General features: G+C 36.5%; 2 protein-coding genes across 12 annotated transcripts in view; both read left to right on the top strand.

The window, feature by feature from the left end:
• Positions 1-31,487, top strand: part of NEK1 (NIMA related kinase 1) — a 46,074-nt gene extending 14,587 nt beyond the window's left edge. For 4 of the 10 annotated variants that reach the window (XM_017816501.1, XM_017816500.1, XM_017816498.1 and 1 more), the window contains exons 12-34: positions 2,326-2,385; positions 2,526-2,573; positions 2,666-2,737; positions 5,632-5,810; positions 5,893-6,024; positions 9,319-9,421; positions 12,386-12,469; positions 13,011-13,094; positions 15,241-15,318; positions 16,351-16,446; positions 16,958-17,131; positions 18,522-18,587; positions 18,674-18,908; positions 19,616-19,768; positions 20,394-20,579; positions 21,130-21,250; positions 21,461-21,543; positions 22,034-22,251; positions 24,294-24,448; positions 25,305-25,516; positions 27,617-27,750; positions 28,014-28,146; positions 30,068-31,487. In XM_017816501.1, coding sequence (XP_017671990.1) covers positions 2,326-2,385; positions 2,526-2,573; positions 2,666-2,737; positions 5,632-5,810; positions 5,893-6,024; positions 9,319-9,421; positions 12,386-12,469; positions 13,011-13,094; positions 15,241-15,318; positions 16,351-16,446; positions 16,958-17,131; positions 18,522-18,587; positions 18,674-18,908; positions 19,616-19,768; positions 20,394-20,579; positions 21,130-21,250; positions 21,461-21,543; positions 22,034-22,251; positions 24,294-24,448; positions 25,305-25,516; positions 27,617-27,750; positions 28,014-28,146; positions 30,068-30,081 — 2,820 coding nt within the window. In that variant the 3' untranslated portion in view covers positions 30,082-31,487. The remainder of the gene's footprint in view (positions 1-2,325; positions 2,386-2,525; positions 2,574-2,665; positions 2,738-5,631; positions 5,811-5,892; positions 6,025-9,318; positions 9,422-12,385; positions 12,470-13,010; positions 13,095-15,240; positions 15,319-16,350; positions 16,447-16,957; positions 17,132-18,521; positions 18,588-18,673; positions 18,909-19,615; positions 19,769-20,393; positions 20,580-21,129; positions 21,251-21,460; positions 21,544-22,033; positions 22,252-24,293; positions 24,449-25,304; positions 25,517-27,616; positions 27,751-28,013; positions 28,147-30,067) is intronic. The other 6 variants (XM_017816502.1, XM_017816505.1, XM_017816503.1 and 3 more) reach the window with 6 other exon arrangements.
• A 15,731-nt stretch (positions 31,488-47,218) lies between these two features.
• SH3RF1 (SH3 domain containing ring finger 1) lies at positions 47,219-133,114 on the top strand. 2 transcript variants are annotated; one of them, XM_017816568.1, is made up of 12 exons: positions 47,219-47,312; positions 48,626-49,114; positions 99,923-100,198; positions 100,946-101,041; positions 105,277-105,579; positions 106,427-106,537; positions 114,926-115,080; positions 117,592-117,762; positions 117,926-118,185; positions 121,657-122,015; positions 123,677-124,011; positions 130,462-133,114. In XM_017816568.1, the coding sequence occupies exons 2-12, from the start codon at positions 48,728-48,730 to the stop codon at positions 130,628-130,630; spliced, it is 2,622 nt and encodes an 873-aa protein (XP_017672057.1). In that variant the 5' UTR covers positions 47,219-47,312; positions 48,626-48,727; the 3' UTR covers positions 130,631-133,114. The 2 variants fall into 2 exon arrangements, with proteins under 2 accessions (XP_017672057.1, XP_017672058.1); XM_017816569.1 differs by lacking the exon at positions 47,219-47,312 and adding an exon at positions 47,546-47,643.
• The last annotated feature ends 11,065 nt before the right edge of the window (positions 133,115-144,179 follow it).

The following is a 144,179-nucleotide window of genomic DNA, read 5'->3' as shown; positions in this document are numbered from 1 at the left end:
TAAGAAACTAAGTTAGTTAAATTGAACTATTTTGTTCATACCTTATTTAAATGCTAAAAAAATTCTATGCCTCCCTTTTCAAAATGTCTTGGTATGTGGACACATGCACCTGCAGAGAAAGTAGCACTAATAGCTTAAATGCTTGGCTTGCTTCATTGTTGATCTTTTTGTTGTTGTTGTTTAGTTGATTTTAATATGATGATTTCTGTAGACTGCTACCTTAGGTTTGGGTTTTAAATTCACTGCTGAATTACATTTGCATGTTTTCATTTGCTTTGTTGGTGTTAACCACTCTTAGAAATATTGTAAGTCTGTCAGACATACTAAAATTATTGACTCTGCATAAGAATCTGTGCATCTTTCTTCCTTATTCAAAAATAATCTCAAGTTTTCAAAACATTAAAACTTTTTTTAGCTGTTTTACAAAGTTTTGTCAGCCAGAGAAACTGTGTAATTGGAAGAGGTGTTTCCTGGATTTAATTCCATGAGCTGATGAGAAATAGTCTTCTGTATACCTTCATACAGTACTTTCGATCAACTTTTCGACAACTTCAGTTGTCTTCTCTGTATTCCTTATAATATAAAACTTTTATTCTCTCTCTCTTTATTCCTTTAATTACTACATTGCCAGGAGATGTTTATGTTACAGCTAATATTGAGCTATATGCACGTGCCAAACAACTAGCAAACAAGAAGTTCCTATTTCAACAAGGGAAAACTAATTCAAATTTTCTTCTGAATAAGTAATATTGTTGTGGGGTTTGTTTGGGGTTTTTTTCCTTCTCCCCATGGCACTTCAGGGAACATAATACTAAGATCTCTATCCATCTGTTAAATTTGGTAGTTGGATAGAAAATTATCCTTGAGATACAAATTATCTGTGAGGTTCAGAAGTTATGAGAAGTTGAGAGAAAAGCTCATTGATCACACAAGCCTTGTTGGCTTGTGATGCACATTTGCAAGCAAGAGGAAAGGAAGGCACAGACTTCTTGTGCGTCCTTATGAGATCACGAGGTTTATATGTTTGAAGATGTGGTTGCACAACCATCTGCTGCTCTTTATAATCTGTTTCACCAGCCAACACCAATCCATCTTGCCTAGAGACCTACAATGGCAGGGAAGAGACTGAGGAAGTATCTACTCTTCCTGCATGTAGAGTCAGTAACACTGCAATTTTAAGACATAGTCTTTGTGCGAGTTGTACCTGGTGATGAGGGATAAGATGTAGCATAGAAACAATGACTACAGTGTAATATAAATTTTATTCTCTTTGTTGTTCCAGGGTATTCTGAGCTTGCAGCTGTCAACTGGCTTTTTAAAGGAGCCTGTAACAATCATCTCTTTTGTTTAGTAATATTACATTAACATTACAATATTACAAGTCCCTGAAGGTTTCTGACTTCCACCATTCTTGATTTTAAAGTACTCATTTGACAGGATTGTAGGTTGTCAAGAGAAAATACTGTGAAGCTTTCTGCGTTCTACTGTGGTCAGAAGAAACAAAAGCTTTAAAAGTAACCATCGCATTTTTGAGAAGATTAGAGTAAGCTGCATGCTATAAGTATAGCTTCTGCTTCAGCAAGTATTCAGTGGTGGCTGTGTTCTCATGTTCCACACGTAACAGGAACTTTGGTTAGTCAGAACCAAGTGAAGAACCAAGCAAAAGAGCCCTAGGATAACCTAACACATCTTTTCTCCAAATAAGAGAATGTTAATATCCAGGCACCCTCAAAGACTTACTAAGAAAAGGTTGTAATGCGGAGTGATACCACCAGAGAAGAAAAATTAAGACAAAACAGATTTAAAAATTATTGCCTTCTGCTTTTGAGACAGAACTTTTAGTACAGGATGAACAAGTACAATAGCATTTACCCCTAGTTCCTAGCAGTGCTTTTAACTTAAAACCTCCTGAATAATCAAGTATTTTAAGCCCCATTTTGTATACACTCAGTTGTGGGTTTAAGATTTTTTTTCTGATTAGAATTTTTCTCTCATTCTTGCATCATGCCATCTAATTTGAAGTTTCACCTTTTATGCAGACCTTTCCAACTCCTAGAAGAAAGGAGTAAAATGTTTGAGGTATCATAAAATCATCTGTGAATTTTCAAACTAAGCAAAATCTAAGTCCAAAGCAAGAATGACAAAATACAACCTTCAAACCTTTCCTCCTTATCTTTTTTCCCAAACATTATATAGCAGTGATATTTATTTTCTTTTTAATCTTCATGGATATAGACCTGCTATTGGAGCAATAACCCATCTTGACAGAGACTTGACAGAGTAATGGCTCAGTAATAAATACCAAATTATATGCTTATTTTTCAGGAACCTTCAAAAAAGAAAAGGTTAGAATTGCCTGAAAAAGAAAGACGCCAGAGAGAGCAGGTAGATGAGATTCTTGAGACTTTTCGTTATTCCCCCATAGTAATTTTAATGAAATACCTTGTGGTGTGGTGTATTGTGTAAGAATATGTAGTAGTTTGATTTCCCAGTTACTAAACACGTTTAATCCTTACGTATTTCAGATCAGTTTACTGAAGGCAGATGAAACGAGAAGATTGGAAAAAGAAAGGGTAAAATATGTTTAAAATGTGTTAATAGTGAAGTTCAATTTTTACTTAGTGGTTCCTTGAATTTTGTTTTCCTGTATTGTTTTCTCCTTCAGATGGAACGAATAAACAGAGCCAGGGAACAAGGATGGAGGAATGTGCTTGGTTCAGGTGGAAGTGGTGTTAAGGTTGGCAGCAGATGCAGAAATGTGGTGTAGTCTGTTCCCCCCACCTTTGATTATCTGGCGTGGTCTTGTCTTTTCAGAAAGATCTGCTCTTGGAGGATAACTCTTGGGGCTGCCCCTTATTAATCTATAGATAATTTAAGAGAAACTTTAACAGTTCCTCCCCTGGCCTTTTGGAGATTATGTGCAATTTTCATTTTTAATGCTTACTAAATTTCTGAATCTCTTCTCTTTCTGCCAGTAATGGTTTTCATGCACCACTTTTTTATTGCCACACCTGCTTTTGCTCCTTTTCCTGTGCTGAATCTATGCATGAACAGCTTCTTTCACATTCGAGTTTGTTCTTGAATTTTTTTGTTTCCAAGTTCTCATTATATAATAATGGACCTCTTTCACGTTATTAAATACCTGCTCCTAAGCATTCCTTGTTATTTGGCAACATAAATGTTTACATATATTGGTAAGATGTTTGGGGGGGGATAAAAAAATCCTGAATAGATCTAATTTTTTTCTGAATGCAGTGCACTGTTTAGCCATTCACGTCCTGCATAATTTAATTTGATCCCTATGACAGCTGCTTTTTGCGTATTTGTGTGTGTCATAGTTTCATGGAAACATAACTGTCTTGGGAAGTAGTCTCATGAAGTTAGGTAAATACAAAGGTCTGGGTACTTTCATCAGACAGAGCCAATGCAGGAATTTGAGTAGTGCTGTAGTCTAAAGCTATCTGACAGTAAAAAGTGGACTGAAACACTGCTATTCGTTTTGGTGGTGTAGTGAGTCTTACAAAAATACTTGCTATAAACATGTTTAGTAGGGTTTTTGTAAGCAAGCTCTGACTGAGCAGTATAGTCAAAATGAAGAGAGGTTTTATTACTGTTCCTTGTACAAAAATGAGGAATATACAAACACTGACCAAGTTTTAGTAGCTGCTTATTAAATATTTCACTTCCAAATAGACATCATCTTTGGATGTGTGCCACACATCATATAAAGCTTAAACAAAAAAGCAAATTTAGGCATACCAGACTTTCAAAACTACTGGGTGCTGATTTAATGAAAAAAAATCAAAAAATATGGTTTGGTCCCTATGCAGTTCTTCTCTCTCTCACAAGATCAAACTGGCAGGCACCGATACAAGCTTCCATAGAACAAAATATGCATTCATCATCATGTTTGGATGAGAGATGCATATATTCCTGAACGCAATATTTCTGATAAACTTTGAGAGTTTTACTGCAAACATACAAAGTGTTCTATTATAGCTACAGCTGCATGTTATCAGTATTCTCAATTACCAAGGGAAACATAGGTCCAGTGCCTGTGCCTGTTTTCACTAAGTGCCTCTGGTGAAAAACATGGCAGACAGGCAGAAAAAATAATTGAAATGTGTTCTCCAAATTGGAGAAGTTTGTTTAGTACAAATCTTACTGTTTACCATCACTCCAGGTTTCCATATTCTGTTATTCTTGAGTTAATTATCCTTTTCCTTTCTGCAGCATGAGGGCATTGTATCCAGCAACTCCCAGATAATACTGTTGAATAGCATGGCTCAAGCTTTCCAGTGACACCACCAAATAGCATCTTACGAAGGCACAGCAGGGTCATGCACTGCATGATTCTGTCCTGTTATCTTTTTGGTTTGGTTGCTGGCACCTGTTTCTGAGGGCAAGTAGGGAAAGAGGTGACAAGGATTTGGCTTTGGGTTTGTGGTTTTAGTGGGGGCTGGAACTGTTCTGCAGACTGTTGATGAGCACCTGCTTCATAGCATTTGCCCAGATATTGACCATAGTATTTCTTTAGATTTTGAAAACTAACTCTAATAATGATAGGTGAAATCTTGAATAGTATCTAAAGCAAGACTTTTCCTTCTATTTGCAGAAACTGTAATCTTGTCTAGTTATTTTTATTCAGATGAACAGTATACCTACATATTTGAATGCCTGGATAAATCCTTGATTTAGTACTTTGTCATCTGGATTATGGGAAGCTGTTGATGGGCATTGAGCAAGTGAAACTCAGAATGTGAGATTAATTCCATTGTCAGATATAGTCTCTTCAAGAACTTCTGAATAGGCAATATTAAACCTGTCATGCCTGCACTCACCTGTTTGAATTTATTTAAAATAATTCAGAGCACTCTGGAAGGAAGATTGACTCTATTGTTAAAACAAATTCCGTAGATTCACTACCATGGGCTATTTGATTGCTTCTGCCAGGTGTAAAGGGAACATTTTTATGCATGTGCTGACAACCTTAACCTTGTTTTGCCTTTCACATTTTCTGCATCCATCCTTGGCTACTACTCTACACAGCTGCTCAAAATGTTATTTTTTTCATTATTTTCACACAAAGATTCTGCAGGAATTCTAATTCTTTGAGAATGACAGGGATAATTCACATAAAGCAATAGCTTGTGGTAGATATTCTCATGATCTGAGCTTTAGTAGGGAAGCATGATTCATTTAATTTTGTTGATGAATTCACATTATAGGTTGGTAGCAAGGGGACTCTTAAATAAATCTACTTCAGTTGCTATTGTATTGCTTTTTGTGCCGAAAGTTTGATTTTTGCCATGTAAAATTATCTCTGTTTACATTTCAATGGATTTGTTATCAGTGACTTCCAAAATGTGTGACAGATGTCTCATGTTTAACTAGACTGTTATTAGAGAAAAGTTAAATGGTGTTTTATTCTGGACTGCTAACAGAAAAATAAGCTTTTAATTCATCTATCTTGTAGTTTGTTAAAATAGGGGCATGGCTGGGTTAAAACTAGGACCAATTCAGAATTGCTGCAGAATATGTTAATGCTGTTATTCTGCTCAAGAAGTGAAAATTGGAAGGGCTTCTTCAAAACAATATTTGAGATTTCCCCCTACCCTTTTTGGTTTCCAGGCACCATATTATGTTGGCGGAGGTGGTGTTGGTCCTTTGCCTGTGTCTTCCAGAGGACGCTATGAACACTATCATGCTATTTTTGACCAGATGCAACAGCAAAAGGAAAACGTTAGAGTAGCTGAAGAGAGGGAAGCCAAATTGAGGGCAAAACTACAAGATCGAGAAGTTCTTGAAAGGTATGGCTGCCTTCCATTAGAAGTTACATGTGGTCTGCTTTAGATGAAAGTAATGAAAGTCACTGTACATATTTATCTACAGAGGAATTCCACCTGGAACACGTCCAGGAGTTCCTAGGGGACCTGCAGGTCATCACCATTTACCTGATCTTGGTGCAGTTAGGAAAAAAGTGAAAAGATTGAAGGAGGTGTCTAAACAAGCCAGTTCAAACAGGTTGGACTATGCTAATCCATAAATCTGTCCTTACATGTTAGATTCTTGTTCTGTCTGGTTTCATTTAGTAGTTGGACATGTCTCAAAATCACTTTTATCCATTGATAATGTGCTGTCTGTTTGTGTGTTAGTCCCTCACAGACCACAACTCTCTTAGAACCGATGGAGACCTTGGCTTCTACAATAGTGGAAAAAGTGGTTTACTAAGAAAACGTAGCTAAACTAGATTTCAGACAAAATTCTTGGCTTAATGTGGTTGCAGATAACAACACAAGCCTCCTCCTTTGCTTTTTTCATAGTTCCGCTTTTTGCATTACCTGACAAGATGCTTCCTTCTGCTGTCATCTCACTCTTCCTGCCTTCTCTTCACCTGAGAGTTTGACCCTGTAGCATAGGAAAGTGTCTAGAATGATCGCAGAATTGTTACCTCTTGTTTACCCATCAGTGGAAAACTTCTAGGAGCTTTCTTCATTGCGATGTGAATGCCAGATGTTACAATGGTTATAATTCGATATTCTGATATCAAATTAGAATATCTAATTCTAATTACTCTAAACTGAGTATTTTTATCTATGAAAGGATTGTAAACAAGTATTGATTTTTTTTTTGATGATTTCACTCTTTCAAATACCTTTTCAAAACTTCTTTGCTCTCCTTTATATCTGTTAATATTGCCCAAAGAACTGTGTTTGCAGTTGTGACCAGTGAATGGGAGAATATTGTTTTTCTGGAAGTTTAGTACATGAGCATTACTAACTAAACTTCCTAGAAGGACAAATTTTCTCCTGCATTATTTGAACCTCCGCAGAGCCATGCCACGGAGGAAGAAATACATGGAGTTAATGTGAGGAAAAGGAAAGGACCAAAGAAAACGTTTGTTCTTCTAACTAATTTTATTCAGTTTTATGTTCTAATATAATATATATTTGCTTATACAGATTCTTTACTAATTTTAAAATTTGCAGCAAAAACATAACATGTTTAACACTGATGGTACAATTTTGAAAGCTACGAGGTATATTTTATTTTCTCTGTAGTAATTTAAGCTAATTAAAATTCTTCCTGGCACAACCTAATGCTGGAAGGTGTATTTTGCCAGCTGTATTTTAATGTAATGTAATTTAATTTAATGTAAATTAAATATATGTATTTCCATACTCCTCTATTTATTCTCAATGCTTTGCACAAATGCACAATCCCCAAATCTTGTCTAGATTAGGAAACAGTTTGCCTCGTACATTTGACAATATTAAATTATACTTGTTTACACCTGGGTAAACTTTTTAAAATGTATTAAAATCGAGAGAAACTATAGCAGAGGGCTGCAAATTATGAATAACATGTCGATCAGGAAAAGAAACCAATTCAGTATTTCTTAAATACATGAATTTGGAAGCACTCAATGAAAATACTGTGTAGAAATTTCAGAACAGAGAGAGATTGGGGTTTTTTCTGTGTATAAACTGGATTAGCTTTAGCCTTAAATTGAGATGCTGTTTCTTAGCATTTTAAATGTGTTAAGAATTTGTATTTTATTATCTAGAAGCAATTCTATTATGATAGCTAGTCTAGCAGTATTTCTGTCCTTCACTTTATTCTTTCAGCTGGATGCAAAATAAATATTCATGATGTTTAGCTCAAATGAAGAATTTAAATAATAACTATGTTAAAGAGAGGTAATTTAGAGCATATACTAAAGAAGTTGAGAAATCTTCAAGTTGCAGTCTTTCTGATTACACTACCACTAATGTAAAGCTAAGTATATTCAGCATCAACAATCTTTAAAAATTGTCTTTTTGACAGAAGTGCAGCTTCTAGGTTAAATGTTTAGTGAAACAAGTCACACAGCTTTAGAGTGGGAAAAACCATCATAAAATGTAGTTGAAATAAGTTTTTCCTGTGAATTTGGTTTGAGAGAAATAGGTTTGGCTTTGTTTGGTTTTGCTTGGGAAGCACCTCTCCTCCAACACTTTAAGCTTCATGCTGTGTGCCAAACTTCCGCTACATGACAGGATTTTGGACAGATTTCACTATCCACCAACTGAGTTCATACATAATTAAAAGCTCGAGTGAATATCTTGTAGTGAGTCAGGTATGTGTATACAAAGATTGTCAATTGTTTGATTCTTTATCAGTAACACATGTGTGGATTGTCTTGCCTTTTCAGAGCAGCTGCAGTATTTGTTTTATTGTATTAAAGTAATTTTATCTCTGTCTTCTTTTTAGTGAATTGTAGCACATGGACAAATTTTCATTTCCTTGTTACTTGGGGGTAGGGGGAAGAAAAATTAAAATGCAAGGATTTTAATTAATGTGTAATTAATTTATGAATCAGTAGCAGTAGCTTCCTGTATTGCAAAACTATTCTTTCTTTAACTGACTCAGCCTGATGTATTGTTGCTATCGGTTTATTCCAAGTTGTTCCTGCCTGTTTCTGAACACCCAATACTCCTCACTTAAAGGAGCCCAGGGGAACCTCAGAAAGGCCACATCATTTTACCATTTGTTAGAATATTTTACACCATTTCTCAGTGTTGGGGTTTTTTTTTAATACAAAACTTCCTGAGTCCACTTCTAACCAATTTGTCAGAAACTGGTTTCTTTACAAAACGATATTATGCATGTACTCATAGACTTGCTGGATGCTCAGTTATGGTAACTTAAACACAGCCACCTTGTCTACCCAAGCAGGTCCCTGACCTGGGGTGGAACTTGTCAAAAACCAACCTTCTTGTTATGGCTGATTCTAAGGTAGGAAAATTCCTACCTTAGAATTCCCCAAAGGGAGTTGCCAGAACACTGAGAATAATAGCACCATACTAATTATCTAAGTGGTAAAAGCTCTTACTCCAAACATAGGACAATCTTGAAAGGCTGTTGCAGTATTGACCTTCCTGATTGGCTTGTGTGTGAGTTCTTGCTCATGTCTGAAGGGAAACCTTGAAGGAATCTTCTTTTTCATGAATTATAACAATAATGAAATAAGCTGAGGCACTTTCAGAATTAAACACACCAAGATTACGTTTTGATGTTCATTTTTGTTTTGATGACAAGTATTTAGAAGGAAAACAGTGGCTTGGTTTTATTTTTTTATAGTTGTTCTTCTAACTTACCAACACTCCATTGTGTGGCGGTCTGACTTGTATTTTGGCCGATGAAAGGCATTTTTTGAAGATGCCTTTCTCGTAGAAAGTTGCTTTTTTTTCTGTGTGTGTTCTAGATAGAATAAATTGGGGGGGTGTTCAGAGTGTCATATTTCAGACACTTTCATCTTGCTGTGTTGAAATTACTCAGGCAAAAAGGATGGATAGCTACAGATAGAGCAAAGCAAGTCGAAGAATTCTGGCAACGAAAGAGAGAAGCCATGGAGAACAAAGCCCGAGCTCAGGGACACATGGTATGAAATCTGGTCTTCCTATGTATATTAGTGTTTCAGCATGCTTTATGAGTCTTTGAAGTAGCATCATAACCATAAAATGCTGACTAAATAATTTCCTTAAGTATTAAAAAGAGGAGAATGGGAGGTAAGTTTTCTGCATTTTGTTGCTAATTTTAGTAAAATGTTTCGTGCAATTGTAAATTTGTGCAAATAGTAAAATAATTGTGCAATACACTTCTCATTACTGTAAACTTATAAGCAGAGGAAAATACCTTTGTTTGCATGTGTCTAACTTCATTTACATTTTTTCTGTTCATAGCTTTAGACTCTTGGTTAAAATTAAACTTCATGTGTTACACAGTAGCTTGAATGTAAAATGAAGTTTAATTAAACTGATACAGCTACTGATCAGACAAAGTAGTGTATTTTAGGAAAATACATTCTACTCATTGAAAAGGTGTTATAAAGTCATCTATATTTGTCAGCGTTGACCTTTATAAAACCTTTCTTCTAGAGGGATTAAGTAGTAGATAGTGTCACAAGATGTTCTTTATGCTTATGGTTCTAAATTCAGTATTCCTTTCGGAAGTTTAAAACATATATTGGAAATGATTCATCTGCACTAGGACTTTGTGTGGTTGAACTCTGTGTTTTCATAACATGGAGAGTTTTTTGTTTTGAATGCTTTTCCACACTATTCATATACAATCTAGTGACAATATCTCTGTCAGCTGCTGAAATTAAGCTGAGTGTTCTGAAGTTGCAGTGAGATGAGACAACTGCAGATTTATATATATATATAAGCATCTCCTGAGTTATACCTGATAATCAGGTTATGATTTACAGCCAGGTCTGAATGTCAGAGATTATTTCACTTACAGTAAGCAATTCTTAGAGACTTTGATTCACTGCTTTGATGGTGAAGTATCCTTAGATTAGTATATATGTTTTAAATTAGGAATCTTCCTCTCTAAAACTATGGTTCTATTTTTAAAACCTTAAAGACCAATAAATAATTTTGAAAAAATGAATAATTCTTGTTAAGACTGTTTCTTCTTGGACAAGTCCTTAGTAATACCTGCTTCCATTTTCTGCTTGACTTCACTGGCATTGATATAAATGTGATCAGTTAGTGCAGGATACTCAAGTAATCAGGTTAACTTTTCTCAGTTTTCTCTAGTGAGTTTAACTGAGCCCAAACGTTTTATTCTTAGATGGCTCCTGTAGTAAAACTGAGAGGTTACTGAACAGTTAAAAAAGTAACTCCCAGATGTTTAAGACTGACGACTTCAAGCTAAGGTGCCAAATCCATGCACTGGACTCACCATTGAAGGCAGAAGTTCTCAGCAGCTTCCTTCTATTTGTGCAGGAAAATAATTTGATTAGCTGGCAGTTTTTCTCATATAGGGATGGGACTGTTGTTTGGACGATGTTGATCTGAGAGGAGAAATCATCAGCTGATAGGCAGCCTTTTGTCATATAAAGACTTGTAAGGCAAATGAGTGGCACTGATTTACCCAGCTTCTGTTTAAATATAACTGCTGTCAATTTTAATTTTCAACTGAGTCTAAAGCTTGATTCAGTAGTTGAGTTGATGATGCTTTCAGACATCTCTTTTGTAAGACAGCTGCTGACCTAATTTGCTACTTCACTGTAGCTGTGTGGCATTGCAAAACATGAGTCCTGGTCTTTGAAAATATTAATGTAGGCAGATGAGTAAAAATTAACAATCTACAGAAAGAAAATCAGTTCTCAAAAATCTTGCTTCCAGTCTCTTTCTTGTCCAAGAGTGGTGATATAAATCTCCATTAGTAATGAAAATAGAACAAAGAACAATGAAATTCCTTGAATAGTGCCAGTAAGCTTTTGCAAAGCTCAAGAACATGCATTAAAAAGTTAAAAATAAAAATAAATATTTTCTGAAAAGGTGAATATGAAAAATATTCCTTTCTGTTTTGTATGACTTAATGCTTAAACTGAAAACAGCATGCATGGAGCCCTCATGAATGTATAGGAACTTATCCACAAGATGGTTCCTTTGATTTATCTGATCCCCCAGTCACTTAACCAAAGTAGTACATGTGCTGTTTCCTTGAGCTGTTGATTCATTTGGATTCAGTTCTCCCTATCAATAACTTGAGTATTTACTTCCCTATGGTTCTCTACATTTAAGCTAGAGAAAGCTAAAGCCCTGGCATTTTATAGGCAGAAGATCTATCACGTGTATTCTTACTGTCTTTATTGTATGTTGAGCTAGCAACTCAAGGATTTTTTTAACCCCTTCAGCAAAGGTTTATGGCATATAATGAACAAAATAACTCAGGTATTTTTGATGTTAATCCAAGCAGGAAACCTGGAGTTAAATGATTCTTGTACTGTTTTGTATAGAACTTCCTTAAAGGTTGAAATCTTTGGGTGACAGTTAGGTCGCAGAGTACATCACATGAACCAAGACTATACACTGCGTGTGTACGAGGCATTCAACACAGCTCGTTAGATGTAATGGGTGTATTTAAGTGCTTTATTAGATTTTTGAGTTTGCAACTTGTAATATGTTTTAAAAAAAAAGCATCATTGTGAAAAAAGCTTCATCTAAGAACATATAAAGATTCCACTCTTTATTTTAGGCTTGTGTCAACAATGGCAGAAATCCCAACCCTGTGCCACCATTTGTATGTATGTAATCCAGACAGAGAAAAACTCATGCACATCACAATTTAGGTTTTCTAACGTAGCATGAGAAGATCAGAATTGCAGGGGAAGGTTACTATATTCTTAGAGCTCCTATCTCTCTGGCTACTCAGGATTTTTAGTTAATGCTGTCATATGTGTCATGTAAATGAAAAGGCATTATCAGTTAACTCCAGAACATCTGCAGATCGTTCATGGATTTGGTTTCTTATAAGTGAACAGTTATTGGATAAAGCAGATAATTTCACTGCCCCAGCCACCTTAAATTTGATACCATTAAATGGCAAACAGGGTACACTGCAAAACGTGGCAGATACCTATGGAGGCAGACCTGTTTCTGCAAGAGGAAGGAAATCCAGAAACAAGGAGGAAGAGGTATGCTTGCCGCATGTTTGCCACTTTGCTCATCACACAAATAGCACTATTTTGACCCTCACTGTGCCCAGTTTCCCTGCATGGTTCCATCTGTGAAACAAAATTTAAGGACTTTCTAAACTCCTAGAAAGTAATTTACTGTATAAAGTTCTGAAGTTTGGGTGTGTTTGATTGTTTTGGTTTCTTAAACAATCAAAATAATAGTTGTTTGCATTAGTCTGTCTCAGAAAGGTTCTTGAATATGCGCTCATATAGATGTGACTGTTTTATCTTAATCATGTTGTGACAAATACAACCTTTCCTAACCTTCAATGATATAAAATGTAGCGATACGTTAATACAGGGAAGCGTACATTCTGATTTTCTTTATTTTCCTTACATGAGAGTTTTTTCTGGAGATTAGTAAATGCTAATATGGTGATAGCAGTAGTGGGGGTTGGTTCACTCATCTTATTTTTTTGTGGAATCTGATGTGTTTTAAGTTAACCATACTGGAGATAGTTTCTGTATAGCTGAAACTTACTTCATTTCTTTGCCTTAGGAATACTTGGCAAGATTGAGACAGATCCGGCTACAAAACTTTAATGAACGTCAACAGATTAGAGCAAAACTTCGTGGAGAGAAGGTTGGTTGGAAAATAATCTGAAATACTTATGAAAGTTGGCAATGGGATGTATTATTTTATGCCTTCAGGAAGACTTCTGTTCTAAGCAGTTTTATATATAGACATATATTTTAGACGTTTAATTCTGTTCCACAGTTAGTTCTTTTCATCTCATCCAGAATATGCAAAATCTGTTTATTATTTCAGTGCTAAGAGTGCAGCTTCAGTGCCTGTTAACTATCAATGTCTTAAAAACAAGGCAGCATAAGTTTGCATCTGAATTTCTGAATTTTGTATATAAATTTCTCAAGCACTAGTACATTTATTTGCTTTTGTTTATAGGATCTTCTCCAGAATTCACTTTTTAACAGTGCTCACATAGAATAAGTATGAAGTGATGCTTTTCATACATTCTGTAGTTGTTTATTAAAGTTAGAAATTTCTGACATGAGCTCGGTTTAATTAATATGATTTTTTTCAAACATCAGTTTTCAAAAATATATTCGTTATACAAGAAAACCAAAATAATATGTTCATAAAGTAGATTCAGAACAAAAACTTATTAAGATGTCAAATGAATAATCCAAGGCACTAGGTTCATCACTAGCTCTGAGTCACATTAAAACACTGAGCACCAGAAGCTCATGCTATGTTAATTGCATTTGGTGCTAATTTCACTCTGTGGCTGCTCTGCTGTTTTGGACAAGCTTCGAAACTGCTGCACTGGGATTAGTAGTCTCCATGCACAGCCCTACAAAATCTTACATTGTCATGATCATGAGTACTCTTAGAATACCAAGGACAGTGCTAAAATGTTACCAGTATGGAGCCATTACTGTACTGTTATTTCAGTTTTTTCACCAAGCAGCTGCAACACTTCCTCTCAAAATCAAGAGCACCCACACTCCACTTTCAGTGTGGTTAACTGTAGCAGTAAAGGTACTCTCCAGAAAGCTCTTTGTCTGGAGGTCAAATCAGCTTGTGCTAGTAAAATCAAACAAAAGTACTGTTACTGTGACCATGACATTCCTTATGTTCCTGTATGGCTTATTAAGCCTATCAGGAATCTAACTTCATTTCCCGGTGGCTGTACCTTACCTGGGGAAGGTGTATGACCCAGGAGGTATGCCAGCTACGATGGAACAGAGAACAGCTTAATATCTTTCCAGGAAAGAGGCATAAACTCATTTTCAGCATTCAGAGACCAAGTTTAGGAGGCTGTTTTTTTCTTGATGACCTGTGAATGCAAACTTCAATGGGGAGGCTCACTTCTAGAGTAACATCATCTCAGACCAAATCTTGTCGCAGATATGTTTATTTCCTATTGTTGATTGACAATTTTATATCAATTGCTGCTACTGTATAAAATCTTATTTTATATACAATACATGAATATTCATTCCTTTGCCTATGAAGAGTGCCAAATTATTTTCATGAAGTTTTCTGTCTCCAGTGTTATTTCCAGTCATCTTTCTTTTCTGTTATCTGTCTGAAACCGATGTGGGCATGATCTTAGTTTTTCAATTTTCACTTAAAAAATTACCTAAAATTCTTGTTTTGTTTTGTCACATTGGGCTTTCTAAGTAAGTTTATTTTAAATAAAAAGTCTGCACAAGTTGGTCATGAACAATAAAAAGCTCCTATCAGAACCTTGTTGCATGGTACTGTCAGACTAACAGTCTCTAAATAGGAATATGCGGAGGCCATTGGAAGAAGTAAGAGAGATTGGAAACAGATTTCAGAGGTAGACCTTACATATTCTGACTTGTTACCATATCCCCCCCTCACCCATTCCATGGGTTTTTTAAGCACATACAGTGAACAAAACCGAAATGCTAGAGCATCAGACCTTTCTTGGATACCTCACCTGCAGAACATGCAAGAGTGACGAGGGGTGGCAGGTGAGAGCCCAGCACTGTTAGATCACTTTCCTTGCAAGAAGCAGCACATTACCAATTCTCCCCCAAAACCAAACAAATAGATAAAACCCCACCAATCTGAAAGACAAAGTTCTATCCAAATAGACATTGCATTTAAGTGAGGAGATCCCTAGTGAAATTATGACCCACGTTAGTCATACAGTCAATTTAAATGATCTAAGCAGTCACATCACTCAGCTCTTAAATACATGAACTATGATAATTTTCTGAGGAATCTTACTTTGCAGAATGAAGCTACCAGTTCTGATGGACAAGAATCAAGTGAGGAAGCAGAACTGAAACGCAAAAAGATAGAAACGCAGAAGGTAATTGTGGAACGTGAGGAGGTGGAAGTTACTGTTTTCAAATATGTTTTGGATCTCGTGAATTTTCTTAACATTTCATTTTGCTGTCAATAGTTTGTTATATATCCACTACAAGACAGGCTTTTCTAAACTATATTGAGAAAACAACTCTGTTCAACTATTTTATCTCAGTAATTTTAAAATATGCTGAGACATAGCATAGTCTATCCTTGTAGGTCAAGGATTTTCCCTATCCCTGCCTTTGAGATTTATCTCTAGGATATCTTTAGTCCTAAAGGCAATTTGGTAGAACTAAAATAGCATTTGGAGACTGAAAGGGAAAGAAAGATGTACCCTAAGAAACAACAACTTTATTTTACTTAAAGAATAATGGAAGGCAAGACTCTTTATATGGCCTACATGTGGATTGGAAGGTGAGCTATATAACCCTGTGATGAAGTACATTTAAAACCATTTCACAGAAATCCAGTGTTTGTAACTATTCCATGTGGTGTTCTTATATCAATAACTATTTCTACCATTCTGTACATAGCAAGTATTACTCTTATCTATGTTATGATTTTTTCCCCCATCATCTGCAAAGAGCAATGTAAAAACAAGCTAATCTTATGCCTAACCCAAAAACTGGAGGTGAAACAGCAACTGAAGCTTTTTGTGTTTGAGTGAGTTGGTAAAATTTAAACTGCATGTTTAATAATTTGTGATTAATGCATTTGGCTTCAAAGCTAATTTTGAATAGAGACTCTAATTTTACATTACTCTGTTTAAGATAGCTATGTACACTAAAAATACAACCATGCAAATCAAGAACTGTAATTAAATTTGGAGGAGTTGCCATTATTTCAGTATAAAAGATCAGTTGTTGTACTTGTGAGGCGATTTTGTCAGACAGGAGTCCTCCTTTCACAGTCTATATAGTAGTAAGTGAGAGAAAGGAAGATAAGTAATGCAAGAATGTTTCTTTTTAAAATATTCCATGAAATAGGTTGCTAATGATTTTAAGTTGGTAATTTTTTTACTTGTTTACTGTAGGCCCAAGCAAATGCTCGAGCAGCAGTTCTGAAGGAACAGTTAGAGCGAAAGAGAAAGGAAGCTTATGAAAGAGAGAAAAGAGCCTGGGAAGAACATGTAAGGAAGTTAATCCTGTTACATGCAGTCATAGTATTTAGGGCCATGTCTTCTTATAACTAAGATCCTATGCTGTGATTTTACAAGATGAGATAATCAGTCTTCTGAAACTGAAAAGAGTATCTTGTGTCAGGCACAATTCAGAAGCTGAATCTTAGGGCATGCTTGCATGAAGAATTTAAGAACATCAAACCTAAGAATTTTTAGGATCACCTCAAGTACTTTATTAATGGTCTGTTACTTACCAAAGTGTATTTTATCTTGGTTTACTTCTGCATGCTGCAGAGTGACAAGTCTAACTAGTAATATTATGACTGGAAAAAACAGCATGTGAAGCTGATAAACTGATAGTAGTTCACATGTGCAGTTGGCAGTTGTCTTCTGTATGAAAATGTGTGGCATTATTGTACTTCCGTAAGGATTACATGAGCCTAATTGGTAATACTGTGTTTAATGTGCAAAGTCTTGAAGTTATTTTTTGATTTAAATTTTTTTAATTGAATCTATACAGCTGATTGCAAAAGGGGTCAAGAATCCTAATGTGCCTTTTCATGTGGAAGCTACAGAAGATAGTCCTGTGAATGGGCTACAAGAGCCTGGAGCAGCTCTTCCTAAGCCACAACTTCCAGTGAAGCCTGGTGCACCTGTCATCTCCATGACTTATGCTTTGAAGGAAGTGGGTGTGGTAGGTACTTTTGTTAAGAGGGTGAAATGAAAGGAGAGAAAGCAAATACAGATTGAAAAAAGAATTTTTGGTTAGGTAGAAAAAATTGTTAAGGACTTTTTTCGCTTCTAATTACGGAAAAGAAAAAAAAAGGAAAAATATTAAAAGAAACTAGAGCTTGGAAGCTTTTGAAATACATCTTCACACTGGAACTGAAATTCATGTTTTGAATAAAATAGCTTATGATGAACCCTAGGCTGCAATTTCCATTTTGATCAAGGCAGTCATTAGTGGAAGAAGACATCAACTTCCAGCATATTTATCAGCCTCTCGAAGAGAGGAGTTAAGGAATTTGTGATTTGGCAGAAGTGAGCAAATAAATTTTGGATGATAGGACTATGTCATATTAATGATTGTTTTCAATAACAGAAAGATAGAGCTTAAGATACTTGAATCTGTCCGTGTTGCCTCTTTGTGTCTAAAAGAGTATCCTAATTTTTATTTTCCGTACTCTTTGTCCTGATACTGTAAATACTTATATGTTTACCTCAACTACCCTGAGTTACAATTATGAAACTGAGTGTAACCTTGTACAATTTGGAATTTTAATACAATCTCTGTTAATTTGCATGCTAGCTTTTGTGGTTTTACCTAAGCTTTTTCTAGATTTCAGTGTAGTGTGGTATACAACCCTGAAGACTATGACTATGGAAATACAGTGAAACTTAGTGCTAAAGAATGTATATAAAATGCAATATGCTGAAAGATGTCAGTTGATAGCTGGAAAAATAAATTATGTTTTGACAAATACTTAAATCATTAGCACATTTTTTCCATGTGGACAGTTTGTCTTACAGTAATGCATGACAGTGACTATAACAGACTAAAAATTAGCGCACAGAGCAATCAGAAATGGAGAATACAAGCCTTGTACACAAAGATTATAAATTCTGCATTTTTCTCTTCAATTTGTAGTTTGTTTATTTTACATATCACTTAAGTTGTTTCTTTTCCCTTCTGTTTTTTTTCACAGGTGCTCCTTGACTCCATGCTTTTTTGGTTCTTGTATAGAATTACTTATTTCTAGCATAGGAATTTGACGGTGATTTGCTGTAGAGGTCTTACCTAGCTCTATCTCTGTTTTTCATACTCTGAACTCTCACTTGCTGTTTAAACTGAGTGATTCATTTGCTCATCACTTTCAGATAGTGAACAGTTCAAAGATGGAAAATACCCTTATGGAAAGCTGCCTAAGAACAGAGTAATCATACGTTCTCTTTCAGTCTATCTGCATTTGTCAATGGAAAGGTTTTCAAGATGATTTTTCATTATTATGTCTATTAATATTCTCAAGATAATTTTTTTCTGACATATTCTTCTACTTTGTGTTTCATGCTTCTTGGACTTAAAGGATGAACATGTAACTGCTGTCCAGGAATCTGAGGAGGAAATAAAAAAGCCAGATTTTGCAATGCAAGTATGTCAAATTGTATTCAGTTTCATTTATTTTTCCTTTTAGAGAGTGGCATTATTTTATGTGACCTATGTTGGCCCTTATTTCAGAATAAACGAGAAATACTGAGGAGATTAAATCAAAATCTTAAAGCCCAAGAAGATGAGAAAGGACAAAAGGAGTGCAAAAATGTATCTGAATCAGCTGAGTCTGAAGATGGTAAGGAACAACAAGAAGGTGACCAGCCACTTCTAGGAGATCGCAAAAAATGGGAATCTGGGGCACCTGAGTTGGTAGTTCCTCTAGCTCAGTTATCAATGGAAGATTCTCTCTCTGGAACAGAGTGTAAGTACTTTTTTTTTTTGTCACTGTGGTACTAGTAAATCAGTTTGCCATGTGTAGTGTTTGTTTTTATAAAGCCAGTAGTCTTTATTAGTATCATCTTGTTATTAGTTACATGTCATCTGCTTCTAAAAAGTAGGTGGTTATGTATTCCCTTGGATAAGGAATAAGGCACAGGCTGGGTACTTAAATGGCTTGCAGGAGATAAATAATTTCATAATTTCAACAAATAGTTATCTAATTAAATGCATGGTTACTTTGAGCTTTCTTTTCAAGTGTCTTTTAAAAAGGTACTAATTTAACAGAAAGAATAAAAAGCATTTAAGATACATGAAAGTTTCTTATTTAACTTGAAAATCCTTTTATGTTATCAGTAGAATAAAAAAAAAAATTCTAAATTTATAAATGTTACTTCTATAGTGCCTTTCTTAGCTTTTTCCTTTTTTAAATCAAGACTGCCTTTTCAAATTTTCTGTCTGCTTTCTCTGGTCTTTCAGGTGGAAGACCTGTTTCCTGGTTTCTGTATGTCTTACTAAGAGTCTGTTTCACATGGTAGAAATAAATAATCATTAAGTATGTGACAGACTTACTTCATTGCATAGTAGTTTTACAGAACTAGAATGTGAGAAGATCAAGAAACTTCTTTTGCTTTTTTTCTTTGTTGCTCTATATCCTAATTTATAAAAATTTCTGTGTTTGTGTCCCAACAGGTCAAACTCTGGGGGAAGTAATTAAGTTAGATATTGGTGAACCCCACAGGAAAGTCTGGGGCAAGAGCCCTACTGATTCAGTCCTGAGGATCCTAGGAGAAGCAGAGTTGCAGCTGCAAACTGACATACTTGAGGAACAAGATGTAATAAATGGTAAGCACAGCTGTGTGCCAGATTGCCAGTTTATCTACTGAGAACAATTTTGAAGTTATAGAAGCATATTCTTATCTTCACACTTGCATTCTACTTCTGGGTGTTGCCTCAGTTCTAAATGTCAGCACAGGCTGATATTGGATGACCCTAAAATATTTCAAACTCAGTGAAGTGGTAAGAAATAATAAAGGATGTGCTGAAAGGGAAGGATCTTAATTTTGCTGAGAAGTCTTGGACTTTGCTTTTTGATAGCAACAAGTCTGTCTTTTAAAAGGTTGTCATCAACTGAGTATTGTATTAGATAGGTCCTATAACCTTCTTGTCAGCAGGTGGCTTACTATACCAGGTGATTTTTTTTCTTGTCAACTCCTTCTTTTTGTTGTTTCTAAGAACAAAAGGACTTAATGTTTATTCCAGATACAAACTTGTACTAATGATAACGTAGGAAGTAAAATTCAAATTTTAGTATTTCTAGCTTTCTTCTTTATAATAGCTATAATAAAGGCACACAAACTTTTCTGTTTTCCTTTAAAGGAACAAAAATTCTCACCTTATTAGCCACATTGTAGTTTATTATCTAACTGCATCAAAGCACTGTTTAAATAATAGAATCATTTTCCATTAGGTACTGCAGAACTTATTGAAGGAGATCATCAGTCTTCATCAGAGGAGAAGGAAGACAAGGCTTTCTCTGCTGTTGGAGCTCAGTCTTCAGTACCCATGAGTGTCGCAGAGTCTGTTGTGACTGTACCAGAAGAATCTAGAAGAGCTGCACCTACCCAGGTGCAGAGCAAACCTATTACGTTAGATGGTAAGTAATTTCATGAGTAATTCTAATTACAATCTGTTTACAGAATTCAAGTGGTGACCCTGTATACTTTCATATCTTCCCATAAGCAATGTGCAGTTTTTTATTAACTTTCATGTAGGACAAGGTGCTTTCTATACCTGTGTTGTAATTTGATTCACTAATGTATTTTGTAAATTTCCAAAAACATTTTTTGTATGCTTATAGAAAACTCTAGAGTACAAATGGAATTCTGAAGTGCTTTAAATGTTTTGCTGCTGATTTGACCTTTTTTTGGTTTGTTTCTCTGTATCAGTTGTGCTGGAATCTTTCCTGGTATGATACCAGCATCCTTTTGATGTCTGGGGGAATGTTACTGATGTTTTTAGAAGTCATGGTTCATTGGAGCTTTCAGATACTCTTCTGGTATCAGAAACAAATTTACAAGCTAACAAAACTTCAGCTGTTTCTGCAAAATGCAGGATTTAACTGTAATCTTAAGATGTATACTCTCCCATCTTTTTGCTTGGTTGGGATTCATTTTTAATGAGGTAAATGACTTTATTAATTTTAGAACCTGATGATTTGGAAGCAGAGATGTTGGAAGAAATGGAAGATAAAAAGCACCAGAGTAAGGAGAGTAAAGAATTTCCCATCACTGTTAATGAAGTGTGGGTAAAAGAGAAAGAGGATACGTAAGTACTCTATTCTGACCCCCCCTCTACCCAGTTCAAACAACTGAGCTTTAACTGAGTTTTATTTAGATACCTCAATTAAAGTATTAAGCTTAGCTAAAGCTTCATCACCTGCTGCTGTGTTAGTTTTACTGCACTTAGTGACTTTTTCAGTAGACTAATGACTATGTTTTACAAGTTGTTTCACCTTGATGTGGTGTTCTATAATAGGGCACAATGTGACAGAACAAATGAGGCAGCTTTGGAGAAAGGAGCACTTGACAAGGTGCAAACACAAAAGGAAGCTCCAGGAGGTTAGTTGAAACCTCTTGTTCCATTTACTGTGACTGGCAGTATGGGCTACTTGAGCCATCCCTTCTCACTTCTTCAAACCCAAAAGAGCAATGTTTTGTTTTCATTTTCATCTTCAGGTCTTGGTTCTAAAAAGCAAATTTCTGATGGATTAGGAAGACAAAATGTGGATATTATGTTTGCCACTTCAGGGAAAGAAAACGTAACAATAAAGCTAAACTATGTATAGATGAACAGGTTAATGGCCCATACTTATACTTAAGTTTCTGAATGTTACAACCTTTTAAAATAATAAAAAATAATTAAAAAAATTTTAATACTGTTAAAGTGCTATCTAGTTTTCCCCCTAATTATACAGAGAATTTAGTTAGTTTTATTCATTTTAATGAATAAATTAATCATTAATGAATTATTAATTTTAAACCTTTTCCTTAAGAGCCTTGGGTTTTTAATATCTTTAGATTTGTAACAAACTTTCTTTTACCACGTCAGAATCTTGTTCCAGTGACTCTCAGCAAGCTGAACCCTTATTCCAGAGGGTAATACAGCCCACAGCTGTACCAACAGCCTCACCAGTTCTGTCAGCCCAGTCTTCACAGGAAGAGCCTTTTGTACCTCGTTCACGTTCCATATCACCAGCAAAAAATAAAGGCAAAAGTTCATTGTTGATTGGACTTTCTACAGGACTTTTTGATGCAAACGACCCAAAGGCAAGTTTAAAAATCTAAAAAGAAATGCTTTTTTTTCTCTAGTATTATTCTTACTTCCTTATTGAAGCTGGGTGAGGTCAGAACAGATGTCATAACTGTTTCAGCAGGTGTTTGTATTTGTGTAGCCGTGTCTGCCCTGTAGTTGTACTGCACTGTGCTCATGGTATCAGCAGGTCTAATGCAGCAGTGAAGGTCTCTGGTTTCACCACTCAGCATTCTGTGTTCAGGGTGTTTGTGGAGGAATGCCACCACTTCTGTGAGCCATAACTGAGGGAGTTCATGAAGAAATTCCTAACTTGCCCTATCTGCTTTCTCCCTTTTGTGCAGGTTTTTTGGCTTATCAGTACCTTGCCATCATAAACATAATCACTGAACAAGTCAGCAAAGGTATCTGGCAGCCAAGTGATTGGGTTTTTCTTATAGGATTTAACCTACTAGCACGGGTTCTGGCTGTGCAGCAGGACCAGCTACGTAGGGTTGAGTGGCAGCTCACAATCTGTGAAATGAGCATAGGATGGTGGAATCTATTCATAAATAGATTTATGACTTTCATTTTCATTTCTCAAGAGTTAGTGTATTGTTAACTTCCTTAGTTTATGAAGCTGTTTAACTGGCAGCCAGACGATTACAGAAAACCTAACTTATGAGTAGGGGGGAAAATGAACATTCTTTGTACCCTTATCAGATTGGCAAAGTAGTGGATATGCTTTATAATGGAGTTCTCCAGTGTATCAATATGAAGTGCTTCAGTATGTCACTTGTCACTAGATATTTTGCATGTGTTTTGGCCAGAAGTATTTGTCACAGAATTGTTACTGCAATGCTGAGTGGGCTCCACACAATAGCATAGAGCTTGGAGAAGAGCAACAGATGTGTTGTTACTACTGCAGCAGACTTAATGACAGAGGGCAATACATTCCCTTTCCTCATTGGGTTGGAGCAAGAGGATACTCAGTGCCTTTGGGCAGTACCTGCAAGTGTAACTTTCTGGAATTTACCAAATATACTTCTGAGCAGATAGAGTTCTTGACCTGTCTGTAGACAGGTCTGTAGGTTAACAGAAGTAAGCTAATAGGAAGAGAAGCATTTTTTCAAAATACCTGTCAAATATGGGGTAATGTCAGTTTTTTGATTGTTCCTTCAGTTTCATAGTAGAGGTTAAACCAGGCAATTATTCCTTTGATGACAGTAGTATTCTGGCCGTGCACTGACATGTGATATTTGAGCATGTATATGAATACACTGTGCTGGTATAAATTGCAGCCAAGAAACTATTTTGTTCATTAAAATTGAGGGGGTTTCATTAGGAGCAAACAATGACCATGAGTGTATTCAGAGCTTATTGGTAAAACTTCTTAGTGCAGATGAGTTCTTGTTTCTTGGTTTTTTTAATACTGTGGTGAATATTTAGTATTTTTGGGGGGTTCTTAGACTTCTTAAAAGAGAGATCTTATAGATCACTGAGCAAACATTTGCTTTGTTTCCATGTTCTTTATTTTCATTACAACAAATGACCATTGTAATTTGAACAACTTCCTAATGCTATGAAACTGCTGAAATATACCATAAATAAAAGTTACTGTTTTCAGTGACTAACCCAGAGAAATAATAAAGTGTCATTTTAAAAATATTCCTTTGTCAGGAAGGATGGGTCTAAGATGGGTCTAACTGGAAGTGATTGACATACATACATTGTAAAAAAATTGCACATATATTATTTACCTACTGTAAGGTTCCTTTTCCTTAGTAAGCTGTCAAGGTAGTGAACAAATAACACAAAACCAGGAGCTGTATGTCACTTGGTGTTCCTAAAGCTTTTCAGTCACTGTAACCCATAAAGGCAGAAGGATTGCTTTCCTTTTAGCTGAGAGGTAAAATTCAATAAGTCAAATTTTCAACAGTTAGATTTTCTCTGCTGTACACATTGTTATTTTGAAATTGATCTTCAAATAAAAAAGAAAAAAAAATTCATTTTAAAGTATTTTGTAACCTCAGACTCTCTTTAGTATTGTTATCTAGCAGGATTTCTATTACTTTTGTAGATGTTGAGAACATGTTCACTCCCAGATCTTTACAAACTGTACAGAACTTTAGTTGATGTTCCCAGTGTAGCAGATGTGCAGCATCAACATAATCTTGAAATAGATGATACGGAAGATGAGCAAGCCAAAGAAGGACCCTCTGATTCTGAGGATATGTGAGTGTATCAAGTTTATCAAGTATTCTGACAGGCATCTTAGATAAAATTGGTTATACACTATACACAGTATACCAGCATGGGGGTTTTTACTCAGATTTTAAAAATTTTGTTTTCAATCCTGTTTTACTTTGTCTTGCTCCAGAAAATTGAGAAGCTAATAGGGTGGACTGCGTACAATAGCTTTCTGAATTTCCTTCCCAAATTCCATCCAAGATGCTATTCTGTCTGGCTTCTGCAACTTGTATTTCAGTGAAGCAGCTCAAAATTGATGGCTACTGCTCTTCTAGAAATAAAGATTTCTTGAATATTTGCTTTCTTTGTATTTTCTGAGAATCTTGCTCATTTATCTTCTCTACTGTTGTATTAGAATGTCCTTTCTAGTCCCCCAAATTATTTCAGAGGCTTCAAAATCTGAGCCTGGTCTTGACTGTTCCCTGCATCTTGGCTAGTCTGCAGGGATAAAATAATCTGGTATATCTATCCTGATGAGATCTAGAGCTCCTTTTCTTGCTCCAGACATATTTTTATCTGGATTGGAAGTTATACTTGCCAAGGTTCTATAATAGTGCATGAATACAAAGATTTTGGAATTCTTACTAATAAAGTTGAATTGAGGACTTAGCATCTTTTCATGAGACCATTTAGCTGATGTTTATTTCCTGTATCTTGCATGATACAAGTCACATTGGAACTGAGGTCACAAACAGCTGTCTTTTTGTTTTGTTTTGTTTTGTTTTTCCCCTCCAGCTAGATTGGCTTTTCAGTTTGCTGCTTAACAATAGAAATGAGCTTTTTCTACAGGGTTTGTCTTGTAAAGTATTAATTATATAAACTTTATATCACTTTCTTTTAGTATGTTTGGAGAGACAGATACAGATTTGCAGGAGCTCCGGGATTCAATGGAACAATTGCTTAGGGAGCAGCCTAGTGAGGAATTCAGTGAAGAAGAAGAGTCTACTTTAAAGGCTAATGTCATTGAATGCATAACAAATGGTACTGAGCTGGATGAAGGAGATGAAAATAATCCCAGCAGTGAAAGTGCACTTAATGAAGAATGGCAGTCAGGTATAATTTCTCCTATACCTGTTTTATAAGTTATTTATTCATGTTAACAATTCAAACACAGAATAATGTTTTTGCTTTGTAAACTTAGAATGAAGTAAAGCTCTAATTAATAGTTTTTATACAGAAGCTTAAAAAAATCCAGATAATATTCAGACTTTCTGAATGTTAAAGTCAACATTTAACCAACACTGAATATTGCAAATTAAATGTTGGCTATTTGTTGGGCTGTGACAGTAAGTGCCTTTTTCTCTAGTTGCCTAAAACTTGTCTTCAAGGAAGATCAAAGGCAAAGTGCATCGTATGTTTTGCATAATTCATGACTGTAAGTGTGAAAAAGTAACAATTGACATGACTGGAGTATCTGGGATCCAGCTTAGATTACAATTATGTAATTTAACAGCCAGTCAAAAGGAACATGAAATTATTCACCTTGTCCTTTGCCAAAATTAGGTATTAATGCAGTCAAACTAAAAATGAGACAGATATATTTATTACTGCTTTTAGCATTTTGCATTAGATATGCACAACAGTGTCCTGAAGTCTTAATTCTGTTTTTTGAATTCTGGTAGAAGTACAAGTATTTTACTCCTGCTGTAAAATTAAGTGCATTTAGAAATACAAGTATAAAAGGATGTAGAGAATCAGTAACTAATCTAAAACATAGCTTTTATGTAATTTTGTTTTATTGAAGATAATATTAAACAAATTGAATGTTTGTGAATATACCTTTAAGATATTATCTATATCATACATTCCACAAATTACTTTAAGGTAAAATAAACTTAGGTAATATCTTTAATTTTTTGACAGTGCCAATGTTATACACTGATAACGTATAATACTATCTGCTTCTGTGATTCTGCTGTTGTTGCAAGTGTTAGTGTTTAATGTCCTACCTTCTAGATTCATGATACTCTGTAAAAATTGCAAGTTTCTTTGTTGGGGGAGACAGGGAGGAAGGCAGGCCATCCTTCAAAAGGGTAGTGGACAGAACTGGACACCAAATCTGCTCAGGATCAAGAAGTTAGATAGAGGATAAGAAGTAACTTAATGGGTTTTTAACCCATTTACAACTTTTAGTTTAATAATTTCTTATTGACTTGACTGTTGATACTTGAATCAAGGATATGATTTGGTCAGGATTATACTAGTCATATGTAGGAATTGAAAGTAGTAGAGTTCTAATAGTTACTCATGAAGTCTGTGACCTACCAGGCAATACTATTTAAAGGTTTGATAGTATATGCTCTGAAATCTAAGGATTTTTGTGTTTTTCCTTGGTAGATAAGTTCTTTCCTAATTTGAATGCTTATTTAAGAAAGTATTTTTTCTTTGGCAAAGCCAGTTTGAATTTTATAATGGGATTTTACATAGGGATTCTATCTTGTATTTTTTAAAAGATCTTTTTTTGTTAAAGTTACCTAATGTTTGACTGTTATGAACCTATTTGTAAAGATTCTGTAGCCTATAAGCAAAATTATCTTGATTTCTCTCTTGTATCTTATTTCACTAATTGGTGTACTGAATTTGCTACACAAAGGAGATGCACTCATAAAAGAATGAGGAACTCTGTAAATTAGTACTGGGTTTCTTTAGACTTGCTCCATGGAACAAGATGCATCTCAGGGTAGAAGGTAATGAATTTGAAATATATATATCCTTATTTTTTGCTAGAAACAGCTGCTTCATTAAGGAGCTCCTTTCCCTGGCGTGGGACAGCCACTGAAGGCTGCAGGAGTTCTACCACAGACGTATACAGAGTGGTTGGATGGAACTTGACCCACTTTGCTAAATAAAATTCTGCTATAAGACCATGCCTTGTTTTCCTTCAGTCTGAATGCCCTTATGGTAACTATCAAAGTGGGGATTTAGAGGAGGTAGCTGGATGCTTCCCATTTCAGATTCAGAATTTCTTTCCTGTCAAGTAAGAGACTGTTCCCGCTTTCTTGCACGTTGTCAGAACATCTGCCAACATCATCCAGTGCTCCTGAGCTTACCTGTTTGATCACATTAAAAGGATATCGAGTTTAAGGGCTTAGAAACAACATTAACAATGCAGGAAAACTGAGGGGTTTTTACTGTTGTTTTCTTTCTTTATAGATAATAGTGATGGAGAGATTGCCAGTGAATGTGAAGAATGTGATAGTATCTTCAGCCATTTGGAAGAGCTGAGATATAACCTGGAGCAGGAAATAGGCTTTGATAAATTAATTGAAGTTTATGAGAAAATAAAGGTTTGTGGAATAACATCAAATGGAAAATATTTTAGGAAACAAGTAGCTAGAGCTGTTTGCTGTGACAGTTATTGCAGACTCAAAGTTTTTTTCTATAGTTTTTTAATCTGTTTTGACACACTAAAGTATTAACAGAGAAAATGCCCAGCCAGTGGATTAAAGAGGACACTTTGGGTTTAACCAGGAATTGCATTTAATAAATTTGAACTATTTGATTCTAAACCCATTTTAATTTTGGCAACATGGTTTATCCTTTCCCCTAGGCTATACTTGAAGATGAAGATGAAAATATTGATATTTGTTCAACCATAGTTCAGACTGTTCTTGGAAATGAACACAAACATCTCTATGCCAAAATACTTCACCTAGTAATGGCAGATGGAGCCTACCAAGAAGGTAAATCTCACTGTATCCTGGCAATTATGGCTTGTCTTATGTTCTTTCTTGGTCATATACTACATACTTTTAAAACATCATAGAATCACAAATTATAGAACATATCTGTACTTTGTTGTATTGATTGGCTAAATTAATTAAAATTTTCCACAAAGGGTATTTTTATTCCTGCAATAAAACATGGCAAACTTTGCTAACCACTTTGATTTAACAGAATATACATGTACAATCAACTGTAACAATAATTGCCTTACAAAAGATGCAGCGTAATTATTTAACTTCTGTAAAACAGTTACACAGATGGGGAAAGTGGAAATCTAGAATAAAACTTTCAGAATAAAAAACAATTTTATCTTAAGAATTAATGAACTTTTAGCTAAAATAGTAAAACACTTCTTTTAACAGGTTGCAGTATCACTGCTTTTCTGAAAACTTCATTGGGCTCTTTATCTTAAAATTATCACTTTTCAGAAGACCTTGATGTGTACATACCATCCATCTTAGTTGGTGGCTCAATAATACATAAAGAGGATTTATCTTGCTTTGGAGCTCTGGGTAGCTTACAACAGGTTATGAGGCAGATGGAAAGAGCACACAGACCACTATCTGTGAGAGCGTGGGTTTGGGTTTTTTTCATTCTCTCATGTAAAAAATTGCAGTTATGTATTTTTAGATTTCTAATGATGAAAGCCTTTACTGGAGAGGGGATAAAAAAGGCAATCTAAAATCCTAATTAGATTTATAGAAATCAGAAGCATCATATATTGGCTTTAGAAATGTGTGCAATGATCACTATTTAATGTATTTCAATTTTGAAAAAAATATTCAAATGCATGTTAACCAACACGTACTTTCTGCATCTTTTAAATCCTCAAACAAATGTGTTGCAATAGCAGTTAACAAATGGTCAAGTAAGTGTACGGCTTTCTATGGCTTTTGTATGTAAATACATGAGGGGGGAAAGTCTTAAAACTAGTTTTAAAAACATAATAATTTTTTAAAAATTCTAATACAAATTACATTTTCCCAATTTTTCTTTTCTACTGATATAGGACTGCTCGGTAAGAACAACCAATTCCATATTGTTTTCATGCTGTGTTATAGAAGTATGACAGAGAAATATCTGAAAATATTTTTTTCAGCCACAATTTATGGATTTAATGACAGAATTTGAAAAATATATTGTAGTAGTTAATTTTTCAGGTGTCCAAAGGACTGGCAATATAGAACAAGAAGAAAATGGTTACTATAGTGTCACCATTTTCTTTTGCTTGCCACTCTGCCTTAAGGGTATTTTAAAACTAGTACTAAAAGGCTTAAATGCAAATTTGCTGAAATGTTGGCATATAAATTATAAGCTGTTGTCTGAGTGAATCCTATTAAAATAAGCTAACTTTCATCTTGCAAAATGCTGATTAACAAGTGGCTATTTTTAATAGATTCCGTTTTAATTCTATTTTTTACAAATCTGTGGTAGCATACAAAAAATTGAAAGAGAAAATAGTTCTTTACATTTCAGACATTTAAATTAAAAAAATCTTATGCTAATGGGGTGAATAGAGGACAAGTGACAGACAGAAGCATCTTCATGAGCTTCTGTGTCAAAAGCTTTATACTCTTCAAATAAGAAAAGTTAGAAAAAAAATCTCTATTGCTCTTTCCTAAGAGGATTTTTCTAACTGAAGCAGGCCACTTGAGGTGAAACTATCTTAAATTCTCTAATCCAAGATGACATGATGCTCAGTGTTTGTATATATAGTGCTTCAAGGCAGTTTTGGTAATGATCACCTCATTGGTGACAGACTTCGTGGATTCTTGTATTATTGCTTACTAAATTGTGGTTTCTAGTTTGTTTTGTAACCCCTTTTGACTTTGTGTCTGTGTGTGTCTCTTCACACTGTCTCTCTCCCTCTTTTTACAGGTAATGATGAATAAACCTGACTCAGGAAATTCCTTAATGCTGTACTACATACCAGTGTCTGAAGTCTGCACAGCTGAATAACAAATTGTAGTGGAGAATGTAACATGGGGCAGGAGAGGCAAGACTTCAAAAAAGAATGTTGATTGTATGAAAAAGAGAAAAAACATGCCTTTTAAAACTGAGATATCTATGGAGTTCTCTTGTGTGTATTTGCATATGTGTCCCTTAAATACTAGGTGCCCAAAATTTAAAAAAAACCAAAAACAACCAACAACCAAGAAAATCAACAAAACCCAAAAACCTCAACAAAACAAACAAAACCACCCCCCAAACCTGTAACCTCTCAAATTCCAAAAGAAATATAGAAAGAAATACCTGTATATATTCTGCTACAAAACTGAGACCTATAATTAAAACAAAATGTCTGCCATATCAACAGTTGGCTGGTACAGTTAAGCAATCGGAAGCATTAATGTGTTGTGGAAGTACCCACATCTAGCTAGTCACTTACACACTTCAAATAGCTTTTCTTTACACCTACATAAAGAAATTACTTCATTTTATTGACCCTCGTGGTTGTATTGTAATAGCATCTTAATCTAGTGGTCTAGTTCAAGTATTTCACTTTTATTGTATTTTGAAGCTGAAGGCTTCTGTCATATCTGAAATATCTTAATGGTGTTTCTGAATCAAGGCAGACTGGTACGTAAGTCTTCAGAGAAATGCCTGGGGGGTTTTTTGAGATTGTAAAATCCATTTGGAGCTAGAAAACCCTTTTTTCCAATATTTTTCTTCCTCTTCCCCTTCCTGTCCCCTTCCCAAAAATCCAAGTTATTTAGCTGTCTTGAATTTTGTAATCTAGTTGATGATAATGTTGAATTGAAAGGAGTGGAGGTTTTCCAGTTTGTTTCTAAAGTCTTACTTTTAGACTCATGGCTCCAGCAGCTATTGGGGAAAATGAAATATTGCAGGCCCAAGTGCTGTGTAATACTTCAAATCTTTTGGCTGCTGTATTGTAGCTTGGTTTCCACCACAAAAGCAAAACCAGCTTTTTTCTGACCCACATTTCCTTGTTCCTCATGTCAAAGCAGTACTATGCAGGCAGACATTAGGTATTCTGTTGTTTTCCAGTCATTGCCTCTAAAACAACTTTACTGGTTTACCATTACAGTAAGTCTCTTGTTACAAATCCAATGAACTGTCAAACTTCCGAGTGCCCTATTGGAGAAAAATAGGGGTTTGGGTGTTTTTCAGCTACAGCCAGTCACAATCTAAAACTATCAAAAGTTGCTTTTCCACAAAGTAAAATCAAGTATATATATATATATATATATATTTATTATTTAAACTGTCAAAATACGTACATGATTTTTGTATAGTTGTTTTACTGTGTCATTATTAAAGTTTTGCCGACTGAAAAGCGTTAATTTTTTTAACCAGATACAATTCCTAAAGGTAGACCAAGTTCTCTAGTTCAGTGGTATCCTGGGAATCTGCGGTCAGAATAAAATTCATAATAATTAATTGCCTTTTAATACATTTTTTAATATCCTTATTTACTTGATAAACAGCTCTTGATTCATCTGATGAGAAAGTGTTATCATTGTTGGAAATGGTGCTGGTTCTGTCCTATGCTGCTTCTCTTCTCATTCCCTTTCCTTCTTTGTTTCTTTTTTCTTAACTTCCCCCAGTAACTTTTCACCAGGCTTCTCTTCCATTCCACTTTTCACTGCTGCAAAATCTATTCAGAGAAATGATCCTAATGAGCTACATCATCCGTGACATTCAGCAAATACACCATAAAGATTTTAATAAAGAATGAGTCTGCATTATTTCCTTTTTCAGGTTTGATTTTCAAATCATACCTTTCCCCCCTTTTGGAGGAAGGGAGGACCAAAAACCTTTTAAATGTAAAAGAATATAGAATAACTGTGTGGAAAGAAGAAAATAGACCAACTAGTATATTCTATGGGTTTGAATTCTTTCAAGGTGATACAGTTTTACTGAAGTTAAGGGTTGGGGGAATGTTTACATCTTTTTAATTGAAATATTATTATTGACATTCTTCATTTCTTATGCAGTGTGCTGGCTTGCTCCTGGTAAGAAAAGTGAACATAATCTGTAGACTTCAAGCTTTACAGACATAGAGCTTTTTACCAATTAATGATTTGAAAAATACATGTAGATTGTGCTTTTTAAGAATAGTTTTCAAACTTGACAACCAGTACTGAATATCCTTGGAATCCCTCAAAAGCTAATTTAAAATTGACACAGTAAATAAGTTTGCTAAAGAAATACTTTCATCTTAAATTCTAAATCCATATTTAATGTATGCTATAGTGACATAAAGAACAACATGGCTTCAAGATGATTTATTGGTCGGTATGTAATTTATTGAAATTAATTGAACATTTCAGTTGTAGGCATATTACATGTGAAAAATTTTTTGTTGTAATTCTAGTAGCAAATTGAGAAATAGAATGGTATTTCTGGCACAAAACATATTCTGTGAACTATGTCACATTTATGTCTCTGTCCTCAGACTTTCTTTTTGACCTTTGAAGCCAACTGTAAATTCAGTTGAGAAATCTTTAAAACAAACAAACAAAAAACCTTCAGCAGAAAGGAGTAAGGCCCCCAGCAGTGAGCTGGTTTGAGCTGAACAGGTACAGAACTCTACCCTGAGCACTGGTGCCTAAATCTTTTTTGAAGAACAGAGCCTGAAGAGGCTTTTGCTCTTCAGTTTGCTGAACTCCAAGTGCATATTTGAAGTTACTGCTAGAGGGTACTTCAGAAAAATGTATTACCTGGTTGAGCAACGTGAACCAAAGCAGAGCTCAGACGTTTCTGTGGTCTGGTAAGTGAGTGGCTGATGGAAACCAAGTTCCAGCATACCATATTTCTTATGAGGCTCTCTGTGATTTATCAATAGTTCTTATTTCAGCTTTTAGTGCTTCTGTGCATGAATGCTGTATGTTTATTCAAACACACATTCTGTACTCACTTCTTTGTTCTAAAGCTTCACAACTTTGCCCAGATCTGTTGGCAGCCACGGCTGCAGGTTGTCCTGGCCCCTGTGCAGCCGCCAGGTGGCAGCGGGCGGGCGCCGCGGGTGAGACCCCCGTGCAGCTTCCACGGCGGCCAGAAGGGTGTGGGGCCGCCCGGGGCTGTGCAGGGGGTCCTGAAGGGAGCAATGGGCGAGGCTGGATCAGAATGGAAATTCTTAAGTCCCTGTGATTTATGGGTATTTCCTTGTACAAGACCATGATCTGAAAACACTCATAAATGCAAATTTTTGTCTATTTATAAAATTCCCTCGGGTCCTGTCACTGGTCACCACAAAGAGATCAGTGTCTGGCCCTTCATGAGGATACTGAAGACTGCACTGAGGTCTCCCCTCAGTCTCCTCCAGGCTGAACAGACCAAGTGACCTCAGCCGCTCCTCATAAGCCTTCCCCTCAAGGCCCTTCACCGTCTTTGTTGCCCTCCTTTGGATGCTCCCTAAGAGCTTTATGGCATGGTATGCCCAGTTTCCCCAAATGACTTCATGCAAATTTAAATAAAACAATGCAACACTTTCAGCACAGTTGAGATGCTGTGTAAGGTTGGGCTCTGTATAATCTTCCCCTCAGCCAGAGGCTGGGGTAGAAGCATGGCCCTGACTAAATTACTGATTTGTCTCTCTACTAAAAGCGCCTCATCAAGGTTCAAATAAAGCTAGGCTCTACTTAATTTTATTAGTTGCGATAAACCAAAGACAAATACTGAAATACAGACTGATTTTTCAGTCCTTTTAAATGTTTTCCTTTGCAACTGTGCTTTCTCAAATCTTATTTTACCATTTGTTTATTCATGAGCCATGTAGACTCTAATATAGCATAAAATAGAAATCAATGGTTACCATCCCTAGAACATTTTTTTTGCCATTTTTATCATAGCAGTTTAACTGGAGCAATTTGTAGACTTTAAGTACTAGTTTTAAAATCCATAAAGAGCTTCTTCCTTTAAATTAAATTTGTGTGTTAATGCAATTCACGCTTCAGATGCATGTCCAAGTTGATATGTTTTCCAGCTGAGCTGATGAGTTCATCAATTCAAACTGTAGCACTTAGAACGGTTGGCTTGTGGAAGAGTTTTAAAAACACTTCTTCAGCAACTAAAGCCTTAATTGAGCTGCTTCCACAAAGACATATTAATTTGCAGTTATTTGTGAGACATACATATATAGGAGTTCAGCTGCTCCTCCTAAATTGCTTGCCTTGAGCACCTCTGATCTGGTGCACTTTTCCAGATTTTATTTCCAAGACATTTTTAATCCAAGATGGGCTTTAGCCAATTCCATTAACACTCTTTTTAACAATGCAGCTTAGAAACTCGCAGAGCCAAAGACTCGGAGAGTTTTTTCACATTAGCTGCAGAACACAAGCTAAAGCCACAGGCAGGTTGCACAGTGGGAAAACTCAAGTGAGGTAGTGTTTGCTTAGTTTCAGGATGGCTCTGACAGTTCTTTCACAAGTTGTCCCTGAGGTTGACTGTATCAAGTGTGAGGTTGGGGCGTTGCATGAGTCACTTCTGCTTGGCTGATGGATGTTCCCTTAGGGACTGTAGTCAGCCAGGAAAAAGTACAGTTCAGTTTTAAATAGCACTGTGGCTCAAACTGATGGAGACATGCTCTGAGGATAAGGGAACCATAATCAGGTCCTTGACATACCCTAATTTTTGCTGTATCCTGCACACAGTCCTGACAGTAATCTCTTCTCTAGAGGGAAGGGATGAAGTATGCATTTTGGTTGTATCCTCAATATAGATTAAAACTTCCTCAAATTCAAATTTTAGGCTAAAAACCTGTGTTCCTATCTCAATAAAATTTTGAATCTCAAGAAATACTTCAGGAATGCCATATTTTTCTTCTATTGTCTTCTCCATCAGCAGCCAAATGTTCTCATTGCTACTAGGTTTTATTGCTACTAGAACCATTTTGAATGCTATTAGAGAAGTTTTGCAAAAGTAAGCTATATAGCCTTTTTCAAGTGATTGATATGATTGACATACAGAAAAGACAGAAAACCTGAGGTGTCATTAGTGATGAACTCTGTCCATTGTGGAGCTCTGCCAACAAGAGCCCTGATTAAAACTGCTTTTTATAAACTACTGTAGCTGTTTTACTGCTCTAGGCTCTGTTTCTTTCTCTGAATGGAGGTATTCAAAGAAAGACTGGATGTGGCACTTACTGCCATGGTCTAGTTGACATGGTGGTGTTCAGTGAAAGGTTGGAGCCTGTGATCTCTTTTCCAACCTCATTGATTCTGTGATTCTGTAGCAATTCTTGATAAAGATGTCTGAAAAAAATAAAATACACCTAATTTGCCATTATTATAGCAGAAGTAATTGATCCTTTCCCACTGATGTTAGTTTCGAAAACATACAAATTGGAGTATTTTAATCCTGTTTTTCAAACATTGTAGGAGGAACTCTAAAGATGGAAGTTTATGGCAGTTGAGCTTCTCAATAGCATAAATTTGGACATAATACTGGACATACTTCTATGGCTTTTAATTCTAAGAAATATGATTATATTTTATTTTTTCATGCTCGATAGTTTTAGAACCTTATTTAGTAGATCTGTGTTTATTGTTAGTAAACATATATGAAAATTATTTTGACAGCAGTAAAACATCCCTGATTTTTAGCTATTAGTAATATAGCAGTTTTACCAGCTGTGGAAAAGCCTGATTGCACTGAACTGCATATCCTCTTCCACTGTGGACTTTAGTATATCAGTTAATGATCACAGTTAATAGAGTGAGTTAATAACTCACTTTATTCACCGCTTTGTCACCTTTCCACAGATGATCACTATTGCTTTCTCTACATTGGGTAATCTTGTTTGTCCGGGACAAAACTCCAGGAAATTCTGACTCCAACAGTCTGTGGGGTCAAGCACTGCCAGCTGGGAAAGGCAGCACAGTTCAATCCTGCCCCACAACCTTTGTTAACCATGCAGTGATACTATAGTTTGCTCAGATCATAATGGGCAGATTTTCTACCACAGGTACCATTACCTAGCCATACATATACTAGTGGAGCATGGATGAGCACAGTTATAAGGCAGCCTCCTCCCTCCTAGTTAAACTAAAGGAAGCTTGAGTCAGATCCCATTGTGATCTGTGGAGCTGCTCCTGTTTTCCACTGTCCTTCCCCTCTGCTGACAATTATCAGGACCAGCAGAAGGAAATGTGCATCCACCTTCATGCTTGGGCATGAAGCAGAGCATCATTGATTAAACTGCTGAGAAGATGGGTGTGAGCCAAGGCACCAGACTCTGAGCTGCTGTCGGTGAGGATATGAACACGTCTTCCATTCTGCTTATTCTGCCACAGTGAACACAATCTCCATCGGAAGGATGGGATATAACAGATGGAGCTATAACTTAAACCACTTTGTAACAGTTCCTAAAGCTCATCTGTCAAGGATGGTGCCAGACTGCTTATGCAGTGTTAGTAAGAGAAATTTATGTATGAACATACAAAGAGAAATAGGCCTGCCGAGGAGCAAAAGCTGTGTAGCCTGTAATGTTTATCTTGCATTAATCAAGTTGTAATGTATTTATTTAGCGCTATTTTTGTTTTCACTTACTGGCAAAACTCCCCACAGATGTTTTATTCTGCCTTACAGCAGTTAAAACTGTGAGAAATGTATAATTGGTTTTAAAAATTTAGTAATTGTGCAATTGCCTGGTTTATCACACAATAAACTGTGGGGGCTTGTTACAGGGATCACACTAATCAGTAGTATAACATAGGTCAGATCCCTTCTTACTTCACTAACTTTAACAAAGCTGTCTTTGATATCTCAACTCTAGTATTTTCAGCTTAAATTCAGAAGCCTGACATCAAGGCCTGTAAACCGTGGGGTATCTCTCCTATCCCTCCATTCTGCATTTCTGTCTCAGTGGTGTCTGAAGAATATGCTGCTCACAGCTACAGTGATGTTCATGGAAATTGCAGGTACCTCATTTCTGGAAATTCAACGCTAATGCTTTTGCAGCCTTAGGGAACTGTATTTTCTTGCCATAGGATAGCAGAAAGGTCAGTAGGCTTTGTGATCCTTGGACAGAAAACTGTGTAGAATAATAGAATGAACTGGGGAAAAAAATGTGCTGAAAGCATCTGGGAGTTTTTGTGCATACTAGACAATATATTCTATACTCATTTTCTGTGACTAAGTTTACTGTTACCAAGGCCTAGAATTAGCCAAATAAAACAGCAGGGAAACCTTCTCTGTGTTTCTTGCCTCCACTTCTCACTAACATTTTTGCATTCACTCACTTCTAATGGAGGCTGGGGGGGAAATTGCCGAGTACAGCACTAATGACATGAAGGAAAACACTGAAGGAAGCAGCGGGGAGGCCATGGTTTCAACCACTCTCCCTCCCTTGCCCAGGAAAATTTCAGTGACCTCTTGACACCTCCCATGGGAAACTTTAAATTGACAAGAGTATTTGCCAAGTAAATACAAAAAAATGGCATTGAAATAGTATTGTTTCTGACTTAATCCTCCTAAAGTCAATGCAAGTGAGTTAAGGTTCCCGCAGCAGCTATAACGCACTAACCTCATTCTTGATGACCTTGTATGTGAATGTGTAACAGAATCAATTAAAAAACACTCCCATGCACTCACTAGTAGTCACTTGGGAAACTGAAAATAAAAATGCCAAAAATTAAGTTACAGCTTGTTCCTGGATTATGCCAGTATATTGCTTAAAACTACTATGTTTCATGTTATGCAAATCTACTAGAGTCAAAACATTGTTAATTTGTCCTAGGAAAATAAATGGGAAGGCATTTCATGTTCATTATACCCTGATTGGTTATTCTGCCATGTTTTTGCTGGGGTAAATTACTCAAGAAGGATTGTTGTGACTCTTGGAAAATAATCTGGCTTTATTATATGCCAGTTGCCGATTTTTCTTCTGAAATCTGATCATCAAGAATGGAGAGATACTAAAGTACATTGCATCTCAAGTGTCTCCATACCATTTCTCCCCACACCTAGAGAATGCATTTGCTACCCAGCAACACTTGCTGGTCATCACTAACTCTGATCCTGCTTGTTAATGGTATTAGAGACAGGTTGCTAAACTGGAAATCTGGGGTTTAGTACTGGGAATTGTTCCTCTTCTTCCTCCCCAGCATATTATTTAATCTATCCCGCAGAGATAACTGCATCTGTGCCAGTCATTGTCTAACCTTCTCTTATCTTTCCAGGTTTTTTTACTACAAGTTGCAAAGTCTTCAATGTATGAGGTAATGCTACCTTCATATTTCCCATCTCTGTCATATAGAAAAGGATCAGCACAATAAATCTCATGAATAAGAATGCTTCCAGAAGACAATACTAGATAAAAATGCTCACTGATGTGAACTAACACCCAGGAAAACACCTAGTGCAGGCCATTTGCCAACAATTCTTTTAGAGCACAGCTGCCTTAGCCATATTTAAGGACTAGGACATGGATTAAAAATACATTGATTTTTAGCATAGGTGTGACCTTAGAGAAGAATTGCATTAGAACTGCATTAGCAGTTTGCAGGGTTTTGGCACACTTACCCATTGTCAGTGCCCCAGTCCATCCACGCACAGAGATGCTGTTCACTTTTTCTGGGACATGTGGGAAAACATTACTTGAAAATGAGTTTGACTATAGCTCATATAAAGTGTCTGTTTAAGAGGTATTTAAGGGCTGATTCTTAGCTAAAGGGATGGAATCCAGCTGCCTGTTTTCTTTGGCCCCCAGAGTCAGTTTGATGTGATTTACATTTTCAAAGCTGACTTCACAATGAAGGAAGCTAGAGGCATGGTTTTGAGGCATGGGGTGTTTGGGGGGGGCGTGGGGGGCTGTGTTGGTGTGTGTGGGTGTTAGTGAGTAAATATTTTACAGCCCGCATTCCTAGTTCCACAAAATCAGTGACTCCAGGCCGTGGGACAATATAAGTAAGCACAAAGGCTGGAATTTATTGCTAGTAGTGATCTATGAGATAAGATTTTTCAGCTAAGCCAGTGCAGAGTTCTCTTGCCAGATGTGTGGGAGTGAAAGTGACACAAGTCTTTCAAAAAAAAAAAAAAAAGAAAGAAATCTTTGGCAATCCCAGATTGATTATATAGCCTTGTAGCGCTAGCAGCCTCAGAGAATTCATTTTGTGTCTCAATGTCCTTATCGACTTAGAAGCCAAGTCACAAGCTTTATAAAAGAAATCCAAAGTAGAGCCATGAACACTTCATACATTTATCTCACTTCCTTAATCTTATTTTGAACAAGGAAAGTTTTGGGGTCTTCTTTTCTACATTCCTCTGTTTGTAAAGAACTGTGGTAGCAGAATGATAGTGATTCTGTAAAAAATCACTGGGCAACTTGTCCCTTTATTCTCTTACTTTCATCCCAATGTAATTAAAAAACTTTCCTTTATAATCAAGCTACATCATAAATCCTTGCTTTTTGCTTCTAAGGTATCACATACAAAAGCACAGTACATGGATGGTACACTGATCACATCCAAACCTCTGCTGACATCCTTCTGTAAGTGTACTAGAAACTGCAGAGAACCAAAGCTATAGAGGAGCTTCTGTACCTTTCAGACAGCCAAGAGGTCTAATTTGTGCTAATGGGGATGCAACTTTCCTTGGAGCTGAGGATACATTCCAAAAAGGGATGCTACAGTCATAGAAAATGCTTTAACTTGGTGTAAGGACGTTGATTTGACTAGTTTGGAACTAAAATGCTAGTGCACTTTAAATGCTGTAACACATTTTAATTTTTTATGTCCTAGTATACAAACTCTTACAAAATCTACCTCATCACTCATGTATGACACCACAGCAGAACTGTTCAAGTGTGGCAGAGATGTCTGAAAAGTAAACATGCTGATAATTCTACTTGCCTGTCAGATAACTCTGCCCAGAAGGCACTTTTAGGAGGAAAATGCTATTTTAAGGAAATAAATCTCTCTGGGGAAAAAAAAAGATGAGCGTGCTTTTAAGAACTAACATGATCTTTTTTTTTTTTTCTGGCAAACAAGCTATTGCAGCACTTGAAATTCTAAAATAGCTTAGTTTTGGATTTAAACAAGTTAGCAAATCCTTCTTGTAGATTTTGCTCTAAAAACACATGAATTTCATATGGAAAGATGTCACATATTTATCCTGGAGCAGTCCCTGCTCCTAAGTCTGAGAGTGTAGCATAGCTACATTCAGACTTTGTTCTGGGACAAAATCCAAACCAACTCTCACTGCAGAGATGATGTAGGTGAAGGGAGTATGGAACTTTTCAACAGATTTCCTGATCTGGATAGTAGGAGGAACTGCAGGACTCACCATAAAACACACACAAACCACACTGTAGACATATTATTGCTGTTACCATATATTTGTAACGCGTTAGCTTTAATGACCACAAAAGCATAAGTGGTTTTTAAGAGTTGCTCCTCTGTAAATGTGCTTCCAGTAAATGCTCTTAGAATAAGACACCTTGAATAAAGTTTTGTTAAAACTTGCAGAAATTTCTGAGTTTTCATTATGTTGTCATGCAGTTACCCAAAGAAGAAATAATATCCTTTAAATCACCTGTTGCAGAGCCTATGCTCTGAGTGGACGTGAAAATCTCTCATTTAGAAAGACTGAAGTGGATGCTTAATATGTTCTAAAGATTTATTTGGTATGAAAATATGAATACGTCTGAGGTTCCACCCTGTTACTTTCTGGAGGACCCCAAGGCTTTGGCTAAGGATATTTGCTCTAGGCAGGTTGACTGAAGGGCCCCTCTAGATAAAATAGTACAGCGCTGTGAATTCTTCCCTGTTCAAGAAATTTGCTGACTAGCTTTGTCTTCTCACAGTATTTCAGAGAGTGAAGCTGTAGTGCTTTTCTAGAAGTACAAAATATAACAAAAAGACAGAATCTAGGAATTGTAGGTCTGACATGATGGATACGGCTTCTCCCAACACCCACAACACTCTGCACAGTCCCCGTGGAAAAGTGTCTCTGACTCTCCTCAGCAATTCCACCTCCTCCTATCTAAAATTGTAACATTTTTTGTTCAAATAATGTATGTGCCAAGTAACCAGTCTCCAGACGTTCAGCTTCTTTCAGATACTTTGGTAATGAGGTGTGATAATGAAGATTGAACTTTGATGAATGTTGAATACTCTTTATAATGTTTTTGCTTATTTAAAAATTAAAAAAAATTGTTTGGGCCCTGCAATTCATCTCATCTGTTTGGGTGTTCAAAGCTCCAAACACTTGTCACAATGTTCCTCAAAGATAAAACTGGACTTTGGTCATTCCAGCTCACTATCATTAGAAGTGGTTAATTACAGTCCTGCCTGATCTCAGTCCAGAGTCAGTGACACGATAATTTTACTTAAATATTTGTATGATTATTGGCTTACTGTTCATATGAAAGAGCTTTACCCATAATTTGAATGTAACCTTTGCAAGTGGGGAAAATATTAATAACTTTTTAATATCTTACAATTTGCTAACAATATAACTAACTATTAAAACAGCACGTAAGCATTCCAAAAAGTCTTGGGCAGTCAATAATTCTAAAACTACATCCCGAATCACTTCTGAATCTTTGGGAAATCAGATTTAAATGGGATTGGGAGATACCTAGAAAAGGATTGAACAGATAATCTGCCATGCTCTGTCCCCCAAGGAATCTGCCCTGTGGAGACAGCACTAATTCTAGAGAGGCAAAGGAGCACTGGGACTGCAGCCTCATAGATTAGGTTTGTGGCTTATCAGCTGCAGGCAAGAAAGGAAAAAAGATCGCTTGATTTCAGAATAAGCTTATTAAGAATGAATTTTTATATTTCTGTTCCTCTTCTAAAATATGTGGCATGTAGTTTGATTTCTTTAAACAAGCATTCTTCTTTGCTTTTTCTTTAACCTTGTTTTTAGTAAGGGCAATTTCAAGCATGCTGGTTAATGAGATGCAGGCACTATGTTCCCATCAGAGTAATGATCATTTAAATCAAGTTCTTGACCACCTACATACCCCAACACCTTACTGCATTTCTACAGGGTACAGCACTGAATGCTGCAGGTAGGCTATGGGGATCATAAGCACCCATAAGCCCAGTGTTTTCCTGTAACTAGCCTGGTGGGAATGTCTTGTAACAAAGAGCTCACCCAAACTCTAAGAAGTTGTAACATGTTTATTCTTGAATGACACTTTTTCTATTGCATATTCCCTCCCTGTGACACAAATGAAGTTATTGCAAAAGCATCAATATGTATGAAGTTACAATCCCAGTTTCATGTTATCAGAGAGAGGCAGTTCACAACATTAATACACAAACGATACTCACCTCAAGAAAGCTCCATGTCTAGAATACAGAACAAAAATCTAAAACTTGAAGCCAAAATGTACTGAAGGCACAACCCATTTCTCCTGTCTCCTCACAAATATCAGAACAGCAGAGACCCTTCTGTTAGGATGCAGAAGTCTTAAAAGTACATTTGTCATTGATCTGGTCAAACAAGTTCACAACCCAGAAAGTGCAGTAGGGACAGCTCAAAACTCAGTTTTGCCAGCAAACTGACTGGATCAATATCAACCATGCTGAGCTCCATGCTGCTAGAATATCACCAACAGTAACTGAGCTAGGTAATTTAAAACTGGCACTAACTGAAGAAAAAACCAACCAAAACAAAGCACCAAAGCAAAACCAAACCACAATCCCTTCAACCCCCTCAAAAAAACCCAAAACCTATATAACAACAAAAAAACCCCATCAATTCTTTAACAAAAAAGGAACAAAGTCACTGAAGAACATCTGCTCGTTTCCACCAGAGACTGAAGAAAGTTGGCCATGCTTCACAATGTGCTGTACTTGCCAATGTAAAGCCAGCAAGATCAGCATGGCCATCAGTGGTAAAGTCTTACTAAACTATGTCAGTGGGAATTTTGCACGGCCTTTGAAAGGGGATCACCACCACATCTCCAGGGGTCATTTTACAAGGAAATAAGATTAATCTTTTTGGTCTGTGCTTGAGATCTATACTGCATGGGAAACACAGGCTAATGTGGACATTACAAATGGGGAAACATGATCCTTTCTAACAAAAACAAAAGCTATAAAATAGTTTAGTACAAAGAATGTAGCTCAGAAAAAGAACATGCTTATGAATCTACAAATAAAAACAATTCAGGCTATGACTGCCACAAGACACTATCTTCTGTTGTATTTTCTTTCTGATAAGACATAACACCTTGTTCCTGGAGTCTTTTGTAGTCATCTCAAGACTTTCAGGATGAAATTCACAAATAAATTAAATATGTCTTCATATGTTTATTCTCACAGGCCAGCATTTCTCTACCTGGCATTCACTCAGTTTTGTTTTATTACTCTAAATATACATACTGCTAACATGACTTTTTCAGGCACATTATCCCTGCAGGATATCTCTGCCATTAGTGCCACAATCTTCAGGGACATTTCTTAGGATTAGAATGGAGATTGGACCTAGTGTTGGTTTTTAGTGCATTAGTTTACAAATGTCTTTATGTTTATAAAGATTTGCATACTGAAAAGTGGAACCCTATTCTGAAATGTCTCATAAACTACTTCTCAGTTAAATTTCCAAGGAAGTAGATGTAGATGATTATAGAGTGCATCTCTTAGCCCCTCTTTCCAATAATTCATTGGCAAAACTTGACAGAATATTTGTAAAGATATTAAGATTATAGAAGTTGTATGGAAAACTGTGGTCATATCCAGAAATGATCTAATATTGAATGTCCCCCCTTCAGAAAAAGGTGCGGCAAATGTCAAATTACCTCTTCTCGTGAACCTGACAACTTATCAATTAGCTGGTGTTGCTCAAAGCCAGGCCCAGTACACACTGCCTCACATTTTAAAGACAGAGAAAAAGCTAAGGGTACTTGGAAACATGCTAGAAACAGGAATTGTTGCTGTAGGGTTTAGGTAGGAATAGAAAGTGTGACTGTTTCGACACAGCGGGCTGAAGACATGGTGGAGGCTTGTAGGTTGGTTGGCCCACAGAAGAAAAGGAAGAGAAGGCAAAAGAGAAGGAGCACAGAGAACACAGTGGGTTTACTGCACCAAGGATGCTGATACAGAACACAGAAAAAAGAAAGAAACCAATGTTATCCATTCTTTCTGCTACTGACATTTTGTCTTTTGCTGTTCTGCCTATTGTCCTTTGCATCTTCCTTTACTCCAGATTAAGAGATGGTTCCAGATGAAGAGAAACAACATACATTGGAGAAAAAAATATAGTTTTTGCCTGAAAACCAACTTCAGAAGTACAATTTATTACATAAAAAATGTGTAAAATACAAATATTAATAGACATTATAATCATAGAAATCCAGGTGTTTGAATAACTGGAGTGCCTCATCTTTCAAGTCTGTGTTTTTAATGGATTTCTGCCCCGTACAATCTCTCCTTTTGCATTATGCACTTTAGTAAAAGTTGTACAAGGAACTAATGAACTGTGTATAAGAACCGAATGGCTTCAAGAAGGGAGGTCTCCTCACGTAAAAATGTGCAAAGTGTACCATTCCCTGCTTGTGGCTGGAAGCGAGAATGAATAAATGCTTCAATGTAACAGCAATTCTGTTCCTTTCAGTCCTGGCGCCAGATTATTCCAGCCTCTCTGAGTCAAACACTTCATCCATAAGAGGGCACTGTCATACATCTGCACACACACCCACGTTTTTTTACATGGATTATATTTGTTTGAAAATTAACTACTGCTGCTCCTCAGGAAGTAACATATTTATCTGATACTCTTCAGAGTGTTTATTGCTTTGACTTATATTCCACCATATATTTAGTATTTTACAGACTTTACACAAAACACTATCAAAGACCAGCCCTGATAAAAGGGTAATCTTTTTATCCTGCTTCCCTGAACTTTCATCTTGCTTCCCTGGTGTACTACCTGTATTGTAAATTCCTCTACCGTTTTAATAGATATTTTACATTCCTTAGGCAGCAAACTAAGTTTAGGCAACAAGAACTGCGTTGCTTACAAAACTATGCTGGAAAGGCTGGCAAATTATTACAAAGCAACCTTGATCAGATCTTTTGAAAAAGCACCGTCTAAAAGGGAAATACAATTTTGAGATGAAATTTTGTTTAGATTCAACAAGTCTCTATTTTTAATGTACTGATTATCCTTCTTTCTGTAGTGACAGCACTGACATGATACAGAGGAATACTATGGCAAGACAGAGGAATATTATGGGAGTTGGGGATATTCTTACGAATCAGATGTTTATACCCTTCTATTTATGTTACGATACTCCCTGGAAAGCACAAACACAGACCAGAAACCCATCTGTATCAGTTTTCCTCAACTCCAGAATTCATGGGGGAGGAAACCTTATTTCTTAATGAACTGTACATATTTAGCAGTTTCAATATTTCCACTACTACTACTAAAAAATAAAATATTAGAGATGCATTCAGTGCAAGCACTTATTTGGAAATCCTAATAATCAGAGAATATCATCAGCATTGGAAACCAAATTAAGACATCCAGAAAGCAAGACAGAAAAGCCTGTCACTCTACCAACTTACACAAACCTATACAATCCTTGGTGGGGCAGGGGCAGGAGAAAGAACTTTTTACATGTACACAGAATTCAGTAAGGATGACAAAAACTTAAAATCACAGAATATCCTGAATTGGAAGGTACCCACAAAGATCATTAAGTCCAGCTCCTGGTCTGCACAAGACAGTCCCAAGAATCACATCATGTGCCTGAGAACACTGTCCAAACACTCCTTGAACTTTGGCAGGCTTCCCTGGGGAGCCTGTTCCAGTGCTTAAACACCTTCCGGGTGAAGAACCTTTTCCTAATATCCAAACTAAACCTCCCCTGACACAACTTCAGGCCTTTTCCTCAAGTCAACTTGAATAGCTAAAACTACACAGAAGAAGGAAGCTTTCAGATTGCTTCGTTTTCAAGTTGCAGTTGACAAGATGATTAACTGAAACTTAAACATTTCTCTAGACTTTTTCACCATCCACAGATGAGGTGCCTCATCTGATTTAAAAAGACCATTTTTTTCAATTTCTTTTTGCCGTTTTCTTTTATGATAATTCGCATGTACCTTAGGGTTTAGTTCCTCCTTCATTCCCACAGTCTTGTAGAGAAGTATTTCACATAAAACACCTCCAAAGCAAGCACATCATCTCCTAAGGCAATTGGTGAGAGGCACTCACCAATTTGCAGCAGTTTCTGGCATGGTTTATTTAAATCGCAGAATTGCTTAGGCTGGAACAGACCTCTAAGATCATCGAGTCCGACAGTTAATCTGCCAAGCCCACCAGCAGCCATGCCCCTGGACATGCTGCACTCAGCCCTACCAGCAAAATGCGGTCAGGCTGCAAGGGCCCAAGTGGGCACTTCCGCACCCGAGGCAGGGATGGATGTGATAAGGCACCCACCTGCCTCCCTTTCCTGCCTGTGCCCACTCTCGCGGCGTCTGACCACCGCCCAGAGTGGGAAACGCCGCGGCCTCCCCGCGACCCACCAAGCCGCCGGGAGCTGTGGGCGGGCAGCCAGGGGAGGGCCGGGGAGGGTCCCTCGCCCCGCACAACCCCTCTCAGCCCAAGGAGATGTGTCTCCCTGAGCGGGCCGCTGTGGACTCCGAGCTCCTCGGCTCCTCCGGCCGCAGGGCCTTGCAGCCGCTCCGGGCGTGACTTACCACAGACAGCGAGCAGGGGCAGCCCTCCGACCGACCGACCACCCTCTCTCCCTCCCTTCCTTCCTCCCTCCCTCCATCACGCCCGCTTCCTCCGCCGCCACCTCCACGCTGTGGGCGGCAGCCCCAGGTGCGTGGCCACGCTGCCCCCAGCGCACAGCCGGGTGGGGAGCGCCTCACGCCCTGTCCCGGGAAGCCTCCCGTGCTCTCCGCCGCCCCAGCCACCGCCCACAGCACCTGGCGAGGTGGGGAGAACGGGCCAGCCCCTCGCCCGTTCCCGCCCGCGGGGGGCGGTGCCGCCGCCTGGGACCCGCCGGACCCGCCCTCCGTCCCTGCCCGCGGCCCCTCGGCGGGGCGGTGCTGGGCCGCCCTTCGCGTCAGCGGCCCCTGCGCGGCGGGGCGGGGAGGGCACGGGAGTCTCGGCGCTGCTGCGGCGGGAGAGGCACCGGCGGGGCCGGCGGCGGCTCCTCACGGGAACAAAGCGGGGGCGGCGCGGCCACACGGTGAGAGCCGGGTGAGGGACGGGGAGGGGGTGTCTCTGGGGCTTCCCGGGGATCCCCCGCACCCTCGAGGGGCGGCTCGGCGCGGCGGAGGGACCGCGGGCCCGACCCCTCCCTCCGCTCCGCGCCTCGGGGCGGGGTGACAGCGCCGTGTCCCCCGCCCGCCGCCCCCCCCCGCCGCCCGGGGTGCCGTCCCCGCTCGCCCCGTGTCTCCGGGGGGATCCCTTCGCGCCGCCCGCCGCGGGGTCCGCCCGCCCGCGGTTCGCTGTGACCGAGGGGAGCGGGGTAAAGCCATAAATCGGGGAGGCGGCCCGGGCGCGGAGCCTGAGAGCAGGTAGGTGCGGGACGAGCGCCGGGGGAGCCGCTCCCGCAGGCGGCTGCGGGGGCTGGGGGAGGCGCTCAACTTCGCTCGGTGCTGGACACTGCCGAGCTCAACAAGCCTTTTTCTGCCTGTAGAGCAACCTAGTGTGAATGATTTTTTTTTGGGGGGGGGAAGGGGTTTTTTTTAGTGGTGGTGTTTGGGGGTTTTCCCCCTCCCTTTTCCCAACCCCTCGCTGCACACTGGAGCTGGCTTGGAGGCTCATCCCTGCCTCTGGCTGCATACGCAGCACTCGTGTTGTCCTAACGATATGGCAGTAGCACTTCCTGCTGTAAATCACTTCGCGATAGTTTTTGAAGCGCTTCTTAAAGGCGGCACTGTAATGAACCCTCTTGTCAGTGCGTATGGTAAGCTTAGGATCCTGTGAGCTGGAGGCTGTTTTCAAGGCTCATCTGTGAATGTGCTGCAGTACTTTTCACAGAAATGGTAGAAATGCAGTTCACAATGGGCTTCGTCTTGGCATAAATGTAATTCCCTTTTCTATGCCCTGTTGGTGTACACTCTCTGATTTTGAACTCTGTTGTAGTTACCTTTGCCATCTTCTTGTTGTGAAAAAAAGCTAATTTCAAGTAAATGTTCAGAGAAACTTATATATTAAGCAAGAATTATGAAAAGTAAGCTTTATTATACTACTGTACTGGGGATAGCTCTTTGTTCTGGAATAATTTGAGAAAAAAAATTCACTCAAGACTGAAATTTGTGGGCACTTGAGTTTAAAAACCTTAGCTGTTAGCATTTCTTAAAATACTTTAAATAGATATATTAATGTAGATTTCTATTATTGTTATTTTAGTGTTTCTTTAATTTATTGAAATATCTACTGAGTTAGTCTAGAGATCTCTTATTTTGCTGTTTGTATGAACATCTTCATATAAAATGGTATTGCTGACTCTTTTCTCAGCTTATTAATGCCTTTTTCCCCTCAAAAAAATTTTAGAGCATGGTCAGAAGAGGAATGGATGTAACATGATATCCTTGCAGTGCTCAAAACACACAAATTCTACAAAGATTTGTTTTTTCATTAAGTAATACAAAGAAAATGGATGAATCAGCTTTGCTGGATCTGTTGGAGTGTCCTGTTTGCTTAGAACGCCTTGATGCTTCTGCAAAGGTCTTGCCTTGCCAACACACATTTTGTAAACGGTGTCTGCTGGGCATTGTGAGCTCTCGAAATGAGCTTCGATGTCCAGAGTGCAGGACTTTGGTGGACTGCAGTGTTGACGAACTCCCCAGTAATATTTTGCTTGTTAGACTACTGGATGGCATCAAACAGAGGCCTCGAAAACCTGGAGCTGGAGGTGGGACTACCAGCACAAATGCTTTAAGGGTCCCCATCAACACTGTAGCTAACTGTGGATCAAAGGACCTGCAGAGCTCTCAAGCTGGACAGCAGCAAAGGGTGCAAGCACGGAGCCCTCCTGTAAGGGTAAGTACTATGTGGTGACAGTATTTTGTTGCATTCCTATCTTTTCCTCACCATTTCAAAATGGTTGATGGCCTCTGCTTCAGGATAAGGGCAGTCAGGTGGTTAATACAGCAAAATAACATATTTTTGAGAATTGTCATAGATTTCAAGCAAAACACATCAGTGCTCCTATCACTATTGGTTTACTGTTGTGTAAATACAGTAATAATACTTCCTTATTAAAACTTAGTTTTTGAGGTAAGGAGAAGAAAAACATTTCAGACTCTTATCTGTCCTATTAAAGACCATCAAATAGAGCAAGATAACTTATGTGGAAAGCTTAAGTAATTGGTAAGGATAAACACCTTCTGAAGAACATGTGAAATTGTTCTTAGTTTGTTAACTGCAAGATTAGAGTTTTCATTTTGGCTCATGCACTTTCTGTAATGATTCTTACTATCAGTAAATTTCCTTTGAGTTAGGCATAACAAATGTTAAACATAAAGTTATGTTGTTGAGATCAATAAAGGTTTTACCATTGGCTTCTAAGAAGCTACATTTTTACTTCTTTTCCTTCAAAAAGATGTGTTTGAATTCCTGTGATCTGGTAAGTTATTTACATTTATTAAGTTATTTACGTCCTTACCTCTTCTTTAATTAGTTTTTTCTCAAGGTATTTTTTCTAAGTGATTCGGAAAATCTATGTACCATGATGGGAAGACATTGCCTTCTTTCTATACTCCAGTATGAAAGTTATGCAATCTGTAGACTCTGTCATACCTTATAATCAAGACTCAGTAGCCTCATTTATGATAATTCGTTCTAGAGCCTGTGTCAGGAAATGCAATTTAATGAGATGACAGACCTTGCTCTGTTTTATCTAATGACAAAGCAGGACAGCTTCTCTGAAAGGTTTTGCTGCCCAATTTGTGATGCATGCATATTCAGAGTTCCTGTGTTTGAAGCGGAGTTTTTGAATGGTTTAGGTGGTTTCCATCTTGTGGAGTTTATTTGGTTTTTATGAAATATCTTGAGGAGTTCCAAGGAGAGGGCTGGAACGTGTATTTGGCAGGACTAGTCTTTATTTTAAAGTGTAGCTGAATTATTTAGTATACTTACCCGGGGAAGGAAGCCTTACATTGATTTTCCTGCGTTGTACTTACACGATCAGAATATCTCTGAAAGATCTTAGCTACATCTCTTAAGTTTGCATGAGGATTTAAAATACTGGGTTTTTTCCATTAGATGATATTGTTTTCTCTGCTCGCTAGAGATCTCATTAGGTTCTTTACTTTAGAATATAGAAATTATAATTATCAACCCACTTCCTGTTAATGAGTTTTGTTCTGTGTATATTAATTGGTGAGGAGAGAAGGTGATCTGTGAGGTTTTTCTGTTGATGGTTTGTTTTTATGTTTTTGGTGGTTTTTCTACCAGGAGGTAGAAACCTTAAAAAGTACTGCAAAGAAGCATCAGCAGTATCAAAACCAGTCCAGTCTTCTCCAGAACTTTAAGGTGTTTATCATGATACCTTGCTTTTGCAAAAGCTCTTCAACTTAAAACAAAGCAAAACACCTATAGGACTTGTCTATATATATTTTTTTGTGTTGACCTTTGTACGTAACTGTGTATTTTCAGAGACTACTTCTCCATAAAGGCTTCCAGTTCATCAATGTACGTGAAGGACTGCACTTCAGGGTTTCTCAAAGCCTTATTAGAAAAAATTACTTGAATATGGAATATTCCCTCTTTTTTAATGTTCTATAATATCCTGTTGTGCAACATTTGCATTTCCAGATGTTGTGGAGAGTAGAAAGTGATAACATATGGAAGGTTGCTTCAGTTTATTAGTTATGCTGTACCGTGTGCCCTTAAAATTGTGACCATGTGCATTCCTTATGTGATTAACTGATAGTGTATATTAGTTTTCAGAGTTTTACAGTAAGGCTTCTTTGTTTACATCTTTGTTTGTGGGGTTTCACAGGCATTCTTGTGCCGCCTTTCTTTTGGGAGACAGGGAAAGATGATGATCTCATCTTTTGTCCACTTCATCCAGAGCCTTTTTTACTAGGAGGGCAGTACTTTTAAGAACACAAAGAGATTTTGACAGATAAGAAGGTGGAGATATGAACTAATTTTCCTTTTTCTGTATGAAAGGCGTTTAAAAAAAAAAAAAGTCCAGAAAGCAAAATACCAATTTAATGGACAGTGTTGAAGTGAATGCCCTATTTGCTTTGCTAACTCTTACACAAAGATGCTTGCAAATACAGTTCCTCTCTGGGAATTGAAGAGGAAAATCTGTTTCTAGATAACTGGCAGAGTCAGATTTCCTAAACTAATTTTGCTGAAGGGGAACTAGTAAATGAAAGTTTCTGTTGTGTTAAATGAAGTGAACGTGGATGAAGGCTGTCAAGTCATAAACATTCTGCTTATACCCTGAAGTTATACTAAGCTCATAAATGCCCTTTCAGAGAATGCCATAATTTTCAGAAGAAGTTAATATAGCATGTACTGCAGCATGATTTCCTGAACTGTATCAATGACTGTGGAGCGGCCAGCCCTGTTACTGCACAGTATATTGCATTCTCTGTATGTACGTGGTGACACATGGCAATAAACAAACTAATGGTTCTTTGAGTCTTAAAACTAATGACTCCGGGTGGGTGGTGGGGTTTGTATCTCCCCCACTATAGTAACTGTGTTTCTCTCTGTAACCCTTACAAGCTTTCACTGCTGTAACAATTTATCCCTGCAAGTTCTTTACCTGTTTCATTTCCCTGCTGTTTTGATATGTAAAACCTTCTGTGCCTTTCCTTGGTACTGGTTGGACAAAGGCAGCATCCTGCTGTACCTGATGGAGAACTTGTGTTTGCTGACTGCCCAGCACTTCTGTTCTGAGCAGTCAGTTTGCCTGGGAGAAAAAATAAAATGGTTATGCTCATACTGCAGCTTCCTCTCTGGTATGGATGCTAATTTAATGATTTCTACTTTTTTTGAAGCGAAAACCTTCAGCTAAGTTGTCAACTTGGAAGAGCTGTAAGAAGCATGGCCTGCTGTCAAATATGCTTGGGACTGGTCATAAGGAGCAAGTTATTGAGGGCTGTTGAGAGGCTGCATTACCACATGAGCCTTGTTTCCTTCAAAAGAGTATATGAAAATGTTAGGGTCCTTACTTACAAGTTTATGCTCATGTTATTCTTTTTGTCATTTTCACAAAGTATGTCAAACAAGAATTATCTTAAGTTACTTATGGCAGTTTTACAAGGGTATGCTTATTGTAGGAGTCTTAAACGTAGCTGTGTGTATAAGTTGCTAGATGTTGGAGAGCTGTTCTAATTTCTTTACTAGGTGTATTTAAGATAATATATGTTTAGCTTTTTCCTTGAATTTGTATTTGCCTAAGACATACGATTCTCCTTCTAGTTTGTTTATAGTCCAAATTTCTGAAATTAGGGCTGTCTTTTCAGCAGAACCTAGAGCAGAGTTTGTCTAGATAGTCTGAAATCTCATCCCTGTTGAAAATATTTTGTAATAAGGTTTTAGCTGTTTTCTGGGCCAAACGTAGGCAGGAAGAGCTAGGAGAAGGATTCAAATGATCTCTGCTAACAAAAGCATGAAGAGCCCAAAAGTTGGGCATTCCTAATAGAGTTGATGCCTGTGCTGAATAAGTATTAATGGTGTAATTTGAGTATAGTATACTGTATGTCAGTGGAAAATCTTATCAAGAAACGTTACAATGCAATGTCAAAGTCCTAAAGCTTTTCCTTTTTTTGTTGTTTTTATTCTGGAAAACTGATAGAAAGCTCTGGTGATACCACTTTTGATGAAGTCTTCTTGAAATGAGAGGGTAAAGGAACGTTACCTTCAGAAAGAAAAACCCACAAACAGGAGGTTGTTCTCTGTTTGCTAATGCTTAGCAGTGGTGCAGTGTCGTGTAAACCCATTCTCATACTTGCATGCAGGAAAGCAGCAGTACAATTTTAAATTTGCACATCCATATTGCTGCAGCAGTGGTCATTTGTGATCCAGTAGGCTTGTCTGGGAACTGCTGAAGCAGTTTTAATGCCAGAAAAGAAAATAAATAGAGCCAGGTTTTCCTCCCCAAGCCATTGTGTTTGACCTCAGCACACACCTTGGGGTAATAGGGACAATGGGCCACCTTCTAGTCTGTGAGGACTTATGCAGGGCAGGCTTCTCTGTCAGACTCAATAGATGATACCAACACTAACCACTCTGGAGAAGAGAGCTCAGGGTAGCAACTTGCACAGTTTGACTATTTTGCAGGTTGCAGAAAACTGATAGAAGCCAAAACAACTCCTGCTGTTGTAGGGCTACTGAGATCCTGGCAGAACTTAAATATCAAAGAAAGCTTCTTAGACTAGAAAATAACAATGGGACTGAAAATGTGCATTCATAGATCAATAATTTTATTAAGTAATTGTAAATAAATACTGGAGTTGCCAAGCATAGCAGCAGGTGTAGATTGGAACAGATGTTTAAATCATCTCTGAAGAAGAGTTAGTAGAGTAAAACAGCACAAAAAAATGTATCAGTCAATATCTGCTGGTCAGGTACTTTTAGAGGAGTACATCATCATAGTAGATCAGATTGTAAAGTATACCATTTTAAGGGAAAAAGTAGTTGTAGAAATATGCAAGAAACAGTGGCTAATGCAGTTAGTTTCATGATTGTTATTTGTGATGGTAGGCTGGAGAATCATCACTTGATGATACCTGATTTTGAGCTGACCTCAGCTGCCCAGAGGGATATTCCATACCATATGGCATCACACTCAGTGGGGGGAAGAAGAAGGAAGTGGGGGAAGTTCCCAAGTAATATTTGAGAATCTGGAGATAGACCCCTATTCATATTCTGGAGTCATCATTAGAAAATCTTTTGTGAAGTCATTGTAAATTGTGTATGCATACTTTTGTTTCATCTCATTCTTGCAGAAATACCTATTTTATAGGTATTTTTTTATATTTACATTTTATATTTAAATATTTACAATTGCTTGTACAATTTAATTACTTCTGTGTAACGCTGCTCTATCCTATGTTAAACTAGAAAAAATCTAACGGGGATTATAAATATAAAAGGAAAAGTAGACTGACTCTCGTGGTGTTAATGTTTCCTTTCAGAGATAAGTAATTAGGTAGAGAGGGAGGATAAGTAAAAGGAAGAATTGTCTCTGTATCCAGACTTTGGGCTACGATTGAGAGCTTCCGGGCTCAGTTCCTGGCTTTACCACAGACATCCTTTATGACCTTGTACAGAATCACTCAAAGCTCTTTGTGCCTCTGTTTCCCATCTGCAGATATGACTGATAGTACTTTCTTTGTTTGACTCACTATTTAAACTGTATACTCTCCAGGGCAGAGATTGACTTTTTAAATTTTGGATGTATCCATAGGGTGTTTTACAATGGCTCTACAGTCTCTGCTGAGGACAGTAGATCCTGCTGTTGACTCCAAATGGTTGACTTCCGCTTTACTGGGGAACCATTCATATCCATTTCCTGTCCCAAAGATGGTGCAATGCCCAGTGTCATGTTGTTAAGAGGATTTAATTTTGTTTGGATGTTTAATAGGAAATCACATTAATACCTCAGTGAGGAAAAGCTGGACACTTAAAACATCCATGTACTATCCCACTCTTCAGCTAGGGAAATCTACATCTGACTGGCACACTGGTTTGAGTGTGTTTTGAAAAGACTAAGAAGTAAGAATATCTAATGCAAATTGTGTTGGCAGTGCAGAAATATTTTATTCCTTACTTTGAACCTCAATAGCTGTCTTGAACCTGTGAACTAACATTAATCTGCTTGATAAAATAGCTGCCAAACAGGTGCAGGTGTTTAGAAAACTATTTATTTAGAAAACAATTAGGTTTTGAAGTAAACCGATTTATAAACCAAAAACCAAGTCCATATTATTTAATCGTAATACTGAAATCCCCTTTAATTTAGATTATGATACTGTTTTTGTGTGTGTGTGTGTTAGTGGAAGACACTATTTTATTGCTTTGTTTTCAGGTCAAAGAGGGGGCTGTCTTTATTTCCCTTCATTTTCTAGTTTAAGGTTCCTCTATTTCTGTAGATTCATTTAAAACCACCTGTGTGAAATAAAATGGTGTCTTTTTTCACCCACTTTAATGTGCCCAGTGAATTACAGGTTATTGCTCCACTCAAAAAGCTTTGATCATTCAGAAAATTTAAACTTCTGCATAAAAAGGAAGTCTCAAGCCCTCACTTTTAATGGGCTTGTGAAGGGGAGCAGGTTTTTTTTAGAGAGAATAAAAATCCTTGAATTTTTCTCTCATTACCACAGAAATCATATACCAATAAAATTGCTTTACATAGGTGATCCAGGGTCTGGTCAGAAAAGCCAGTTGGCAGTGCTGGTGTTGTGTTTCTGTGTGCACAGTGTCTGGCTTTCTGCAGTGGGTACCTCTTGTTTGGTGGCTTAATAGGCATCATGTATAATATGAAGAGCTGAAGAGGCTGATTGGGATGGGGTCAGCTAGAAATGCTTCATCTCCTCTCTCCTTTACCTGAGTGACATGGTTTTTACATGGTACTTCAGTGTTTAGTGCATGCATAGAAACTGCAGAAAACAGAAAGCCTGAAACTGCAGCTGTGATAATAAAACTGGAAACTTGTTATGTTCAGTTGTTTGTCTTTCTTTTGGTGGACTTCCCCTTGCAGTGCATTTGGCCTTCTCCTTATGACATGCTTAACACCTTCCTTGGTCTTTTCTTTGGCTCCATCATTGTCCTTTGTTTAAATGTTCTCTTGCCTCTGATCTTAATGTACTGCTTCCAACAAAAAGAAAACATATATTTTTCTTCCCTCTTGTGTCCAATTTGTCCTTGACTGTGTCAAACATAAGGAACGTAAAATAAACAATAAGAAAGAAAATTTTCTATTGAAGTATCTGGACTACAGACAATCTTGAAGTAATTGTAACTAAAATCTGCCAAATGAATGAAAATCATAAAATATAGGTTAATATTACTGTGTTGCTTAGTCTCCTGGGGTTTGAAAGTTACTTTTTTCTTTCTTCTCCTTTAAACCAATGCCTATATACGCATCTTAGTGTAAGCAAGAATGTGTCTCAGTAATTAAAACTGAAATATCATCTGGTCAGCCCTGTTCACGCATATACCTCATTACTGCTTTCACGAACAAAAAGTGTGCATCTGTTAAACCTCATTTCCTGTTTTAGTAGACAGAAAAACTCATCTTGGAAAATTAGCAGTGAATTCTTGGGTCAATTGAACTAGATCAAATTCTTTGCTATTCTTTTCATATCACCAAATCAGAGTCTTTTTAGAGAGCAGGTTTTTTTGGACTGAGATTAATTTTAGGAAGCAAGTGGATCTGAAGTGGGAGAGTTGCACATCCAAGTGCTCTTTTCTGCACTTCTTATCTTTCTTTGGTTTAGAGGGGGAGATGGCAGTACTGTCCTCTGACTACCAGACTGAACAGTGGGGCTCATCCTAGTCAGAGCCTTGCTGCACTGAGTGTGTCTGAATAACATCTTATTCATTTCCCATGGATATTGTTGGGGCTGCTGTGCAGTTTGGGTACGAAACCCCAAGCTGGGCAGCACAGAGGCAATTGCTTAAGTCTGTTTCTCACCTGCATCCTCTAAAAGGTCAGGAAATCACTGGAACTCAGAAAGATGCTCTGGAGATAAGGACAATCCAAAGAGAGAAACTGAGTCCAGTATTTTGAATTCTTTTGACGTGTGATGCTTATATGCATATCTTTAAAATGTTTCCTGGAAACCTACAGGTTTGGATTCTCCAGTTAAAGGGAAACTGAAACACAGAAGTCAATGTTTCATTTACAGACACTGTTGCCAAAGTGTCTCAGAATATGAGCCTGCTGGGTAGGTGAAAGTCAACTGTCGCGCATATGAGCAATCCACCATGGAAATCATTTATCCCTCTACCCTTAGAAGCTTTGGACTATGACACTCATTTTACACTTGTGACACTCAAGCATGTGATTTACTGTCCAAAGTTAAGGTTTTGTAGCATAAGAGTATAAACACTTCAGAATTTTAAATAATTTCTTGTCTAGATATTTGTTCCTAACTTATTCGGCTCTTGATTAATCCCCTCTGCCCTCCCCTCCCCCAAGCACTTTAAATTCTTAAGTATTAAAAAACTAGGACCTGCAAGAATGTGTCTGATCTCCTAAAAACAAGGAAAAGATTTTCTTGTGCACTCTCTCTCTCACACAGTAATTGCTTGAAATATTGCTGATATGCTTGGGCTTCCACATCTAATGTTTTAAATATGGTGAAAAATTATGGGGTTTTTTGTTTGTTTCTTTGTTTTTAATTGAACTAAAAGCTCTGGTCTGGTGTACTTTCTGTCTTCCTTGATTTTTTCAGAGTGAAATACAGATTGCCAGGTTTTATTTTCTGAAAATGTGCAAAGTATAATTTTATAGTTTCTAGCTTGGAAGTATGCTATTAATCATAAATCTATTTTGATCAAAGATAAACATTTCAGTGTTGCTTAAATATTAATACAGATATCGTTCTCCTCCTCTCTGAAGTGAAGGACTGCTGCCAATGCTGCACATAAGATAAGTCGGGCAGCAAGATTGTGTCATGTTGGACTTCATAACACCTGCAGCACTCCTCAGTCTTTTGTGTTCGTTTGTTAATAAGGCTGATTTGTTTCATGGCATTAGTGTTGCAGAAAGATGAGGTAACTCTGCTCTTCTTTTTTTTTGTAAAGGAAAGATGTGCATATTACTTTTCTTGACTTTCTCTTCTCAGCACCTAAGCTTTCAAAATATACATGTGCATTGAAAGCTTTTTAAAGAACCGAACCACTGTTATATCTTGTGTGAACCACAGTTCTACAAGACAAGCCTTTGAAAAGCTGTGGTTACAGACAAAAGTACTCATTCCTGCAGACTTTCAAGCTGCTGAACTCAAGAAAAGGAATGTAGTCTTGCTTGCACAGAGGCAGTAGAAGATCAATACAAAATAATTTGAAACAAGTCTCTTCAACTGTTCTTTATTAGTATGTCTATCTTAACTCATTATGTTATAGTCTGTGTTTTATTTATATAAAAAGAATTGGGGAAGAATGAAGCACTTCTGACATCAAAAAGTGTTAAGATGAAAAACAGTCAAAGATAATCAGATGACGATCTGAGTTGGCATATATAGGGCATAGCTGTTCTAAAAGCTTATTTTAAACATATCCAGTAAAGATGAATTCACTGTACTGTGGTAATGTGCCCCTGAGTAGCGATGAAGCTTTTATTCTGAAGCTGAGAGCCTGCTAAAAGAAAATCAATGTCTCACGGACCTTCACTTGTTCATGTGTGCCAGTACCCTACCATCTGACATGGTCTTTTTCATGAGCTAGATAAAGATCTGAGAGGAGACTCTTAAATCTTATCCACACTAGCAGACTTAAGCCATTTTCAAAACCTGTTTAATTTAACACAGTTTTAAATCCACAGCCTTATTAAGTTAACAAGCCTTCAGCTTGCCACCAGGTTCTGTAATCCTCTTAGATCTTGGGTCTAAGCAGGGCAGGGATAGTCAATAAGCAGATGAATAGATAATCTTTCAGAAGACAGATCCTAAAGTTGAGAATTGCTGATCTGAATTTTCATTGAGTATAAGATACGTTACCACAGTACTTACTATGTGAGGGAAAAGTTGAAATGACTATCGCTTTGTTTCAGGGGAAGAAGAATGAATAAAGGATTTTTAAAAAATGCATTAATTTCTGGTTTGCAGCCCAATAAAATTAGGTTAAATTTTAAATATAGAATGAGGTAGATAAAAATAACAATTTATTTCCTTGCCATTATGCATATGCATATTAAAATCTTCTTGAGGTTGTTTCACAAGCTATTTTTGAAAATCTTTCAGGCAATCAGTAGTCTGTGGACCAGAATTTAAAGAACATTAATGCAGATCATGTGGCACCACTGCAGTCTGCATATTGCTTCTGTTCAGTTTTGGCTCTTCTAATACTCTTGAGCTTAAGCTGTGTCTATCTGCTGAACAGAGCTCCTGAGGTAGTGGAGCTGGAGGAAGGAAAACCAACCAGTTTGTAGTGGAAGAATTCAACCTAACATGAGGATTCCTGCCAGACGTATTCACACAGCACCAGAGTAGGAGCAGAGGAAGTGGATCATGGAATCACTAGTGTTGCAAAAGACCTCCAAAATCAAGTCCAACCTTTGACCGAATACTGCCATGTCCACTAAACCATATCATGAAGTGCCACATCCACTCGTGTTTTAAACACTGCTAGGGATGGTGATTACACCACTTCCCTAGGGAGCTTGTTCGGATGTAGGATGCAAACCAGGTCCAGGAGATGGCAAGGGTGACTTTATGTTTGGAGATGGTGGCAAAAGAGCTGAGCGCACAACTAGTCTGAGGCATGGACACTATCACTTATCTCATTGAAAGGGTGGGAGAAAGCCTCTGGGAGAACATGACTGAAAAGCAGAGAAATTTCAATGCTGATAAGTGATAAAGACCCAAAAGATGAAAGTAATAAGGGAGCAAAAAGGGTAGTGGTATGGAAATAAAACAAAATATGATAGTAGATTTGTAACATAGCAATAGACCAATTAGATAAAATATTATGGAGGAAATGGGATCAAGCAAATGACTCTTGGCTCACTCTTGAATTAGAGACTTGGTGAGGAGGACATGCTGCAGTAACAAGGTGAAGAGGTAGCTTGATGTTTGAGAACGGTTTTGGAGAGTATCAAAATAGAAAAGTTGATATGAAGTTGACTAGACAAGAGGTGAGAACAAAATTGGTGTTCACTCACATGCCTTCTACTTTCCTTCAGTATGTGTGTATTTGAATTTTAAAATACTGTGTATTTTATCATTGTTTATTTTGAAATATTGTGTCATGTATTATGTGACGTTTAGAATAGTTCCGTTCCAGAATGGTCAAAGAACTTCCATTCAGGACTGTGAGGGTTATTTCTGGCATGTCTCTCAAGCACTTTGAGATTCCTTACAGGATTCTAGAAATGTCAATTTTATTACTAATTTTATTACTAATTTTATTACTAATTTTATTACTAATAACGTATTCTCATTGTTCTTATCGAACCGATAGAGCTACAAATTTTAGTCTTTCATTCAGTGAACTTGAAAAGAATATAGGAAATGGTGGGTTAGCATCCTAGGAATTACTTGGAAATTGAACAAGATTCTCAAAGAAGGAAGAAAAAATAAACACAGTCTATGACTATTCTTATTTAATGGCATTTTCTTTCATCTTGCTAACATGTTTCCTCAGTCTTTTGTCTATTCCTTCAGTTAGTAATAGCTGAAAATAAGGATTTAAACATCCTACCAGCATTACAGACTATGGTCCCAATCTATTCTTTTGAATTCAGTCATGACAGACAAGAGGACTGAATTTCATGGTACATGTTCTCCAAGCAAAATAAGAGAATATTTTCAGATTTCAGTCCTTTGGAGTAGCTCACCTTTCCTTAATATTGTCAAAAGGAGAACTATCTTTTCAGAACTATGTTTTCAAAATACATTATTTTTTGTTCACTGAGAAGGATTTGTGTTTATTTTCACTTTCACTAATAAGGGAATTGGTTTTTTCAGCGGAGAAATAGAATAACTAGTGGACTGTTTCTGAAAATGGGTTCCTAAACTTGTTTACAACTTCAATAAATGTTTATCTTCTCGTACTGAAACCTCTGAATGCACAAAGAAACATAAGGGTCAAGGAAAACTTATTTCTAACTGGGTTTATGCTCTTTACTCAGGAAATCATATTTTTTCATATATTCAATTCAGAATTTTGTTGCTTGTAACAGGGAACTGATGTCATTTATGCTTCTCTATTTGTTTTTTTATCACCCTACCATTAAATGGAACTGCATGAAAGAGGTATTTATTTTAAATACCATAGAGGAGAAACTGGTTATTCTATGCACTCTGTACAAAGCTTGTGTGCTTTTATTTACTTAAATATAATAAAATATTAAATGCTGTGTCTTATGCATTTGGATAGGGAATATTCATAATTGCATATGTTGTGATTGATAGGGAGATTTTTTTTATTTTTTTTTTTTATACTCTTGTTTCAAATTTTCTGAGTTTGCACTAAACGAATCGAAAGAAAAAGGGGGTAGGAGTTAAACCAGTGCAACTGTCAGGAAGTGATTGTGCCTTTTTTTTCCTGCAGCAATCACAGAATTTTACATAAAAACTCAAGTGCCATTTTAAAAATATTCTCTGAATAACATTTTATGTAACACTGCATCCTAATTCCTTTTAGAGCTTTTGAAATGTCTGCAGTTAGCCTCTACCACACAATTCCTTATTTTTTGATGTTGATGGGAGTTACATGAGTTAATGAGATAGATTGGTTGATGAAGTTTGTGCCCATGTTTCTTGTGTCTTCTAGGCTGTGGCTGTCTAGATGGGTGTATATTTTTTTTGTCTGGGGTGTACTGCTCAGTTCTCAAGTAAAGAGATTATATTAGAAATGGTTAAAAAAGTAGTGAAATTATTTTAGAGCAAATTTTGTACTTGCAGTCATGGAAGGATATGGATTTATAATATTCAGAGGTACAGTCCTTGGAAGAAATCTCTGTGCGTGTGAAATTTTTCATCTTCTTACAAGGGGATTTCAGTGCTGCTTCAGTTAGATATAGTCAAATTGAAGCCCAGTTGCACATAGCCAGATTGAAGTTCAAGGTCATTGATCTGAATCAAGCAGAAACACTAACTTGGCCATTGAATTAGATGTGTCTTACAGCTCAAAAAATGTTATAGCCCAGCATGCAGTAACCACAGTGTAGTCTCTCCTATAGTAAATGGAAAACAAAGTATTGCAAATCATGTGTTTCAAGCAAACCTTGAAGTAGTTGCTTTCAGGAATTATTGAGTTCTGTTTGCATAACAAACATACCTTATGATGTTGTAGAAATGCTCTTTGTTCTTAAACAGATAACTTCACCTTCTGCTACAATCTTGTTTAGGAAATCTTCTAACTGCTATTTGCAATGTACAGTTAGGACCACACATCTTCCTAGAAGCAGCATCTAATTCTTGAAAAGTCAAATACCTCTGGTTCTTAAAGGTAGAACATTAGTAAGAATTTGTAAGATTTCATATAGACCAAAATCAAGTTATGCACTGCTTTTCTAGGTTTGAATGCATGAATATGTTTAAAAACTGAGATTCATGTTCTTTCCACGTTTCATTTTTGGGAAAGAGGTAGAGCCAATTAAACTTTTGGGAGAGTGTGGATTTTTGACTTAGGGAAAAACCATTGCTTTTACAAAGGAAGATCAAACTTGGCATCGAACAGAATTCAAATGTCAGGGCTTTGTCAGCACCACAGAGCTCTGGTTTTGGGTGTGGATTCCAATTACTGAAGTTTAGGCTGAACATACCATTAAATGCCAAACTGTGCTTTGTTTTTGGAAAAGGTAGTTGATTTTTATTAGGATAAATGAATTTGAATGTCTTAGTAGTGGTAGTCAGTGGATGAAATAGCATTTGATTTGTGCTGTGTTTTGAAACAAGAATACTTTTTTGCAGATTTCTTTCTTCTATTCAGCATATTAAATTTAATGGAAGAAATCTGTCCAAAGTGGTCTTACGTAAACACTCACTGTGTTTATATTTTTCAGGGTCTTGTAGCTATAGTAATAAAATTGCAGTTTTGAACTTTGCTAGTAAAATATACATTGGAAAATATTCTGTTGGAATAGAGAGGCATGTTAATGGCTTCCAAGAAAACAGATCTGGTAAAAACCTGTAAGTGCGGTAGATATCCTTCATTACAGGGACACTGGTCTTAGTGTTCCTTTGGTAGCTGAAGCAATAAAGCTGCTGCTAAAGGCACCGATCAGCAGAATAAGTCTGGAACAGGGGATAGTACGCTATGAAGACTGATAAAACTGACCATAAATACCAGAGCTGGGTCATTGGTTAGTGCCTGAAGAAAAACAGAATTTCTGAGAGAGGATTAACAAGAAGGAAGAAAAGCATCAGAGCTTTGCATGAACCATCAAGGCAACAGACAACACTGTAGAAAGCACAGGAATTGCAGATAGCACTAACAATTGGAAAGTATGCGAGGGCTGTTTCTTGGTCATATTATTTCTGGAGAATCATGATTTTATGAATATTCTTGGTAAATACTATTTTTAATTTTATTTTGTCTCCCTAATGAAGGTGAGCCAGCAAGGACTACAAATGTTAGCTAGCTGTTTAGATTGAGGGCTAACAAATATTTTGTATTTTATATCAGTGGTTTTTGTGTGTCTTTGCATGAAATGTTTTGAAAAGACAGTGGGAAAAAATAGCATTGAATACAGAGGTCCCATTTATTTTTCTGTTTAGTCATTTTGTCAGTGTGCATTAAATCTCCCTTAAGTGAATCACCTTAATTAAGGTAAGTCGGCCTTTGTTTCAGTGTTTAACGTACTGTGAAGATTGGTACCAGTGATTGTAGTGACTTAATCATGTAGACTTCAGGCCCCCTTTCTAAAGCTGAAGTTGTTCTGCTCTGTGAAAATAAAATATTCACTGGAAAAAGGATTAAAACCCAACTGCTCACATCCCAGGCGAGTGCTCGGGTCATTGAGCCAGAGGATTGTTTTGCCATCCCTTTCAGTGCTGTAAGAGAGGTTAGGGGGAATCCATGCTGAGACATCTGTGGTTTTATTGGTTAGATCTCATGCCATGTTGAATCATGTATTGCAGGTATGAATGACGCTTCTTATGGAAATAGCACCTTTTTACTGTTTTTTTCTTTATCTCCTTTTTTGTATCCCCAATGAATAATTCGATCACATAAAGTAATTCTGATTGCGTATTTTGTCTAGAAGGCACATAATTGAGCATGGCTTGAAGTGTGGTTTTCTCTACTTTTTGACTATCAGATGGGCAACATAACATTTGTTCTTTGTGTTGGCTTAGCTGTGATATTTCTCTTCTCATTTTACTCATGTAAAGATGAGATTAGTCAGGAGAAAATTGTTCATTTCTGACTTCTGTTTTTAATGAGAAAATAGTATCTCTGGGGATAAGCCTTCGGATGTTGGAACATTATTGTTTAGAAAGAAACTAATATTTGCCAAATCATGAATTAAATTTTTTTTCACAAGTTAAATTGCTTTTAAAATGACAGCTTTAAAAACATACATAACTTTGAATATTACATTTCAGGTAGGCTGTATCTCTATGACCTTGTAGGTATTATATGTCTGCTATTAAATTTGAAGGAAAAAATAACAAAAGTAGTAATTTCGGTATACTCTTACTCCCTTAAAAATATTAATAACCAACGAAGTGCATTGAGATGTATATGGACTTCAATTTTTCATATGACCTTGCACATTGTATCTAGCCTTTCACCTTTTCCAGTTCAGTTGTGTTCTTTCTGGGTGGTAGGAAAAAAAAAAAGATTAAATTTTATGTGTTTTGTGTTGCAGCACAAAGTGTTTGAAAACTTAAGTGGTAAATCTGTATTTAAGAAGAATCACTGAGCAGTGTAATATTAGTTTGTTTCTTTTTTTAAAAAAGTAAAATAGAACCTCAATCTTCTACCTCCAAGGAGAGAGAACAACCAGGGCTCTACAAATGTAGTATTGCTGAGAAGTACAAGTACTTACTCATTATGGCTCTAGATGAAAACTGTTCTACTTGATGCATGCGAATGAGGGAATAAAAGTAACTGTAGTGGACTACATAAAATGTTGGCACTGGAAAGCTGAACTGCTGGTGTGTAGAGATCATCCCTTTGTTCTCTTTCCATGTTCTTTATTTACTCTATGCAGTATTTCAAATAAAATGCAAAACTGGGATTTTTATGGGTGTATTTTACTGTTTACCTTTTTAAAAATAAAACTACTTTTTAATGTATTACTTGTTTATTTTTATTTATGTGAAATATTTATATATAATGCTTGAGTTAATATTTTTTAATCTCTTGTATTCAAAATGTGTCAGTGATGATTGTCTTACTGTAACTATAATGATTTTTAAACTCATAGCTTTGTTGCAATTTCCATTGCTGTCAACCATTTAATATCATTTTAAGTTTGGAAATGTGGTCACCCAGCAGAGTGTGCACAGAAAGGACTGCTGGGCTGGCTTGGCACTCTTTGGTCTAATCTACTCAGGGATAATTAGTACAAGCATTACAGATAGTTCCAGGCAGGCAGCATTAACACCAAGTTTCTAAGAAACCTCTTGTGTCTAGTTTTGTTTCATTAGTATTGGCAGAGATGGAAGCAGAGGAGAGTGCTGCCAAGGTTATTACCAATGGATGACCCAGGCTGTTCTTGGCTGGAGGTGGAACCCAAAACACTGGAGTCTAGCTTACATCACCACTGTGATTTAGGTGTTGCTTAGTCCAGGGTTGGCAAAATTAGGAGAAATTCTTACTGTGAGTGATGTTGTGCTGGAAGCTTCTCTGAAATGCATCTTTGAATAGACAAGACCCCTAAATGCTAAGCCTATCCACCACCATTTTCCAGTGTGTGCTTTTAGAGTTTGGATTTTTCAGTTTGTAACAATAACAATGCAATGAAATGTGCCACCAAGGCACATCAGAACTGCTGTGACTGTCAAAAACTAAATGTAGCCTCCAGCACTTTAACAGTAAAAGTAAGCTGCTCATCTATCTCTTAAGCTAATATGTTGCTGAGATGAGAAAGGACTGTTAATAAGCAGTACTCTTTGTGAGTGTAGACTTAACTGTAGTAGATTTAATGATAAGGTTTATTAATGGAAGCCTTGCCCCACACTTGCTTTTGTTGAAATTCAATGTGCTTTCCATAACAATTATTGGTGAGATATCTTAATTTAAATTCTATTTTCTAAAACTAATATTAGGCAGGTTTTTTTGCAGCAGGAAGATGTTTAGCCCATACGTTGTTCTGCAGAAACCTGTTTTTGCAGTTGGATGTGTGACAAATTTGTTTCTCTGACCCAATTGTGTTTATATTCTTACAGTCTTTTGCTAGACTGGCAAAAACTTTGCTGTTAAGATGCTAGATACTGCAGCTTTGATCACATAGGTGAGCTTTGATTTAGGTTTCCCAGTGATTGGTATTCCAAAGGTCCCACTGCAGGTAGCCCATAGGTACCTCTGAAAAACAGCATGTGTCTGAAATCCTGCCTCTCCACAGCTGAGTGAGCTAATTCTGAACTGCAGAAGACTACTTCACTGGTATTCACAGTAGGAAATTCTCTCCTGAAGTTAAATGGATATGTCGAGGATTCCTTCAAAAGTTATTTTTTCTTCAAAAACAAAAACTCCCCCCAAAATAGTGCAGTTACTTAAGACAACAGCAAAAAACCTAGCCAGTATTTCAGTGTTTTGAGTCCTTCCCAAAATACATAGATCTTTTATTATCAATTTGTGGGTTTGTAGAGTCTTCTGCTCTTGGTTGTGGAGATTGGGCACTACCCACCCAGCCAAGGCTGAAGAGCCGTAAGTCATCTCCACCTATTGTGCAGGTCATGCCAGAAAAAAAAAAAATTAAGTCAATTCCAAAAGGTCAATAGAAAATGAACAGGGACTAGAGACAACTACCAGGCCTAATATGCATCTCTGATTCAAGAAGATCTGCTACATTTAGTATTAGTTGATAACAAATGCCTCCAAATCAGCGTGAGGGATGGTTTTCTCTCCTTAGTTTCTCAAAGGTCAAATTGCTTTAAATGCTCAAAGTGGTGAGTGTAGTAAGTGCCACTGAGGACAATATGCTAAGATTCTGATATAATATAGTTGAAATAGACATAAAGTAAGTAAAAAATGAAATTTTTAATCAGGCACGAAAGCCTTTAGCCATAGCTAAAGATATCTCTAGACTGAATACTCATTGTAAGGTTAAACATTACCAAAATTCCTTGTATGTTCAGCAGGTTTTGACTCACAATAAGAAAATTATTCTTATTGGGGTTTTAAAGTTTTGACCTTTTTACCTTTCCTGCTTCTTAAAAAGCATGTCAGTGACTTTAGAGGGCATGGTTTTAAGAAAATAAATTTTCAGTGAATGACTGTCGATACTCACATTAACCTGGATTTTCCAAATGTAGATCAGTCTATTTCACAGAATCACAGAATATGCTGAGTTGAAGGGGCCTACAAGGATCATCAAAGTCCAGCTCCTGGCCCTGCAAAGGACCATCCCCAAGAGTCACACCATGTGCCTGAGAGTATATCCAAACGCTTCTTGAACTCTGTCAGGCTTGGTGCTGTGACCACCTCCCTGTGGAGCCTGTGCCAGTGCCCAACCTCCCTCTGAGTGAAGAACCTTTTTCTAATATCCAACCTAAACCTCTCCTGACACAACTTCAGGCTGTTCCCTTGGGTTCTGTCACTGTTCACCAGAGAGAAGAGACCAGCGCCTGCCCCTCCTCTTTCCCTCATGAGGAAGTTGTAGACTGTGATGAGGTCTCCCCTCAGTCTCCTCTTCTCCAGGCTGAACAAACTTTGTGACCTCAGCTGCTCCTCATACGGCTTCCCCTCAAGGCCCTTCACCGTCTTTGTTGCCCTCCTTTGGACACTCCCTAATGGCTTAATATCTTTCTTGTGTTGTGGTGCCCAAAACTGCCACAATATTCAAGGTGAGGCTGCCCCAGTGTAGAGCAGGATGGGAGAATCCCGTCCCTCAACCAGCTGGTGATGCTTTGCCCGATGCCCCCCAGGACACAGTTGGCCCTCCTGGCTGCCATGGCACAATGACTCATGTTTCATTTGCCATTGACCAGGACCCCCAGGTCCCTTTCCATGGAGTTGCTTTCCAGCATCTCATTACGCAGTCTGTACATACAACCAGGGTTGCCCCATCCCAGGTGCAGAATCTTGTTGAACTTCATATGTTTGTTGATTGCCCAGTCCTGTAATTTGTTGATGTCTCTCTGCAGGGCCTCCCTGCCTTCAAAGGAGTCAACAGCTCCTCCCAGTTTTGTGTCATCTGCACTCAAAGAGAAGGTGGAAGGGAAAGAGCTGTCAGCTGTTCATGCTGACTGGGTGAATAAGCCAGCACCACATGAAGCTTCGAGTTCCCTTAGCATCTTATTTTCTTTAACTTATATTCAGTTTCAGATATTTTGTTTGTATTCAAAAGTAAATTTAGTTTCAACACTCAAAATTGACTTAAAGCTTATTTTACTATAAACCTTTTAAAAATCAATACTGGATAATACAAAATAATGTGAGATTAAATATTCATTGACAAATGAAAGCTTGATGTGTCAGACAGAGAGCTTAAGATTCCAAACTACTGTAGAAAATGCTTAATTTCCAACTCACAAATTATTTGGGAAATTACTGGGACAGGAGCAATGAGCTGTTCTGTAACTCCTGCCCCTAAATTATTCTGGGATGTGGCAGTGATTGACTCTGCAAATTGCTGCATTCATCTTGAATGGATGGTCTGATTTATAAATTAATATGTAGATGAAGGAGACTGGGAAATAGGTTAAATTTGAGTCTTAAGTGGTATAAATAAGGAAAGACCCACTTAATCGGTCAAGATTTCAGGTCTTTGTTACATCTTAATACATGACCTAAACATGGCTCTCAAAAATGTCTGACTTTAGTTGTAGTGGGAAAGTATTAAGTATTAATTTCTGTAGTGGCAAAATTAATATTTCTTGTTTTCTATAAGTGTATAAGTAAGGTGAAGATACTGATTATTAGTTTCAATGTACACATTCTGTATACAACTGTGGAAAAGGTGAATAAGTTATTGTCAAATAAGAATTTTTTGTTTTCTTATTAGTGGTTCACTTGGTGACAAACTTATGACAATTTATATTTCTTTGTAAGAGAGGTGATGCAAATAATCATAAGTTTCTATGAAGAAGAGTGACAACAGATTTATTCATTTCACCATTTTTTCTTGGTTTTTTTTTCTTGCCATTGGAGTCTGACCCCTTAATGGAAAGATTATATTATGATACAGGAATACTTTCTAAAATATATTCAGTGAATTGGATTATCATTTAGATCCTGTTTCCAACAAATAGGGAGATTAGGGCTGTAATTCTCAACAAGTACATTTGAGTGGAACAAGAAGAGCTAGATGGAATCAGATTCACAAGAGTGTCTTCCATAGTCAAGATGCATTTTACATACCACTCATTTGGGTTTTCCTTCTCTGCTACCAGAGTATCTTACTGTCCATTGCAATAATTGTAGCAAGCTGTGAAAATAACATGGGATGAAGCCCTTTATTTCCTTTCGAACAAATAGTAGGTTGTACTAGGAGGTTGTTTTCACTTCAGTGTGCATGTGACTGTGGAGGCACAGCAACACTATCAGTATACTTCTATATTAGTAGTCATTGTATTCATACATTCATAAATATTGGTATATTATGTGTTCTGCTAATGTTACATGTACAAGGCACCTCTTAATACCTTATCTGTCTTATACTTTTCTGTTTCCTACCATATGGACAGTGTTCTCCCATCTTTGGTTTTATGTAAATGCAGGGACATTTCTAGTGCTACACATGGTGTTTGGGTTCTTTATATGGTGCTGTTTTCTTGTGTTCTTTTACTGTTTGAGAAACCTATAGAGATGGATAACCATCTCTAGTATCCTTTTGCTGTGATAAGCTCAAGTACATGTATTGAAAATTGTGTAGTTGCAAATCATGAAATATTATGTAATGAAATTAGATATTTCTTTACTGGAAAAAAAAGTTGTGGGTTTTTTTTGTTTGTTTTGTCTGTTTGTTTGTTTCGTTGTTGTTGTTATTTCATAAGCAGATGAAAAGAGATACTGAGAAAAGTTAATCTTTGTCCAATGCTATATCCAACAAACCCTTTCATGGTGGTTGTTTAATTTAATTCTGTTTATCCAGAGCTATGGTCCTTTTTTTACTTTCTACTTATCTGTTTGGGGTTTTCATGTTGCTGATGGACTCATACTGTTTAAAAGAAAGGCAAAATAAGGATTCTTCTGTGGGTAAAAAGAATCAGCTCTACTTGAATTTGCTGAAAGAGATGACCTTGTATCACTGCTCTAGACTGAATCTAGCAGTATTCTTTCAGTTCAGGTTCCTGTGGTCAGGGTTGCTCCCCAGCCCAGCCTTCTGAATATATGGCAGTACATGAATTTAAAAAATTTATATCTTGCAAGAGAGACTTGTAGGTAAGCTGTGGAGTTTTTGTAACTCTTTGTAGGCTTGGGTGGAGTTAATTGGTGGACCTTATGAAAAAAATGATGGACATTATGAAAAAGACGGAAGGACTGGAAGCACTCAGAAAAATCTGAAAATTACAGGATGAATTGAGAAACCTCATTTTTTTCCCCTCAGTAATAGAATACCTTAATGAAAGCTGTCTTGTAATTGAGATTGTGAGATGCTGTTAAGTTACAGCTCTTTAGCTGAATATATGACATTAGGCAAATCACTTAGTCTCTCTGTGAGCTGAATCATGATCTTTGACAGGTTTATCTGTAGCAATTTAAACTGTTAACACTCCTCTCTTCTGCTGAAGGTTACTGACAAAGTCAGTTTAGGCTAATCGGCAGGTTATGAACTATGGCTGCTGATGAGCTGGGACGTGGTTTTTTTTCCTATTGTCCTTGCAAAATGGACTATAATCTTCAGCAGGAAAGTAAAAGCAATAGCATTTTGGATACTGTAGTAATGTCTTCCAGAAAGGATGAATTAGTCTTTAGTTCTTGATCTGTGAAAGAACTTTCCCCCTTTTTTAAAAAGCTTTGTCTGCTGCTTATTTACTTTGTACCTAAGATTGAGAGGAGTCAGAAATCTTGTGCTGCGTTTAAATATTGGAAAGAGGAAATGTCCAAGTACCCTAAAAGAGAAGTAATGCATTTCTCTAGCTTGTGCAATTAAATATCTCAATTGTTGTAATTTACAGAAAGCTTGCCAAAGTAAATTATTTTTAATATAGTAAATACATTAAATGTGCTTTCTTTTATGGTAAATTTTTAACAAAAAATTATTACACCTGAAACAAGTCTCAAAAGTAGTACTGTTTTACAGAAGCAGGTATTTATTATTTTATGATCAGAGGGCTGGAACACCTTTCCTATGAAGACGAGCTGAGAGTTGGGGTTGTTCAATATGGAGAAGAGAAGGCTCCAGGGAGACCTTAGAGCAGCCTTCCAGTACCTGAAGGGAGCCTAGAAGAAAGCTGGAGAGCAACTTTTGACAAGGACATGGAGTGATCGGGCAAGGGGGAATGGCTTCAAACTGAGAGTCAGTTTGGAGTTGATATGTGGAAGAAATTATTTACTGTGAGGGTGGTGAGGCACTGGAACAGGTTTCCCAGAAAAACTGTAGATGTCCCAGCCCTGGAAGTGTTCGGGGCCAGGTCGAATGGGGCTTTAAGCAACCTGATCTATGGAAAGGTGTCCATGCCCATGTCAGGGGGCTGTAGGTAAATGATCTTTAAGGTCCCTTCCAACACAAACCATTCTGTAATTCTCTGATTTCTTACTGAAATTATAGATTACTGATTTCAGTACTGGACTTGCATTGCTATGAATTAATTGATAGTAGCAAACAGAATTAGAGCTGTTTTGGGGACATGATATTTCTAATTTTGAGGCCTAATTTGATTTTAAAAAAATAATATTTTCAGGTAGTGAGTGGAGCAGATCTGTTTTCTGTTGGATTTTTGTCATTCAAAAAACCCTATATATCTCTTTTTTAATGAATATATATTCATTAAAATATATTTGCATGCATAACTTGCGTACTTACAAAATATTTTGTTTCTAACACATTTAGATCTTCTTTGTGGGTGTGATAAGAAATCTCAAACATGGAAGTACTGCATAGTGATGGTGTTTATGCTCGAATATTGTGTGGTATTTTTTAAATTATATATGTTGCTCTTGAACTCTGTAATAGAAGAAATTAAGGTTGCTTACTCATAAATGAGTTTTTAAAGATTGTATCTACACACTTGTTGAAATGGAAATCATTGTACTGATGCAGTGGAATGAATAGAAATTTCCAATGGCAAACAGAATATTAAAACAATATAGGCAAGTCTTGGTAAAATTGGTTACAAAACCCCTGTAGATTATAGCAATATAAATCAGATTTTTTTAGCATAAATTCTATTACCTGTATAGGGTACTGCATTTGTGATTTTTTTTTAAATTAATGTTTAGGTATTTCTATTATGCATTCAGTAAATAGAAAAATGGTCTTTTTCTTATTATAGATGTATGTCTACAGCATCAGTAATATGCGGTTGAGTATTCACTTCAGAAAGTTATAATTAAACTAGCATAGAGTCTTGTCTTTAGCCTTTTTCATGGGCTGTCCTTAATTACTTGCATTATGTGATCTTATAAAACAGTTTTTAAAACCTTGGATACAAGTGTGTTTTTGTTTGCTGAGATCAATAAAAACTTAGAGAAGTACATAGTGAATCACTACAGAGCATGCTGTGAGTTAAGTATAGTGCCTACAGTAGTTGTAAAAATTGAAAACAGAGATGACCCAAGTTTCAGCATTAAGTTCTAGTTAATTTCTTCAATTTTTTTTAAAATGTAGTTGTATGAATTTAACTTTGTAATGAGTGTTTTCTAGGATAAATGGTAGATATACAGCTTTCTTCTAGTTAGTTTGCTACCATGTATACAAATAGGACTTTTTTCTTCTTAGCATGGTGCTTCTTTTGTAGTCCAGGTATTCTTGAATTAATTGTTAATAAGCATGATACCCCCACAGAGCCTGATGCTTTACTTTGGGTTAATAAATGCAATCTGGAGGTTAAGTATCAAAAGTCTTATCCTGTGGAATAGAAAGAGTTGAATTAACCAATTGTGTACATTACCACATTAGTTGTAAAAATTCTATGGTATAATGTTTTCTGAAATTCAGTGTGTATGCATCATTTCAGAGTATGATGTTAAACATCCTGTCTTATTTGTTCAAGCGATCAGATAGAGCACAAGTAGCATTATATTCGGGTGGTACTGATCATCACAACTGTTAAAATTCAGAGGTTTTGCTCTCCTTATTTGAAATCTAACTATTGGCATCTCATGCTATTATGCGTTACTACAGATATCTAAAATAGAAACAAGGGCACATGTTTTGGGTGGCTCTAGGCAAATTTTGATACAGAAAATGTAGACCATGAGCTGTGGCATCCAATATTTTTGGTTAAACTGAAAGTGGATTTTTTAAAGCTCATTTGCTACTTGATTTAAAGACTCATAATCACCAAAATACTTTTTCAATGATTACCACATTTGATACATTTTTTAGGTAAATATAACTTTTAAATTAAGAAATTTTAAAATTAAGGCTTTTTTCTTAAAGTGTATTCTTAATTCTATTGAAATATGGGAAAAGTGTATAGTCTGTCAGCTGTATTCATGATGCTATCATCTTGCCCTTTAAAAGCAGACTTGTTTTCTAAGTACTGAGGGCTTCTAGCAAGCAAGTCTAAAATAGGCTGGCTTTTTCCATTATTTTTTCAAGTTTCAATTTGTTCATTTTTCTAAAATATTCTGACACAATAAACTTTATTTTTATTTCTCTCCAGTGTTTTACTTCAAAAAAGTACCTGTTTTAGTAAAGGAATAAAGCAAACTGAAATTGAGTTTCATCGATTTCCAGTTCTTTTTAATTAGACATTCTTGTGGTTTTAGTTTACATTTGTCATCTGGTGTTAGCCAAAAGCCTTTCTTAATGGTAGTTAGACTAGATGGGATACTTTAGGGAGAAAACTATTAATTGTCTATAGCTCTTGAATCTAAAAATTTAGTGCAGTTTAAATCAAACTAAATATTATTGGAATTGCTGTTTGACAGATTGTGCATGTGGGGTTGTGCAGAAAAGAATTTATAATAACTTTTTTTAAAAGATAATTTTTTATTGAAATTGATCACAGTGTGTAAGCCATATCAACTTGTAAAAAGCAGTATTGTTTAAAAGGTATTAAGTCCTCTCTCATCTCCATGCTGAAAAAAGGACTAAAACTTTGCTAGCTAGGCAGAGTTGTCTTTAGTTGCAGGAGTGGGTATAATTGCCCCCTGAACCTTTGTCCTCCACGTTCTTTACACTGTCTCTAGGCACTGAGGCCTGTGCATATCTATCCTAAGTGTTCACGTATGAACATAAAATTTCAGACTGTAATTGTAAAATGTAAATTTTTTTTGTTCCTATTAGTCTGAAATGAAACCATGCCCTCAAAAGAGGGTGACTCACATTAGTGTGTTACAGCATTGAAATGCTGAACAGTTTTCCAGAAAGAGAACTCGTGGCAGAGCAGGTTTCTGTGCTGCAAGCAGCTGGGCTCTGGAGCAGTTGCACACTGTTAGGCTGTTGACTGCTTCTCCTCTGAAGTGGCTGGAGCTTTTCACTGTTCCATCTAAAAGATTAAAGCTACTCTTACATTGAGTTTTGGTGGGTATGTAGGAGGCTATTTGAATTTTTTTCCCTGAAGACAGTAGTTCAAATAGTCCTGTTGGAATGGGAATTGGTCCCCTTTTAACTCATGCTGTTATTTGTTGCACTCTGATTGAAGTGTAAGATGGTAAATATTGCTCATCCCAGCAGGCAGCTGGAAGGCAGACAAGATCAGCTCTGCTAAACTGCCGAGTATTTCAGCCTGAGGAATGAGGAGCCAGTTGGCAAAACTGTAAATGATTCGGGCTGATCTTTGCACCTATTTGTTTGCAAAAGTTGAGATGTTCTGAACTGAGGAATGGATCCCAGGATTTTAAATCATGATGTTAGCTTTGGCGGCAGGAACCAGCTAACTGCTGTGTGAAACCCTCTCACTGGTGACTTGGTACGGTGACTGGCAGCTGGGTTATTAAGTGAGATTGAAAAAATCAAAAAAGAAAAAGGAAAAAGAATGAAATACCATGTGCAACATATCAGCTATCCTTTTATAGAAAAGGCCTCTGGTTTTCCACAGCAAGCAATTTGACATGATATGGAAGTAACTCGTGATTTGACATGATGTTGTGATGTTTCCAGTGGCAGTTTTCATTGCATGAGACTGTGAGCTCTTGGAGGCACAGAACTTAAATAAAAAGAAAAGCAGAAACAAAGACTTCATTTTTCTGCTAGCGTGCAGCACAGGCATGGGGAGAAATATCTGGTGAACTAAAAGAAAAGGAGAAGAAATATTTTTCCCTCTAGTCTTGCTGCTTCACAGTAGATAGAGGTAATCTTGAATAATTTTAGTGTCACCTCATCCACCTCCTCTAGAAACCTTTTTTGGTTTTGGCGGTGGTTTAAATCATTCCTATTTCACTGGATAGATTAAATTGTCAATGTGTTATTAATAATGTTTTGTAACAGTTTCGTAACAGTAAGTTTTTGTAACTGTTTCCATGTAATTTTTTTTAAAGGATTATTCAAATCACTTATTTTAAGCTTTGTATTCCTGCTCTATGTATTTCTGAGAGTTATGTTTGATTACCAAAGTATATTTTAGTATGTAGGAGCTCTAGGATAGTTCAAAATTTTGCATTTTTGCAGCTGCCACTTTCCTGTAATGTTTGGAATGTTTTTGTGGTTTTTTTTACCAGTATCTTTACTAGTCTTAGGCAAAGAACTGTGGTCAAGGAAAATGTTATTTGTCTGTATTGCTGGCTGTGAAAATGCAGTTCTTGTATCGTAGTTGAGGAAATTGAAGGTCATTTGTATTTGAGACTCTTAAGTTGAAATTAATCCTTTCAGGTAGTTTTTCAAAGAAATTTTCAAAGAAAATCTGTACCTCTCTATATGTGAGGAGTAGTTAATAAAAAAGGTTCAATCTCTGCTAATACTGCTTTTACGGAAGTGTGAGGTCTGCATTTGTTCCTCAGTGCCAGTTTATCAGAAGTAGCAATAGCAACAGTGAGAATATGTTGTGAAAACTATTAGTGTAGATAAGGACTATGTTTCTCCTGAATAAATTCAGGGTTTCTAAGGAAAGGTGTGAGTATATGAAGATCACATATAGATTGTTTTGAGATGGGCAGGGGAGCAACCCCTTTTCCCTTATGAATTCATGATGAAATGTTGATGAAGATATGGGAGCAATGAGAGAGAATAGATAATGAGGGAAAATAGAAATATCTTTAGATTTTTTATTTTAATGTGGTATTTATTTCCTTGTGTCTACAGTTAGTTCACTAAATCACTAACTACTTTTGGTAAGTTTATGGGTAGAAACTCAGATTACATTGAAGTACAACATGAATATTTGTCTCTGGACATTCTCCTAACAATTTTCTTTTCTATTTTTTTTTCCTTAGACTGAAACAGTGTGTATGTTCTCTTTTAAAGACCAGAACAAAAGTGACAGGAAAAAATAAGGCAATAATGAGTTGCAATGTGTTTCAAAAGGATGAATGACATTCCTAAGGGAAACAAAGTAGGCGGGCAGGGCAAAGGTCATTTAAATGCTGGACAGTAGCAGCTATTGTCTGCTGGGAAAAATGAAGGCCAACAAAAAAGCATATTTCTTCTAAAGAGCCTGTATTCCCTGTAACAAATATTCAGAGAAAACAAAACAAACTCTAACCTTCAGCATTCTCCAAGGTGCTTACTTCTAAGACTCAAAGCCGTTAATGCATCTACAAAATGGAAGGCTATTCCCAAGGAAATTAATTATATTTTGACTGTGTACATTTGTTTAGCACAAGGAAAAACTGTACATTTTCTAGCTAATGTGTTTAAATATTACCTTTTTTTTTTCCGTGTCCAAAACATGCTTCATATTCAAATAACATAGTACGTCCTTATTGCAGAAGGCTGCTATTCTGCTTTTACTGTCAAGCTGCTAATGAACTAGCTTGTTCCAAAATAGGAATGAGTACTAGCACTCATTCAACCAGAAATTAATGTTCTGTCTGTTTTCTGGTAACACTGGCTAACTAAATGTAACCTTACACTGATTATTTGTTTTGAGAAACAGAAGAGATTAAATTTTTTTTTTGGGGGGGTGCTGTGATATAATGCACAAAACCTGCTGCAGTAGTGATGCTCACTACCAGTGTAATAACAAGAAGTTCATAAATCGAGTTTGTGTGCATTGCCGTAAATGTGTTTGTGTGAGCGTTTTTAAATCATCACTTGTGATTTTAAAAAGCATTTTGCAAGCTCTAATAACATAGCCATCAAATAGTGCATTAAATGTTTTTGAAAGACTGATTAGTTTTTCTTGGATTTCCTGACATAATTTGTAAGGTTTTTTGGAGTAACTGGAGTCCCATTGCACATCTGAAGACAGCTGATTTCTAATTTGTAGATCCTTTGAAATGCTAATATAAAAGCAGTATATAGAAAATAGCTAGGCTGATGGGCATTAGCTTTTCCATTTCCAGTTGCCTCACACACTGTAATCCTAACTATGAGTCAGGCTTCAAAATACTCTGTCAGAATGGGAAAGTATTTAACACAATGAATTTAAATGGTGCATTTAATTGGGGGAGGGGTTTCCTAATGTTAACTGCAGTAGTTTTCTGGAGTTTGTTGATTATTCAACACTGGAAAATGAATTCGCAGAGCATAGTTTTTTCAATTATATTTGCTTTCAAGTAGGATGTGGAGGATGAGGGGAGAAATGCATACTTTCACTTTCTTTAGTGCCACAGATAAAGTTTTTAACTTTTTGTGCTTAGACTTTAAAGTTTAGGCTGCACCTGTGTTTTTACTGCTGAAAGTACAGACAATGATGGCATGTAAGCCCGGTCATAATATTTGAATCAAGTTTCAGATGCCCACGTGAGGAAGTGAAGCTCAGTCCCTCTCGAGGAAGGAAAAAGTGAGATTGTCTAGGAAGGGGCAGCTAGAGAATAAACTACCCAAAAATTTTCAGTCAGTAAAAATTGCCTGTTGCAGCCCGTTTGTCTTGGGCCAGATGTATATGAGATTATTTATTGCTAATTAAAATACAAGTTTAAGGGGAGAATAGATTTTATAGATCTTAAAGCAAGGTGCATTTGATATGCGCCCATGTCATATACATGATTATTTGTTCTAAAAACTTTTGTTTGAGTTGTTTTATTCATGGAATTTCTTGTAACCCTTCTTTTCTCATTCTCCAAGGTATTTAAGTGGTACTTTAGCTGATCCTCTAAGGTAGGCAGGACCAGAAACGTGCTGCAAACCAGAAATGCAAGAAAGGGAATGTGGAGGGTTTTTTCCTGCAAAGGTCAATACTTTTGTCTCACTCCATTGTCAAAGAACATTGAGTTTAATAACTTGTATTTGACAACCACAATGCAAAGCTTGATATGGCAATACTACTTTTTGTGGTTCCCATCAATATGCTGTCTCAAGCATTCCAGATAAAAATTGCTCTCCTTACCATTTTTACTTGCGAGTGTCTGGAAAGGAGGTGTGTTTCTCCTGTTCATCATTTGGTCTCTTGGTGGCTAGATGAGTACTTCAGGTGTTCTATCTAGTGATTACGTGATGTCTTTTTTTCCCTCAGATTTCTTATTAATTTCAATGTTAACTCATAACATGTTATCCATTCATAAGTCTGCAGTTGTTTCCTATATGGAAAAATGCGTGTTTGTTTGTGTGCTTCAGCATGTTGATGTTTGCCATCACTGGTACCTATTGTGTGAATCTCTGAAGTACAAAACTGAGTATTCTGTATTTTGGAAAGGAGAGCCAGAGAGAAAGGAACAAAACAAGTCTGTTAGAGGGAATGAGGACTTTAGGTTGTTAACTTTTTGTCTCTATCTGAAGTTACACCACTACCTCATCTCATTGAAACAATTTTGAATATTTATGAATAATTTCTTTTTGTTTAATTTAATTAAAACTTTAGTAAGGGAAACTGAAAATTGAGTATTCTGGGTTGATCAAATGACTAAGACATGAAAACTTATGATCACCGATTAATGATAAGAAAACAATATAATGCAACATATATAATATAATAACAATATAATAGAGCTTTCCTCTCTAGAAAGCTAAAACAGTGATCATATAATTAGAGACTGTATTATGGTGTATTACAGGGGGATAATATGAAGTTCTGCAGGCATTCTCAGCATTTATTAACCTGGAGGACTTGAGTGTATAATATTACTGGCTTTTAATCTAAGTTGTATTTGAAAGGGAGAGACAGTAGGAAAACTACCCTGTGTCTAAATGTAGGTTGGTTCTAGTAAGGAAGTAATGAGAATAGCTTTTCTGTATTGTTGGAAGGGTTGCTTTGTTGTTTGACTAAAATGCTTTTCTTCTTCAGATCTCAGTATGACACCATTAGGTAAAGTACAATCTCTTCACTGTCTGCTTTTTCTCTGTCTCCAGAGAGAGGGCTTTATTTTTTTGATTGTTACTTTTCCCCTGTTGCCCGAATGGATGAAATTAAGCATGATATCTTATAGATTTCTGTTGTATTTTTTTATCCCCTTGGTAAAAAGCATGTGGGGGAAGAAAGATACTAAGATCATCTGTGGGATGACACTTGTTGAGCCAGTTACTTGGCTGTCAGAAATCTTGGATCTTACCAGTCCAATTTTATGAAAATTATTTAACCTTTGCATGATTTGTATTTCAACCTGAAATCAACGCAAAATACTAACATTTCCTGAAACTAATTGAAAAAGAAGGAAAAGTTGTCTTTAGATTCAAATCCTAATTTGTATTGAAATGTGTCTTATTAATAGCCTTTCTCTTAAATATAAAAATGGTGTATTAACTATGTGCAGAGCATGCCTTTCCTATCTTTATCCTCTCATTTGTCCTACTACCTTTGCCATCCTTCATTACTTTAAGTTCTGGATCAAGTTCCTTATTTGGTAAATATTTTAATAAAATAAATTAAAATGCTGTTTTGGCACAAAGCTTTCTCTGTTCATAGCGCAGGTTTCTGTGGCTCTGTGGCAGCACTTCTCCTTCATCTTTGGACAAAACACAGCAAAACTGGGCTTTTGATGCTTCTGGAAGGAACTAGTTGAGCAGACTGTTATCTGTTACATTATCGGAGGAATTGCTGAACTCCCTGAGGAGACAGATTGTTGCTCAGTTATGTGGGAGGTGTTGGTCTGGATATGGAGTGCTTCTGCTGTGGAAGCCTCTTCAGAGGCCTCTTCCTCTAGTCTCGGATAGACTACTTGTCCAAAGCCTTTCTCCACTCCACTTAGCTTGATCTACCCATGTACCTGGAAACTAATGAGGTTTCAAGGGATTTAAATAATTAATACTTGTATGTATTAAGGCAATAGAGATCAGCTACTATTTGGGGTATTAATGATGCAGAAATGTTCTCTTTGCTGGAATAAACTAATTGCTGGATATAGTAAAAAAAAAAAACCCACAAAACACAAAATCAAAACAAACAAGCAAACAAAAAACCCCAAAAAACAAAAACCAAAACATCACTTTGTTTGTTTGGCAAATGCTAAAATGAAATTTAAAAATAGGGAAGTTAATCCTTAAAAGGTAGAGGGTTGAACTAACAGTTTTCAAAGTTTAATAGGGCTTTGTTTTGTTGTTTTGTTTTGTTTTTTCTTATACCACATTTTTTGAACCCTTTATCAGAGTGGGGTATAAAGAAAAGTTATTCTTCCTCAAAGACTTTGGAAAAGAGCAGTTACTTTTAGGGAGAGCAGAAGATAAAACTGAAGACTGACGAAGCAGAAAATTCTTAACCTTTGAAGTGTTTAACTATGCCAGGGATGACCACTTGTAGCAAAGACACGAGGGGAGGAGAGTTGCCAAGTCCTTGCAGTCACTGTGATAGTACAGGTACTTAAATGGAGTTACAGATAGATGTTATTTTTCATCTACTAAACACCAAACAGTCATATGAGAAGAATCTTGTTGCTTGAAATAACTTGTGGAGGTTTAAAACTCTTGAAAAAAGTGCAGATTTCTTCAATTTCTAATGTTAAAAGGTAAAACTTAATTTCTCTATTGCTCCATTCAGATTTACAAGCCAGTTTTTTGTATTATAACCTCTATGTATGCATAAATACAAAAAAAAAAAAACAACCCAGACACATACACCCCACGGTAAACTAGCTGGAGACAGGCAGAACTATATTCTGTTTCATTTTATACAGTCCAAACATATTCAAAATTGTTTTGACTCATTTTTCTTTTGACTCTATGTTTTATTGATATAATCTCAGAGGATTAAAGTTGAGAAGCTATATTAGCAATCTATATATTAGCATAATTTGTGTATACTGTAAAACAAGGCTCAGTAATTCAAATTTGAGTTGTTACTTACTGGGCTAACTTGGGTGACAAAATCTCATCTAAGGAGGAAAAAAGCTGACTTCCAGGAGGCCTTTTAGTTGAAACTTTTTAATACCATATGAAACATAAAGTATCATTACGATGATACTTTTAGGGATGATGTAATGGGAGAATAATTTGTCTATGGCTGTGTAAAGCAAGTAGTTTAGTACATTCTGTGTTCCAAATCAACGGCTTCATTTTTGGAAAATCTAAAATCTGTCTTGTGGATGAACTAATCTTCAAAGATTATAACCTCTTTGAAGAGAAAGACTGGGATCCTTTGCATTTCTCTTTTTGATGTCAGATTTTTCTCTAAAGGGGCATTTTGAGTGGAGTAAACAGTCCATTCTTTTAGAAGGCTTTAAGTAAGGTAAGATTTTAAGTATAGTTTCTCTGTGCTCAATCTTAAATTTCATTGGTGTGATAAGACATGATGTTTTAGAAGCCATTACAGCCTGTCTGGTATTTTTAGGATGCAAGCCTGCTTCACTGACTTTGAAGCCATATTGATGTAATTGAAAGTAACAGTTCAGAAGAGGCAGTAAATTATTTCAGGTGAATGACTGACATATTTAAAGTCTTTAGCTAGAGCTCGAGAATACAAACCAAGCTAAAGTCATTATGATGTAGTTTGCACCAGAAGCTGTTAAAGGTGAGCTTTTACATGGCAGTATGTGGGTAGTCCTGGTCCTAAATTATGAGTTGCTCTCTAGTTTTTCTCACCTGCAAGAGTGTTGAGGCTCCCTGGCACTCTGAGCAGCCTGTCAGAAGTCCATATGCTCAGTGGTCATGCTGTAACATGTTTCACAAATTGAGACTTGCTTTACTGAGGATAGGATAGGAGATGTGTTTTATCCCCTTTGCAGAGAAGTGAAGCAGCCGCTGTTCAGGTAGCTGCAGGGTTGCTGCAGTCTGGATTTTGGTGGTTGTCTTATGCAGTTGGGTCTGCTTGTTACTGTCCTCTCAACTAGGAGTTCTTTTATTATGGAGTCTGGATTTGTAAATCCCTATCAAGGCATATAATTTTATTGAACAAAGCAAATATAAGATAACTTATATTCATCAGTAAATGAAGTGCTCGGTGTGTGCTGGGATAATCTGGAAGCACAGGTCTCTCCTTCCCCTAGAAAGACCAGGTTAATCCCATTGCCTCAGTTTGCATATTGCTGAAGCTGTGGTTATGCTGTAATTGTTAGCTTGGTACCCTGCCTGAATGTTTGCTTTCTAGCAATTTTCCTTTACTGGCTGATTGGTTTTGTTCAATATGTTGAATATTAGCTAATGATAAGCTGCAACAGTCAAACCACTGAACCCAAGCGAAGGAAAGAACTGATTCGCTTCCTTTGGCAGAGGAAAAGACCATCTACCTTATTTCTCCAATTTGTGCACATGTAACTTTCTTGAAAGGCATTTCAACTTCAAGTCTTCTCTGTTTAAGAAGGTTGCTTATTTTCATTAGATTATGAATTAGGCCTGTACCAATACTGCAGTGAGCTGCAATGCCTCTTCATGTCCTCCGTGTTAACTGGTCCCAAAGTATTTGGGGTTTGCTGGTGGCTCTTATCACTCTTGTGTCCCCTACCAGCCATTTGGAAAAGGGAAACTTGTAGCTAGTGTCAGATTATACATGTCTTCAGTGAGCAGCCAGCAGCACATAGAACCAAGCAGAGGATGGCACTAATGTGGCACTCTGCCTTTTTATGTGCTTGCTTGTTTTAATGCAGCTTGATAGAGAGAGGAGTGGAGCTGGCCAAGACCGCAGGGATTCCTTTTCAAATGTAACCAAGCTAAAAATTGCCTTTGGCTGCACAGCAGACATGGAACTTTTCATACAAATCGGATTTTTTTTTGTAAAGTCATATCGGATCTTGGAATTTTCATGCACATTATTAAGGTTTATATTCTAGCTCATGTTTAGAGCAGATGTTAACAATAACAATTGCTGTTGAGAACAAGTTTCCAAAGTATGTGTGGCTTTTCTTATTGTTGTCTTTAATATTTTAGAAGAAAATCAATTACATGCTTTTAAAATACATGCTCATTCATAGTGATGACAACACTGATTCGTAAAATGCAGTTCTTTCTGATATGTTTTTATGTTAAGCTCCTCCGTGCAATGTTCAAAGACTCATGTTGAATTTAACAGAAAACATTTGTGTATAGTTAATTTTAGGGATAGTGTTGAGATATGGATTGAATTGCTAAAGGATAATTTTTAATTATTTCTTGTGTATAAATAGCATTTCACATGAATGCTTTCATCTGCTGCAAAGAGAATTTAGCAAACCAAGCTGTACTATGTTTTACACATCTGGAGAAGCTTTTACTTGTAACTGGTTAGTGTTGTATTTGCAAAGACAGTGTAAGACAGTTCTTTGTTTACCTGCACCAAACAATTTAAGAACATTCCTAGAAATGTCTGGGGTTTTTTTTAATTATTTATTTAAGTAAGGGAGAGGAGAGGCAATATCTGACCTGTCTTAACATTTAAATGATTTAATTGGAAAATCCAGCTGTCAAACCGTATGTTTGACATGAGCTATTAAGCAGTATAGCTCTGCAAAAACAAACAGGAAGATGTATTAAGCACTCCCAGCTGAAAGCTTGGGAAGTACAAAAACGGTGTGATGTAATGAGCACTGGAGATACTCTCTTGCTTATGTGAGCTAATTATTTACTGTTTATCTGGAAGTTTAAACTAAATATAAGCTGCTAATGTAGACTTAAAAACTGAAAGGAAATTAAATTTGAACACTTGAATAATGAGATAATAGGTTTTATTTCCTTTAGGCAATGTAATAAATTTGCAATGTATTTTGCCTGATGATAAATGAGGTTTGCAGAAGTGTGTGCACTCACACAGAGAATACTTAGAAGCAACATGGTGTCATACCAAATTTTTCTGAAGGGTAGAATTCTGTTTGAACTGCAGGATGATCACACTGTCGTCTAACCATATTACAAGGAAAGTGCCCTGATATGTGCTACAAGAGCCTTTTCTTGGTGTTCCCCAAAAATGTAAGTACAAGACAAGTTTGGGACGTTATTTTAGGTATTTTTTCTGTATAGACCTTATGTATTCTTAATTTTTTTAACATTGCCAAGAATTTCTGATAGATAATCAACATACTATTAAGAAATTTCTTCTGTTTCTTTATATTTTAATTGATATTTTGGAAAAAGAACTGTAGTAGCCTTGTTCTTGCATTTTAAGTTGTGTTTAAATAGAGAATTCATGGCGTCTTTTTTTACGTTTAGATTTCCTTCTCAGTCTGTGAAGTTGCAGGTTGCATCCACAGAACTGAAAAAAAATGGAAATTTTCTTACAATTCCTGTTACAATCATTATCACAGAAAGTTATTCCTTTGGCCTTTTCTTCCTAAATTATGTAAGGACTGTTTAGAAATCCAGACAAAACTTCAGACCAGTCTATTAATAGGGAAGATTTGAGTTGCTTGTAGAGGAGACAAAACTTTTAAAGGCACATGTGAGTATGTGGTTTGCCACATTAATGTAACCAATCTGATTTGGCAAATCCCAGATTTCCGCATGCCTTCTCAGAGTTTGCTTCCAGTATAGAAGATGCTGGAAATATATGTTTTTAACTGAAGGTACCTGCAGGTAGCTGTAAACAACATCTTGTTGTATTGTTAATGCATTTAGAAATAGCCCTTTGCAGGCTCTATATATTTATATATATTTTATTTTTCCTGTCATCCAGGATTCATAACTAATAGAGATGATGAAATAGGATCAGTGTGACTTTGTACTTAAAGTTAATCAATGTGAGAGGAGCTTAAGTAGTATTGGAAGAAGAAGACAGCAAAGAGAAGGATTATAGGTAATTAGTTGTCAAGTTTTTAAATAAAATTTTTAAAAAGCTTAGAAAAGGAAAAAATTAATTACTTCTTAAGCTTTTAATGTGTTGTCAAGGAAGAAGTGTCTCAAACTGAAATTCTTCCATACGTTAGTCTTATTTCGAAGATCTTATGCAGCTTGTATTAATATAATGTTAGTTTCTAAAGTATGGATATTTTAATTTATATAAAGTATTGAAACTCAAAAATTATGATTGAAGTATAATTTCCTAGTCCAGGAATTCAGTAATTTTGGGCTGTCATAATGAAGTTCAAGACAAAGTATTGCTTGCTTAGAAAAATAGTGAATTATGTTCAGTGTAAGCAACACCTGATGGATGTGTTTGGTGATTCAAAAGGGCTACTTCCCCAAAGCTTAAAAAGATTAGCAAAAATAGTTTCATATAACAAGTGCCAGAATGAAGGAACAGCAATATTAATGCAAGTGACAGCTTTTCAGAATCAGAAGAGTGATAGTAAATAACGGACTGAAGTTACCGTGAATACATGAGTGCATTAAGAAGCATCTAAATCTTTGTAGCATGGTAAGCCAGTGAAAACCAAATAATGGAAGAGATAAATTGTTAGTCTATCAATGTTTTCAGTTTAAGACTTTATGCCTTTCTGGTAAAAGTGTTCTTCCGCATCACAGGCTTAATGGGGTCTTTAGAAACAACCTTAAATACAGGCTTTCAGGCAGTGCAGGGACAGACTTAAAAGTCAGCTCTGTTGAAGGCAGCAAATTTTGAACAGAATATCATTATGTACATCAGCATTTCTACAATATATTTTCCAAAACTGTGTCTGGGATCACATCAAATCCTAAACCTCATCGATCCTAAAAAGAGAGAACAGAGTTGAGTGAAAACTGGAGAAAGAAAAATTGGAATGTCAAGAAAACTTGTCAGGAAGGGTAGTTAGGAGAAACATGGTTGGGGGGTGTTGCTTGCCCAATAATTTGTTTCGCTTGGAGCTCAAGTTGGTGGGTTGAAGAGTATTTACCTTTCAGGACCGTTGAATGCGTGCGATGATGACAGGAACATTGGCCTAATATCAGCGTTGTTTTACCACATGCAAGTTTTGTACCTACATGAATATATATATTCAGGGCCTTTTATTCAGTTGATCAGTTTGATTCTATATAAATAAGCTACAGTCTCACACAAGAGCTGAGATGAAACAACTCATTAGCAGTGGGCTGTAGAGTGCAGGCTGTCCTACCAAGGTGACAAAGAGGGGTGGAGTTTCAGTTTGTCCAAGAGTCCTGCTCAAGGAGTTGTCTTCTATTAGGCCTTAGTGGAGTCTGGGTCAGAGAACTCTGAAGCAGGATTTTTAAATTCTGCTTTCCAAATATATCTCAACCAGTTTAGTAGCATGAATAGTTGAGAGAGAATTAAAAAGCCATCAGCCTTTCATTATCCTATCTGATTCTTAACTCTTGGCTCCAGAGCAGTGCTTTCCCATAATAATGCATTATGATTGAACCACATAATTAAAATACTTTTTATCTAAATGAGAAAGTTGTACTTCTTGTAAGTTGTTCTTGAGAATTTATTTATGGAACATAATTATTCTGTGCATTCCCTGTTAATGTAAGTAGATGGTTATTAATTTGCTTATTAGGGAGTCTCAAAGGCAGGAAGCCCCTGTGCAGTGAGAGAATACTATGGAATTAACTTTCATGGAATAAATTTTCAATGAGATTAACCTGGCTGGAGTGAGAACTGCTTAAATTATTTCAAAGAAAACTTTGAGATCATGGCATGTATACCATTTTACAATCAGAGGACTAAAAACTTCTTTAGGTTGGGAAAACTTGAGCTAGGTCTATATTAGCAAGTAGTCTGCAGTGGGAATGGATCCATAGAAGAAAAACCATGAATGCTGAGGACTTGGTGGCCAAAGCCAGTATTTTTTCAGAAGTAATACTTGGAGCGAATTCTACTCTGATTCCAGGGAATGTTTGGAACAGTAAACCACTCTTGGAGTACACCTTCTATTTTAGTTTCATCAAAAAGTAGTGAATTTCATATACTTTGACTGCTACAAGATGGAAAAAAAATATGTACAAGAATATACTACTTACTAAACTTGTTCACACATATAGCTATTTGATTAAAATCATTATATAGAAGTATACATTTTCATTTATGGCATGAACATAAATGAAAAGTAGGGGCAGATCTGAGACTGTTGATAGTATAAAATATAAATAATCTCTTTTTGTTGAGGAAGAAAAATGGTAATTTTTCTTGAATTGGATAAAAGAATGGATTGTTTCTTTTATGTTTATGTCATAGAAAAATGGAAAAAAATTACCTTCCTTAACTTTTCCAAATACCTGAGAGTAAAAAAAACCCAAGTCTCGTATAAACTTGTTTTTTGTAGATACAGAGACTGGTGAATTGTGTTGCAAGTCCAAGAGATACTTCGCATGTTGTTTTACAGAATGACTACAAAGTTCTCATAACATTTGGAGAGGTGAAAGGCTTTTAGTAAAATGCATAACACAACATAGAATTGCTATTGAATTGTTGCTTGAAATAGAAAGAATGTGTATTTTGAAATAGAGGACTACTTTCAAGAAGCAGCTTTATGCATTTAAGACTCAAAGCTTACCATTTACAGGCAGCGTCTACCAAATACAAAAAAAAGATAGAGAAAGGTTTCCTGACAAAATTGTCTATAAACAGGGAGATTCAATCTGTTACAACGGCATAGTAATGGTCAACTTGTTAGTTTCTAATTTCCTCTTCTTTCCACAGTGAACACAAACACAGTTGCTGAAAGACCATTCATTTAAGTAGGTTAAATGCTTCTAGTTTCTATGTCACAGTGAAATCTGTTCAAATTGTTGTTACCAGCTAATAATAAAGTGCAAGTGGACTAGAGGAGCAGAAGTTGGTGTAAGCAAACACAGACTGATTAGACCTCCTTGGACCCACGTTCTGGTACTTTTTCTGCACTAGAAGACTGAAGGGTAAACAGGTTATTATCCTTTCAGTGTAAGGTTCTTATTGCCTAGCATTTCTAACCCTTGTTCACCTGTCATGCTTAAAAACCCAACAAACCTTTTGGAGAAACAACTGCATTTAAAAGCAAAATGGAAAATCCTTTCCTGTCTATCCTGACAGGAAAGGTCTACTAGTTCTACTTCGTGTACTGCTTATGCAATTCTCCCTGGTTCCCATGATGGAGTTACAATAATGAGAGATTTTGTTTCATTTGAGTTGATAGTTTTTGTAAAAATTAAGCACTCTTGTACAGTGAAGGACAGTCTAGAGTTGGGCAACTTGGGAGAAGCTGGAGTAACTGAGTTTGTCGTCTTTCTTCATTACTATCTGCCATGTAAAACCAGTGGCAACGCTTAATGGAATAAGGAGCTAATTAAAATAAAAACATGGGATATGGTTTTCTGCTCTGCTTTACAAAGAAGTAGTCACATATTGCTGGAAATTTGTAATGTTGGGCCCCTGAAGAGCCCATTCATTTTTATAGGGTAGGCTTGCAGAAAGTCTAGACCAGCCAAGTGGGGAGCTCCTCACTTGTGCAGAAAGGAAGCACAGAGAGGGTGGAAGTGGGGATGGGGGACACTGAAGGCATTGAGAAACCCTGAGCATGTGGATATGGGATTAAGGTAACAAAAGCAAAGGTCTTGTAAAGGTACAGTGACAGCAGATAGAAGTGTGGTGATGCAAAGTTATGTGCCAGTTTCAGACCTGACAACTCAAGACAGGCAAATCGGTTTTGTTTTATGTACTAATACTTTTGTGCTAAAACAGATTCATTTGAACAGTATGAAATGTGAAGCATAATGCTTTCTGTAGGCATTATGTGTTCAAGCCTGTTCTAGTAGTACTAAACTGAGCAGAAGGCTCATTTGCTCCAGGCTATTTGTCTACAGACTGGATGAAATAAGCGGGAGGTGCAAACTCTAGCTTGTCACTGCGCAAGAGAAAAATGTTAATGTAGCATTCATCTGGCTCACTCAGCTCTTTTGTTATAGTAAAGAGCATAAAGAAACATTTATCTTGCAAAAAAATGAATAATTTCAGCTAGGATTAGTTGCCTTCTAAAAAGGCTGACCAGCTGCTTTAAGTAGAGTACCATAAAAATGTTTGGGAAAAAAATATATTCCAGGAAGCTTTGAGGCATGAAAATTTTAAAGGATAAGCAGAAATAAATAGCAAATAGGGTTTGTCATTTACTCTGTGCATGCAGTGGATGTATATTTGCGTATGCTACAGTGACAGCTAAAATTAGCCTCTTTTCTGCAATAGGCAAGGAGCTGATGAAGTCGGGATATTAAAGGAATCAAATTGATTCCAAAAGAATTTCAAGGGAGTGAGTGGATTTCAAGAGAAAGAGGACATGATACCACTGCCAAATCAAGCTTAGCAAAAGTGCCTTCAGATTCTGGCAACAAGAGTTTGCAGGGAATACCTGAGAAGGATGTGTGATGGTGATGTGTTCATTCAGAAGGTTGAATAAGCATCTGAGCATTTACAAAATAGTGGAAGTGACAGTAAATAAAAATAAAAGCACTCTCTCAGCAGATAGTGGAATGTCAGATGCTATCTCAGGTTTTTAAAATCAAATTCAGACAGGAGAGATGTCTGTGGTTACTCTGTTTTTTGACTATCATTAACAGGGCCATTTTAATTTTAGACCTTGCATGGTTTTGGTTGGGAACAAATTAACACTTGATCATAGTGGAAAGCAAGGCATGCTCAGCTAAAAAGTCATGCTTGTCAACCTTGATAGATTTTCATCAAAAAATGCAGCAACCTCTTAATTTGCAACTCTGTGTTTTCCCATTGCCTAATTTTTGGTAGCAAAGTATTTGAGAGATTAAAGGAACATTTCTTCATGCTGATCTCACCGGGAGTAATCTCACCTAGTCACTCCCTCATTGAGAGTCATTTGTTCACTTTGCTCCTTCTGTATCATGTTCAAACTCCTCACCTTCAAAGCTCAGTAAAATTTTGCTTTTGGCAATCTCATTTCTCATTTATTCTTTTATTTTTTTTTTTTTCAATCTGTCTTCTAGCCTAGAATTCCCTCACCTTTTCTTGGTGCAACAAGTAAACATACTCATTTGCACATCACATTGAGGGAAGGTTGTTTATATTAATTTTCAAGAGGTAAAAAACCTTTAGAACTATACAGAGCATTACTCTTAAATTTTTACACTGTTGATAAAGCCTCTGGAACTTTTGATACTTGTGTTAAAATATCAGCTCCCTGAAGGAGGGACAAGGGCCATCTGTGTTCCAGTGCTTCATTGAGAAACCAAATATTTCAATCTTTTGCACTAAGTAGATTAACCTTTTTTTTTTTTTTAAAGTGAGCAAACAGAATGTGTTTTGTAAAGTAATTTGTAAAAGGATGTTAGAAAGTTCAGATTTGTGAGAGAATTTTATATGTGGTCAGTAAAATAGATCTACTTTTCCAACATTGATGGCTTATGTTTAATGCAAAAAATGTAAGATAATGTATTCTGATTGGCCATGAAAAGACTGGCAGACAACATACATAGTTCAATTTGTTACTGCTACTCCAGCATAGCACAGCCTAGTAGTATGGCATTAATGCCAAAATCATAGAATCTTTTCTAGGTGTTAGCAATGCCCTATGGGTTTATGTAGATTCCCTTTTATTTCTTTCTAATGTGGTGAGGTTTTGTGTTAATATATTTAAAAAAAAAAAAGAGACTGTATTAAACCGAAGAAGAGAGATGTTTGTAAGCATTGCAAGATGGTTCCTTTCTCTGAGATTGCTGTTGACTGTATCCCTATATCTTTAACTACTACATATGGTGCAGAAATCTCACCAGCTGTCATGTATGTCTGCCCCACTGACTGGTTAGATTACAGCAAGATGTTGTTTTGTGCGTGTTTTGGTGATTTTTTTTTTCTTTCTGATGACTGATAGAAGTTGTTATAAGGTTAGATGGCAGTTCACTTAGTAGGGCAGATTTGGAATGATAACAGTTGCAGTTATTGATGCTTTATTTGTGTAAGGGTATACAAAGGCCTGTGGCTTCTCTTGCTGTCTCCCATTAAGCCAATGGGAAAGAAGAGTATTCTGAGCTTATATGAAAATTTGTTTGTTCTGGGCTTAGAGCTCTGAATGGCACACATCTTGCTTATTTAACTGTTTGGCTGTTTAAACAATTGCATATATGGCTTTAGACAGGGAAAGTTAATTCTAGATCACTGTATCAGAAGGGTCAGTATGAATTTAGGCAGCAGCAAAAGTGTGCCAAAGATATGTAATTTCCAGTTTATGTGGAAACCATAATGAAGAGTGAAAAGGAGAGCTACGTAACAGTCAGGTAAGAATGAATTTAGGCACAGAATTTAACACTCAAATGTGGTCTGTATTTTGCTAGTGTTCAGAGGACTTTTTTTTCCTCTTCTGTAGTTATTGCTTTGTGATTTTATGTTCATATAATAAACAAGCAGAAAAAGCAAATGGTATGTAAGAAACTCTTGGCACAGGAAGGTTGTTACACTTCTCATAACAGATTTTGGATAGGGAGTGAATAGTTATGAAAGGCATTTACTGGATAACTAGGCAAAATGAAGCTTCTTGATAGACACAGAAGCACCATCTAACAATTAGGTATTTTAAACAGTCAAATAGTTTTGTACTCTGAGTCTCAGGGGAATACGTATTTTAGAAAAGTACTTGAGACATACTGTTTCAAAGCCTTTTGCCGGGTCTTTTTCAGGCTCTTGACCTTTATATACTTTACCCCTTGTGATATTTTTTAATTTGTTTGCTTCTTTTCTTGCTACATTTTTCCGATTCGCTTTCCTTCTTCTCGCCTCTCCCTGCCCTCAATTCCCTCCTCTCCCCCCCCAAAAAAAAGACTTTGTCTTAGCATTATAAAGATAAGTCACTTTTTTCAAGCTGCCTAGAAAAATAAAAGTGCATTAGTGGATCTAATTTACTGCATCTATTTTCCATTTTCCAAATTGTTCTTAAAAAAGATGAAGTTAATAACTATGAGGTAATTTTCTGCGCTTACAGGGGTAGAGGAGTTTGAAACAACAAACTTTCCAAAGCACTCATTATTACCTACCTTTGTAACTTTGGATGTTCATGGGGGTTTTAATGGTGAGAAACTGGATATGATTGAGGACACTAGATATTAACATCCCACCCCACACTGAAACTTCTTCAGGGATGTTCAGAAGTTTGTGGCAGTTCCGAGTAGGACTAATAAGTCCCACTACTCAGTCTCACAGTTTTAGATGTATGCTTGCTGAGAGAGGTGGGTGTCTTTCTTTTTCCTTTTCTTTGAGTATTCTTGTCTCAGACCCCATAGATGAAAGGAGAATGTTTTGGAAAATACACTGCTAGAAGAGTTTAAGTGAAATGAACTTAATGCTGCATATTAACTTGAGGTAAGAGATTAGGAGATGCACGCTGCTGTACAGTGGCACTGGGACAAGAAAAATTAACAGTTTGATGGAGACATCAAATGCTCATGAATTCTAACATACCAAGAGAGAACTATGGGGATAGTGGCACTTCCACTTTGACCAGTGATGTTGGTAGAAGAGCTTATAAGAGCAAATCTTTAAAGAAATAATTGCTTTTGGAAAAAGCTATTTTATATAAACATCCTAGCTCAATGTAGTGCACACTTTAAGGTTTTGTTTAGATTCTTACATGGATCTGGGGTTTTTCAAAGCAAAAGGTTTTGTAGTAAACAATTAATCAAAAGGTGTTTAAACACTTGGAATTGTTTGATATGCAAATCAGTGGGAATACAGACCTGAATTCTCTTCTGCATCTTGAAAGTTACCTCCTCAGTTTTTCCTACACAGAGCAGTTTCCTCACTCTTCATTTTGTTTGCTCGTGGGAAGAAGCAATCTTGTACCTGTCAAGTGCATACAGGTAAAATATTTGGAGACACACTGTGTGCAGGATATAATTATTTTCTTCTCCTTTTTCCTATTTTTACTTACTTGTTTTGTTAGTTTGAGAGCTTAGTTCAGTGGAAAGTGTTTGGACTTTTCTTTACTTAACAAACCTTGGGAGAGAAAGTAGCTGAGAGCTGTGTATTTTGGATAGGCAAAGAAAAGAAGGCAGCATTCTGAAGACACTAATTTTTTCTTTTGAGAAAAAGTTTTTACAAAGACAGGTGTTACACAGAAAGGGACTGGGCAAAGTGCCTTTGGAAAGCTTTGTAACTGTCCCTTTCTAACCTTACATATTCTTAATCTGATTGCTTAGGCCTTAAGGCAACATTTTTAAATTCCTTTCATTCTTCTGTATTCCAGCTTTTAATTTCAAAACAACTTTGTGGGAGTTGCTCATGCTTATATTAAACAACCTTATTTTCTTAACATCAGACACAAAAAAATGCCAAAATGTTTTCTTCTAAAAGCTGTTAAGACAGAGGAAGCAAAAAGGACTTGATTAAAATGACTACTTTAAGTAGGTCATTGATAGTTTACCTCAAAAGAACACATAAAAATTGCTTACATGATTAAAGGAGCTACCCTTCTGCTATAAAATATAGGTTTCTCTGAGACTGTGCTGTGAAATTCTTCTGCAAGTTCCTGAGAACAAAGTTAACTGATAAAGTCCTCAAAAGAGACACGCAAAGAGCTCTAGGAGCACTGAGCATGTCAACCTGCATTAGGTGGCTGAAGCCTTGAAAATTAATAAAGACTATTGAGGTATTTCACACACTATTACATCTACAGCTAGTACTGGTGTTATTTATCGTGTGCAAGCATTAGAGAAAATTTACCATATTCTGTAGTAGTTAGCTACCAGCAGAGAAGTTTTGCAGATCTGAAGAATTTTTAACTTTGGTTGAATTAAGTAGTAGTAAAAATATAATCCCATTTCTTCATTTGTCAAGATCCTAAAATTTTTACTGATTACAGTTATTTGGCTTTTCCAAAAGTATAACAAAACTGTTGACTTGATCATGTTTTTTATCCTGCACCCTGATATTTTTCCTAAAGTAGTCTTTCTTCAAAATGATGATTGTTATGTAGGTCATGGATAAGTTACACACAGATGGGTTTCAAACATGATCTCTTTAATCAGGCTAACGTGGCTAGCTAGTTTCCTCTCAATGGTCATGTTCTACTTTTATTAAAATCAAAAGCTGTACCAATCTGTGAATAACCATATTTGAATATGGAATTTCAAAACAACTTCAAATTTTTTACTCTTTTAAGTCAAATGTTTGACCTAAGTCAAAATCGCTGCACACATGCTTTGTGTGCAGAGAAAAATGAGATTTAGTAGAACTGTATCGTTAGAAACCAGTAGAAATTAATATACTTATCAACATTGCTCACTTCCTTCATCTAGTGAACTAATATATAAAAAACTACTAGTTTACTGTATTCAGTAGAGTGATAGTAATTCATATTTGATGATACCAGATGTTTGTTTTTATGGTTATTACAGTATACTGGCAACTTGATGCAGCCTCTTGACAAAAAAATATCTTACTTTTTTGTCATCCAGATAGCAGGAACCTCAGAGATGCTTTACCTTGAAATAATTTCATTTGCACTGATGACCTCAACAGTCTTCTAAGATACTTCTGATGGCAGCAGTATCTAAAACTGATTCCTCTAACAATTTACTGTCAGATACACATTAAAAATGCTCATTAGCCTTTCTTTGCACAAATCTGACCTTTTTTGTATCGTTCCTTAGATGAGAAAAGTAAATGAAAGGAGGCAGCTTTTAACATTCTTCTTGGATTGTGGAGACACTTTGTGTTCTGGAACTCGATAAGAACCAGGGAGACCTAGTTTCAAATATAGGTTGGTCTGTTCTGCAAAGCTGAGTATTTAGTTTGTTCAGGTCCAATATACCTGTATCTTAACAGAGGGAGCACATTTTCTTCCTTTAAAAGGAAATCCTACTTAAGGTAACTCATCTTTTAATATAAGCAGTTTCAGAAGGTCTTCAGTGAAGTATTCTCATAAGCTCTGTCTCGAAATATGTGAAAATTTAAATGCAAGTACAGAGAGAACAAAGGAGGCTGAAACAAAGAAAACTGAACCGATCAGGTGGCCTTAAATTAAGACTTGAAAATAGTTATTTGAGCCAGTGAGATGAAAGAGATGTGAAAAAAATATAGATGCAAAAAGGGATGTTCTTGCATGCAGGACTGGACAGCTTAATGAAGGCCAAAGAAGGCAAGAAAGCAAATATACACATCAAAAAAAAAAAATAGAAAGGATGCATTTGAAAGATTTGAGTCAAGAAGGCAATAATATGAAAGAGAATAGATTAGAAGATTAAAAGAAGCAATATTGTCCTTTAAAAGGTTTGAATGACTCGGAGTCTGAAGAGGAAATCTTGGGTATACCTGTACCTACTGGAGAATGTACACGTAAAGAACTCACTTGACCCAAATCTGTCTTGCAAACAAGCTTTGGCTGCAGCATATTAACAAACTCCATTCCTTATATAGAGGCAGATTTCATTGGCAATCAAGTATGTCTTACAATACCAGTTCTTTTGGAGGGGGGGAAAGAGCTGACTGAAAAAGTACCTCTGTAGCACTAGACTTACTACACTTTCAATTGCTATGTAATTTGAGAATTTTTGTGATTGTTTCTTGTCTTATCTTGATTATTAGTGTGACTGGTTTGATTTAGGAACTGCATGGAAAGAAAATAAAAATGTAAGTGAAGAAAAACCAATTTTCTGATTTTCCTTGTAAGAAAACTGCGAATAACCAATGGTTATTAAAGATCCTCTCACAACATGGATTTAAATGATAGTAACTTCCAGTTTTTAGATTTTCTGTAAAGAAAGGTAGGCCTAGAAATTGCTGCTGAGGCTGGCTTGTTTTGGAGGTTGATAGAGCTTTGGTTGTCCATGTAGTCAGTTTCAGAAAGCTGTTTTTGTCTGTCTTACTACTAACATAAACAGTACTTCTATAAAAAGAGGATTTCCTGGCCTCTTGAAGACACTCAGTGTCTAAGAACCTCAGACAGATGAAAGCAGCACAGATATTCTGGGTAAATTCAACTTGCTCACAGGAAAGCCCAGGCCATTTCCCAGTCTTGCAGCCAGAGAACAGGGAATGCCTTGCTTGCTTGGAAAAGTGACAACCGGCAGCACCGTGTCTGGGGAGGCTTGGAAGGAAACAGAGATACAGATGTCCCAGTATCTGTTCCATTCATTTCTTAGAGTGGTTTTACTATTTTTGCTATTTTAGTTTATGCTGGTTCTCCAAGTGCAATAAGTTATAGAATGAACACTGTTTTATGCCAGTGTAAGCGTATTTACATTTGGGCTTCTGCCACTGAAACTCCTTTTTAAAGGAAATCTCTTGTGTTTCTGTGCAGGCATGAGTTTCTCTTGGCTTAAGCTTATGAAAAATACATACAGTTGCATATTGTCCATTAAAAAAGTAAAGTAAAGTTTGAAATAAGGTGACTGAAAACAAAGTATAAATCCAAAGAGCAAAACTGTGAGTTCTTTAAGTTTCTAAGACAAAATATCTGGGTTAGGAGAAGAAATTTGAGGAACTTGAGCCTCATATATATGAATGCATATGCATTTTTTCATATTCATGTTAAGCCACTTGTTTTGATGTCATCATATATTATTTTCTTTAAAGGAATCTGGCATGTGAAATGTATATATATCCATGCCTTAGCTAAAAATTAATTTAAATTATTTGTATAATGCCGTATCATTAGAAGTTCAGATATTTTTGCATAAAGATTTTGCATAAGGACTAAGGAAATAATTCTAAGAAACCTATTTTTTGTGGAGTCTGAGTTTTATATTTTAATTTCCTAAAATGGTTTTTGTCTGGGTTTTTGCTGTTGTTGTTGTTGCTGGCAGGGTAAGTGGCAGCTGTAAACCTAAGGGTAGGCTGCAAAGTTTTTCTCCAAAGCCTTCCTTTCATGTTTAGCCAAGTGAGAGACACAGAGTGAAATGTAAACTCCAGCTCGTTGTATCCCCATGGCCATCTCTCCTGGTGAACAGCCGGAGGGGCAGAGGGGGGGCTGGAGCTGCCTAAGGCTGCTGAGCTCAAGGGCCCAAAGGCACTGGCCATGAGCCACAGCTCCCAGGTTGCTCAGATGAGGAGGAATGTGAACATGGTGCTTGAGGGCTCTTGATACTGAACCCCTGAGAACGGTGCTCTCCATTGCACCCGCTTCTTCTCACGTCATCCTTCCCCTGGAACAGAAGGAAAAGGCATTCACTTCTCTTGTGAGTCATTTAACTGTTTCTCTTTAATCCCTGGCAGGCCAACTGAGAGCTGTGTGTTTTGTTGAACTTTGTTCTGTTAGAAATTATGGACTGGAACCATTTCTATTTAACGTGGGAAACAAGCTTTGCAGAAACTCAACCTATACACTGGGAAAGGAACTTCCTATAAAACATAAACAGATGTTTGTACATTTGAATGCAGAATTGTTCATGAAAGGCTTTGTGATAAACTTCATAAATGCAATATTGAGTTCTAACAATTAAATGATGACTAATTGATGAGTCTGATCACTTTGACATGATCCACTTAGCTGGCACTTCTGATTTGTTTTGATGTGTTTCATTTTTAAAAACACTTTTTTTCCAACTGTACTTTATACACAGAGCTAATCTAAAAGTTATTCCTCACTATGGGGACACAGAAAGATTTCTCCCTGGACAATGCGGTGATTCCTGGGAAAAGTCATCTATTACTTCTGGTGCAAGAGAGATGCGTATGTCCTGGACTAGCCATAATGGCTTGAGGCCCTCTTTCTACCAAGTATTTCTTGACTCGTAATCACTGAAGGGCTGTAATTTTTGTTTCCTTGTTTGTTGTTGTGATGGAAAGGGTTAAGCAAACAGTGTGTCCTCTCTTGTTTAGAGGTGTTTCTTTTTGCTTCCTCTCCCCGAGAGTTCTCTGTCTGGACCTTGCTCTTACTCCATCTACACTGACCGCTTCCTTCATTGTGTCTGTTTACTCTGCAGAGAGCACATAAGACTGAAAAATATATATGTATAATATTTTTTAGTTCTTCTATTGTGACCATTAATTTTCCTCTCAGACAGTTGAGGCCCACAAATTCTCTAGTTGATGGTTTTTTCCCTATCCAGGATTGTACAGAGCATGCCAGTGGTGTACACATTGTGCACTGATGCAATTAAGCGTAATCATGAAGAAAAATATTGTTTACTTCAGTCTGAAGATCACCAATTGTGAACAATTGCATGGATCCTACTAATATAATATTTTTCATACCGATCCTGGATGCAATAGAATGAACTGTTATTTTCCTGTATTCATATGTAAATCATACTCCAGTGTACCTATGTATATACATAGGGTTTTTGACTGTTTTTATATTAAAAAATCATTAAATAAGGTAATTTTTGAGATGTAATGTGTCCATTTGAGACATTATTAATATACTTGCACAAAAAATAAACTTGTACAAACAAATTAGATTATATTGAAAGATAAAATTTTAAGTGTTAAGTGTGAAATGAATTATCAACTCTCTGTCTTCTGCCCAATGGGACAGACTCAAAGTGATAATTCCTTCTGAGAATTTCCTTGCATTGGGTATGTACCTCATGACATATTGCAAATGGAACTCCAGTTTACAATCTGAGCTGTTAGAGGACTTGAGAGGAGAGACATACCATGGAGTAGATTTGGTGAATAGGATTGCCAACATTGCATTTCATTAAAATTTGCCTTTTCCATAAAGGTTGGCATCGCAGATGTGAAATACTGTGCTCTATGTGACTATAAATGCTGCCTTTACTTTGGAAAGACTGTATTAGTAATGCAGGTTACTGCTGTTCATATCATTAAGGAGGTGAGCACCCAAACTTTTATATAAAGTTGGAGAGAAAAGAGAGTTCTGAAGGCAGCATCCCTAACTCTAGAGTTGTAGAGTTTTATGGCTCACTCTTGCAAAATTTGGAGGCACAGGCTGAGCAATCGAAAAATAATACTTGCCACGTATATACGGGAGGGTGACAGTATTAAATTGTAAGCATTCTGACATGCATTCAAGAGCAGCACCAATGACCTATAGTTTTCAGATATTATGGAGGAATCGAGAAACCCAAGGATAACACACCTTCAACAGATCTTTTCCAGTAATTCTTTTTAGCCGTGGATTTAAATAAATTATTGAACTAAAGGACTTGCTCCAGGATGAAATTTCTCACCTTTAATAAAGTGAGATTTGTTTTTCAAGCTGGAAAACACCTCTGTTATGTCCTCATCCTTAGCATTCTCTGCCCATGAAGTAAATAAGGTAAGGAAGAGAAGAAAGTCAGGCAGGAAAAATGCCTTAAAGGTATTATAGCAAATTTGTTATTCTAGTGCTGTATCTTTTTGCAGCATTTTTTCTGTCAGATCTCTCAAGTGGTCAGGTTGCTTTCCAGTTTGTTTGTTTTGGGTTTTTTTTTAATGTTTAAGTTTAGTGAGTTAGTACATGAGGGTTAAAGTGTTATGGTTTTTTGCTTCTCTTGTGTCTAGCAACATTGTAGAAGTAATAAAAATAATAATGAAATTCAGGGGGATATTAAGACTGCATAAAACTGAAGCTCTTCCTACGTGTTTGGGTAAAATCAGTAGAACCATTGCAATAGAATATTTTTATTGTGTGTAATTTTACTTTACAATTTTATACAGTTTCATTCATAGTCTCCAAAAAAAAAAAAATCTGTTTAGTAATGCTTTTCAAATTCTAATGATTTATTTTTTTCTTCTTCTTCTTTAGGGTGTACCTCAGTTACCATGTGCCAAAGCATTGTATAACTATGAGGGAAAAGAACCTGGAGATCTTAAATTCAGTAAAGGAGACATCATCATTTTACGTCGACAGGTGGATGAAAATTGGTATCATGGAGAAGTCAATGGCGTCCATGGCTTTTTTCCTACCAATTTTGTACAGATTATTAAACCTTTACCTCAACCTCCACCTCAGTGCAAAGCACTTTATGACTTTGAAGTAAAAGACAAGGAAGCAGATAAAGACTGTTTACCATTTTCAAAGGTAAAAAGAGAGTACAATTGCTATTTTATTTTAATAATTTCAATCACTTGGATAAGAAATAATATAACTGTTTTGTAATCTTGTCTGCCTTTTTTTAATGGAGCTTCACAAATATGAAAAGGGCAAGTAATTCTAGAAGTATTTCTCCTATGTTGATTAGTTTTGCCTTCTCTTTCTAAATTACATATAATTTCTCTGAGGTTTTATTTCTGAGAATGCAGTTTTTCATAATTGCAGTAGTGATGCTCTTAATTTATGAGAAATAACCTATGTTACCAATTAAAAGCATTCCATCTTCTAAAGAAACACTCAGATTGTAGATTTGAAAGAAGTCATATCACTTACCAATGTTCTTAAGTACTTAAGTAGAAAAGCAACATCTAGGGAAGATTAAGTAATGAGTCAGTTGAGAAGGAAAAGGATTGTGGTTCTATTGATTAATGCCAAGGACTTAAAGGGGGGCTGATGAGTAACATGGACTGAACATGACAGGAAGTCTGGCACTATGGACAAAGTGTCCATAGTGAGACACTGAGATGTGGGCAGTTAGTTGAACTCTGACAAAATAGGAAAAGGAACAGCTTGAACTGACTTCAACCCCAAAAGTGGCACGTTTCTGTTACAGAGTGCCTTCTTTGCCATTCTTGTCCATGTACTGCCTTCTCTGATTGCCCCTGTGTTATGGAGGAAAATTAAATTAGAAGATAAATTAGAGCTGGGAGACATAATCACTGCATGTTCACACAGGATGATGTTCTGACTGTAATTCGCCGTGTGGATGAAAACTGGGCAGAAGGAATGCTGGCTGACAAAATAGGAATATTTCCGATTTCATATGTTGAGGTGAGTAAAACTGGGTCCTCAATAAGCTTGTGCTCACTGTGTATTTAATTTTCTGAAAGCAAAAATAATCAGTACTGGTGATGATTCTAAAATAACCTGAAATATAAATAATCTTAGATTTAAAATACTCTTTGGGAAAGTTAATGACCTCAGCAGTTAAACCAGTGATTTTCACTTAGCTATTTGATACCTGTTTTCATTGAATGGAGTTGAAATGAGAGTACTTGGCGGCAGTCACTATGTTCTGTTGTTAACACTTGGGTCATGCAGTCAATCACAAACCACACTTGCCACAAAATGAAAGCAGTCAGCAAGTCAGAGAAATAGTAAGCTTCGCACTGTCCCTAATACCTGCCTCTCAAAACCAAATTAGCACATCTAGGAAGTCAGAGTATACGCTCTTATTAAACAGGTGAAGGATCAGCTTTTACATCTAACAGAGCTGTATATAAAAGCTTCTGTATCTTCCTGCATTTCTCATATATGGTACAATTTACAGTAAGAGGTAGCACTTGAGAAAATTTCCACAACTTCTTCAGTTTTAAGTGTTGAAAGCTGTATTTTCTATGTAGAAAGACAGCAGTGATTAGAAACAGTGCGTTCAGCTGCAACAATGATTATTCAAATTTGCATTACAGAAAGATACAGAGGTTTGGAATAGTGTTTATGCTTTTCTGATAGGTGTGCTGTGGATACTTGATAAGATACACTTCCTGCACTGACAGTATTTTATTTAAATAAATGAGGCAAAATGATGAATGGAAAAAGTATTTTCATATTACCTGGGGGATGAGAAATACGTACTTCAGGTCACCGAAAAAAAAGTGTAACCATACTAAGAATCAAGTCAGGTTTTATTAATTCAATTTGTGAATGCCATGATGAGATGGGAACTTCAAAAAACATTACTGCTTTCAACCAACATAGAATTTATTACTTTTAAAAGGGCAAATATATATATATATATTTATTTTTATTGCTTGATGTAAGGATATGTGTACCTGGGGATAGAAAATTTCATGTGACTTGTGAAAACAAGAAGACTAAAAATGTTTCAACTTGCTTAGTGCAATTTTGGCTTCTGTTTAAGGAGTTTTTAAAAACCAATTTAACAATTTCTTGCCTTTGGGTATTCTTTCCTAGCTTCTTGCAATTAACTGTCCCTTCAGTTCAGCCAGTAAGGCTTTTTGTAATGTTTTTTCAAACTAAATTACTTAGCTGAGTTAGAAAAAGCACTTTCCTAAGGCTGGCACTTCAGCTAACTATTTGACTAACAACTACATTTCTATCTCTATAAAAATTTGTAAATGGGAGATATAGTCTTGAAAAAAATTACACAAAAATGATAGTCAGAAAATGTATTTCACTGTTAATGTTTTCAGACCCATTCCATCAACTAGGAAAATGTATTTACAATTAACCATTTTAGAACAGGCACTAACACTTGAGTACGCATTCTCAAATCCCCACTAAAATGGTATGGAAACTCTAGGATGATAAATTATACCCAAAGAGATAATTGAAATCAGATAGGTGGGTTTTTTCAGTATATACTAAACTGAAACACGTGCTGTGGTGAAGAGCAGTGAGATGTACAGTAAACTATTGATTTGAATTTTGATATAACTGGTTTCTGAGATTATATAACCATTGTTCTGGAAAATATACAGACAGTTGATACAAACAAGTATAGTGACACATTCTTACCTATGTTGTGAAAGACACTGAAGATGAGAAGTAATTAATGTTTTTGAAGGATTTTTACATAGTATTTTTAGTTGCATTTCCCAATCCTCTAATCATTGTCTATTTTTGTCATAATGAAAAACATATCTTTTGCCTTCTGTATGTTAGTCCTCATTCTTTTGTTAAAAATGTGAATTAGTAGCTGCATTTACTAGAGATTTTCTGAAGTCAGTAACTATAAAATGAGTGTAGTCTGTGATGTTTATTTTGTAGTATAGATGTAATACTTATGATACTTCTTGTACAATGAGGTCACAGGATAAAATTTTAGATAATGTTGAAGTCCATGAAAATCTCAGATCATAATTGAGGGACTAATTTTGCCTGGAGGAACGTTTTATGATTCAATATTTGCTAATCTGATCTCTTATGTCTTTCACTTAGTGAAAAAACTAATTCTATATGCAAATGAAAAATAAATAATCTAAACATTGGAAAAAAAATGTATTTTCTAAGAAGTGCTAAACTCAAACTAACCCTCTAGTTTTACTAGACTAAGACCTGATTAATATATCTAAATTACTAGACTTTTTACTGTTAGAATTTCAAGGTACTTGTGTTAAAAGCAGGTCAACCAGGTTCCTGCATAGTAGTGAAATAAAATGCAGTGAGTTTAGAGACTATATGATTAAGGTCATAACACTTATGTTTATCTTTGATCCAAAAAGAAAGATAAATCATAGCTAAACAGATATTATTAGAATTTTTCTACATAAATTGCAGTTCTGGATACAATATACATTTTTTAGACTTCAAATTTGACTTTTTGATGTGGTTTAACACTCCATAAACACGCTCCACGTCTACAAAGTATTTAAATTTTTACATGGTATTCATCAGTCATGCAGAACAATAAGAAAAATACAAATGCCCAGAATGGAATAAAAATCAGGGAAGAGGAATCGCTTTTCAATCAAATTGTCTGTAGAAAGTAATGTCAGCTTTTGTTTCCCAACTTAACAGGTACAACTAGGAAACACTTTTTTATTAGTCCAGCTCTTTTAGCTTTATTTATAAATAATCTTACTGAAATGTCGGGGGGAAAACCCCAAATTCCCTAGTATGTTCACTGTAGTAGAATTTTAAGTTCATTGTCATTTTATATGTCTGCATCTATCAGTTGATATTTTAATCAATGAGAATATAAGGTTGTATGTACCTAGTGTGTCAGGTTGGGGTTTTTTTACTAGCATCTCCTCTTGTACCAAACAGGAGGTTTTCAAAACATACTTTTTGATGTGCCTATACATTTCAGATTGTATTTTAGGCTGGATTTCTGGCATGGTCTTTTTGACATTGTACTTAGTAGGCTCAACTTTGTCTGTCACTGTTAGATGATATAATCTGATTTTTAGTGTCCTTAGAAAAAAAAAACAGACTTTGTACACAGAAGTATAAGATAAAACTTTTTGTGGAAACATTCTTTTACTTTTTTAGTGTTCTGCCTGCTTGAAACTTAAAACAGAAAATTTATGCAAAAAATAAGTGGTGTTTCTTATGCCAGAAGCTGCAATACAGATTATTTAATTTGTTTCAGAAGTTAATATAAACGCAGCTTTGCTCATTATTGTGATCTGTTCAAGAATGTGTTTGTGAAATGATTCTTCCACTGGTTTGGACAAAATATTGTAATTTGACTAGTAAGAATGTTGATAATGTGGAAAAACACTCCCTGATGTAAGGAGATGTAGTAAAATTCCACAAGTAAAAACTTTGGATGAACATGAATAGAAAGATCATTTGAGGAAGAAGACGGTGTTTTCCCTTATTTTCAGAAAGTTATATTTTAATTCTTTAATTCTTAGTCACAGAGATGCTGCCTGTACATTAGAAAAATGTATTTTCACAAAATTGCCCATATGTATTTCTTTTATCCTTATACCATCTTATGCCTGTATTGGTACCAATTGTCAATATGAGTACACTCCTATAGCTGCTATTTAGTCTGTCCTACTGTGTTCTTAAACCTGCATTTAGGAAGCCTGTTTTTTTACTGCTCATATTGTTAAGGATGTGCATAAATACCAAAGGATACTAGAAGGAATACATTCAAGATTCCGCATAGAAAGGTGTGGGCTTATGTCATGCAATCAAAACAAAAAAAGGCTTAAAATGAAATGAACATTCAAGGATTTTTGTAACACAAGTTTTTATATTATAAGATCAAAGGGGACTGCTGTGACTTGTAGATGACACAGGCAGTGGATGTTGCTGAATTGATCTATGTCTGGACTACAGCATTATGTCCTTTGTTGATTGAAATTTTACCTCTGATGGGTAGTCCACACCAGCCCAACAGTAAGTGTGTTGAGTTTGTAGTGAGTTATTTTGTCACTCTGTAATAACTAATTTGTAGAGTAGGTTGGTATGTCAGTTTTAAGTTGTATGGTTTAAATTCTATTATATTATGAGTGAAAAGAAAATAGATTTTTTGTTATGGTGATTTTTATAAATTAAAAAAATACTAATGTGTTACTGTTTTTTTGTAGTTTAACACAGCAGCCAAACAGCTGATAGAATTGGATAAGCCCTCAGGTTCTGCCATTGACTCTGGAGAAGGTACCTCTGGGGCAGCCCACAACAATTCAACCCAAAAGCACACAGATACTAAGAAAAACACCAAAAAACGACACTCTTTTACCTCCCTCACCATGTCCAACAAGGCTTCACAGTCTTCTCAGAATCGCCACTCCATGGAGATTAGTCCCCCTGTCCTCATCAGCTCCAGCAACCCAACGGCAGCAGCCCGCATAAGTGAGCTGACGGGACTTTCCTGTAGTGCCCCTTCTCAGGTAATTCACATGAAATCAACTACAACTATAAAGGCTTCTGATTTTGTCAGTGTACTTATTTCAAATTATTAATTATATGTAACTAATATTAAACATACGCTTTCACAAAACTTATCTTCCAACATGAGAACATTTAAGGAAAATATTTTATAACACTTCTTATATAATGATAGCAAATATTTTTGGTCTTGTAGGCTAGTGTTTTTCACAGTTGTTATTTTCTAGAGTGCCAAAAAAATTTTTATTTAACTGTGGAAACTAGAAACTGAAGTGATTTAATGTCTTGATTTGTTTCTAAATTGAATATAATAATGAATATTAATAAAGTGCATGTTAGTAAAAGTAAAATATTCAATTTTAAGATTATACGTATTCCAGAAATGTATCACATTAGTCTAGTTGTGACAAACAGAAATATTTATCTGACTTTTTTTCTTGTTCCGTAGTTTGTGAACAATTTGCTCTTTCACATAGTGATTACCCTTTGGGAAGAGAGGTGGTAATGGAGCTTAACAAGTATTTGTAGTGTTTTACATGAGCTAGTAAATATGCTTTATTTGCACATCTTTGGGATCTGACAGCCTTTTTTGGAAAAAAAAAAGAAAACTGACATTGGTAAAATTGTGGTTTTTTGCTGCTGGTTTAATATGTCTCCAAAGTTTCAGAAGTGTCAGGGTGAAAAACAAAAAGGTGAGCAGTGTGATCCAATATTGTTTGTGTGAGTCTCTAACAAAAAATTACTCCTAGTTTAAGGTTACAGGTAGTAGAGTACTGGTGATTTTGACCATGAAGCTTACAGCTGTGTCAGACACAGAACTGATCCCGCTGGGTTTTCTCTCTTTCACAGGTTCATATCGGTACTACGGGGCTAATTGTGACTCCACCCCCAAGCAGCCCAGTCACAACAGGGCCTTCATTTACCTTCCCGTCAGAAGTTACCTACCAAGCTGCTCTTGGTGTGAGTACCACTTAAGAAAACTCAGCCTTCCCATTTTTCTTTGGTCTTGTACAGTAATTATTTTTTCTCAAGTTCTGATACACTGATATGAAATGATGGTGTTGCCGTGGGAGTTAGGTGCTGAAAAAAATCTCCCGGAGTAGTTAATTAGGGGTGAGATAAGAAAGGGTTTATTATGCCAAGGCAAAGATGTTACGAGATGCGCATGCCCAGGCTGTGCCTGAGATGTTACATTTTATAATACCATCCATCCAATCCCAGATGTGTCCACCCTGTGGCCTTTACTCTGGTCTGCCCCGGGTCCACCTTCTGAGAATGGGTCTAGGGGCTTTTTGGGACCCTCTGTTCATCCTATCTTCATCTTCATCAGAGCACAAAGGGTACATAGTCACCCAGTTTTTGACCGTGTTCTGTGGTTTAGGCCCTGACATGCTGTTCTGCCAACAGTCTAGGCCTTGCCTTGACAAAAGACTAAACATTTCTACTGGATTCGGGGGTAGGAGGGTTAAGGAATGTGTCTAGAGGGAAAGGGATAAGGGACAAGGGAGGGAGGGTTGCTGCTTTTAAAATCTACTTATAAAACTTATAAGGCTTACCAATATTAGAAAAATAAAAAAACATTAGGGGCTTAAGGCATCAATGGTTTTATGATTATTGTCTATGTAATGGTATAAATTTAACTATAGCAAAAGCACTATTGATACAATAATGTTTGCATCTTGTCATTTCTCCAGCTTTCCTGTGTAGTTTCTCTGTAGTAAACATGAGAAGCACACTTCCTTCCAGAACAGTGTTTCTTTTAAACACGAGCAGAAAAGAGATTATGCTGTGGGGAAAGTTATGGGAAACAAGCAAGATCTTAAAAAAACATCACCTTGAGACCACAGCTGCCAGTTATTTCTGTTCTACTTAACTCAAGATTATCAACATTCTCTAAAATAAGTTTCAAAACTGCTGTCTCCTCATTAAGATTACGCGGCAAATGAAGAACACACCTAGCATGTCAAGTTTAGTCAAGCTAAGGCTCTTGGAGAGCAATAGGAAAAAGTGTTGCAAATGGCCATCTTTTAAAGGAAGAAATACATTGCAATGCTGCTTCCTTTGGACAATAAAATGATGTCTTCAAAAAGTGCAGGATTTCTTTCCAAAACCAACTGGAATTCTTTAGTTTCCTATACTTGTGGTAGAGAAGCTCTGGAATGTCCTGTATCATACTGTACTTACCAGAACCTGACCTTAACTGCAGTAAAAATTGTGGATACCAGTTTTCACAGATCTTCAAGGGAACTTAATGAAATATTATTTTGAACATTGGAGTTCTTGCAGTTCAATTCTTCTCCAAAACTTCTGCCCTTAACTTTTAATGGGCGGAGCACAGTTGAGTAAGAAATCTTCACTTAATTTAAAAAACAAAACAAACAACCCAAACAAAAAACCCCAAGACTTGATCTTGTTTAGCTGTTTAATTATCCCTGCAGTCTTTAAACCAAGTAAAACATGATGAATAGCCCTGCTGCTAGCCCTGTGTTTAGTTTTGCTTTCAACTTTTGGCACTTGTATCATTTTACACATCTGTCTGCAAAATCAAAGGCAGGATTGTCTGTCTTCTGATATCAACTTTTTGTTGTTTAAGTAAATGCTTAAGTGTGACTTGGTTGCATTTTGCCAGCTTTCTTTGGGACTCTTAAGTTATGTTTTTCAGTCCTTTAAATTATGATGCTGTTGTTTTCTGAATTATCTTCGATAATTCCTTCTGGCATGGCACGCACACGGTGACACATTCCAGAACTGGGTACAGTACTGCACAGTGTTTTTCAGTGATGAAAATATTGATGGTATGACCTTTTCACCCTGTTAGCCTGATGCTTATATCTTCAGAATTTGTGTATGTTCATTTGGCCTGAATGTAGCACAAAGTTTATGTTCAGCTAATTATCCACCCTGATTCCATAAATTTTCATCGTCTTTAAGTGTTATAGTAATTGCTCTCATCCAGGTAAACAAATTTCATATTCTTTGCTCTCCAGACAGATGACTTTATTATTGATATTGATATAGAACATGTGTTGTTGCCTTGCCTTACTGAGTAGCAGTAAACCATGTAGCAATGGTTTGTCCTCTTATAATTAAATTGTTGACTCCTTCAATCTGTGGATCATCTGTGTAATCCTACTGTTAAATCTATGCTAACCTGGAAGCAATTAATAGTCTTCTTATGTTTAGATTCATATTTTAATGTCGTGGAGCAGATGAGGTTAGAAGGTCTTGAGGTCATCTAGTCTAACCCCCCTGCTCAAGCAAGGCCAACTAGAGCCAGTTGCCCAGGACTGTGTCCAAATAGCTTTTGAATATCTCCAAGGACCTTCTCTAGGTTGAATAGTCCCAGCTCTCTTAACCTTTCCTCTTAGGAGAAATGCTCTAGCCCCTTAATTATCTCAGGTACCCTTCACTGGTCTCTCCAGTATGCATGTGTCTCTCTTGTTCTGGGGAGCCCAAAACTGGATTTTGCACTGCAGGTTTGGCCTCATCGTTGCAGAGGAGAGGGAAAGGATCACCTCCCTTGAGGTTCCTTGCTAGCAAGACTCCTTCTAATGCAGCCCAGGATACCATTATCCTTCTTTGCCACAAGGGCACATTCTTGGCTCGTGTTCAAGTTGGTGTCCACCAGAAAGGATCTGCAGGTCTTTTTTGCCTATGAGGTGTACATCTAATACTAGAAACAATTAGCTGCGTATATATTAGTCCATGGAGTCTTTTATATTCTTTCATCCTGTCCTTCAGAAAATACTTGTGAGAAGTGAGCAAACAAATCAGTTTTGGTATCATTTGTGCTGTTAGGCAGAATGCAAGTCTAGCTAATATATACTTCAAACATTGAGTAATTGATTTGATTTGTGGCTGAGATACTGAAGCTGTGGAGATGATTGAGCAGGCAGGATCCAATCCATAATTTCAAAAGTTCTGTCAGAAGCTGCTTTTGTTTTTTCCTCTCAGTAACAAACACTTCTGTTTGTTAATATGAATCAGTAGCTCTTTATTTGATGCCAACACATAAAAATACTTTATTTTGGTGCTGGTGCAAAGTCATTAAACCACCTCGAGTCCTTTAGTTGCATAAGCTTGTTCAAAGGCAGTCTCACCATTGGAACCCACAGGAATTAAATTACAGTGCTAAATGCAGCATGGAATGAAACTCCTGCCATATGATTGTTTTGTTTCTTGGGGTGCTACTTTCTCTTTGTGATAACCATGCTCCTGCTTATGTTTCCAATTAGGCATATAATTCCCCCTGAGAACCTGAATTATTCTCTGCCACCCTCTTTTAAAGTCAATAACTTTCTGTACATAATGTTCTGTTTCTTCTTGACTTGTTTTCAGCATGACTAAAATGCAAGCTGGTAGCTCAGGCTAGAGTCAGGTCATTCCTGTATTCTTTTGCTGTAGATGATATTAGATGATGATGCAGTTTATAAAGTCACAGACTGTGAGATGTATCTTTTACTTCCACTTTTCCTCTTGCATCATAAACTCTTGTGTTCATGTTAGAAATGTGCAAACTGGTTCTGACAGGTCAAGGGAGAAAGTGATATTCTTGTTTCTTTAGATGTTTCCCTTCTGGAAATACCCTTCCTGACATTTTGAGCATTAATTGAAGCTGCAGAACAATTGTGACTGTATGTTTTAAGACATCAGAAGTGGTTAGCTTGAGTCCTTTTGCTCTTGTATTTTTTGCTTTTGTAAGTATAAATTCCTGTGTTTCTCTCAGTCTCTCCCTTTAACTTTTCTCTTAATTTCTGAATACTAAGCAAATGATAAGGGAATTAGATGGGAACAGGATGAGTTTCTCTTTAGCATGAAGGTGTTTTTGTTGGATCTCCTTCCTGTCAAACATATTGATGTTTATAACACTATTGAAAGTAATTGTTCTTTGAGAGCAAGCCATTTATACTTCTATTTAATGATCAACTCAAATTAAGGGAGAAAGAAAAAATCTGAGGATGAGCATGATTACCCATCAGTGAAAAAGAGAAGGATATATTCCTGTACAATAATTCTAAATTTTTGCTACATTTATCTGTTCTGAATCTGAAAGCAAGGAAAAGCTAGTGTCTTCTCTTATCTCCTGTAAGAAAGATTGCTTTTTTTAGTGTCAAGAGGAGATATTTTGAGCTGTTGTCTTGTGTAGCAAATTTCTCTAAGACTGTTTGGATTAATTCCTAGCCCAAAGGATCCTGTGACTCTTTTATTCTGTGTACATATATAGGATTTCATTTTAGTTTCTTACATTGTTATTTTGGGAAATATTATGGTGGTTCAAAAATGGCAATTGTATTAATTTTGTTTTGTTCATAATAATGTTTTGTAAGTGCTGTTTGGTACCCAACATAGTATGAAGTAAATAATTTACAAATTTGCAGCCAGAATTGACACAAATAAGCTTTAGGAATGAGAGTGCTTTTGTCGAGTGACCATATATAGTCTCTGCTGCTTGTGTTATTTAAGCAGATTTTAATTTGCATTCAGAAAACCTGTGATAATTTATTTAAAAGTTTTATTTCATAGCAGCAATTCTTTAGCCAACAGCATTAATTCTTGCTTTGTATTTTGAGGTTTGATTCTTTGACATTGAAAAGCTATGAACTGAGATAGACTTTTCACAGCTAGGGCTTTTGGCTGTGATATTATCACTTACACTGTTCTTTGGGACTTCAAACCACAACTTTGCCCCTAATGGGGGCATTAATTAGTCTGCTCTTCTTGGCCACCGGCATTTTTGAACCTTCTAGGTGCTTAGTGTATTTAAAGTTCTTCGTAAAATATAAATAACAGATGTCAAGTTCAGTAGTTGTTGGGTGAAAATATTCACATACAATTATGTAAGGCTCATTTACTTGGGGGGAAATCCTTGGATGTAATTTATAAGGTAGTTATCTAGGGGAGGAGATCTAGTTGCCATAGATTTTGCTGAAAAAAATCTTGAAGTATGTGATTTGAACCATGATATGGGAAAAATAGAAACACAATATACCGCAACAAAGTTAGTTACATTCAAAAGCAGCAGCAGCAGCAAAACAATGTAGCAACAAGAGAGAACTTACCTTCCTTTCATTCTGCCTTTCCAGTCTCTTGAGAAGTCAGAAGTGTTTTGGACTGCAATTACCCTAGATGTCCATATTGCTACTTCTGCAGATTGGATGTGTTGACTTAGAAATGGTTTCTTGGTGTGTGCACTTAGCTAGCAGAAATAGGTGGTCTTTATTTGGATGGTTTGCATTCACTTGCTCACTGAAAATTTCAAAAATTAAAAAATCCCTATTTTTTCTGGTCTTGTTCTCTTGTACACACACAAAAAGAAAAGTTGCCCCTTAATGTAGAAGTATATAAAGTAGTCTGAATTATTATTAATGAACCACAAGCTGTGAGGGTTATGTAGTGTACTAATGACATACAGCTCTCTTTTGTATAGTTCCTGATGATTCAATAGTGTAAGTCAGGAGGAGGTTTAAATAAGAACTCTTCTAATTTTAATCAACAAAAATTCAAATCAACTTTTGTTAGGAAGAGGAAGCAGCAGAAAGAAACAATTAAGTTTAGTATGAGAAATCTGTTCTTGATAACATATAGTTCAGGAATTTTTTAAAACATGAGCCCTAATTAGTTAGCCCTCAGGGAATTTTGCAAGCCATATGCTTTTTCCTAGACCTTGTGGGAGTGAATACAGTTAATGAATATTCCTTTCCACTACTGTGCCTTTTATTATTCTTTGGGTGAGCTGATTATTGATTTTCAGTTGACTGATATGGGAATGCAGCCTAATTATATTTAAATTTACTAATATGTGTGTGCATAGTATAGGTACTATTTGAACTTTAAACATAAATTAAGTATCAAATTATGTAATTTTTCATCTTCCAATTAAAAAAAAAAAAAATCATTTGTTTGCTGTTTTGTGTGCTTTAAAGTACACCTGGTGTCTGAAAAGTATTTGCAGAAACTTTCAATTTATCCCTTTCAGCTACCTAAAATACTTATTAATACTTATAAATACTTATTAATAACTTATAAATACTTAAGAACAAATAATTATTGTTAAGCATAATTTTTGAATCCCGTGCAGTTTGCATATATTCTTTCATGAAATGTTGACTATGAGAACTATAGAAACTAGCATATGCTCTGGTAGGTGTGTTTCTCAGTAGCTAGAAAAATGGTTACACGCGAGAAAACTTCTTGAAAACATGGCTGGATCATTTGGATATATTTTATCAAGGTGTAGCAGTGCAAACTGAGAAGTGTTATCCTCTCAAGCCTACCAGGTAGTTTATTTAGATTTCTCAGTGCTTACCAAGTCTTTTTAGGAGTTTAACTGAGGACCCTGCTCATTGGAGGTCTCATTACCGTGCTGATAGACACGGGAAGGGGAGCAGGACCTGAACATAGCAGGATAAAATAGAGCCGTGAAGGTGCCTTTATTGTAGCTAAAACTTCAATGTATATTATGTGTTCAAATGAATAAAATACAGTGCTCAGCATTTATATCTTTAGAGATGCAGGAAGTGTGGAATTGTGACAACCTTGATATTGTGCATGAGTAGGTTTAATTTTAAAGCATTCTAGCTAATCATCTCCTAATGTGGATTTACAAGTTGTACCACGTATAAAGACATCTAAATGCCTATAAAAAGGTTTAAATTTATTGACAGATTGCCTGAAAGTTAGATTCAGCTTGGATTCAGCTAAGACATTTGTTGAAGCTGACTGGGAGTGGGAAATAACTTGGTCTGTAAAACAGCTGAAAGAGAAATGTTTTGGTATGAATTATCTAGGTACTTTAATAAGATTGTTGTATGGATAGGAATGTAGAATGTGAAGCAAATGCAATTGCCATTCTTGTAAATAACTATTAGTGTTAAAACTCACAATGATGTTTCTCCAGCAGGTCATGTCTGTTTTGTGTTGGATACCGAAAACCTATTTGGTCCTAAGAATGATCAGAAAAAAAAAAATTAAATAAAACAGGAATATTTTGCAATATAGCATGCAATTTATACCATAGCTAAGCGTAAGAATTTTGACTGAAAACCTGTAAGATTTGATCAGTTTCCTCTAGATTTGAAGGCTTTTAATTATGCAGTTCTTTGCTGTGTCTTGACAGCATAGAACTGGTTATAGAGCTGTCTTTCTATTAACACTTTCACCAAATGCAGTGAGGTAATAATCACACAGTGTAGAACTAAAACTTAATTTCCATATACCTTTTAGTTTAGAAAAACAGAAAACAAGTCCACTTTAGAAGTGGGCTGTTTGAGGGGAATTAAAATTACTTTCACCTACGTATTTTTCAAACTGATAATGTAATGCTGTGCATTTATATGCTGATGTATTGGAAGTACCAGGCACTAGTTCAGGATATTTTGTTAAATAATATTCTAGTTCTGTGGTTTTTAAACCTGAAGCGTCATGGTTTAGAGTTTTGTTTCAATACTAAAGGATTGTGTTAAATTGAAGATTATGTTTGAAATTAATTCAGTTTTACATTTTCAAATGCTGGAGGTTTTTTATTACTCTTTTTGTGTGTGTTGTAACACAAATAGTTATTTTTGGAAAAGGGGGAAGAAACAACTCTGCTTTTGTGAGTGCCTTTTCCCAGGAGTGTCAGTACACAAGGTCCTAAAGAATTGTCTGAAGCTTTACAGAGCAGAAGGTAACAATTGCTCCATTGATTCTCAAAAGGCACAGAAGTCTGTAGGCAGGACCCCCATTAAGATCTGCGGTGCCTTTTTACTGGGGTATTTGTTAAAGATTACCAATCTTGATAATACTGAATTTCAAAAGCTAACTCTTTTAACTAGAAGAATAGGAGAAAGTGGTAACAATAGCTCAATGACTATGGTCTCATATTGTGCTTGCTTTTGTGACCCATGCATCAAAAGAAAATTTCCCCCAGAAGGGGTGCTTTTGGGTGTACTGCAGCTGAATTGTATATTATGTTTCAGCTTCAGGTTACAAAAACAATCATGTTATGAAGTACAGTCAGCAGCAGGATGCAAAGTCTACCTCCTGGAAGGCTTCTGAATTTTTGTCGAGCCGTATCCTAAAGATGTTATAATTAGAAACAATGCTTTCCATTTTTCCCGTGCTGAGAAATTGCTTGTCATCATCTTAATTAGCTGCCAAAACTTCAATATTTTAAATCAGAAAAAGAGAAATACAGACAAACCCAACTTTCCAGTTATATTGTACCAGTAGGTAAAGGAATACTGGACTTGGATGGTTTTTTTCCGATTCCTTAGAATGTCATGATTTTGGGTTTTTTTTGCCATTGATTCAATGCATCAAACAATATTGATCATTGTTGCTATTTTTTTTTTGTTCTTATAAAATCAGAATATGAATCCCCCACTTCCGCCACCACCTCTCTTGTCTGCTGCAATCATTGCATCGGCTGCTTCTGGACCTCAGTCTACAGGTGTAATACAAAGGTCTACATCAGGATCAACTGACCAAATGGCACATTTACGACCACAAACTCGTCCAAGTGTGTAAGTAAAATAGAAACCTTTTGCCAGTTAGAAAAATGGAACGAGATCGATAACTTCACCTGTATGTGTATCACAGCAGCTGGCTGCATTCTGCTAGAATTGCCAGAAAGCCAAGCATACAACTCAGAACAAAAGCATGCATAAAGGTGATAGCCCCAAATAGCCTTCATACTGAGCACTGTTTATGTCTTAGATAAATATAATCATCTGTTGCTGTGTATAGAAAGAGCTCACTTCAAAAATATAAAGTATTTATCCTGCAGAAGATGAATGAATCCTTGTGTTAGCGCTCAATACTGTATGACTCACAAGTGTCAAATACTGGAGTAAATTTATTCAATGTTTTCCATTACGTATGGTATGAAAAGGCTATTCTCATATGGAATAACTTGTGCCAAAACACCAAAAGCGCTGTATTTCATTTACACCGTTGTTATATTAGCATGTTACTGTCAGATTACTTGTGTCAGTTGCAATTGAAATTTGACTGAAGATTCTACAGTACACTTAATTATTGGGTGGCAATTCGGAATGAAGGCAGAAAGGTGCTAGTTAGCACTCCGTCTTCACAATTGTAATACAAGCAAATGTGCGTCATCCTTCTGAGTGAAAATATTTTGTATATTAACGTGTGCTGCTGACAACATCTTCTTGAAAACTTCTTTGTGTGCAGCTTAAGGAATAGGAACTGTAAAAGAAAATATAAAATTCAGGAGATGCTGAACCATCTAATAGGACACATTTCATAGAATCATCGAATCAGCTGGGTTGGAAGGGACCTCCGAGATCATCAAGTCCAACCCTTGATCCACTACTGCTGCAGTTGCTAGACCATGGCACTAAGTGCCACATCCAGTCTCATCTTAAAAACCTCCAGGGATGGAGAATCCACTACTTCCCTGGGCAGCCCATTCCATTTGAATAATGAAAGGACTGCTTTTGCTCCATGTCTTTCTTTTTATCTTCCCACCAGGTTTCCTCCCACTCCAGAAGAGCGCCCTTCTTGTATAGCAGGTGCATCTGGATTTGGGCTGTTTGTTTGGTGTCAAGCATTTTAACACTGCTTTTTATGGATTATTGTGCCTAGTGCAGTTAATCAAGTTCCCAACTCATTTACCTCCATCCTCCGTATTTAAAGGGTTGCTCTATATGAGGATACTAATTAAATTTGGAATGATTTAACTAAAGGGGAAGTTAATGAACATCAATTAAAGCAAATCAATTGCTTTTCCATGGAGCTTCAGTGTGTGGCTTTGTAGATCACCCCTGAATCATGTACCAGTGAAGCTTTCTTCTGTCAGTGTACTGTATGTTGCCTTTAAAGCGTATTTTTGACTTGCTTTACCAGGTACCTGTATTGCCTTTAAAGGATTTTTGCAGATTCTGCAAAGTTTCTTGGGTGGACAGCAGGAAACAAAAACCTAATGCAAAAAGGAGAAGCATGCAATTAATGCTATTGTTACTGTGCACAAGAGACAATTTTGATGAAAGAATGTTTCGTAAAGGGGAATGGGAAAGACTGGCATTGCAAGTAACTGTGGATCCTTTTTCAAAAAGGGGATAGTCCACTCATCTGCTTATTTGTCTCCCTCTTGTGAAAAGTATATTTTGAGAAAATGGGATTTATGTGAATGCTGTTTTCCATAGGTTTGGGTCAATAATTATGTAAACAACATTCAAACATTTTTCTTATGTTCCAACTGGGGCAGAAAATAGAACACTGTAGAGATTATAACAGTATCGCTTTCTAATGTGATAATAGGAAACTGTGCCATCTTATCAAAGATTTCCCTAGGAATGTTCCAAGGTGCAACTGCAGGAGCTCAGCGCTTTTTAAACTTTTTTTCCTAAGAATGCTTTTTAAAAAAGAAAAAATGCAAAATATTTCTGAACTCTCACTGCGATTTCAAATGCACTGTATTATGCATTAATGTTGCTTGGAAAATAAAAAAGGAAATAAACTTTACAAGTGAGTAACTGCTAACTACCTTACCCATAGACTTCAATTTCCAGTAACATCTCTTTCTTTTGCACTGCAGTTTGCACAGGGAAACTCCAGTTTTGCAGTTTGTAAAGTAGCTCTGATACTGATCTTTCACTCCCAACCAACAAAACTTCTCCATTCTCCCCAACCCTCCAAAAAAAAAGAAGTTAGTGTGTCACAAAATGTGAGAGGTACTAGAAGCAGGTGTAGGGAGAGAGAAGTGGTATATGTAGTGGATAAATACCTACTTAATTAAGATCACTAACTTAATTAAGAAGATGGACAGTCCTATTACGAATATTTTGCATTCCCTTAAAGTGCAGTCAAGAGAGTATTCTTAATTGTCATTTTTTCCTCTACTATTACCATAACATGTTTTAATATTGTAATGGTATGATGGATCAACTAACCCATAACCCTTTTTGCCATACCTTCTCATCTCTGACTGGACTCTCTGTGCCAGGAAACACAAGTGATGTTTTCAGTTGTTTTAGCTTTATTGATTGCATCTTTTTTCTGTCTTTTAGCTATATTGCTATATACCCTTACACTCCTCGAAAAGAAGATGAACTGGAACTGCGGAAGGGAGAAATGTTCCTAGTGTTTGAACGCTGCCAAGATGGCTGGTTCAAGGGAACTTCCATGCATACAAGCAAGATTGGTGTTTTTCCTGGAAATTATGTGGCTCCAGTTACAAGGTATAGTATTATACAAGTGTATAAATAGTTTATCTAGTTTCAAGTCCAAAATTATTCTGTTCTTGTATTTAATGCTAAAATTGGATAATTGAAGGCCTGTGGGCTCTTATAACTAGCTAATTTTTTCAGTTGTGTTTTGGTGGTTTGCTTTTAATTTTGGCAGGACGGTGACAAGTGCATCACAAACAAAAGCTCCCATGTCTACTGCTGGCCAAACAGGACGAGTGGTAACTATGGTCAGCCCTTCTACTGCTAGTGGAACATCCCAGAAGCTCCAGGGGAACGGTGTGCCAGTGAACTCCAGCACAGTACCCACAGCGGTGGTTTCTGCAGCACATATCCAAACTAGTCCACAAACCAAGGTCCTTATGCACGTCACAGGACAAATGACAGTCAACCAGGCTCGCAATGCAGTTAGAACAGGTAAAACAAACAAACAAACAAACAGAAAAACTTGTATAGCAGACAAACTGTAGGGTCTGTCTGGGCAAGTGGCTAGAGTGAGGATATATGTAAATATGTGTTGGGTTTTTTTTTTAATGTCGTGGTTTACAGTTGAAATGACAATATATCCCTCTGAGTTGTTGAATCTCTTATTATTCTCCTCTAAGCAACTGTGTGTATGTACATACTCCCACTGTTGGGAATTTATATGCAAGTACTTTAGGTGGAATTTTTTTTGTTCCAGCAGTATCTGGGACATTCTCTGAGCTTCCCCACTCATATACAATTCATATAGTAGTAAAAGTGAAAAGAATATCTGAGTCATAGCTTATTTTTTGTGTGTTAACTGCATAACAGCTACAGATTGCTCTAGTTTAGCATTCACTTTTAAATTATCTTTTAACATCTTTGAATACCTGTAGTGTTCATTCCTTCTTCTTTTTCAGGTCTCTGTCTCAGAGTTGGTCCTTAGGCTTTCCAGTTTTTTCTCTAACCTTGACTGCAACTTCTTTCAGCTTTGATTCTGAAACACCAAGGCTATACTGCCTTCAAGATCCATATAATCTGTGTAGCAAAATTCTGTATTTCTGAAAGGTATAAATCTGCATTTACTGTCTAGGGCAGGCCACATCATAGTGAAACGTGCCCTCTTGTTATCTAAATGCAGATTCAAAAAGATTGATAGTGGTGTTTTCAAGAGGTTTTGTTTACCAAATCCATGCACTCCTCTGTGGATTTGCCAGGCTAAGAAAATTCTTCACAACTGGAGCCTAATCTGTTCCAGTTCCTCCAAGAGCCTTAAAGGAAAAGGAAAAAGAAAAACTCCATTTCAGACTATCCCAGCGTTTCCTCTTTCAGCCTTGAATTTAGGAAATGAGATCTCTTGGCTGCGAGTCATGGCAGAAAGTTTTTTAAATCACAAGATTCTTATTGGCAGAGCAGAAGTGAAAGCAAAAGATGCTAATGGTATGATCTGTTATCCCCTTAAGAATGGTTATTTCTTATGGTCTCAAGTTCCATGAATTAGCCCACTCCCTCTTCAGAGTCATGCATCTCCTAAAACACCCTGTGCATGTTCAGATGTCAGCACCAGGTTTGCTTTTCAAGGTAGGATGTGCACATATGTCTTTAGGTATTTTATTTCCTTAATTGGTCCCATCTTTCTTCAGTCTGATCTTAGGCTGGAACAGATGTGCTATTCTCTGTAACAACTTTATTCGTTACCTTTAAATAAAAATAACCAGATGCTGTTGGCAGCTAGTAAGAGAAACTAAGCAAAGCATCTGTACTTTCCTGCCTCTCAGGCACAGGTGGTTTCTACTCTAAATGTTTCTTTTGAGCTGTCTAGAAGCTTGCACATGACAGCACCAAGGAGAAAGCTCCTGTGGGCTCCAGAGGTCTTTCTGTCCCTGCATCTCTGCACTGCTGTCAAGACAAATAAGCTTTTACCCTTTCATTTAGCTGACAAATGTGACAACATACTTCCCACCAAGTTTTCAAGTCCAAAATGGAAAATTCAGAGGTGCTGCACTCTATGCAGAGAACTTAAGATTGGATTCTGTAAGAGTGTACTGTTCAGTCACAAGTACAGATCTGTCCCTTATAGGGACCTGAGAACCGAAGCAATAATGGCTGCTTTATGTTCAAATGTTACAGAGCACTTTGTAGTCAGCATCTGAAACATGATCATATTGAGCTTTCTATAGCTGAGTGTTACTCTCTTGGTGAGGCTTCACAAATCAATGCTGCATTTTGCGGGGCTGGTCTCCGGTTTCAGTTTAGCTCAGGGCTTTGAGGACCCTTCTTCAAATGATCTTAGTGAGGTACTGCTTGACATCATCTTTGCTGAGGGAGTATGCATCCTTTGATTAAAAGGAACTATGAAGAAAACATACATTCTGCCTATTTCATTAAAGGATAAACTTTATGAAAATAGGGTAAGCTATAGCATTTTTCCTATCAATTCTATCAGGGATAAGAAAACAAAACCAGAAAGCTATTCCATGCTTGTAGTACATAAATTGCATATGAGTGTAGATGTATCTTGAAGAATAGCAGCTTGTAAGAAAACTGATGTCTCATGAACAAAAGACAGCATTAATAATTGTATTTTTACCAAAATAATCTTGCTGCACTCTCTGTATCTTTTGAAATGTTCGTGCTACTCAGGGTTAGCAAGGGTCTGCTACAGGGGAAGAGGTTATCTATCAAAAAAATTAGACACAGTATTTAATAATGCACCTTTTTTTTTTTTAAGAAAGAACTTGTGCTTCTTATCATAGAGATTGTAATTGGGTATAATGCTGTAAAATTGTTATGTCAAATTTGGGAACTTTGTCAGTCTACTCTAATACACTGTTGCTGCAATCTAACCAGCTTACCAAGGGAATTTGTAGAAAGCAGAAGAAAGTGAGCAAGTGCTGTAGGTTTGATTCTAGGATATCACTTATAACAAGTCTGAAACTCTAATTAGTATCTGAAAATCAAAATGAATTGATACATTTGAGATGTACATGTACCAAGCTAGAGGTATGACCCCTCCTTCAACAGAACCTTTTGAAGTATTTGAAGGAGAGAAGCTGTGCAGCACTGTGGTGCTGCATTTTGCCTCATCTTGTTCAATTAAAATGTCTGCACTTCATACCACCCAGTGGTGCAGAGATGTCCAAGCTGTTGAAATGATCCAAAAGCGTGTATGGTTGACCATATGACTATAATAGCAATGTTACTTTTTGGGAAGGATTAATTAGCTCATGCAGAACTCTGTGCTTTGCAGCTCAGCTGCAACCAAGGTTAGTATACTCAGCCTTGTGCTGTTCTCCAGCTTCCAGTGTAGATGTTTCTTTTATTTCACAGGGGTATGAGTAAATCCACTTCTATATTTAAACATCCCAAGAGACAATAGCTTATGTTTTCAGAGAAACCACTTGTAGCAGTAGTTGCCACTGTACTTATTGTTTGAAAGACCTACTAAGTCTGTTGTGGATTTTGTGAATAGTTTAGGGAAACAATCCAATTATATTTTTAGCAGCTTCTATAAGGAGTGTTTCTTCCTAATTTTGTTATGTGCCCGGACACTACATATTGTATTAAAAGGAGCAAACCAGTTCCAGACAATATTTAGCTAGCTCTTAGGTACTGAAATGTGATCTTCACTTTTCATCTCTGTATATGAAGCATTTCACTTAGCAGCTTGGATATCTCCACAACAGTTGCAGTGCTATTATTCTTCTGTTGCATAGTGGTGCAAGTAGGGTAGCATATACTACTACTTTATTCAGGTAAGATAAATTTGGTGCTGTGTATCATGTCACTATATAATGGGAATGAAAGTTAAGAAGGTAGGAAGGAAACTTCTTGTGACTGATTAGCTATAACACAGTGACTGTACCTCACTTTGTGTGTCTTGTGAAAAGATTAACTATCTCAGGTTTTATTCTTTTGTTCCAGTTGCCTCACATAGTCAAGAAAGACCTACGGCAGCAGTCACACCCATACAAGCACAAAGTCCAACATGCCTTATTCCTGCAGCTGTGATCATTCCCCACCACTCTGTTGCCTCCCAGCAGCTCCAGCCCCAGCTTTCAAATAGTGCTGCTTATGTCACAGCTGTGAATGTGAACCGCTCAACCATCCCACTGGCATGTGCAGCAGCTTCTTTGAATTCTCCTAACGTTGCTGCTTCATCTTTGGAGGGAGATATTAACGGAAAAACTGTAAACACACACCCTGGAGCTCCTGCATCTCCAGAGAGTGCTTTAGCAGCTGGTGGAAATGCTGCTGTCAGTAAAGCAGACAAGGATGGCAAGGTGAGTAGAGAATAAAATCATTCCCTTGAATTCTCCTGTTTTCATCATACAGTCTTTTAAGAGATTAAAAAACACAACAACAAAAAAACCCATGAATGTAGGAACATAAAAATTTCAGTCTAATAAAATAAAATGAAAATCAGTATTCTTTTAGGTTGCCTTCCTTATTAAGCAGACACATTGAGAGGTTATGAAAAACATGTTACCAACAATGTTTGTTGGACAAAGAAAGAATGCACATAGTTGTTTTTTCTAAATGTAGATCATTACAGTCTGTAGTGATTCTGCTTTCTTTTCTTCTCTTTGAAGTATTTTCCTCTATGTCTAAACTCTACTCACTGTTCGCCAAGTCATGTGATTATATTATATTGTAGTCCAAAAAATTCCTCCAACTTTATAATTGATTTTCTTTTACAGCTGTGGTGTAGTTAGAAATTTTTTTTCCTTGGGACAACTGTCTTTACATCTCAAATGTTTTAGAATTTACCTCGCTGCTCTTCAGCCACATGCTGATGTGGCTGCTTAATGTAGTTTATGAAGATTTTAATCTTAGGCTGTACAATAATGTCAGCCACTTTTTAGTTATTTTTGTTTATTATTGTTGAATGGATGTACCTAAAACTTTGTTTTAAAATTATTTTAGTCATAGACATTGAAATCAGACTGAGGTGCCCTTAAGGAGGGATTTTAGAAAACTTATTTATAGTTTAAGGTGAATGATGCTAATATATTTGGACTGTTTTAATTTCTTTTTCTTTCCCATTTGCTAGACAGCAGATCTTTGTTGAAATACGTTTAAGTTATTGAAGACTTGGAAAAAGTACTGAGGATTTTTTAATTCACCAGTTCCACTACATCCCAGGCTTTAAAAAAAAATCTCACATTGCTCATGCTTTTCTCTGTCTGTGGTTAAATAGTTTATTTTTGTCTCCAAGGCTCACAATCTGGCACCTCTTGTAAACACTAAATTCACTCAGTCAAAGGGTTGGTAAGAAGATCGCTGCCCACACCCCTTTAAAAAAATACAAGAAACACAAAAAGCTACTTAAACAATTCTCTTCAGGGTAGGTAATAGTCTTCAGGGATTCTTGTCTGGACAAGCAAAAAGAATGTTTACAATCCTCCCCTCTAGCACAGCAGCAAAACACAATACATTCTCCTTGGGGCAAACTTCTGTTAAGTCATGAAGATCTTCCCTTGCTGAGGGAGGATAAATAAAAGAAACTTATCTAAACAGCAGCTTCCAGAGCGGACTTTTCTCCCTGCTTGGTTAGAAATTATTCTTTATGTCTTCCTAGAAATGCCCATGTTAATGAAATGCTTTACTTTTTAAATTCCTGTTGTGGGAATCTAACTCATCACACCTTTTTCTAGACAACCATTTGGGACAGAGTAGTTGGATTTTAAGTTAAGGTTTAACCTAAGTGAAAAGACTTAACCAGTTTATGGTCTTAATTACTTATTGTTTTTCTCTTTATAATGTTAACAATTTGCTTTTTCTTTTATAATTTTCATCATTATCTTTTTAATTTTTACAATCTCAAGTATCTCGTCATTTACTGAGTCCTCTCTGAGCACGATGTCATCTTTCAGAAGGAAGTGTTCAACTCTTTTTACAGGAGGCTTTTGTTCTAAAATGAGGCACTGCTTTTGGTTTACAGAAAGAAAAAAAAGGTTTGCTGAAACTACTTTCTGGAGCATCCACTAAACGCAAGCCTCGATTGTCACCTCCAGCCTCACCAACGCTGGAGGCTGAGCAAGCAGCCGCAGAGTTAGCCCTGCAAGGGGCAGTGGGGCCAGAGCTCCCATCAGCAGGCACTCACAGCAAAGCTGGACCGTGTCCCACCGACAGCGAGGCCTCTGGGCTGGCACAGGAATCATTGCATCGGAAAACAAGTTCCCTGGATTCCTCTATTCCAATAGCACCACCACCTCGGCAGCCTTGCTCATCGCTCGGTCCGGTCCTGAATGAATCCAGGCCTCTTGTCTGTGAAAGGTAAATTATCCTATGCAGCTAGACTTGGGCAAACCAAGGAAAAAATCCATTCTCAGACACTTGTAGTGTATATCAGAACTGCTTCAAAATGCTGAGATTTTATAGCAAGATGAAAGTTATTTTTTAACAATACTTTATTTACTTATCAACCAATACTCATGTTTATATTCGTTTACTTTTCATATTAGTTGAAAGTTTTTGAATGAATAGACACTTAAATATGATGATCACAGGTTTGGTATGAAAAGTGAAGTAGATAAAATAGGCATTTTTTTTTGCAAAACAGAAGCACATTATATTCTTGCATTTATGAATATCAGGTTAGTCCTTTAAGATTATTAGCAGTGCATAACTGTCAGCCTAAATATATGATGAATGAGACCTTTATCTATGTGTAGGCTTCTTAATATGTGATTTCTTGAGACGTTGCAAAGATACTTTTACTGCCCAAATGCCCCATGACTGTGCACTCCATACAGCAAGCTCTAGGGCAGACTCTATGTTCTGGCAAGTGAGTCTGAAAAACATATAGTTGTCTTGACTCTCAAACTGACAGGCAGTTGCTTAAAAGTTCCGGCACTTTTGTGTCCATCTATTGTTTTCCAATTTCCAAGTCCTCAGTAGGTTGCACAGACTGTGAAGGAAGTGGCAGTTTTCTAACTACTGTCTCTTTTATTATTCCTGGTAGCAGACAAGCAGTATGAAGAGTGTCATAGGATTTTTTTTGCAGTAGATACAAAATTTTGTGTAGAGGGAAAAAATAGTAGAGTTGTAATGCCAACAGCCCTAGAACTGAACTGATTCAAGCTGACTATTGTAAACTTTGTTTTGATACTATTAACTCACATGTGTGAGCATGCTGTTGTACTTCCAGAGGCCCACTGATCTTAAGCTATACCCATACATTAAGATCCAGACAATATGTAACTTTCTATGTGTCTTTTAGTTCACTTCTGTCATACCTTTAATATTTTTGAAAAGGTTATTACTGTTTCTGTGCAATTTCCTTGCAGGAAATTTCTATTTCATACTGAATTTCTGAAGTAGATTTACACTAAGAAATGGGAAATAAAACCTGACTTTTCTCTAAGAATAACATTACTTATTTTCACATTATTGTAAGTCTGTTTAGCACAGTAATATGTTTTTATGCTTTGAATGTGAAAATAATATCAAATTCATTCTGGCATGACCAGTGCATATTAGTGTAAAGCTAATTCTATCCTCACAAAAAATAGGGTTTTTATTTCCATGGTGGAAAATTTTTTTCTCAGAACTACTTAAAGAAAATGATGCAGTATATTTTTATTGATCTAGTAATAACATATACTCAAACATTCTCTTAATGTTAAATGCTAAAAAATATTTTTAAGTGATAATTGCTACTGGAGAACTGCTAATACAAGATCATTCTCATTGGTGGTCATGCAGAATTGTTACATTTTTGTCAGTGTATTTAAATAGAATTTCATCTGGGTTCCCTTTGTCCTTTTCAGGACAGGGTTAATGTTTTTCCTGAGCTGATGTGCGCATTTCCTTTGGCTAAATTGCTTAAAATGTGTTGGTTAATAATACTTAAAATTTACATGGTACCCAATATCTTCAATGTAATTTATAACCATTGATTACTCTTCAGCATTTTGGAAGACAAGGTGGGTAAGAACCATACTTATGATGCAACAGCATCTTCAGTGAAAATTTTGAGTTGAGGAGGAAAATATTCTTGAGGATAAACTCAATAAAAAGCTCTTGTTAGGATTATTCTGTTCTTAAATCTCACAGTTCCAATCTCAGATTACAATCTGACTGGAAAAAGAAACAGTACTTTTTCTATTCTGACTCTGGCTTTGCAGTGTAATATTAGTGTTCGAGTTTTATTTTGAAAGGTCTAGAGGATTTAGGAGTCAGATTCTGCTGATTATTCTGCATGAATTAGGAGCAGAAGAGGCTGGCTCAACTCTGGAAAGCACTTGAAAATGTTCCTGGTTTGGATACAGAATTTTCCTCGAAGTCCTTGCTTCCTTTAAGATTCTATATCAAATTTTTATGTTAATCTCACTGTTTCTCCATTCACTAGAACTGCAGGTTGTCCAAGGGTATGTCTTTCCTGTATGTTCTGCAGAAAATTAGAAGTAAAGCTTGTGAACTTTTTTCCAATCATACTGAATAAGTGCATGGACATTTGATTTGTTTGATAGTAAACAAGCTCTTAGTGACATGTGTTTGCAGATGGATACTTAACACCATTGGCCATTTCACTAAAGGAAGGGAAGATTGTGACATTCTCTTAAATCTTATTATTGCAGGTCTTCTCTGTTGTTCCCATTCCTATATTCACTCTTCTCCTGTGAACTATGTTGGTTGCTTGCTGTGGTCCATGGTCTTTCATATGTTCCTTATACAGAAGAAGCAGAGATGTTTAACAGAAATTTCTACCAAGCCTTGATTAGAGTTTGGAGAATTCCTATCACCTTGAGACTCTGCAGTGGAGTTCAGTCATTTCTTCTGATTCTCCAGACAAGACACAAGCTGTCTTGGGGTGATGTGATTTCTTGTATTGATGTGGCACTGACAAGGCCAAGGATCACTGTCCTTTCTTTAAAAAGATAGACTCAACTCCCTGCAGTTCCCAGAGTGAGACATGCTCTGCTATGAATATACAGGAATTTCTTTATCTGAATTTATTTTTTTCCATGACAAGAGTTAAAGGAAAGTGGCAAGCTCTTTTCATGAGCTTTCTCTTTTAGAGAAATAGCCTTAAATAGCTTAAATAGCCTTAAATTTTACATTAAATACACAACACTGTAATAATAAACTACCCAGCACCCCGCAATGGTGTTAAAGACCTGAAGTTGAACCTAAATCCACATCACTGCGTATCCTAAACTATAAAATGAATTCTTCATACAGATAGAGTGGAGGACAGCAGTAATTTTGTTCTGTGATTAAAGTGACCCCAAGTCATTTTATCCACCACAAAATGACTGGTGTAACATCTGCTCCCAGTGAGCAAGCCAGTGGCTTTAGAGGGCAGCAAGTCTTACCACATCTGGCAGCATTTAATGCTGTTAATTAAATGCTGAGAATCAGTCTGTCCTGTGTTGGTTATCTGTAGGAGTCAAGGCAGCCACTCAGCAGACAGAAGAGATGCTCAACAGCAGGGCACAGACAAGCTGAAAAGTAAAAATTCAAAGTGCAAGAAAAAGTATGAGTTTAACTTGTGTAATGATAGTAATTCCAACATTCTGTGTTTTCCTTAGCTAAAATATTCTGCATGTGAAAAGTATTTTTATCCACTTGGTGATCAGGCAAACCACAGATAATTGTCCAAAAATCAACTACAACTATCTGGGAAGAAAAGCAGTATTTTGTGTCCAGTGAAACAGAAGCAATGAAGAAAGGGAGAAACACATGAAAGATACAATCTTTTTTATGTTACTGAAAAATGTGAGAAATGCTAATATTAAAAATAAAAAGTAGAATGGAGAAATGTGAAGACAGATCACCATCCTCCTCAAAATAAAAAATAAATTCACAAATACAAAGCAAAGGCACTGTGGGATATGGCCAGACACATTAAGAATATTAGCAAAGAACTGATGGCAAATACAGTGGTTAATTCTGGAAAGCTAAAGTACTTTCATTTTTATAATATTAACATTCTATTACTAGCTGATTAAAAAGACCTGGGATAATATTTTGAAAATTAATGAAAAATAATATAAGACAGTTAAAGAAAAAAAAGAAAGAGGTAAACATAGTTGTACAGCTTAGGTGTATGTAAAATATTAAGATGAGATGACCACAAAAGATCTGCAAATTTGACCTTCAGACATTGAAAACATTTGGAAATACTGAATAAGGAGACAAATAAGGAAGATTCAAATGTGGGAATGAACATGTTTTTTCCAAAACATAGGTCATGCTTAGTAAATATGATTATTTTTCTCCAGGGACCTTGCAATGAACTTTTGAGCTGAAGCATAAGCTCTTTACTCTGCATGAAATTGGTAGTTTTGGCAGTATGTTGTTGATGATGAAATAAATAATGGAAAAATACTTTTTGTTCCAGAGCTGATTCAGGGTGATCTAGATAGACAGCTGTGTAAATGTGTGATGGGTCTGGATCTGATCACCCGTCTTTCGGCAAATAGAGTTTGTAAAATGTGGCATAAAATTTGAAGAGGAACATGTGATTTACAGGTGTAAAGCCAGATGGGTTTCTTCTCATGACACATTGAAAAATATAGTAAAATAGCATTTTAAAACCAAGGGTGCTGTGCTCTGTTTTAGACATTAGATTACAAGACTGATATCAAAATAGTCGGGAAGCTAAAATTTGATGAGAAGTACCAAATTACTGCAGCGTTGGGGTTGCTCAACACGGTATGGAAAGCTCAGGACAACAGTATTTCTGCGCTAGCTGGTGATCCTCTAGGGAGGGCAAAGAGAAGGTGGGTTTTTGCAAAGCTGTTTGTTTTAACACTCAGGAAGCAGCAGCAGCAGAACAGACTAGTCTATCAATTCAGGGGAGCACAAAGGTTACTGACAGAATTAGAAAATAAAACCAAGCATGTTTCAAGTCAAATGTTTACAGGGCAGAATTTGACAGAGTGCAGTGTAAGGCAGGCAGGTATTCTTTCTTTAAACTCATTTTTTAAACAGGCTCTCTTTTGGATAAAATTAGTGCTGTGTGGTGTGCTGGTTAATTTTCAGCCTGGAAGCAACCTGCTTATTAACAACAGTAGAAGTTTTTCACAGCTTTGTTGCAGTTCTTTATCCTTCTCTATCTTGTCCTTGTCCTGCCTGAGTAAAGATTATTGTTTTAACTCAAGTAGTTTACAGTCTCAATAAAACTTACAGTCTATTAAAAATATTTGGTTTTTATTTCCTGAGTCAGCATTAAAACCCAAGTTGCCCACAGCAGAAGTTAGTGCAGGCCTAAGTTGGATGTGGAGCGTTCTGAAGCTGCACACTAATAAATCTTGTAATTGGCTTGGTAGCTTTTATGAAGCATGAATCTAATAATTCCAGTCCTCTGAAATCTGGGGATTGCCATGACTGAAACAGTCCTAGTTTATAAGTCATCAGTAAATAACATTTGACAACTGATTAGGTCCAAATATGATTTGCTATACGTAGATTTCCCAAGAAACTTTAATTATTTATGAAGTGTTGCTACTCTTTTCTGAACACTTTTAACTATCTGGACAGTCTTCATTTTTGTTTTATGTGTTCTTAAGCAAAATGTACTACTACAATACAGTATCTTTCTCTGCTTCAATATTATTATGGGTATAATGAGCTGAAATTGGTATTCCATCCTTTACTAGACTAAATCTTGTTCTTTTGTCTTTTCATCAGATTGTTAATTTATTTTAGTCTATTAAGATAATAAATTATTTTAAGCTTATTAAGATAATAGTTATCGTAATCTATGAAGTAATCTTCATGAGTGCAAAATGTTCTGATTTTAATGGAAAATTCTATTTTTGCCAGCAGATTTCCTAGCACTGCCTTTAACGCTCTTAACTTTAGAAGCTTTTAAATTTTACAGTCAACCATTGATTCTATTTGATTTCATCATGCAGACATTATTGGTTGTATAGCTAAGAACTGAGTTATAATATCTGTCATAAAACTTGATCAAGAAGCTGACTTGATTGTCTGTAGAGCCGCAACACCTAAATTTTAGGTTGATGTGAACTGAAACCACAGTAGAAGAGACTGAGTGGTGTTATGCATGTTTAAAAATAGAGAGGGAAGAGTGTAGCCTCTTTTTAATGCACTCATATTTGAAAAGTGATTTTACTGTGACAAATGCAGAAAATACACTTTTCTTTGTGTCAGGTGCTTAAGAAAATTGTTGAATTGAACGGTTTTAAAAACGTTTATTTTTAATATAGTAGTATACAAATTGTGAAGCTGTGTCCAAATAAGATGGCATGTTCTATCCTGAAAAGTTTTTAAGAAAAATGAAATTAATTTAAAACAGCAATGCAAATTAATAGGTTTTGTTCCTTCTTTTAGTTCTGTGCCTTTCCTGAAGAGCCATTCCTGGGAAAATATCATATTAAACATACAGTTGTAAAATTATGCTTAGTTACTGCTGTGAAAGCTTTGATTATTGTTGAATCATGCTGACTGGAAGAGTCTGCAAATTTATGTTGAAAAAAATAATTACAGTTTTCTCCTGTTATTTAACCATTGTCTGGATTTTTATGGGGATCTTGGCGAGAAAAAATTGATAGGAGATGTATGCATTTTGACTTAAATTTGTTATGTTGCTATTCTTATTATCTGTTCAAGATGTAGTTATTATGTACTCTGGAAACAGTTCTAGGCAGCTCTCTGTTTTCATGAGCTTTAACAGGCTTTTAAAAGCATTGGTTTAAAAAAAAAAAAGGTGAAAAAAAAGAACTTAAACAGTGTTTTTTTCTAATTACACAGGTACAGGGTTGTGGTATCCTATCCTCCTCAGAGTGAAGCAGAACTTGAACTTAAGGAAGGTGACATTGTTTTTGTACACAAAAAACGTGAGGATGGCTGGTTCAAAGGCACTCTGCAACGAAATGGAAAGACTGGCCTTTTCCCTGGCAGCTTTGTAGAGAACATTTGAGAAGATTCATTCCAAGAGCTTCAAATCATACTGTACTGTAAAATAGCACAAATATTTTGCCAGAAAAAGCACAGTCATGAAATATTTTCAAATGACTGTAATGTAAACAAAAATCTACATATTTTTACAGTGTCTATAGCACAATTACACCAGCGAAAAAAGAAGATGAAGGCATCTGCTGGTTTTATCACTTTGAATTCTTAAGTGTGATGTGTGCCTTGTACTGTCTGATTTATTATATAGAGGAATTTTTTTCCCCCAAGTATGTTACATAAATGAACAATTGTTTACAAGGCTGTAACTAATTTATTCTTGGTTTTTTTTTTAAACTTGAATTTTGTGTAATAGCTAAAATTCTTGTGACTATGATTTTAACAAATTATTAATTTATGAAAGAATAACTAAGGGGAAGCTGGATTCTCTCCTTATGAGCAAGCAATTATATCTGATAAAGAGCCTCCCGTTTATCCTCTGGACATTTTTCCCCTGCTGTGTCTGACAGTGGAGTAAGTCTCTGTTGTATGAGTTAATGTCGAGTGGTGGTGATGTGGCGTCAAATAGAATTTGCCAAATGGGGAAAAAATGTGTATTTTCTTTTTTGGACAGAGAAAAAAAAAAAGTCAGTGGTGTTCCTGAGTCTAGTTTTACTTCTTCATAAATCACCCTAGTAGAGTAATGTTTCCAGGAGGCAGAGATGTATGTGAACAACTGAATAAAACCATCTCAAGGTTAGGATCATCTCAAGGTTAGGAAGAAAGATATTTAGGAGTGCTAACAAGAAATTCTCTATACCTTCTCTTTATGTAATAACTTGGCGATTTGAACAAAGCTTAGCTTTGTATATTTGGCCAGTTCTTTGGGCATTTAGCGCTCAGGATCCAACAAAATTGGAAGGAATGTTAAAGCCCAACACTTAGAATGAATATAACTTGAAAACATCTGTTTGATAAGACTGAATATAAAAATAAAATTATAAGTTGTACTTAATGTCTAAAAAATGCCTAAGATGTGTAATTTGCTGTTTTCTTCTCAAACTGATCTGCATGGCCAAGAGATGTTTTAAAATGTCTGAGCAATAGTGGTGGTAAGTGATGCACTTGTGTTAAAGTAAAAGGCTGTATGAAACACTGTGAAAAAACTTTACTAACTTCTTAACCATTGCTACTTTGGTATGTTCTGACTTTTTCTTTGTCTTGCATGTGTTACTCGATTCCTGCAGTAATGTAACTGTGCATGGTTGGCATTTTCCATTCCAGTTTCCTGTTGCTGTGTTATTTTGCTCTGAAAGTTTCCCAAAAGCCACTTGACCAAAACTAGTGAGCAACTTGCCTTCAACCAGAGAAGGTGTCCAGTGTTTGAATCATTAATAAAATATTGTAATATCCTTGCAGCTGTTGGATATAAAGAATGCAGCCTGCAAGAAATGCATTGTTTGTCTTTCAGGGTTTTGTTAGAGATTTGACACTGGTGAACACATGCGCTACTCGGCTGAACTTTTTTTTATTATTTTATTGTTTGATTATAGCAGTTTAATGGTGATTTCTTTTGGTAAGACACTGAGCACCATCATCTCCATTTAAGTCCATTTAAATCTGATGTAATTTGGCTGTTACTCAGCACTTTACAAAGGGAAGCCAGTAAGGTGATTCAGTGTCGCACAGTACACACAGAAACAGTAATGAAAAAGTACATAGTGATATGTTAAATCCTTATAATGTTTTTGAAGTTATACATTGATAAATATAAAATGTTAATATCAGGTAGTATCATGATGGTCTTAAAAACAAGAAAAATATATCTGTAAATATAGTTGGACATGACAGCATTCCCAAATTAACCATCTCTCTGAAACACTGTATAATTCAGTTTTTGCATTTTTAAATATTTTTAAATAGTTTACTTGAATATTCATGTAATATATAAAGGTATTGTGAAATGAATTTTAGTTAGAAAGAAGCTGATATCAGCTTTTGTCAGCATAAATTGGCACTAGTGTGTCGTAATCTTATTTTGGAAAATTTAGTGCATTTTATATTAAAGACTACTAAAGGTTAATTTTTTTCTATCTCTACGCTCCATATTTTAAACTAAGTGACTAAGTTACCTCTATTAATAGAATTTCCTGGTGTAAAGTCAGTTAAAAATCAGATTTTAATCCAATAGTTTTGTTAGATGGAATACATTTTAATTGATTTTTTTAACATTGAGTAAACATTTGTAAAAAGGGCTTATTACATAGCAGTGCAACAATGACAAAAATGCAGTTTATCATGCCTTTTTTTGTGATCTTTTAGGGGTTATTTTTTGGTTTTGGCTTGGGATTAATTCAGTGTAGAAACAGACAAACCCTGTGCATTTGCTTTGTGTAATTCATAAACAAATTTTGTAAGGTATTTTATATCTATGTTTGAAGTCCAGTGAATGTTAAGTGTTTGATTTACTATGTTAAACTTCCAATCCTAATAAATATTTTCTTAGCAAACAGCTACATCAAATAGTGTATGCAAACATAAATTACTTGTAAAGAATTTGACAATAAAATTACCAGAACTTAATTTCAGAATTCCCAGGAGGGTATTTCTGCTCAAAGAGAAAAAGTCTTCAGATTCCATAAGAAGGTTGGAATGATGAATTGTAGAGAGAACTGAGAATCTGACTAATCTTTTCCCATCTCCATTTTTCTGCAAGTAACTTCAGAAGAGGTAGGTAAATCCATCTTAGTCTGTTCATGATGGACTTCAGTCTCATCACAGTATATCAGGTGCACAAGTCATAGACTGCTTTCACTCGAGGATGAAGTCTGGTGTAATGGACCTACTGTGTATATATTGAGAGAGAGTCCCCAGCCCTGAGGGTGAAGCATCTGCCTGAACTTCCAACTGAGAGCAAAAGTGTAGGGTGGCAAAGACTCGTTTGCCCTGAAGAAGTTTGCTGTGCACAGCAGTCAGGCAGTAACTGGCTAACTAGAGGATCTTCCTGATTTGCATGTGGCTACATGTCTGCTGAGTACACATAGCTGCTGGGAAAATCGTGGAAAGTTAATCCTAAAAGCGTTTGAAAATGTGTTAAGATTTCGTAAATGTTTCAGCTACTGTGATAAACTCAGTGTTAGTTAAGACTGCTAAATTCTGCTAGCAGTGAATGATGCAGCATTAAGTGGTCTGTGAAAGAAGGAGCATCAAGTCTAACTTTCCTTAATTAAGGGGGAATGGGAATGGTAAGAAGGTAACATGATTTGTAGAAATGCAGAACAGAGATTATATAAAAGCAAATTTATTTATTTCTTTTCAGAATTGTGGTCTAATATCAGTGCATCCATAGGAGAAAAATACACACAAACATCATGACTGTGCAGTAGAAGTAAGACTATTTCTTTGGGTTGGTTTTGGGGTGGGTTTTTTTGTAACGTAATTATTGAGTAATTCTAATAAGTGTTTAACATTTGGCTTGCCAAAGGTACCTGAAATCCTGTTCACCTTCATTTCATTACCTCTGCCTTATAGCAGTAATGACAATTATGATAGTTTTGCATGGGCTTAAAAATATGACTTCTGCACATTCTGGATTTTTTCAGAGGGCTGGCAAATTATTTTAACTGGCTTGTTCTTTCCAGTAGATTCAAATGTGTTTAAAGGGGTATATTGTCTTCAATGAAATACAAGAATCCACTTGTCTAGTTAAAGTGTTTGGCATTACTAAAACTCCTACAGTATAGTCTTTCATGTGTACGCACAATAATGATGCCACAGGTTTCTGTAGGACAAGCCAATACACCTGTCTTCTTTGGATTCCTATCATGCATCTGCCATAAGTATACTTCTCAAATCATGCTTAGGTGCTCGTTCCCTACATTTGGTTAATAATGGTAAATCTTAAGCAGATTTGAAGTTTGACTTGAACAAAACCAGTGTCATAATTCTTTTGAGTGACTTAATGGCATACTTGCAATATTTGTATATAGAAACAAAAGAGCCGAGAATGGTGATGATGAATGGTGAGAACATGGACATTAGATGGGGGGAAAATTGGAAAGAGAAAAGGATTTGGAAGACCTGTATATGGGACCTGAATTTTAGCTAACTTACTTCTGATCCTACCTCAGTTACTAGAGTCAAGCTCTGTGAAAGGACCTAAGAAGAACTTTGATGTTTAAGACTGAAGATGCAGCCCTCGTCTTTACCCATTTGTTTTCTGCTTGTGTCTAGAACAACTGCTGTTGTGGTAGGCCTGAGCTGCACCTCTATTCTCATGTCAAAATGCATTTGAAATCCCAAACTAGGCATCTGTAGTTCTGAACTACCTGAAAGGCTTGAGATGATGGCTGTGCTTTGAGAATATATCTGTATCTATATCTATCACACTGAATACTGTGTGATACACATAAATAAAAGACCACAACAGGAGTTGCAGGTTTGCATTAATGAACAGGGGTAGTGGTAGCATTCACTTTCTACATAGTTTATGCAGTAACTAACATTAGAGGACTGAATCTCTTGGGAAATGCATACCATTTCCCAAGATGCAATGCATTCTTCTTCCACAGTGTCATCTGAAAAGCTCTTACCTTCCAGGAGACAAACTTGTTGAGAATCTTGAAGTTAGCACCTGCTCTTGAAAACTTGAGGTCTCACCTTTTTGAATCTCAGTTTCCTCATTTGCCAAACTGACGATTCATGTGCTTTTGAGGTATGTGATGAAAAACTTGCTTTGAAAGTAAATCTGACTGGTTTTTGTGAATTCAAAGATAGATTCTGATGGATTAGACTTGCCTTGAAATGAGATCATCAACATCTAAACCCCTCCTGCAGAGAAGTCTCCTAGAGCCTGATTTCTGTGGATGAGAGACTTAGCTGATGCATTTTAACAGATGAAGAGCACTTCGTTCACAATCAGCCTGATGCAAGGAACAAACCAAAATGAATTTGCTAGATCCAATCTGCAAGGTGCAAAAGCCATTCGAAATGTTACACAATGAGCATTTCATGCGTGCCTATCAAATCATAGTGGTTACACTCAACATAATATTAGCCGATGTCAGAAAGTACTATTTATGTGTTCCTTTTACTATACTCATTCCTGTCAGCTGTATTATTTTGCTGAAAAGTGGTAAAATCAGTTCTTAACTTCTCTACTGCTCCTATTCAGTGGAGTAAAGACTATTTAGACACAGCAACATTAGCCCCAGATTTCAATTAATCATAGTTATAACTAGCTTTTAAAAATTCCTCTTAGCACATGTAAATGAATAGCACTCGACTGCACTGTGTGGCAAACTCTACTGCCCACATTATGGTTCAGGTTACATGGCCCTAATGCCTTCTGATGTTTGCAGCTAGTAGTCATTTAGAACAAAACCAACTCACAGGATGTGTCTAAACTCTAGCTACATTCTCATTTTAGAGTGGTGAGAAAAGCCTGTATAGGAGTGTAAAGAGTGGAAATTTGGCTGGCACATCAAGAAAAAGTACATTTTAATTACAAAGGCAGAAAGAAAAATGTCAGGATTTTTAAATATCTGTATAGGTGGTTTTTTGCATCTGCTACCTTAGATGGAACCCCATTCCACAAAGCAAGTGTATTTTGATTCCCGATCCCCCCAATCCCTCCTTTCCCATCCCCTCCTTCCCAGAAAGGAAAGCAATATAAGCCCTTAGAAATATCCAGATTCTTTGGCATTAGAACACATGGTCGGACTCTCAATTACTGCAAATCAGTGCTACTTCATTGATCTCATTAAACTTTGCTGGCATACACTGAATATGCCCCCTACTGTTAAATAGTGAAAGAAAATATCTCATCTGCCCTAGAGGAATGAATATATCTGAAAGAAACTGAGCTGGATGATTTTCATACTTGGAAAATACAGAGCTATTCAGGCTGTGTTATCCTTCTCTCAGAAAATGTTTGTCCCAGTGGTACAGCTGAGGCACTAGATCAAAGATGATGCTGCTTTAGCAGCACTGTAAAGCACAGAAGACTTGTTCACTTTTCAATCAAACCTATAAATTTCCAGATCCACAATTGCACAGTAGGCTTTGGGTTGCTAACAGCTGCTAGCCCCAAAATCTTTTGTGGTTAGTTGCTGCCGTATTTTCTCATGGTGTATCTGCGGATGCTTGGGATAGAAGATGAGTCAGCAGCAGAATTAACTTTAAAGTGGTCATCGACTTTGTTCTCCACAACAAGGGACGTGCCCTAGGTCAAATTTCTTATTTCAGCTGGTTGAACTTCTGAATAAGCTGAAGAATGCTAGTTCTAAAAAGTTTACAGTTCAAAGAATTTTTCTCCACTCCTGTGGTAGGCAGTCTTAGTGTGTCTTTTGAATACACACAGATCAGGGAAATCTGCTTATTTTCTTGCTCCTTATCAAAGCTTTATTGTATGCCTCTATCCACCTTCTAAGTTTATAGTACACAAGTAACTATTTTCCCCTTCATATCACTGAAATTCTTTGCATTCAATAATTTAAGATCTCTGATACACAATGTAGCTTTTTACAAGGATGAAGTTTAGTAGTTTTTAAAAATAAATACTGGGCTTTGTAAAGATCAGTGTTTTCATGGAGGATAAGAACACATGCAAAGAGATAAATGTTTTAAAACTTAAAAAAAGGGTATCTCATCTGCCTAGGGATTCGGTATTCTTGATTATTTGCACTTAATGCATATTCCTTAATACTGATATAATTCTCAGAAAGATGGAGAGTTTCTGTTGAGAATGTCTCCAGTAAATAGGAAAAAGAGAGCAAGAATGAGATGGCCTTTGAATTCTGTCTGAAGGCCCAGAGACTGGTTCATGACCAAATTTTATGTGGTCCAGTTGTACATGCCACCACCATATTGCTATTTGGAGGTCTGCTATAGCTGCGCTCAAGAAAATGGCAGACAGTATTTCTCATTTGTTCTTTATCATTCCTAGAATACTGTGATAATCCACGTTAACCAATGACGTGTTAAATGCAGATAAACTTTGGCCATAACGGCAAAACGCAACAGCGCTCTTGTAATTTGGTTTCTCTGATTTGGCAGTGTTAGTGAACACTTAGATGATCCAAGAAAAATTAACTACTAAAATATAAAATTCTGTGGGTGATGTTTCTCAACTGTTCTGCACAGGACAGGATCAGGAGGCTTGAGCATCAGTTTCTGAGTCTGGGAAAGTTATGCAGTTCTCTTTGTAAAGATTGACATGTCAGCAGTGAATGTGCCAGTGGGGAACAGGTGGGAGGAGAAACAGCCCTGTAATTACAGAGAACATTGTCTGGTCCAACCACAGCTATTTCAGGGGGTTTTTTTACACTATGCTATCCCTTAGTAAACGATGCTAACACTCCTCCCCCTCAGTAGGTTGGTGAGGCTTGTTACTGGATGTGACCAAGTGTTTGGATTTCCAAGAGATGAGGACCACAACAGAATTTAGCTGGTTACATGTCTGTGGGGGCTCTGTGGTGACAGCTGTGTTGCCAGAGCCCCCAAGTGAAGGCACAGTCTGGGCTGATGGCAGGAACTGCTGTCAGAGCTGCAGATCAGCCTCAGACAGCAAAACCAAGCTGCTCCCAGAGCAGTCATGTCTCTTCAGAGGTCATGCTGATGGAAAGTGGCCAATCAGTAGGATGTGTCTTGTGCTCTGATGTATCTACGTTGGCAAACATTTGTTCTGTGGACTTCGTGTAAGCATGTTACTGATGAACAAGATGATGTGGGAATTTTATCCATTTGCTTTTGGAAATCAATGTAACAGGTTTGGTTTTGACTATGAAGTATCACACTCTCATAGCTGACAGCAATAGAGCACACTTATGCAGCTGTGATTTAATTAGCTGACAGCCCTGTTTTTATTGAGTAATGGCTAAATCCACCAGTACAAGAAGTATCTTCTGTCAAGAACAGGAGCTAGTTTGGAGACAAATTAGCAAACGTATTTTTGGATTTCATCCTCAGATAATGCTATCAGAGGCTGGAACTCCTTCTAGTTGTTTGTGTGTGTCTGAAGATCTGTCATGTATCTGTTTGGATGTTTTCTCTATTACAATCCTGTCAAAAGCAACATTTTTAAGAAAATATTGTTTTTTTTCAAAGGCAAATACTAGATTCTGGTCAACATGTGGTTAATGTTTGTTACTAAAAGCTTATTTGTGTCTGGCATTGGAAAAGACATGAATGGAAAGTCCATGTTTTTGTAACTAAAAGCACTATGGACAACTTTACAAAAGCTTATAGCTGGATTATGTTGTCTTTCTGCTATATTTAGTAACAGAGTAGAATGCTTTTGGAAGAGATATTAGATGCTGAAATAGTGATTCCAAATATAAACGAGGTCCCTAAGGCATGAATATAATGTCTTGCTTATAACTCTAAATTACTTTTTTATAGCTAGAACTAGCATGTCTAGTAGTTAATTATAATGTAGTCTGATGTTATGCCCAACCACCTCCTTCTCTATCTTTTTCATATGCACCACTTAACCTCCTAGGTCTTCATTTCATAAAGGATTGAGTGCATTGGAATCTTACTAAACAAAAATGGCAAACAAAAACTTTTAATAAAGGAATGGATTTAAACATGATCTGAAATGTGTGATGAGGCATTTTGCTGAATGCTAGTGCTTTTTTCTCTCTGCAGCATCCTGGAATTAAGATGTGGTGTGGTTCTAGGACAAAAAAACAAACCCCAATGTAGTTACAAAGATAAGTTATTTATACTTTTTCAAATTCCACAAAAATAAATAAAATTTACATTTCAAGCCTGAAATTGATTTCTTGAATGTTGTAACACTTACATATAGGAGGGGAAAGTACAGCACTTTGGAGATCTCAAGAGTGTTTTTTATTTTCTAGTTTGAGATACGGTTCCATTGGATTAAAAAAAATTTAAAAAAAATTTTAAAAAAAAAACACAAATAAAGCAAATAGAAGCAATTTTTACCTGATCAAACTAAACGGGAATTGCAGTACTTACTCTTCTACTCCGTCTAGCTTTGTGAAGAACAGCGTTTACAAAGTGTTGGGAGTGTTACTGAAGATGTCCATGCTGCAAAGATCAATAACTGGATGGTTCTTGAGACAAGCCAGTGGTGTTATCTGCACTTTGGTGAAGGAAAGATTCCCAGCCAGTGAGAATCAAAGGTGAGGACATACTGATCTATAAAAATCTTGGAGATTCAGGATTATTCTATGCTCACAAACCTATCGGTGGGGAAAACAGAAAGAGATCATTTGTTTCTTCAAAAAAAGCAGGGATCTGGAAATATCCATGAGAGATCTTTCTTTTATATTTGGGATAAAAATACATAGCTTCATGTAGAATACAGAAAGAGCATAAATTAGTTTGACAAAAACTCTGTAAACACTTCAAAGGTGAGGCTGGGATGAGGTGGTTTAGGTGTCACTGTCTTCCTAGCTGTTATGAAACATAGGAGCTATGAAAACTCTGGTGATGGTAAAAGAGTCTAACTTTCATTCTCAGAGAGGTTTGAAAGGAAACTGAGCTAAAAAAATGAAGATTTTTTCAGATCGGAGTGAGAATCTTTTGTCCCCATTAGAAACATTCTCAATCGGTGCTACTCATGCAGGCATTCTCCTGATGTGCAGATAAGGTGTAGGATGTCTTGTTCAGGTTTTGAGGGACTTTATTTGGGTAGCGGGAGAACATATGACTGGACATTTATAATCTAACTGGCAGCAAAAACTGTATGAAGCAACCAATTAGTGTAACAAATGGTCTTGTTATTTTAAACAACGAAGAAGAACACCTGCTTGGTAGGTTTGTGAGTCATAGAATCATGGAAGAGTTTGGTTTGGAAAAGACCTTAAAGACCATCTAGTTCCAACCCCCTGCCACAGGCATGAATACCTTCTGTTAGACCAGGTTTCTCAAAGCCCCATCAAATCAGGCCTGAATCTCTAAGATGATTTTGATTATATCCTAGAAAAGTATGAAAAAGAAAGCAAGACTAATTTCCTCATAGTTTCACAGAATTTATGCCTGTAGGATGCAAATTAAAAATATCCTGAAAATATTAGCTTTTACTGCTCTAAAAGCTTGATCCCTAACTCAGGAATCCATGGCTGACAAAATCCCTCAGCTCGGAGATCAGTTCTGTGAATTCAAAGAAACAGTTAAAGCTACAAAGGACTTTGCAACTTGATGCAGCTTTACAGCCAAAATGAGTTATAAAACATTTTGCAGAGTACTGCTACTAAAAATAGCTATGCATTGAGTTGAGAAAATGAAAAGAGACTGGATAAGGTCAGTCAGCACAACGTTGCCCAGTTCTTACAATGGAGAAAATTTACCCACCGTTAGTCCATGTGTTATTCAGTAGATGGTCTCCTGCTGTCTTCTGGATGAGGCCTTACTAGTTTTTTCTTTCTTATCCCATTTGATTATCTGTTGTGCTCCTTCCCTTCACTCCCTGGGCTATTTTCTGCTGGATTGCAGCTTGTTCTTTTCTCTTTCATAATTGTCATTGGGCAACGGGCCAACGTGTTACAAGTAGAATTGCTTAACATGTATTTATCAGATTGTTTATTTACATATATTTAACAGCTTTTGGACATAAATGTACAGTGTCACAAAAAAAGCCTGTTTTTGCAAAGCACTCGCATATTCCAGCAAATGAAAGTCTAGGTGGTTTTAGTAAATTTTTAGTTAATTTATGTGAAAAATTACAGGAAATACAGAGTTAATGTCAAACCTGGTTTTGTTTTGTTTTTTTAAATTAAATGCTTGTGACTTTTTGGAAACTCTCTTAACCTTCCCAATCTATGTAGTTTTAAGTTTTCCATTAAAAAAATTAATTGAGCTTCTCTCTCCTAATACAAGACAATCCTTTCCAAATGGGATTTAAATCCTGTATCTATCTGGTCATTCAGTTTTTGTAGATGCAGTCCTCTTTCTACATTAGGGTCTAAAAGTGTTCCCACAGAAGATGACAGCAACTATGAAGTAGGAGAGTTTTCCCTAGGGCTGTGTCAATATGGGAAGCTGACAGTCATTAGCCTCAATTAAAGATGGGAGAACTGACATTTGGAGGGGAAAAAGTAAGTGGTTTGGCAAGTCTTAAAAGAAACTTGGAGCATACCCTCTGAATCTCAGTTCATGGGGGCATCTTTCCCCTGAGAAACCTAAATATTCTATGGCTTTAGCATTCCATTCCCCTGCTAGATTTTTTCCCTTCTACATTTCACTCAGAAAATAATCTTTGACCATAAACTCCTGGGAACAGGAGCTGTCATCTGTCTTTATTCTCTGAAATGGCTGGGCTGCTCTTAGTTGTAGGTAATTAGATTATAAACAAAATGTAACCACTTCCTTTTTTTCTTGTTTGTACCCTTCCTTCCTTCCTTCCTTCCTTCCTTCCTTCCTTCCTTCCTTCCTTCCTTCCTTCCTTCCTTCCTCTCTTCCTTCCTCTCTTTCTCTGTTTCTTTTATGAAGTTGTGGGCACCATGTGACGTTAGCTTCCTTAAAAATTCATATTCCAGTGGATTTAATGAGCGTTTGGGAGCCAGATGGCATACCATATTTTTTTCCAAACATTTTAAAACACATAACAGACAATTCATGTTGACAGGAGTGCTTTGCTGAGGTGTCTGTAAAGCAAATGTGTTACTTGTTACTATTAGAGCAGAATAATTGTTTATGAAAGGCATCCTCAAATTCAACAAAGATTCAATGAAGTAAACAGAAATGAATTGTGCTATGTAAACACTGCACACTCTGCAGAGATGTTACCCACTTGTATAGGTTGCCTAAAATAATTATGATCTGAGTGGAAATGCATGATGAAGTGTAGTATTATGCAGTGATAGTCACTGAAGCCCAGATTCAGGCAATTTTGTAGGAAAATCTCCCGTCTGTGGGCAGTATTATGGAGAAGGCTATGGCTGGAGACAATAAAGATGACTCTATTTCCTGTTAGATAGAACAAGAGAAGCATACTTCCTTCTTTTGTCCACTAGGAAGAGAAAAAACTGTGAAACTAATATCCAGGCAGAAGGAAAAGACATAAAAGCAATGGACTCTACTATTCTAGTTAAGACTGGTTGGAGCTATAGGTACAGCTTAAAAAGTCACATCTAATGATCCTTGTGCTGCAGTCAACTTGAAGTAGAAACCAGCTATCTGGTTTGGGAAAAATAGCAGGATCTTTGATAAATGCATGGTCTGCACATATCCATGTTCTCTGTTTCAGTAGCTAAACTGTGAAAATTAGGAAGTAAGTACTAGCTTGAACCTTATCAGAATATTCAGTGTTAAATAACTCTCTGAACCTCTTTTTTTCTTTTAAAAAACTTTCAAACATGGACAAATGTACTTCATTCTTGATTTTTTTTTCAGTGCTCTTCAGAACTGACATTTTTGGCAAATTTATAGTTCTCTAACCAACAAAACAAACAATCAAATAATGGTATATGAATTTTACATCCATTGAAACAGCTGGTATGGAGAGTGTTTCTTTTGTCAAGAAAAAAGAACAGGATGTGTAGAAACTAGATAAAGAGAGGCTGAACTGTGAGAGAAAGGAGAGCTTGTCTACAGCAGGCTGGTGATAATCTACCACTGCAATGTGCAGAATACAGTATATTCTGTATATTCAGTGTAGAAAAGGTACATAACCTTATAGAGAAGATTTAGGCAAGTGAGGATAAAACCAAAAAAAGTGTATTTAAAATATAAATAGGAATTTTTACTGTTCTGGAAAAAAGAAATCGAAACAGGCTCCTGTAGCACCCTACAGCTGTATCAGCCTGTTTTGCTTAGCTTTGTATCAGAATTGTTTTTCATCACTTTTGAATTTTAATAGCATAGCAGTGTAGTCATAGGATGGTAAAATATACACCTTCTAGACTGATCTAAATTGCTCTTTTTTTCCCCTTTGCAATAAATATTTAACTGTATTTTCTATAAAGTTCATGTATAGGATTCATAACAAAATTTCCTTCTGGAGTTTAGAGATAGTAGCTTGTGCAATCCTGGGTTTCTGCAAGCCACACTGTTATCTGTATGTGGTCAGGCAGGAGTGGGTACCAGACATCTTAAGAGGAGCTCAAAAAATGTTTGACTTCTGGCAGAATCTTGTCATAAACTATGATTAAAAAAACCCAACTGTTGAAATAAGGTAGGCATTTTATAGAATCAAACATTACACACACTCTGGTGTGAACAATAGCTAATTTTTTCCAAGGATGCTAATCTCTTCTGGTAATTATTGAAAGAAATTATTCACTGTGATAGATAAATTTAAAAAATGTTGTAAGCAATCATCTGAAAATACCTCTTTTCATCTTTATTAACCTAATTGTTATCTCATTAAGCCATCTGATTGGGTATTATTATGATTGACTACTTTATTGGAAGGACATAAAACAGTAAGAACTTCTGTATGTCACAAGAAGATGAAGTCTTCAGCTGCTCAGTTAAGTACGTGAGTGAGATTAAATGACAGAAAGTATCTCCACAAGGAGATGTGATATGAAACTAGATTTATTTAGGACAATCTGATAGAGAAAATTGAAATGTTGAGAGTTCCTTGAAAACTCTCCAAGTAT

The sequence above is a fragment of the Lepidothrix coronata genome, unplaced genomic scaffold (genome assembly GCF_001604755.1).
Source record: "Lepidothrix coronata isolate B3197 unplaced genomic scaffold, Lepidothrix_coronata-1.0 Scaffold56, whole genome shotgun sequence".
In the NCBI taxonomy this organism is placed as follows: Eukaryota; Metazoa; Chordata; class Aves; order Passeriformes; family Pipridae; genus Lepidothrix; species Lepidothrix coronata.
This window is presented reverse-complemented; position numbering and strand designations above follow the sequence as displayed.

What these genes read in the sequence shown, in the direction of transcription:
- SH3RF1 (XM_017816568.1), top strand. Translation starts at nt 48,728, where the DNA reads ATGGATGAATCAGCTTTGCTGGATCTGTTGGAGTGTCCTGTTTGCTTA. An exon ending in AAGCAGACAAGGATGGCAAG is followed by an intron (nt 122,016 to 123,676) that starts GTGAGTAGAGAA and finishes TTTGGTTTACAG; the next exon opens with AAAGAAAAAAAAGGTTTGCT. An exon ending in AGGCCTCTTGTCTGTGAAAG is followed by an intron (nt 124,012 to 130,461) that starts GTAAATTATCCT and finishes CTAATTACACAG; the next exon opens with GTACAGGGTTGTGGTATCCT.